This window comes from Cricetulus griseus, chromosome 2 (genome assembly GCF_003668045.3).
Source record: "Cricetulus griseus strain 17A/GY chromosome 2, alternate assembly CriGri-PICRH-1.0, whole genome shotgun sequence".
Lineage (NCBI taxonomy): Eukaryota > Metazoa > Chordata > Mammalia > Rodentia > Cricetidae > Cricetulus > Cricetulus griseus.
In genome coordinates this window covers 52589028-52693680 of record NC_048595.1, presented here as the reverse complement: position 1 = coordinate 52693680, position 104653 = coordinate 52589028, and the positions used below count along the sequence as shown (strand labels likewise).

Genomic DNA, 104653 nt, shown 5'->3' with positions numbered 1-104653 from the left:
ATTGTTATGGCATTATGTCTTTTCATTCCCCCCTCCCCTTCCCTGATACTGGTCTCCATTTCTTGTCTCCTGTTTGTTGGCCCCTGATTTGTTATTTGTCCTTTCTTGCTTTTTTTCTCCTCACTACAAGCAATTGGGTCCTTCTGGGAGAGGCCATCTACTGGAGTGCTTATAGGAGATAGGGTTCCAGGGAGGAGAATGGGCACAGCCACAGCCTGAACAGGAGAGGGGGTTCTTAGCCTTAGCCTTGATTTTAGGGCATCCTTCATGGGGAGTCTCAGCAGAGGCACTGGCTTCCTCATTCACTATCATCATGGTGTGGTGTTGTATAGTTCACATGGCTCCATCAACAGTGAAAAGAGGTGGGTATGAATGGCCTGACTAGGGAGACTGCAGCTTGAAGATTACTAAGACAGCCATTCTACCTTTTCTTCGTGATGAGCGTGTGGCTTTGGGTGCTCCAATCATGGCTGCACCTCAGCAGCTCAACAGCATGCTTAGAACAGGTTTAAACCATTGATGATGTTTAATCACTGTATAAGTTATTGTTTTATAATCCTGGGAATGAGGGATAAGTCAGCTGCAACTTCAGAGTGTGATTTCCACCTATGTAAGATCCCTTGGTTCTTCTGAAAAAGTGATGGCAACAGAAGTAACTCCATGTTTTGCCCAATCTTGGTATGTTGAAGACTGGTCTGTCACCATAAAGGAAGAAAGCCATGGTGTCAGTTCCAAGTGTATGGGGGATGGTAGGTGCTGAACAAGTATTGGATGCTTTCCAACTATGGTATAAAAGTTTAGCAGTCTCATGGTCTCACAGGATTTGGGTTCAGCTGGAACGCACCTGGTGCCAATTTTATATTCGCACTCACTGAAGAGCACTCTTATAGTATCTTGCCCAATGACTCCCAGTGAGTTTTTCAAGAAACTCTCCCAGACAACATTTGCTTAACCAGGAGTGTGGGGGTCACTGCATACATTTGTGAATCTGTCCAGCCCTGAGGTGACTCAAGTTTCTTTCTGACCTTGGGCTACACATACTGCCTCAGGTATATCTTCTTGCTCTCAGTTTCCAGGTTTAGTTTCCAGATTCTATTAGGCAGAGATGGGTAGGAGTATCTCAGTGGTGAGAATCTTGGCCCCGAGTGTTCACACTTGCCTTCTCCTTACATTCTTAGCAAAGTTGGAAGAACTCTGGGTCTGGAGTGGGAATCACAGAGGGCATGGCAGTGGGTTAAGGGACATATGCATTTTCACTGATTGTCACAAGAAATAGCAGCAGTGGTCAGGGGGTTCCTGCTTGCTTCGGGATGTCTGCATTCGCGATGTCACCCATTTCATCCCAAGGTGGGAAGAGATTCAAACACTAGCTGTGCCGTGGAAGAATGCTTTTTATGTGTGTCTTGCTTTGTTAATAGAGACAATGAGAAGAGTTCTTTCTTTAGTCCTTTGAGTGTCCTTTTCATAGATTTCTCTCCCTGTCCACTTGAGGGCGCTGGAACCCACGTTACCGAGCCTCGCTGGAAACAGTATCCAGGGATTTTCAGAAGCCATCCAAATGGGCGTGCTCCAGATGGTGGCACCAACCTTGCCAGCCTTCCTATCTGTGAACCTCTAAATGTGCTGACTCGCTTAAAGGGAAGCCCTAACTCCCATTCAGGAATCCCACAACACAGGTTTGAGCCCATTTTTAGAGAAGTATTCACTACGGTAGATGGGGGAAATAATTGGAAAAGAAGGCACCTGCCCAGGGACCTGGCACTGACTGGTCAGAAAGAACACAGATTTGGGGTAGTGGGAGCTGGCTATGCCTTTCGATGGGGCTTTTGTTTGGAAGAGGAAATAACTTCATTTTATGGCTCCTCTAGCTGCCTATAAATAGTATTTCCTTCTCAGTAGTGGAGAACTAGGCAAGAGAGGCAGCAGCGCCGTTGAAACAGCAAGCTGGGTTGACACTGAGTCCCCACCTCAGCCTGTGACCTGCTAATGCCTCCACCTTCGGGCTTCACAAGGCACTTAACCTTTAACTGTCTCCTAAACTCAGTCTTCCTGTGAAACAGCATCCACCGCATTTCCTGACTGTGGATGTGGAGATCCAGTAATTTGAATAAAGAGTTGGGCATAGTGCCTAGAAATTTTATTTATCTCTATTTTTGAAAGCACAATTAAAAAGAAAACCATAGAGCTGTCCCTGAAGGGCTATGGTGGGCTCCCATGAAATGCAGCCGGTTCCCTTTCAGTAACCAAACACGCCTAAAACTCCTGGTTTTTCAAAAGGGGCAAAAGCTGGTCTCCGAGAGCCTAAGAGATTTGCCAAGGTCTCTAGGCTCTGAAGTAGTCATGCTGAAAGCCTAAGCCTGGTTTGTGTCTTCCTGTGGCCCCCCGCCAGGACACGCCACTGCCTGCCTGTGTCAATGCTGGGTCTGCACCCAGAGGCCCCTAGGTCTGGTGAGCTTTTGGCGGGTTTTATTCATCATACACAATGGCGCAGGGGCACATATGTTGCGCTGGCAAGGCCGGGCATCTTTTCCAATGTCGGGGGAAGCAGCGGATGAATGAATAATACAGGGAGAGGGATCAACAGAAGGGGCAGAAGAAGGCCACAGCCACATCAGCTCCCCTGCCCCCAGCAGGGCAGCAGAAGGCGCAGCTGGCAAGCTGCAGACTGGTGCTCCAGTCCAATCATCTTGCCGCTGGATTTCTGCACAGCTTTCCTTCCCCATTCTTTCTCGGTTTTGACACTTGTGATTATTACCAATCCTGGTGGCACTGACGCACTGAGTGCAATGGTTACCATGGCATGCTTAATAGCGAGAGCAGATGTTTGGCAGGGGAACACCATGCATTCTAAATACACAAGGCGAAAGTCGGTGGAGGGCGTAATTGATTTGCTGACTGCAGTGGGAAGCCAGCCCGTGCTTGCTCAGGGCCAGGGCACCCTACCACATCCTCACTTTAACACCATACAGTCTCATCAGCAGCTGACCTCTGGTAAGCCCCTGGCTTTCCATGCTATCAATTCCCACCTGCTCGCTTGTCTTCTGCAGTACTTAACACCTGCAGCCTCCCAAACAAGCTGTGCCTGGTCTGTCTCCCGTCTGGGCTTGGCACAAGCTGTTCCTACAACTCAAGACTAGGTTCTTTTGTCTGGTGAGTAGCACCCATGCAGCCCCCCGGTCTCAACTTGATCCTCGGTGTGTCTTGATTGTGTCTGAATTGCTGAAGCTCTGCTTACTGTCTTCATAGAGCTTACTTTTGCGTTGTGGCTTGCTTGACTTCTCGAATGAGTGTAGGAACCCTGATATCTATAAGATAAATCGACTTTAATTGTTAGGGGAAATTATAGCAAATCAAATTTCATTCATTACGACCAGGAACACATTTCTTGCAAAACACTATGTAGCCAGTAGCAACACCAAGTGGCCACACCCTCCCTCCACACAGGATAGCTAGCTGTATGCACAGAACCCTTTCCTGTACCTCAGCCTTCCTCTAGAAATCTGCCATCCTTCTCTCACTCTTCTATACTCTCTCAAATCCCGCCTGCCAATCAAGGTGTTTCCCAATTGCTTTGCAGTTTCTTTGGCACATCCTCTCAAACATGTGTGATCACTTTTTGCTACTGTTTCTCTAGCACCCATGTTGATTGCTTTCTCACTGCTATGACAAAATACCTTGGCAAAAGCAACTTAAGGGAGAAAGGGCTGATCTTTGCTTGCAGTCCAGGGAGGCTACAGTCCATCATGACAGAGAAACCATGGTAGTGGGCAGGGAAGGCATGGTGGCAGGAGCAGTAGGATGGCTACTCACACTGTATTCAGGCTTAGGAAACAGAGATCTCTTCACAGTGGGGGAACTTTGAGCAGTTCAAATGGCTTTGTAGTTTTCTTGAAAGGATAAATGGCCACACATGTGACTATATACTGATTAATGGATGGTAGCCTATAGTTTGGCTGCATGATTAGTGGCTTGAAAAGATCATGATTAGAAAATTGATTAAAAAAGACATTTGTGAAAGAACTATGTACCTAAATATCTCCAAATGGGCAAGGGCACAAAGATACTTGTATCCCATAAAAATCCTCATCAGAAGGTGACTTTAGCAGAGGAGGATTTCAATAATTAAGTATATATAATATTGACTTTCTGGTATTGGTAGTCAGCCTCTTTTCCAAGGTATCCTTGTCATTGTCCAATGGGTCCATAAATAAATAGCCATAGAGGCAGAAATGGTTCCATACCGTAGACTTCCACTCACCAATGCTGACCTCTCACCAATTTGACACATAGCTGCTGCTGAGTGTCAAATATGCCAGCATCGGAGTCCCTGGTGTGGTATAATTCCCTGGGGATGGTCAAGCCAGGAACCTGGTGGTATGTAGGCTACATTGTACCAGTTCCGTCATTTAAAAGGCAGCACATGTCCTTACTAGAATAAACACGTATTCTGCTTATTGGTTTGCCTTTCTTTCACATAATGCCTTTCCCCAAACCATCCAAGGACTTACAGAATATCTTATCCAGAGTATCACTTCTGACAGAGGAGTTCACTTCATAACCAAAGAAGTGTGGCAGTGAGCTCATGCTTATGGAATCCACTGGTCTTTCTATGTCCCCCACCATCCTGAAGTAGCTGGCTTGATAGAACAGTGGAATGGCCTTTTAAAGATGCAGTTACAGTGCCAATTAGGTGGTAATAGCTTGCAGGATTCAGTTGGGGCTTCTCTAAAAGGCTTTATGAGCTCCAAGTCAGATTCCAATGTATGACACTGTTTCTTCTGTGGCCAGGATTCACAGGTCCGGGAATCAGGAAGTAAAATGGTAATAATATCACTCTCCATTATTCCTAGACCCATTAGAAAAAAATTGCTTTTTATTCCCACAACCTTATGCTTTGCTGTCCAGAAGTTTATTTCCAGAGGGGAAATGCTTCTTCTAGAAGGTCACATCAGACATCCCATTGAACTGGAAGCTCAGAATTTCCCTAGCCACTTTGGACTCCCCATAACCTTGATTCAACAGGTTAAGAAAGAAATAATAGTGCTTGCAGGGGTAATTTATCCAGACTATTTGGGTAGAAGTTTCACTGTTTCTCCATAGTGGAGGTAAGGAAGAGGAGTGCTTCAAGTGTGCAGTAAATCCGTTATGGCATATCTTGGTGTTAGCATGTCCTGTGACTAAAGTCAATAGGAAACTACAACAACAACCTAATCTGGATGGGATGATAAATGCCCCAAATACTTCAGCAAGAAAATTTAGGTCACTCCTCTGAGTAAAAACACAACATGTGCTGAGGGCCTTACTAAGGGTGGAGGTGTAGAGAGTAGAGGAAGACAGTTGTTAATTCTAGCCAAGACCACATGTTACAGAATGAGTACTGCAGTTGCCAGGAGTGTTTCCATCCCATTCTGTTAAGAACATGTTTGTGCATATCTAAACATATATTAATCAGGTATTTGTTCTTTCCTTTGTTTCTTTGTCATGTAATATAATATCAGTTATCAGATACTGTCAGTAGTGTAAGTCTATACTATCATATTTAAGTTAAAGGACACCTAAAGATTATATGTATTCTTTAAGGGACTTTGCTGCCTATCCTAGGGGGAAATGGTGAGTTTACAGTTCTGCATGGGATAACTATATCATGTTGGGTCAAATTATGAGATTGTTATTATTTTCATTTGGAAATTAAGCATGATGTAAATGGGTAAGATTGGTTATAACGCCGACAAGGAGTGGACTTGTGATGGTTCATCTTAGCTGCCAACTTTACTGGATGTGGACTCAACTAATAGGTTGATAGGATGCTTATGAGGCATTTTCTTGAAAACGTTACTTGAAGTGAGAAGACACACTCAAAATGCATGTGGTAACTTCTGATGATGGCCAGATAAAAAGAAAAATGATTTCTTCCCCCCTTTGCCCATTTTCCTTCATGTCTTGCTGGAGAGTTCATCCATCTATCTGCAAGTTCATGTACTCTCTTGCTGCCACCACTGTTGCTGCTTCCACTGCCACAGTATTTGGTTTCTGATATCAGAACCTGGCTTCCTCAGGCTTCTCATGTGAATGGAAGGGCAGTGGCTCTCTACAAACCCTCTAAGCCTTCTGTGCCAGCCTGAGACTACTGAGGTATCCAATCAACCAGAATGAGCAATTATTGGGTTCTCAACATCCATAATGTGAAGACAGCCATTGTTGAATTATCCAGTCTATACATGTCATTTTAAATATGTATCAGACCTGTTTATATAGAGATTCCTAATACACACTCATACTCTGGCTATACACCACTTTCATGGTATTAGGAATACTTTTCTTTCAGGACCTTTAATTTCCAAGATGCAGGGAAGTCTGTTATGAGCCCAGGGTTTGGCTACAGGGCTAACTAAGTTCACATCTTTAATCTACTAATGACTGTTTATTTATCACTTTGGTTATGTTAAATGACCTTTATCAGCTTCATCTTTTATTTACTTGTTTAAAAACTCTTAATCCTATGTGTATATGTATACTGTATGTTGGAATGTGGAGGCAAGAGAAGATGTTGGAGCACTTGGAGCTGGAGTTATAGGTGGTTGTGAGCTGTCTGTCATGGTACTTAGAACTAAAACTTAGATCCTCTTCAAGAACACTTTTAACAGCTGAGTCATCTTTTCAGCCCTTCATATTTTAATTAAATGGGGAAGATTATACTCCAAGAGATGACTGTCTGGATTAAATGGTCTGTGGTAGTTAATCTTGATTGCCCAGTCAATTAGATCAAAGAATTGCATAAAACATTTACAAAGCACTCCTTGTAAATGAGCATGTTTCCTGAGATGATGAGCAAAAATGTCATTGTGAACATGGGTGTCACAATTCCCTAATTTGGAGAATCTACCACAACAAAAAGAGAAGATGGTGGGATGCAATGGCACTGCCATTATTCCTGTTTGCTTCCTGGCTGTCATGATGTGAGTTCTTTGCTGTCACTCTCCTGCACCGTGATTCTCTTTGGGTCTCTATATACCCATAGCAGAGTCTAAATCCATGAATCCTGTCATGGGTAAGTGGCAGAATCTTACCCTATCCATTGATATCTAGTACCTTGTCAGCAAATTAGATATTTCAGGTGGAGCATTAATTATTTGAGTACTTTTAAATAAATCTTAAAACCAATTCAAGCCCACTTAAAGGTGCAGTATAAGAAGAAATACAGAGAGAAGTTTCTTGACCAATTTCAACTTCACTTTGAAATTGATGAGGCTAAGAATAGTTTGCAATTGATTGTCACAGAGACACAAATGACTTGAAATATATCCCATGAAAGAATTCTGAACTCAGAAAAGGGAAATAGTGTGTGTGTGTGTGTGTTCGAGTTCACATGTGTGATTAGTGAGAAGGTGTGGGATTTTCCAGGGATGAAACTAATGAAATTTACCCAAAGACAAAAAAGAGAGACATTTATATTTTGGTGTTGTTTTTCAATAGTCACTGTAGAGAGACACCCTAGCCCCGCCCTGGGACAGGTACCAGGTGGACCCGGGACTTGCCCATAAGGGCGTGGTGTAGGAAAGCCAAGGTGACATAAGGGAGGCTTCTTAAAGACGGCTCGTGGAGACCCGAGCCCTTTTTGTTCTGGCCTCGATTGCCGGGTTCCTATAACCTCGCTCTAGCCTGTGTTTTGCCCTGGTGTTTTCTTGAATAAAGAGACTTTAATCCTTCAGGTGGCGCCCAACGTGGGGCACGAACCCACCACCCTGAGATTAAGAGTCTCATGCTCTACCGACTGAGCTAGCCGGGCTTGCTGGGTTCCTGTAACCTCGCTCTGGCCTGTGTTTTGCCCTGGTGTTTTCTTGAATAAAGACACTTTAATCCTTCAAGTCACAACTAAGACTGTTAATAAATTGTCACTTTGGTGATTGTGATTGTAGCCATGGTATCATATGACTAGAGGACATAAGTATAAGAACTTCGGTGAGACCTGTGAGCAAACTGTTCTTGACACTCTACAGTCTCACTGGTTCCTTCTGTATCTAGGCATGGGAAATTTAGCTCACTGTCTTGTGAGGATGGAGTAAGAGGTTACTTCCAAAATGTTTGACGGCATAATAAGTGATTTTTAGAATTTTTTGATAGATGCAATAATTGTATACCATCTATCTATCTATCTATCTATCATCTATCATCTATCTAATCTATCTATCTATCTATCTATCTATCTATCTATCTGGGTAAGATACAATTAAAAATTAACTACACAGTTGTATGGTGACTGAATCAGGAAACAGTATACCCATCAATTTGAACATTTATTATTGCTTTGTGTGGGTAGGTTCAAATTTCTCTCTGCTCTCTGCCTTGAGTGTACAATGCATATACAGCCCAGTCACAGTTGCTGAGGAACCTGAGAGCTTATCCTGCCTACACCACTTCACGCCTGTACTCTGCCATCATAAGCTTCCAATGAACACTACTTCCTTTCTCAGGAAATAGAGCCATTTTACTCAGGCTTTGAGGCTCACCTGGGTAGAAAGGCTGTTTGCCTACCTCTGAATCTGAGAGGAGTTTCCCAAAGGGAATCCTGGACACAAGTGAACTCCCCCTCTTTCCATTCCATTCCCTGTGTCCCTCCTCTCCTCCTCCTTCCCCTTCTTTCTCTCTCTTCATAGGCAAGACCAATCCTTTCACCTTAAAAACAGCCACATTGCATATTACAAAGTGGACAACCTTTGTAGATGGGAACACTCTGTTCTAGTGTTTCAACTTCAGCTTTTTGCTAGGTACACTGAGGACTCTCTCTGTTACTGAGCCTCCTGAGCCTTCCTGAAGTGAGAGAAGTAAAGGCAGCTATTCAAATTCTAACTTCAGTCTAGCAGGGTAGTTCTATTTCGTTGAAAAAAAAAATCATGAGTCAGCTGCTTAGAGAAGTGCATCGCTGATGATCTTAGTACATCAGAGCAATTTCATCAGTCTAGGAAGCACATTTTCAGGAGGCTAAACTGGCAGGGCACGAAGGACAGAATATTAATAAAGTCGTCCAGGTAATAGTGTTGTTCCAGTTCTGGGCAGCAGAGGGAGGTGTTGGCTCCCAATCCTTAAATTCAAGTTTGGCAAGAAGGCAATCAACACAGGGACTGGGAGAATAAACTTGGCCCTTTCTTGGCAAAGTGAATTTGATTTACTTCACTAGGAAGCACTGGAAGGGCAACACATGATTAGTTACAATGAGAGCAGGTACAATGCTTAAGACTTGTCTTGAGACAGACACTGGTCTATACGTACTTTATGAATTTGAATGTATTAAGTTCTCGAAAAGGCGGTGTGGAGAGGTGATATCACCGTGGCCTTTCTGGTGGTGAGGAAACTGAGACTCAGTGATATTGAATGACCTCTCTAAGGTCACACAGTAATTGGCAGAGGTGAGATTTGAACCAAAGTTCTCTGACTCCGAAGTCTGAGGTCTTAATTATGGATGACAGTTTACATACACATGTTTGATCCCATTTAATATTGCAAACAGTTGATATTTGGTAAGTACTTTCTCTTACCATTATTTCATTCACACACACATACATAGAAGTCTGGGAGAGAAGGAGGAAGTAGTAGAGGATGATAACAGGAGAGGAGAGGAGAGGAAAGATGGGGAGATAGGAGGGGATGGGAAGGGAGGGGAGAGAACTTTTTCTGAGACAATAAACAACTTGTTTCAGGTATTTAGGTATTGATGTGTCCTAAAGACACTGAAAGTGCTAGAATGTAACATCTTATGGTTTTATGTTCTTTATCACTGATCAGTATCGAAGAGAACCTGGCAAGTTTGGTCCAGTCTTAGCTCTTCTGGCTCTAAGGCTAGTGTTGTTAATTATTCTGTTGTGTTCTACACCTATTCCTCTATGCTAGACTTAGCTGTGATGGCTTATGAGATTTAGAATCTGAAGACTACATCACTCTAATGTCAACTCTTCTTGAACCTTGGCCATTAAGTAAGAAATACAAGAGTAACTATTGCTTTTATGTATTATAACACCTATGTTTCCTTCAGAAGGTAGCATTCCAAGACACTTCTTTTCTCTTCCTCTTCTGTGATGTCCCCTGAGCTTGTGGTAGGGGATGCTAATATAGCTGTATAATTTGTGGCTGAACACTCAAATCTCTTATTCCCAGAACAATGTATCCCCATATTGATTGCTGCCTACTGCAAATTTAGTTTCTTTCACCAACATGGAGAAATGTACAGATATGGTTTAAACATAAATATTTAAAAAGTTGTTTGATGATATTACCTCTTAGAAAATGATAATGGTAGGTTCCTCCCTAGAGGCTATGACTTCCCCAGAGGCACCAGACTTGAGTTCCCTGCTGGGGTGCAGGCCTCAAATCTAATCAGAAAATAGATTGTTATCCCCGTAACAGTCATACCACTATTGCACTAATGGGTACAACTTGGCTGTTAGGATAGTATTTTAGCAGTCAGTCTTTCCAGATCTTGAGAAAGCTCCTTCCAAAAATCAATAAAACATTAAAAAGCACACTCCAATTGAAGCAGATCTCAGACAGTGAAGTAATTTGCCCTTGCCATTGAGATCATATATTGGGAACCCAGAACATAAGCCCTATTTTCCTAGTTCAGAGCCTTCCAGTATTATGATGTCAGCAAAAGCAATTCTCTCCCCCTGTCTAGTTCCAGGGCAATGTCAGGATTTGACAAGTAATTACCCTTATTTATTATGATGGTCTTCCACCACTATGTGACACAGTTATCCAAAGATACAAAATCATAATTTTTAGGTCAGTGGTTCCCATTCAAAAAGCACTTGAATGGTTGGTGTTCTGAAAAGGGTCTGCATTTGGCAAACAGTCTTAGCTTTCTGCTGTATAAATTATGTGACCCTATTCAAATACTCAGTCTTTTCTTCTGTCAAGTGGGTTTCTCATGTACTTGTTAGTTTTTGCAATTGGGCAATGATGCACATACTATGGGAGTAGGGTCTAGAAGGTTGTCAAGTTCATGTGGAATCTAAGTCAATGTGACTCTTTCATCCTTCTGTCTAGCAAGTATTTTTTCCACCCACTCTCATTACACAGTAACTAATAACAGTGGACAATCTTTATTACTAATGTGAAATCCATCTGGAAGAACCCATCTCCCTACATCAGGACTAATCAACAGGGCCTCATGACCCAGCTCTGTCCTGCTATGAGCTCATAGGAACAGATGGAAAATGGGCTGGGCAGATGGAAAAACTCCATTTTCTGACAGGAATTATTTATTTGTGAAGTTGGAAACACTTGGAGTGACTATTTTGTATTGAGAGGATGAAATATTGTTAGATTCACAATGGGGCCACGAAATTAACTAATGCACTGTGACTATGAGTGTCTCTGTGAAATGGGGAGGAGGAATAATAATGGAGCTTTTAAAAATGGTCCAAACACATAAATTATTTACTTGGTGTGTGTCAACCATTCCCTTGAAGCTATTTCTGCTGTTGGAATTATCCTTCATGCCCTTCCTATGAAAGACACTGCTCTTTGTGACTGAGTTATTACAAAACATGAGCATTGAAAAACACATAGCTGCTATTAGGAGACCTGTTTAGCATTAGCCATTGTGTGTGTTACTTTACATGTCTTATATCCAACTTTTATGGTAGTTGGGCAAAGCAGGCACTTTAAAACTGACTTTCCAGATGAAGAATATAAAATTCAATGACATTGATTTCTCCAGCCCATGCAAATTGCTTGAAATAGGCTTTCCCTTGTCTTTGTTTTTGCAAATCAGGCCTGTTACCTCAAGAGGTAATCAAAACATCAATCAAGCCACATCATTTGGCATCTTAGAGAATATTCAGAATTTCTTGCGGCCTGACCCTACTTCTCCTAGCTTTGTATCCTTGTCTTTTACCTGGGTCATTATTTGTGTTTGCAAACAATTCACAGTTTCTAGAGTAGAGAATAGATTCCTGAGGCAGAAATTTTACTCGCCTTACTTACTCTGCAGAGAATATTTACTTCTGCTATCCTTGGGCCTCATTTAACTCATGCTGGCCAGGTGCTCTCCTTTGTCTAGCTTTGGTTTGGTCATTGTCTAGGAAACCTTCTCTGACAGTAACCATGCTCCCATTACCATGCTGAGCACGGTGGCCCTGCATGATAGTTGATCATCCTGGCATTCTTTCACATGTCATTAGCATAACATACTGTTACACTCAACAAGGTCAGTGTCCATTTTCACCAAAGTCTGGGAGCTCTGTCTTACTTGTTAACATGTGAAAGGATCCCAGCATGAAACAGATTGTTTTCTATACTGAAGAATGAACAGATGGACAGATAGATGGACAAGAGTGACAAGGGCTTCCTTCTAAAACATCCACAAGGTATTCCTGCAGTATTCGTGATGACCTTAGATTTAAAAAATAAAGCTAAGTTATTTAGATAGGAGCTAGTTACTAATGTCTTACTGGGAGTCCAAAAAATGTTGAGGGAAATTGTGGTCTTGGCTGAGTGATCTGTTTGAGTGAAGTGGTCTATTAGTGTGCTAAGAGAGAAGCAGTGGGAGTAGACACATATATTTTCACTCCTTTAGTACCAGAGAGCAAAGTTAGCAGTAGGCTAATTCCAAAGGAAGGTCAGGATTGGTTAAATGTCCAAGAGATCCATGGTGTTTGGGTAAGAGCACTACAAAAGAAGTCTGAACAGACCTTTGGAAACCTATTTAAACTTTCATTGATGCCTGGTATACAGTAGACAGTTGGCAAATAGTTATTAAATAGTAAAATGTAAAATATGCAGTCTGAGGTCTTCTTTCCCATTCCCGGAAAGAGGTATCAGATGGAAGATACCTTTAAGCCACTGCTGATTACTCCAGAGCAGCTCAGGCTGGGAGTAACCACATGTTCCACAGCTGGGAGCTTCTGTATGTAATTCATGGCTACTCTGCTTTTTTTTTTTTTTTTGAGCCTCATTATGTCATTTACAAAACAGAAATCATTGCACTTCATAGGCTCACAACATGTATCCAATCTTGAGTGCCCTTCTCTCACCCTTAAATGCAGTGAGGTCATGAAGTAAGAGGAAACAAATTCCAGAAGCTGAATGTTGTATGGGACCAACATTCCTTGTATTCTGTCTACCGAGTTTTGCCTGACCTAGGAAGCTAGGTAATAGGTTAAAATAAAGCTATCATGTATAATGAGGATGACAACAAAAATGTGTAGAAATAAAAAAAAAGAATTATAGAGAAGGAAGATGAGGGTCATCTCTGTCTCTCACTCCTCTGGTGTCTTTAGCAATGACATAAAACTTCTCTGAGCCTCATTATACTCAACTGAAAATGGTCACTATTATTCTTGTGTTCCATCTACTTTGACCCATTTTAATGTATTGTCCCAAGGTCAGGGACACACTTAGGAACATACACTAGATGCTATGTAGATTCCCATACTTACTGGTCAGAAACCTATCTTTCAGGGATACATGGGGTACAATGGGCCCAAATCTCTCCTTTTAGAATGTAACATGAAATCTTAGGCTTTGGAATAGATCATTGTGTACTGGGATGTGCTTGGGATTTAACTGACAAATAGCAGAACCCCATTTAGATGAGGTCTTCTGAACCTCAAGTTACCTGGGAAAGATTTCAGTGTGTTTTTATGTGTGTCAGTGACTATAAGACAGCATCATAGTCTAGAACACTGGTTCTCAACCTGTGGGTCATGATCCCTTTGGAGGCTGAACAGCCCTTTCACAGGGGTCACAAGCCTGATATCATGCATATTAAATATTTACATTATGATTCAGAACAGTAGAAAAATTACAGTTATGATGTAGCAATGAAATAATTTTATGGTTGGGGTCACCACAGAATGAGGAACTTTATTGAAGGGTCACAGCATTAGGAAGGTTGAGAACCACTGGCAGTGTTGTTGTTCCTCTCCCCCTTTCTGCCTTTGTGTTAAGGTGGCCAGAACTTGGCAATCCCTCAGATTCTTCACAACAGAAATAGTCTGTCGTCTATAATATATAATGTTTAGAAGCAACCACCTGTCTTTTCCATTAAAGTTTTTCAGACATCTGCTTCTGAGGGTAGTAAGCTACTGATTGTATTTGTAGTCAAGATCATTCATGCAACAGTTCTGATTGTTATTTTAATCAGAACGTCTTCTATCCCCCAACATGCCTGGCCTTAAAGAGTAAAGTCTCTTTCCTACTTGCCTTTCCATTACCTCATTCTTTTTCTTAGATGCTAAAATAAGGGTCAGAGGGACAATGATGTGTAAAGGGAAGCTCTTGTTAACCAAGGCCAGCCCTGATGGAAAATGGAAATTGAAATCAGGGTAGGTTGGTTTGTACCATGTTTTACATATAGAAAGTTAAAAATGGAGACCAAAGTTTGGGTTATTAGAAAGTTTTATAAAACAAGAGACATGTGATTTATACATTGCAAGGTAAGCAGGACTTCAACCCCTCAACCAAAGAGAGGAAAAGACATTACAAGGGACAATGATAATGAATAAAAGCATCTACAAATATTTATCATGTCTTTAGGAAGCAGGTATGTGATCTTGCACCTGGAAGTGAATATGGACTAACAGTGGTAGATGAGGCAGGAGTGGAGGAACCTAACAAAGTATTGATTTATACAGGATGTCCTCAAGCAGACAGCAGTTTCATTTGGTAGTAACAAAGCTGTTTAGAGTATACTAAGTTTATGATACTTATTTTCATTTACTCAACAGTGTTTATTTAGTATCACCCAAGGTTCAGCACTCTTTTGGACCTTGATGTCTTAGCACAAATATATGTATGTATCAACTTAGAAATCTATGGGTATTGGAACATGACCATCAACAGCGTTTCCTATAGTATCTTACATAGTCCTTAGGGAGGGTTATGATGTTACTTAAAAATAAAAACCACTTCAGCTGCCTATGTTCAGAGTAAAATAAAAGTTGAGATTTTTTTGTTTATTTGCTTGATTTCATTTTAATTGTACTGTGTTTTAGATAATGAGATGTACTTTACTGATAGATAGTATAAGGTTTAGTTAAGCAGAATGGAGCTGATATTTCTCTCCCTGAGGAGAATGTCATGAGTCATAGGCTAAATCCAATATCAATGAGAGAAGAAAGTATCACTCCCCCAGGAAAAGGAAACAAACTTTGGATAATAGTTATTCTGAAAAGTAGTATAATTTTGCTAAGAGGGATCCAGAATTTTTATCTTTTGGGGCTAGGGCATCAGACAGTCCAGTGGAACTACTCACCAACCCAGGCAAGGGCCATGCCATCAGCTGTTGTCAGTATTCTTACAAGAGAGAGAACTTGAATTTCCATTTCCAGATTTGTAAATTTTTCTGAGACCAAATCCCATTCACCAGGAGCTATTAGCACCCCAAGTACATACTCTCTGGAGAATAGTCCTCATGATGAAAAGCAGATTCCATAATTCAGTCCAGAGGCATAAAGGAAGATGCAGAACCTAGAGTGTTTATGTGTGCTAGGGAAATTGGGCAGTGTGTCTTGATAGACATCAGAAGGGAGAGAATATATGCTATTTATTTATTTATTTATGAGATTAATATAATTACTTCACTTCTTTCTCTTTTTTTCCCTCCAAACTCTCTCATATAACCCTCCCTGCTCTCCTTCAAATTCATGGTCTATTTTTTCAGTGTTATTGCATGCATGTGCATTTATACACACACACACATACACACACACACACACACACACACACACACACACACACACACACACACACATATATATATATATATATATATATATATATATATGTATTCCTAAATGTAACCTGATCAATCATATAATGTTACATGTATGTAAGTTTTCAGGCCTGATCATTTGTCACAGAACAACCAATTGGTGTGCTTTTCCCTGGGGAGGTCCTGCTCCAAACATTCATCAATTGACTATATATAGTTCTTTGCATAGGGTTGAGGCCTCATGGGCTTTTCCTATGCACTTCAGCATGCCCATTGGTGTCACCCTTGTTCAGTTCACTTTTGGGCAATCTTATAGGTGAGAATTATGGGTGTACCTTCTGATGTTACTAAGAGACACAATCTCACAGAAAACTCCCTGATCCTCTGGTTCTTACTATCTTTCTACCTCCTCTTCTGCAGTGTTCACTGAACCTTAGGAGTGGGAGTGTTTTGTAGAGGTATTCAATGGATTGAGCTCAGTTTCATTTTGATTGGTTGTGATTGTAGAGGTCTAAGTCTGTTACAAAGAGAAGTTTCCTTGATAAGGACAAAGGTTACACTTATCTATGGATATAAAGACAAGTGTTCATAGATTGTTGTTAGGGATTATGCTGGTTTAGTAAATTAAAGGTTGTAAAATCTCCTCCAATGACCACAACACCACTATCCATATTTGGTCTTATTTTACATACTTTGCTTTTTCTTTTGAAGGTCAAAATCCAACTCAGCATTTCAGCTGAGTTAAGTGCCTTCTTCCTTAGGAAATGCCCACTGATCCATTCCAATGGAGATATCACTTCCTTCTAATGTGCCCCCTTTTCCCTGGGTAAGTCCCAGAGAGCGTTTATCTCACCTGCCCAGTCAGTTATGCTCCTGTTATTATCTTGATCATGTGCAGCATAAAAGAACTGCTGGGGTCTTAACCCGCAGACATTCATTTAATGTGACTGTGTACTTATAAAAGGGGGTGTTTGGACGTAGAGATGGACACAAAGACAAGGAATATATGGGAAAATAAAGCCAGAGACCAAGGTCATGGTCCTAAAATTCAAGGCATTCCAAGGAATGTCAGCAAACTAGGCAGAGCTAGGGAAATGATATAGAGCAAACCCCTTCCAAGCCCCAGAAAGAACTATCTCTGCCATCCCTCTGTTCGGGACTTCTAGCCTCCAGACTGAAACAATACATTTCTGCTTAAATCTCCCAACTTGCAGATTTAGTTAAAGAAGGCCTATCAATGGACTTAGAAGATTGCTCAGTGGTTAAACATTTCAACTGCTCCTTCAAAGTAAACACATTGAGAGTTCATGACTATCTGTAGCTCCAGAAAATCTGAGACCCTCTTTTGACCTCCGTGGACATATGCACACAGTATATATTCACACAGATGACTCAGATATAGATGCACATACATAAATAAAGATATCAAACAAGTTTATAATACATTTCTATCATTTCCTCCTTTTCCTCCATCCAAACCCTCCCAGGTCCCCCTTGGTCTTTTTGAACTTCATGGTCACATTTTTCATCAATAGTTGACAGACACATGCACACATTCATAAATGCAACTTCCTCAGTCTCTATAATAATACTTGTTTGTTTTCATAGCTGACAATTTGGTATTGTGTAGCCAATAGGTTAGCTCTTTTTCTGGGTAATACTATCCCTCCTTGCAGTATGCCTTACTTGCCTATAGTTCTTTGTATAGATAGGGTTGAAGACTCATGGGCTTTCTTCTAGTCTCATAAGCATGTCTACTATTGTTGTGCTTGTTAGCACGTGTTTAGGCAGTCATGTTGGTAAAACCTTCAGGGTGTAGCTCTGATATTCTTAGGAGACACAATCTCACAGCAAAGTCACTGATCTTATGATTTTTACATTCCTTTTGCTCACTCTTCCTCAATGATCCTTAGGCCTTAAGTGTGGCAGTTGTGCTGTAGATGTATTTACTGTGATTGAGCTCCACAACATTAGTATTGGTTGTAGATTTCTATAAATGTTCACTGTCTGTTTTAAAGAGAAATTTCTTTGATGAAGGCCAAGAACTAGTTACACTTTTCTCTTGGAATTAGGATATGCATTTAGAATGCAGTTGGCTGATTTAGTTAATTGTGCTGATTTAGTTAAGTGGTAGTTACAGGTACTCTTATAAGATCCATGACTTTACTAGCATGGGTAGTTGGCTACAAGTCCAGTAGCAGGAATTATGGGTCTTAATTGTCTAATCAAAAGATGCAGGATAAACAAAATGGAATAAGAAAAGAATCCATCAATTTGTTTTCTAGAGAAATACATCTTATTTTTAAAGACATACATGGCCTTAGAATAAAAGCATGGAAAAAGTACTCCAATCAAATGGAACCAGGAAACATGCAGGCATTGCTATCCTAATATTTGACAAAATAGACTTCAAACTAAAATTAATCAGAGAAGATAAGGCAGGTCACTTCACACTGATCAAGACAATTACTTAACTATGAAAATGTCATGGCCTAAGGGCATATGTACCAAATTCTGGTGCACTTAATTTTACAAAAATGTCCTACTAGATTTAACATGTAGATTAATCTCAACCCATTAATAGTAAGTGATTTCAGTACCCATACTTTCTCCAATAGACAGGTCATCTGGACAAAAAATGAATAAAAGTAAATATTTAAAAAGGAAGGTATCTTCAAGACATGGCAGAGAAGCTGCAACGACAAGACATCAACATATGGTATGGTTGTTCAAATAAGAGCTGAACAACAACAATGCCCATCAACATGGATGGATGAGTTGACATAAGTTCACCACTCTGTGAAGAGCTACAATCCATTCGTGGCTGCTGAGAGAGGGGGAATAAGTTTTTTCAAGAAAAAAGCCTCCTGATAACTTATCCAGTCCCAAATCGTGAGCCCTAAGCACATGAGGTAGAATGTGAATTGAATCAGTAGGGTTTTTTTTTTTTTTTTTTTTTGTGTGTGTGTGTGTGTGTGTGTGTGTGTGTGTGTGTGTTTGTATGCTTACTTAGCAATAATAGAGGTGAATTTGAAAGGGATGGGGCTTGAGAAGAGTTAGAGAGGAAAGAGAGAAGTGTGGAAAGGATGTAAATACAGCATTCATGTATAAAATTCTCAAAAAAAAGAAAATTAAAAAGGACCCCTTTTAACCTAACGCATTTATTTATACATGAGATTGTCTAGTTCCCTTCACATTTTGACCCTCCTGAACTTGAGTCAGTACTGTAGGAGAGAAACAAGACCCCCGTTTTCCATTCCTCCTCCCCCTTCTTTCTTTTCCTCTGTCAATAAAGGCCAGACACAGGTTAGCACAAGCATCAGTCTTCATTCTATGTGTCCACAGGGAGGCTAGAGATAGCTTTTGGAAGAACAAATTGGACTTGTCCAAGGGTAAGTAGTAAGGAGCCATAGCTCAGAAGGTGGTCCAGCAGAGGGAAGCACAAGGAATTTCTCCTTAGAGCTAGCTCTATGAAAGAGCAGAGCTTCGGTTATAATCTTCTGGGATCTGGCTAGCTAGCCAGTACTTTGGAATTCTGATGAGGCAGAATCTCGGTATGAATCTCCCTTGAGAAAGAACAGAAAACTGTGTGGGGTATCAGTGTGTGTGCTTTAGGGCTTGGTACCAAGCGCCAATAACTCTCCACAAGATAAATCTCCCGTGCCCCCTTTCAGAGCTCAATCTGACTGTGAATTTGTCTGGACTCCATTCCTGGAAGCACCATCTGCTAGTGATTGTCCTACCATCTGACCATTTACCCTTTGTCAACCACCCTCCTCCGGGCAACCCCACTACCAGTTGGAGTCTACCCATTGTCCAATTTGGAAAAACTGAGTGTGAAGATAGACAAAAGAGAAGAGAGGGAGGAGGTAAACGCTGTAATGTACAGGTATCCGAGGCCAAGATATGTTGTGGGAAGGCCTCGAGTCTTTGCTCAGAACCTGGGGAAGGAGCATGTGGCCAAGCCAGAGCCATATTGTGTCCCAGGCAGCCTGATGGTTCCACAAATAATATTGATGCCTTTTGTTTGGAAACTTTTGTGGCGGCTTCCCACTTTCCAATAAGCCGTGGCAAATGCTGGGCCTCCCCCCAAACCACTTTGCCTTTTGCACGGTCCCTGGCCAACTGTGCAGATGAGGCCCCTCAATGCTAATGAGGGGAAGGGCTGGCATTCCTGAGGCACCCTGCACTGGGAAGCCCGCCTTTGTTGCTAAGGAGCATTGGAACTGTAGCTGAAAGGCTCATGAAGACAGGGAGTGAGAAGAGGGAGAGAAGAAAGGCATGCATTTGTTTCCAAAGCTTTACAGTGCTCCAGCCAGAACCAAAGCTCTCCATTTTCGGGTCCTAGTTAGAATATCACCTTCTCCTTACGGTTGCTCTTAATGATTGGAAATTCCTCAGAAGAGTCAGAGAACACTTAGCAAACTCTGGACTGTGCTGTTGCTTCTGTTATGCTTTTGCTTCTGTGAACACACCACCCCCAGATGGCTGGAGAATGCTCTTTGTTTCTGATTCAGAGGGGTGATGGAACTGGAGAAAACACCTGGGGTTTGCTAATGTTCATGAGTGAGCTTCATTCAGTAGGTTGCATACCAGTGGCCCACTTGGTGAAGGATCTGGGCTTGGGGCTGGTGACAAAGATGAAGAGACTCTGCTCCAGCTTGGATTTGATGCCAGGCTTGCTGGAGACTAGGGTCACTCATACTGGAGTGTTCTGCACGTTGTTTGCTGTCTGTGTGGCCTGCATGACATTGCTGGACATGGAGTTTTCATAACAGTTTTCCAATCCTGGCTCAGTCACTCTCACTAGGACTGTTAGAGCCTATGTGAATACAGTAATACCTTGAGCTTAAGTTTCTCAACTGTAGGATGGGGATAGTAATGCCAACCCATTTTTGGTACTAAGAAGAGCAATTACAGGCAGGAGAATAATATAAAATACAGTTTCTACCGACCAGGAAGGACCTCTGTGAATGAGCCAACTGCTAGTTTCAATATCTGGAAAAGACTAATGATTAGGCCTGTTGCTTGAAGGTAAACAGAAATGCTGTATAAAAAAATAAAGCACATTTTTTTCTCCTCTGTGGTACTTCTCTGAGGTGTGCAAGGTATAGTGCTAAGCTATTGATGCAGTATCTCATTTAATATGAATGAATTGCTGTTGTTCTGTTAGTGAATTACTCAAGGCTGTATGGTATGAGAGAGACTTCCCTTGGTGAGATAATGCCTTTGTCTTCTAATTTTTCCATCTTTTAAACTTGTAGTTCTTGGAAAATTAGGACACACACACAGAGAGAGAGAGAGAGAGAGAGAGAGAGAGACACACACACACACAGGATTGTCTCTAAGATTAGTGCATACTGTCACCCACTTAGGTAGGTTCTACTGCAGGGAACTTATCAATCAACAGACACTGGGCTCTACTTCTCCATGTTTATTAGAATTCAACAATGACACACGGGAGTATTCAACATGCTACTATCTGGGAATAATACTATCTGAGAATAATAGAAAACAACAGAGGTCACAACGACATTCTTAAGTATAATGACATCATAGCCTATTGATGCTTATGTCCATTTGTTGCCTTCATAGCAGACTTCATATAACCTCTACTGTCACATTGTTACCATGATAAATATGCTTCTCTCTGAAGTTAAATTTTGTTTCTTTAATTTTTACTCAGACAAAAGTAATGAATATATACATATAACACATAAACACGGAGAGACACACAGACAGACAGACAGATACACACACACACACACACACACACACACACACACACACACACACACACACCCCATTCCCTTTTTGCAAGAACTCTAACCATCATATGGGCATTTGGCCTGACTTTAATTGGAGTCATATCAGATAGTTTTAGTCAGAACCCCCATCACCATCTCTGATGCCTTGTATTCATCCTGCCTTTTTTTTTTATCATTGTCTGTAAGTTCCTATTTCTTCTTGGCATATTGGAGTTGAGCCCAATATCTCTCCTTTAGGGCACAACTCCCTTGAAGTAGTCCCTATGCCACTGTGATAGTTCTAAATAAAGCCTGTCTTATTGTTCTTTTAAATAACATACATTTTATTAATTCTTAGAGAATTTAATACAATATTTTATGATCGTATTTACCCCTTTTCCTCTCTGTAGTGCTACTTCATGTCTCCATTTGTTTTAAAACAACAACAACAACAACAACAACAACAACAACAACAACACACACACACACACACACACACACACACACACAGAGAGAGAGAGAGAGAGAGAGAGCTTGGGAGTAAAGCAGTGAAGAACTCCAGGTAGGTGATAATTCAAAAGCAATTGTTATTTGGAACTAGAAGAACAAAATATATACCAAAATTTGTTTTGGTATGGTAATGGCCTGACTCTGTTACTCCACACAGATCATTTGTTCAGTTTTTTTGAGATTTCCTGAGAGTTTATGTTTCCTGCATGCAAGGAGTTGTAAAAATGGCATTGCTTCCAGTGTTTATCACACTCTTTCAAGGAAGTCTAAGTTACTTTCTTCTTGTAGATGAAGAAACTTAAGTTAAGGGAGATTAAGCCACTGCCAAGTCAACTGTGTATTGAATGGCTTTTAGCTGTTCTTAGAGCTTGGTCCTCATCTATTCTTAGTGTAATCTAAATGGTGAGGGTGGAAACTGTGGGTTATGATTTGGCCATGGTTTCCCTCCATGAAGAAGTATTCTGCCATCCAATACTATGGAAGTACTGGTTACAATCTACCTGCAGTCTCACGGTTCTGGGAACACCTGTTACACTGCAGTCTATGTAAAATGAGCTCAATCCATTTACATCATTTGGTTACTAAGGTCACAGATCAAAAATAGAAAATACTGGGCAAGGCAAAACTCTTGCTTTTGAGGATTATGATTTAGTTTATTATTCCAATCTCAAATCAGATTTAGAGCTCCCTCTATCCCTGCTGCCTCTCCTGCCCACCTGCCCAGAGATAAAGGGTCTACCAGGATCCAGAACTCCTGGTTCACAGTCTGGAGCTTTCTTACTCTTTACTTTTCTACCTGCTTATCTGTGAATGAAACTCAGATTTGAGTGAGACATCTTACTGAGATATCAAAATTGGGGAAACTTCTGGTACTTAGTAGGTGTACTGAACAATTAGACCTAAAACCCTCATTTTTTTTTTTTTTTTTTTTTTTTTTTTTTTACTTAGCAAGTTGGCAGAGTGAGAAAGTTATCTCTGTCTTTACTCCATTGACTTATAAGGCACATCTAGGGGTTCCGGAATTTAAGTTGGTAAAAACTAAAGAGGTTATTTTAAAGGATCTAGGGGCTTTTGTTCTTGAAAGTTTGTTCATGAGATGTCATGAGAAACCTCACTAAAAATGGACAATATGGCATTCTCAGAGGCCATTTCCTTAGATTGTTCCCTGACATGGCCCAACTTATTCAACTTATCCCCTATAATATTCAAGGCTAACATCCAGATCAGTGGATTAGTGATTGCATTAGTGATGGTCCTGGGGACATCTTATCTCTGAAGTCTTCAGTGAACCTATGGCTATCTCTGTTGTACTTAGGAAGGGAAGAACCAGAGAATATGTTCAAGATAGAACTCCATGGTTGGTGGAAACTACCAGGTATTCCTGCCCTGAGAGAGCACAGCATGGTCCTGCAGCCTAATCCCAGGCATACTTCCTTGAAACTTCTCTTGGGCACTCTGAGATATATTCCTGTAGACACTGCCCACATTGCCCTGGAGAAGATGCTGCACTTACACAGAAAATACTAACTTGAAATTATCATACTGCTTCCTGTTCGGTGTCAATAGTTTTATTTTTCTTGTAGTGGAAATCCTTCCTAAAATAGTGACTGGTATATGGACCTATTTACCTAATGGGAAATTATGTATTGGAGCTCTCAGGAAGCTGAGGCAGTAAGATTACAAGTTTAAGGACGATCTGGACTATATATTTAGACTCTGTCTCAAAACCAAACCCAGCAAGACCTATTGAGGTGTACTCTGCATCAGATATTCTACATGCTTTTTGACATAAAAACAATTTGTTATCAATGTAGAAAAATAGCAAACACATGGATAATAAACACAGTAAGAACAGAAGGGAGCTTTAAGTGCTTGGACTCTTGTTATATCAGAAGAGAAAGCTGATTATTGTAAACAGCTCCTCATCATATACAAGTCCAAGTCAAAAGTGACTAGGACAGCTACATCTGCCTCAGCTCAAACAAAGCCTCTACCCCAGTGCTCAGACTGAGGAGAAACATAAGTCCAGGTAAAGGGGAGATGAAAGAAACATCCATTCCCAGTGCATGCTTGTTTTCACAGCTCCTTTAAGTACCTCAGTGCTGGCTTCAAGATTACATTTTCTCCAGAACCAAATCTTGTCAAGGCCTGGTCAATTCTCTGAGGACTCAGGTACAAGTTGAATATGAGATTGTAGTTGTGGATGAGGCGCCCGGCTCTCTCCTTCTCCAGAAGTCCTATGATGACATTGGTAGATCAAGGTTTTTTTTTTAATTTTTTTCTTGAGGAATGGAGAATCAAGCAAAGATATCTGTTAGCTTGAATAAATTGTAGGTAAATGCTAAACACTAATGTTTTAAGACTTTAAAGTTATTAAAATTGACAAGATATTTATAGTTTTGGACATGGCTTACAGCTCTTAGGAGGTGACTTTGGAGTAGAATAAAGCAGATGGTTCAGGTAACACAAGAGGTAATGAAGGAGCAGAAAGGTTGAGTCAGGGGAAGAATAGAAGAAAGGATATGTGATAGGTAGGGTTTTAGTGGGGAGGGTCATAGGGGAGGACGGGAGGGAGAAGGGAATTGGGATAGTCATGTAAATAATCAATCTTGTTTCTAATTCAAATAAAAAAATCTGAAAAAAACCCACAAATATGTTCTAAAGAATTTAAGCTTATTCTTTATATCAGACATTTAAGTGCCAATTTTCAAAGAAGTGGTGTGTGTGTTAAAGTTCTTAAATATTCTTTTTTTTTTAACAAAGTAACTATGGATGTTCTGAAATATGTAGGTGTTAAACTGCTCCTTCCTGATACACATTTCCTATGACTTTCTCCAACTAACCTGTGTGATAGAAGTGTGGATGCATAGCAAGCATTCTGCCACCCATATGTCATATGCCTTAATGATGACAATATCATCATGCTTTCTCCATGAAAGCTGGGTGGTGATAGTTGCAGAAAGGATTGTAAGTGTGGATCACAGTATCAGTAATGATGACTAACTGGTTCATAAGCCTGAATTGGAAGCTGAGATGTGTTAGATGCTGCACTTATAATACAGAAAAAAAATCTGTTGCCTATGGAAGTTCTCCAAACCATGAGGAAGATAAGTTATGGAAAAGATTAATCAAAGTAGAATAATAAATACAATAATGAATATTTTCCTACAAAATAGTCCATATCTCAAGCTCCATCCCAAGCATTTTACAATATTGATTTGTTTGGTCTTTACCATGATCCATTTCATAAAGGGATGAACTGAGTCCTAGAGTTGTTCAATAAGTTGCTTAAGGATGCTCAAAATTAACTACTATATCACATGAAATGAGGGTAAGAGATTAAATATGGGTCATATTATCTGCTAATTGTGTTCTTTGAACTGTGCAATCTATGCCATCAAGTGCCACTCCGAGAAATCTTTCCAATGTCTTTAAGTATTAAAGATGCATCTGTTGGGTTTTAACTTTCAACTTGACACAAACTAGGATCACTGTGGAAGAGTCTTAGTTAGGAATTCTCTAGATCAAGTTAGCCCATGGGCATGTCTTTGGGATTTTTTGGATGGTTAATTGATGTAGGAAGATCCACCTCATTGTGGGAGGCACCATCTACCATCCTTAGGAGCAGTCTTAATGATGGGGAACATTCGCTGATAGAGTCTGGGCTGGAATCTAGATATTCTGATCAAAAATGACAAAACCCCATTCTCCTTGGGTACTAGCTATAGTAAGACATCAAGAAAACCTAGGTTTGAATTATGGATTACATTCCTACTGGCCACTATGCTATCACTTTGAGTTTATATCCTTCCTCTGCAAAGAAGGACACTGACACTTCAGCTTCTGGCTAATATGAAAATTTAGAGATGAAAAGCATGAAATAATCAGACCCATGGAAAGAATGTCCTTTAAGACATTTTGCCCCTTTGGCTTTATATTTTTCTATTTAGACTTTGGTTCACTGGGTGAATTCTTAGTACACCATTTGCTCTTTCATTAGAATACTTGTCATTCCATGTTCCTTCTCTTCAAGGCTATTTTATTCACAACCCCCAACTGAGAATAAGCTCAGTAGGTTCCCAGAGACACTGATTCAATGATGGATGGTCTGCCTGGATCCTGGAGAGGGAATGCACTGGCCTACTTAGCTTCTTGCACATAATAAAGAACAGTGAGTCATCTGTGGGCAGAGCAGGTGTTGTCAGCTCCACATCTAGAAAAGGCCTTCATGGTCTGTGAAAATGCTGTGGCTAATGAACCAACAGCGTGACCTTAGTTAATCCTCTTTCCCATTAAAGAGTTGTAGATGTTCCCAGATCTGGCTGATACATTCTTTGGCTGTTGAGCAACGAGCAAACTTCATAGAAACGGAGAAAACAGGCATAAACAGTGAAGGGGGCATGAAAAAGGCATCGCAAAGCCATCAGAATCTGTCCCCAAAGTCAACAAAACTACATTTTTCCTTAGACCATTTCATTCCTACGAGAAAGGTCCAAATCTTTGGGGAGTTTTTTTTTTTTTTTTTTTTTCTTTTCCGTAACTAAGTTTAGGATCCAGCTAAACTTGATCCACTATCATGACTTGATGTTTTATTTAGGAATGCCTTTTCTTTCTATCCTGTGTATAGCTAGGCTCAGGGTTACTTCAATAACCTTTTAATCTCTCTTCTGCTCCAGAGAAATCTTCCATAAGTGATACATCTCAGCTTTCCTGATGGCCTTCTCTGGTTGAACTTTTGATGGATTCTGGTAAAGCAGGAAGTACCCTAGCTCACAGGATTCATGGTGGAGTCTCAATTTCACCATGCATCTAATGGCCTAATGTTAACTTCCAGGTCTTCCTTGTTCATCCTTTTCTCTGTCATGAGTCAGTACAAGTCCTAACATTTTCAGAAGATGGTTTCTACTTAGAATAACTTGTTAACATCACCTTACATCACTTTTCAGGTCTGGCTCTCTCTCACCAGTACTGTCTCTAGTACTTCAGGTCACACTATATTCTAAGGTTCCTTTCATATCGTGTCTCTTTCCTCTTTATATTAGCAATTTCAATTGATATATATTTATGGAGCATCATGTTATGCTCTGCTAAAAATAAACTTTGTATAATTTAATCAGAGTTGGCATATTTAACTCAAATATTTATAACATCTTATTAGGAAACTATCCAGAATTCTTTCTTTTCAGATTATTTGAAATACATAGTATATTATAACCTATTTCTCATATTTATTGATTTAGGAAGTATTATTTTATTGATTTTATTTTTTTTTCATTTCACATACCAACCACAACTCCCCACCAACACCTCTCCTTAATTCACATATTTAATAATAACTGAGCATATGATGTCTTTCCTTTGGACAACTTAATTCCCAATTCTTCCTTTTTAATGCTGTTAACTACTGCAAGTCTCTGCCCCTTACCTAGAAGTCTGTCCTTGAGGCCAGAAGCCATGCCTAGTTCTTTCTGGTTTTCTTCCTGGTCTAGCCTCTAACGTAGTTCTGGGGTCATTAACACCTTTAATGAATATTTTACTATTCAGTTAGTTTAATCTTGTATGCAAAGTTTTTAGTTCTTTCTAAATTCCTTTTTCTTCCTTTCTCTTCACACAATTATTAAAAATCTTGGCATGTTATACTATTGTATTTCATGTGGTCTAAACTTGTATTAGGAATTCAAAACAGGAGAAAGAATACAAAGAGAATGAAGACCACCATTTTCATATGAGTGCTTCTCTGGGGCATGCTTGTCTTCAATCTTTAGTGATCATTTTAACATTAATAAAGACTTTGCTGATCCCATAAAAGGATTCTTCTTTCCATGAATGTCCACGTGGCACAATCTAAGAGTATATGTCACCTTGCATGTTGGATTTAGTTATTTATACCCATGAAATAATTTATTTTCTCCAAATTAAAAAAATCTGTTAAAATATAATATACTAGTGAGAAGGCAATGAACCTTCAAATTAAAAATACTTGATATCAAATATGATGGTAGATGTTAAAGAAGCTGGAAAAGCCAGGTGAAGTCTGACCTAGATTCATCTTAAGTCTTAGAGACAGTGATTAGATTGCAGTATCAATAATATTGTGGAGGAGGAGACCAGACAGACAGAAGACTCAGACAAATGGGAAAGGAAGGCATATCTGAGGAAAGGCAAGTGACCCATTATGACTGTGTGAGGAATTCCAAAAATAGAATGGTAGAAAAGACAGTTCAGGTCTGCAGACACTAGATTTTGACTTGCTAAGTAGTTTGCAGTTTGTCTTGGAAGCTGAAGAGAGTTATGGGAATTACACAAATGAAGCATTTGTCAGACTGGTGGAAGAGGGGATGTGGGGATAAGAAATAATGATGCCATTTGTAGGCTAGAACACAGAGAGAGGCGAGTAGCCTTTAGAATTCATACTTTACCTGTGTTTCTCAGGTCACACGAGTAGAGGGCCCTCTCCATCTTCCTGAACCTGTCTATCCACAGCTCAGATGGTTCAGTCTCCTTCCCCATGTCTGTACTCAAAACAGGTTGGGAGTCTGGCCTGTTCTTAAAGGAATTTACAGGAACTTGTGAGGCTGAAGTCATAGCGGTAGGCTTTTCTGTACACAGATTCTCTTTTGGAGTTTTCTACCAAAACAACATAAGCATCTCACTGGCACACATTCACCACTCAGAACTTCTCCAGACTCTTGGCCATAGATGAGGCCACACAAGCAGAAGGATTTATTGCAAGGTCTGCCTTTGGAAAACAAGGAAGAGTCTCACATATTGGGCAGCACAAGGCTCTACCTGCCAAGTTTTTGCTGAGTGCAAACATGGCATGTTTTTTCTTTCTTTGGAAAAGATGACATCATCACTTTTGTCCAGTTTTCTTCTTTGAAACAAGCAAAGGACTTGGGACCTGGCTGACAGATCTGATGTCCTTCTCTAAGGGCACTAGAGGAATCTCCACGGAATGTGCTTCTAGGAAAAGCCACTGTTTCCTCAGTGGTTTGTGGTGAATGAGTGACTGGCACAATAATAATGTTACATTAGGCCTGTGGGCTGAAGTTAAAGAATACCTAAGTTTCTTTCTGACTTTAACAAAGAAAATAGAAGCTCAGAAATGAGGAAAGACTTATAAGATAGGATAGGCCTCACACAAGACCCAAAATTATAAGCAGGGCATAGAGGTGATGCTTAGCTCACTTCAATATCCTAGTTTCATGCCCACTACAGAACAAAAAATGCTTTTATGATGAAATAGACAAGTGAGACCCCATAGTGCCAACTAAGACATCCTGATAGCATCTTTGTGTAGAAGGGGTGAATGTCTGTGGCCTGATCAGCCTCCTGCCTATCCAGTACATATAGGAAGAAACATCATGTTCTTTTTGAGTGGGTTGAGGCTGGGCATCCAATGCAAGACAAGAAGTACACCTATTGTTCAGCAGAGAGGGAGAAGGAACATGAATCTCATAGTAAAGAAGAAAGCTTGACCATGTTTGACTTCTTGGTTTAGTTCACATTACACTCTGTCCATAGTTAACACAGTAAAATTTCCTATTCTCCAGTTAATTAAGCTAGTATAGTTGGTTCTGTGTATTGCATTATAAAATGTTCATAACTAACCATAAAACAATACTTCTGATTTGTACCATCTGCAGTTCCTTAACCTTTAACTATTTGAAGCTTTGCAGTCTTTTCCCTAATGTAGAACTTGTCATGTGTAAGTGGTGAACAGCCCAGACTCCTGCAGAAGAGCGGCTGTAACAAGCTTGTCTCTGAGTTGGCTAACAGACATGGATGAGGTTGCTCCCAGGGAATGTGAAGAATTTTTTGTTTGAAATACTAGATCACTGTGTGAAATTGCACTGACACAGTTGACAGGCAACTGGTAAATTTTCAGAATGAATATAAAATAATTCTGTTTTGATAAAATTAAGTTTGCGACAAAGAAAATTTTTATGTAGAAAAACAAAATAATAGTTCTTATACTGTTTTAGAGCTTTGGGAAAATTTAGAAATGGTGGAAGCTTTAGAGAAGTCGTAGATGTTTTTATCACTTTTGTTTATTTATTTTTAATTTGTTTGGATACTTTCTCACTCTCTGTAGAGACTTGTGTGAACCCACATTAGGCTCAGTAAAGGAGCAAGTAACTAAGATACCCTATATCACATTTCTGTCCCAAATTCCTTGCTTAGGCCAAGGGACATTAATGTTCTTTTTGCTTAATTCTCCACTTATCCCTTTCAGACTTACATTGGCATTGTTTTCTCCAGGAACATAAAGCCTGACAACTGGAGATGTCTTTTGTCTTTATCTCTTTATAATTTCATTTCATTTCATTAGTTACAGAAGCCCCTTTTGATGCTTGTGCCTGGAATGATAGGACTCCTATAAAACTTGCAAGACACATCTCATATCCTACTTTTTGTACTGCCTTCCCTTACAGCCCAGGATTGGAAAGAGTTTATTCTTTGTCACCCCTTTGCCTGTCCAGGCACTCACCACTGAATACTAACTATATTGGTCTAAGTATCTATTGCCATAGAGATAGCTATTGATTTATCCTCAAGGCCATGAAAGAATGAATGGATAAATGAATGAATGAATGGATATATGGATGAATTATTTTTCTGGTATCATAACAAAGTTGTTTTATCAACCCCCTGCTTCATCTCCTTTTTAAAGAGTAGGGCAATAAAGACTGCTTATACAAGGATTCGAGAAGAGTCAATTATTACAGAAATGCAAAAAAGAATGCTTCAACAGGAGGCAAAATAAAAGAGCAAAATGTATTTTTTTTTATAATCGTATTCACAACAGACTTAACACTCAAGGAGAAAAGCATTTGTGGTTGATTTTTGCATGGCAAGATGCTTGCCAAAATGGATACTGTTTTCTAAAATATTTCCATGTGTGAAGTGCATAAAGGGGCCTCACATCATTTTAACACAAATTGTGTTCTAATCTGGACCTTTCAAAACAACAACAATAGGAAAACGCATGCTGCTTTTCAATTCTTCAAAATCTCCTGCCTAAATGCTGAGGCTATTAAGATGGATTTTTAACCATTTGCTAGATATTCTTTTTCTACTTCCTTGTTATTCTTTTTAAATCAGAGAACTTGTTATGTTTTAAAAAGTGATTCCTTGAGGAAAGTTCAACCTCATGTTCTGGAAACTGGAGTTAAGATATTAAAATGGTCTTCTGACCACCCTTTAGTCTGATGACAGTTGGTGGTCACAAGCTTTGTAAGCTCACCTGTACACTTGCTACAAGAAAACTTGCTTGGGGCACATGGCAAGCACATCACTGAGCAAGAGCTAAGGAGGATGGTAGTTCAATCATATTCTAGGAGTTAGTCTGCCTCCCTCTTCTATGTGAAGCAGGTGCTAAAGGCAGTCTGACATCAAGTGTAGGGAGAAATAAAGGCTCCATAGAGGAGGGTAGGCTTCCAGCCCAGCAAGAGGTGGAAGGATGGGGTCAGGGTCCTCAAGGCCCTCCCAAGAGCTCTACATGCCCAGCTGCATACCACATGGTCAGTTTTGCTTTGGGGTCTCTCAGGGATTTCAACCAAGTCCCCTGGAGTTTTCTTTTCATTCTTTCCTAAACAAGAAAAAGAGAGAGAGATGGGTTGAATTTGGTATATATATTTAGCACATACATACAGGAGTCAAGGGCAACACTGCGGCTGTGCTTGTGCTGGGTGGTTTGCATTGTGTCAGGCAATGGGGACACTTGTTGGATAAAAGGACAGGTTTCTACCTTGTGGATTTCAAAATAGGGAGGGAGTGTTAAATAGTTTCTCAAACAAGTTATTTAAACACAATAATCAAATATACCAGAGAAAGGAAATATATAGAAATAGGAAAACATTCAAATTTATTTAGAAGCAGTAGAAGCCATGGGGAGTGAATATTCCTGGAGGAAGTGAAGCAAACTGATGATTGGAGGGATGAGCAGGTGTCATTTGTACAAAGGCATGGCAATGGGGCCCGCGAAGCAGAGGCGTGGATCAGCCAGAGTATAACCTGTGGGAGGCCCTGAAACAGAAAGGCCTGTGCAGCTTAGTGAAGCAGACAGAGTCTTCCTGCAACACCGTCTCTTAGAACACAAACACTGTACCCCCTTTCTCATGAGATGTGTGAGCACCTCCCAGCGCCAGACTGGAGACTGCTGCCTTTCAGGATAAAGCAAACTCACTTTCGATGCAGAACAGCCAGCCTTCTTCTGCCCAGTCTTCCCCAGCCAAGGGTGGATCTTATGGACTATGACTATCACATACTGAAATGTAAATAGGTCACTAACAGCATACATTAGTTTTCAGTTGGGTCCCACTATTTTTAATAAAAACGAGCCAAAAGAAACAAGTTGGAAGGAGGCAATATAACACAGTGTGCAACACTATCAGTTCTGAGGCTAGAAGCCTTGGATTTAGATCCTGCCTACTTAATCAGATGCATGAATTGAGCAACCTACTCCTCTTCTCTGTGCTTCTGAGACAGAGGGAGGACACTTTGGGAGACTGGGAACTGCTAGGATTAAATGGAACTACCTAGAACATACCAAGTGTTCAATAATTGTTTTTTAAAAAATGAAGAATGTTTCCTAAATTTCCACAACAGACTTAAATCGCGTTAGCAATATTCTATTAGCATTGCCTCTTGGGATCATTATGAATTCTCTAGTTCAATTACTTTTTGTATGCTTTTGTTCACATATGTATAGTATACATTGGTTTACATGTATATATATATATATGTATATATATATATATGTATATATATATATGTGTGTGTGTGTGTGTGTGTGTGGATGCACTATGAACATGAGTAAATGTGAGTGTGGTGGCCAGAGGCCTGCATCTTCCTGAGTCACTCTCCATCTTATACTTTTGAGACAGGGTATCTCACAGAATCTAGAGCTCACCAATTAGCTAGACTGCAAGCTCCAGAGTGCTCTTTGTCTCTGCGTTCCCAGTCCTGTGGATACAGTCATGCTGTGCCCTGCTGGGTCTGACTTTTTTCTTTTTTACACAGGTGTTGGGAGTCAAACTTAGGTGCTCATGTTTATACAGCAAGCACTTTACCAACTGAGCCATCTCCCCAGTTCTTCTTCAGTGCCTGCTCATAGATGACTGGCTATGCACTTTTACACGAAGTGTGGAAAATAAAGCCACTACATGTGTAGTTCCTTCCTCCAATTCCTTTTCCAATCCTCTTAAAACAGGGATGTTGTGATTTTTAATAGTGGCATGTGACAGAAAGACACCATGTAACAGACCTTGGGTGGAGGGATTTTATACTGATGGAAAGTGGAGGGGGTGAGGGAGAGTGGAGACTGGCTTCTGGAGACAGAAGTGGCAGAAGAGAAGAGAGAGGGGGGTTTGGGCTGCCCCCTTTTAAAAGGGAATGTAGTGAATGTACACAGATGCTGTTCTGAGTGGCTACAGCTGAGGGCAAACCCTGTCAAAAGCCCAACGACAGGGCAGTATAGATGCCTGAATACTAACTGATGTGTCTTTGTATTTCTTTATCTCGCATAACCAACCCAGATGCCATAGAATAAATTTCATCCAGTGCTGTGGTAGTTTGAATGTAATCTCCCCCCCATAAACTCACAGGGAGTGGCACTATTAAGAGAAATGGCTTTGGTAGAGTAGGTATGTCCTTGTTGGAGGAAGTATGTCACTGTGGGAGTAGGTTTTGAGGTCTTATATATGCTCCGGCCATGCTCACAATCTCAGTTCATTTCCTGTTGCCTGCAGATAAAGATGTAGAATTCAAAAACAAGAAAAAAAAAAAAAGACAGAATTCGCAGCTTCTTCTCCAGCACCATGTCTGCCTGCATGCTGCCATGTCCCACTATGATGATAATGGACTGAACCTCTCAACTGTAAGCCACCCAATTAAATGTTTTCTTTATAAGAGCTGCTCATTGAAGATTGTGATGGTAGTCCCTTTGAGGCAAATCTGAATTAAACTGTTGAGAATTTAAGTGACCATGGGAACCCATGAACACCTACTCACACTGAGATCTGCTGACTCCACCACATTTGTGAAAGAAAAGAATTTGCTCTTTACTGCAAGAGGAAAATGCCTAGCTTACTCTGAAGCAGAGATGGACAGCTAAAGGGACTCTAGCAGCCCTGTATGGCATACAGGCAGGGATCTACAGACAGTTCTAAACACTAACCCTGTATTTTTCTTCTACCAACTGTGAACTTTTGGACCAGTTATTTCATTTGTGAAATTCCAGGAACTTGCAGTAATACCGTGAGGTTAAAATCATGTATGCAAAAATACTCAAAGGGGAAGATGTTTAACTTTAGGCAACTTTCTTTGCCTCACAGAGAAAAGGATTTACAATACAGCATGCCAAGCATTTTCCTGGGCATCAGTTAATACATGTCACTTTTTTAGAAGAAGACCTAGAATCTTGACTTTCTCTGCCAAGCTCTTCCTTGCTGTCTGAGTCTTTCAGAGTTTCCTTAGGAGAATATACAAAAAGTCTCCTCAGTTTCTTCTATGTTTACCCTTTCCTTTGCCATATCTGATGGCATATACAAAGGTAATCGCTTGCACATGTAAACATTGTTTGAGCATCCTGTGCTGGAGTTCTCTTTTTCTTCTTCTCCCTAACACACCAGGAAGGATAAATGAGAACCACCAGCCAGTGGAAGGTTTGCACTGGGGGAGGTAAAACCTGCTGGCTTCTACTAGAAGTTTTCAAGCATGAAGGAGCAGGATTTGTATAAGGCTGCTGGGAGATTGTACTGTTTATTTAGTCATCTCTCCTGTTTGTTCCCACTGACTATTGAATTCAGTGCTCTTTGGTGCTGGTTGTATATTAGGCCAACCTGGGGAGCTTTAACAATGACCAGTGTGCAAATGACTTACAAGACCAACTAAATCCTGACTTCAGTCCAGGAGAACCCAGCACAATACTTTTACAAAGTATTTTCTAGGGATTTGAAAATGAAACAAAGTTGAGGGCATTTGACTGAAGTGATAGCTTTTGGATTTATGGGTTCTAATGAATGAAGCTTGTGTGATCAGCAAACTAACATACTCAACTGTTTATCAATGGCAGACATTTCCCACATAACCTAAAGAATAATTCTGCAGGCTGGAAATTATCTCTATTTAACAGATGAACTAACTAAGAAGATGAAAATTTCAGTTGTCTGCTAATACCAGAGGTCAATGTAAGTCTGATTCTGACTTGTTCATCATTCATGGAGAACACACCAGTCAAGTGAGTAACAGAATCTGGCATTGTCTTGCGAAGGACACAGCAATGGTGAACAAGACAAGCTTTCTTCTGATGCAGTATGCATTCTAGTTGTGAAACCAGGAATCAGACACACAAACAATTCCTGATAAGTGTCGTAACATGACTAGACCCAAACTCACAGGTAAGAATGATGAAAGTCACTGGAGACTATGCCTGAGGCCTCCTAAGAAGTCACAATTAAGTAACATAATCAGTAGACAAAACCTTTTTTAACCTTTTTTTTTAAACCTTTTCTACTTTTAAGTCCCAAGATTGTAAGAATTTGTTATAGAGGCCAGGATCATGAGGCATTCTTCATATTTTTCTCAACTTTTCCAGCCTCTGATAAGAATCATGACTAATTACATTACTAATGCCCTGTACCTATTTTCATGTTTCCCCCACTCACGTGGATATAGATTGATATATTCACTCAATGGCACACCCTACCATACACACTGGGTGGCTTACACGGTGATTCACAGTAGTTAGTTGATGTTTAAGTAGAGAAATAATAGCAACATATTAATATAAATGCATATATTTTCACCTGTCATATTTAAACCTGCTAATTGCTAAATATTTGGCCATATTCATCTTTAAAATCTCACCTAATGATATGCCATGGAAATCCTGGTGCAGCAGCTCAGTTGTGTTGTTTTAAAACTGCACAATTTAATCCGACAGTTAAATTATAGTTTAGTTAAATGATCCCAGAAGGATCTTTTCCTTGCTTCTAATTTTAGGACATTCATAAGTTACTGAACTAATCATATCTACACACATATATATGTCTATTTGATATCTATATTTGTATATGATATTTGGTAATTTATTAGCCAAATAGATGCTAACATGAAGGACTGGTATTTTAAAGAGATTGCATCTGAAATTTAAGCCAATACCAACTTCCTGTGCTAGATTCATACCTAAGGGTTACCACAGAAAGTGGAATATGGAGCTTGAAGAATCACACCTTTATTCATACAATTAACGTAAGAGAATAGTTTTAAAGGAAAATTTTAGTCCGATATTTTCTTGGATGGATATTTTTGGGATAAATGAGATGAAATCCAGTTAGGTTTGCTGAGGAACAAAGAAAGAACAGTACTCACCTACAGTCATATCACACAACAAAGCAGAAGAAGCCCTGTTCAGCCACTTAACAAAATTCTGCCACCTGTGTAAGAAAAAGATAGGCTCTGAGTGATGAGTAGTAATGCTTCCATTACCTCTGAAGCATGAGCAGCAAAGCTGAGTTTTACTGGTTGGCAACAATACTGAAAGGAGTTTTGCTATAAGTGTAGGAAACAGAAATTACTTTAGGTATGTCCATAGAAAAGACTTTGGTACAGGGAATTAGGAGCCCTAGAGTTACAGAAAGAGGACTTAGGCCATCAGTCCTAGACTGTGAAAGGAGAGAAGTTTGTTTTCTAGGTCACCCATCAGAAAACCAACTGAGATGGAGAGGAAGTTGGCAAAAATGTGTCTTGGGTTTTCTCAAGGAGTTCCAATGTCATATAATTTTATTCTCTTCAAATAGTAGTGGTATGTTAACTATGAAAGTCAGTTTGTTTTTCTTATACCTCATAAACCTTTTCCTATACATGGGTCACAAGTCAGAAGCATTCTTTGATCAGCATGTGTATTCTGACAGGAGATTTGAACATGTAGCTTCCAGAGCTCCATGTAAGAAAGAGATAAGCCATGATGTGAAAAAATGCAATCAGAAAACCAGATGACTGTGTAAGAGGCCTAGGATGGTAAAGAAGAGCTGAAGGAGAGGAAGCTCTCATGGAGTAATAATAATACAAACATTGTATTATTGGTATTGGCTTCAATCTGGAAGAGACTCCAGCGGATTTATATTTTAATTTTCTTCACTGCTTCTAGTTTTAGATATTATTAGATCAGGCATATGCATAGACCATTTTTCCAAACTTTTGACAATAAAATACAACCAATAGCCTAATCTACAGATAGTCACAGACTACATTCCATTTATTTTTCAGTGTTTTCAGGAAATTTCAAGCCATGTTCTTTCAGATACCAAAGAGAAGAGAAGGGCCAGAGAGATGGCTCAGTCAATAAAGGACCTTGATGTATGAGCCTGATAACTTGAATTTGATCCCAAGGTCCCTCTGTGGAAGAAGAGAATTGATTCCCAAAAGTTTTCCTTTCATCTTTACAGGCATGGATGTGTGAGCACGTGCGTGAACGCGTGTGCGCGCGCGTGCTCGCGCGCGCACACACACACACACACACACACACACATTGATGAGTAATGAATACATAAACAGAGAAAATGTGTGAGACAAGGCCTGAGATAAAACACTGCTATAAAGTTTTCCACTTTTTCTTGATTATGTCCTGACAGTAGGGGGAGGAGAATATGGCAAATAGTTCTAAATATCCAACTTGGACATTGTCTAACATAAAACATCATATAGGACATGTGTGATCAATACATTTCTTAAGATTATTTTACTAAATATTTCCCATTTCTATGTCTCTTACATTTCTAGACCTTCAAAGAACTATTTAACTCAAATGTAAGAATAGGTTCCCACTGTAATACACTAGTAACTATAATAACAAAAATATGTGCTAAGCTTTACCTTCCAGCTAGGGGACAAATACCGTGACCCCAATTTTAGATTCAGAAAGACTTGGTTTCACATTCCAATTCCAGGCTTGGGGTGTAGCTAAGTGGGTAGAGTGCTTGCTTAGCAGGCATCACACCCTGAGTTCAATTTCTAGGGAGCATAGTGTAGTGTACCTGTGATGACAAACCTTGAGAGGTAGGGACAAATCATCAGGAGTTAGAGGTTATCCTCAGATACAGAAGCGAATTCCAGAGCAGCATGTGCTATGTAACACTCTCAAACACCAACAACAAGTTCCAAATTCAATTGTATTTTCCACTTAACATATATTTCAGAGAGTGTTCTTGGTACCTTTTATTCATCATTTCATCTCATGGCAACAACCATTATGTAAGACATGTAAACTACTACCCTGAGACACAGGTTAATGGTATCAATTAATACTATACCCTTTTCAACCCACTTCAGATTTACAAGGGAGTAGGTCATACAACTTGGTTTCACATCTGTGTTTTCCACTTTGAAATTATGGACATTCTTTCAGTGTCTACTAATATTTACTATTATAGAAATCTGAGGTCAGTCTGATTTTTATCCCTTAGCAACTAATTGTCCCCTTTCTGTTATTTTTTTATTAAAGATCTTTTACAAATTTTGTTTGTTTTTATAATACAAATTGTCATTGTAATACACAAACACATGGGTACATTATTTCCTAAATTTAGCTTAGATCATTGTGAATTCTTTAAATTTGTATACACAGGGCTCTTTCTTACCAGCTCTGTAAAATTTCTTTAGTTGATTCTACAGTGTGGTGGTTATGGCCCAGACAAGAACTGGGATATCTTCTTCTACTTAGCCCTCCTGATGAATTTATCTGTCAGGGACATTAAATTTGGGGCTCTCGATATCTCCATTTCCTCATTTGACAAATAAAATAGTACCTACCACATGGAGCTGTTTGCAGGAATTAGAAACATTAATATTTAACAGAACACTTGAAATATTGCTTGGAATTGTTTAAGTTCTACAAATGTTCTCTATGAACAGTAACAACTTTATTATCATTGTCATCAATGCTAATGTAGAATGGGAAACTGAATTTGCTATCCTACACTGAGCCAATGAACAGACCATAGCATATCTCTAATAGTTATTTGTGTAACACTTTTCCTATTCCCTTTAACCAGCAACTGCTGAATAAGACCTTATGTTTCCTTGATCTCATAAAATCCTCTACTTGTTTCCAGGATTAGCAAAATGTCCTTTCCAACCCAACTCTACTTTCAATAATGGGCCAGATGTGTATGGTAAGTCCTACTTGTGGCTATGGCAATTGCTCTACTCTATTCAGGAAGCCCCCATAGCAGCTTCATTATTTATCTCCTCCCCCAACACAATTTGGCTTGTGCACGTGTGTTCTAAACTGGTTTGAAGCATTTAATTTTGCCAATATAATTTTAGAGTATTAGATTGCCTCCTGTTCTTGCTCTGCCCTCTTTAATTACCATTTATTACAAAGTCACATAGAAACATTAAATGTGAATTCTGACTTCCATCTCCCTGGCCAAGAACAGGGATATAATTTCCATCCAACACAACCTGAGCTCATTTTACATAAGGGTGATTCAGAGTGGAGATTAGAAATCATAATCGAGTCTTCCTCACAATCGCCTTATCCTGGCAGTCATTCACCAATGTGTCTGCTGATTGTTAGGAATATGGGAAAATAAAAATGAAATTTCAGAATTTAAAAATTTATTTAAGAAGCAATAACAACAACAATGAAAAATCCACAATTTTGTTTCAGGGTTAGTAACATTGCCTCTCTTGTCAGCTCTTACAACATGCTAGTTTAAAAAGGGAACTTGACTCATTTTATTTGGCTAGATGGGGCTAATCCTACATCACCACAATCCCTCCTGATGTTTTATTGATTCTAAAGGACATTTAATCAGGAAGCAGCTCAGCACTAGAATCCTGCTAATTAGCAGACAGCCACATTCCAAATGGCTTTCCAATTGAACGCAGATTAATGGACAATATGTACTAAGATAATGATTCAAGCATTCAGCTCCTAAAATGTGTGTCTAAATTGCATCCTTAATCTCTTAAGGATGTAGGTTTGCATACAAAGCTCATAATGGGCTGGGTTTAATTCACAGAAGATGCTTTAGCCAATGACGGTTTAAAGATGAAATAGGTTTATCTCTTATAAACACATTTTTCTCTGATTCTTATGTTTTTGAAATCCCAGAATAGTCTAAGGTCAAAGAAAGCAAGTAGCTGTTCTTATATTCCAGATCTCTGTACCACTGGATCTGAATTAGTCATTAATCAACAATATCAATGGAGTCTTTACTATTTCCTATGTATAATGTAAACTTATGTGCTTGAGTTTTTTTCCTTTGGACTAGAGCCACTTTGAGAATCTCCTTTTGGTTTCTAGTCTGTGCCTAACTGATTTTTCTGCTTTTTGTAGCTTAACCACCTCTAAGAAAATTCACATGTGCAAAACTGGCCCATAGGAATTCATCTCTGGGTTGGACTCAAACTCATTCACTTAATTCACTGCTCTTTGCAAAACCTTGCCTATTTTATGTTTCCTTATTGTTCCTATGACATTGTGATATGCCATATATTTCATTTTATTTTGATTTTTTTTGAGACTGAGTTCCTCTGTGAATCCCTGGCTGTCCTGGAACTCACTCTGTAGACCAGGCTGGCCTCAAACTTATAGAGATATGCCTGCCTCTGCCTCCCAAGTACTAGGATTAAAAACATGTGCCACCACTGCCTGGCTATACCATATATTTTAAATTGATTTCTCATTCCAACTAGAATATACCTTCATGAGGAAGGGGCTCTGTTTTTCTTGGAGCTGTATTCCCAGTGTCCAGAATAATAGTATATAGCTGGTCCTTGGCAAATATTGTTAAATTAATGACTCATCAAGCTCATCAAATACGTGCTATGTACCTATCTTGAGCCCATTGTAGGTTAGATGCTGCAACCATGTAGTGTGAAGAAAACAGCTGTTTCTTGCTATAGGGTGATCATTGTATAGACATTAATTAAGAATTCACGAAAATAAAGCCACAATTCTAAAGAGTGCTAGGAAATAAGGTGGCTAAGTACTGTTGAAGCATTTAGTACCATGATCCAGATTTTGTGGAGATGTTTGGAAAAGGCACTGTTCAGTTTGATGATGAACTATTTTTAGATAACTTCTGTCCTAATTCAGTTCAAGCATGTTTATCATCATAATAGCTACTGCTTTAGACATTTGGGATACACAACTGAATAAAGAATCTGCTTGTCCTATGGTACTGTAGTTTACTATTTAGCACAATGAATATACCATGCTAAATCACTATTATTTCACTTATTGGAGATTAATGGGTTTTTACACTCAGTATAGAATATATATTTATGTGAAACACTTGAAATAAGTTGGGAGGCTCATAGAGCAAAAAAAGGAAATCAGGTAAAGGGGAAAGAGTGGGAGTTAGAATTCCAAATAAAGTAACTAGTATAGCCTACACAGATTTTGTGAGCCCCAAACTAAGAGGTTTTCTGTCTTTTCCTTTCCAGGGCTATGAGAAGTTTCCTAATTTCATAATAAGCCAGTGCATATAAAAAGCTTTGAAGACCACTTTTTAATGTCTCCAGAGGACATCCCAGAGGACATATGTCCTGTAATCTTGGTAAGGTATGCTGTATCCTCTTTGTTCTTCCTAACCTCCAACTCTTTTTCCAACTATTTCTAGATTCTAGCCTGTTATCTTTCCTCATTCCTATGCAACAAGCTAAAACAGTCTCACTGCTTTCCTTTCTTAGTAATCATTGTTTGATGATGATGCTCAACCTCTGCAAACACATTTCATCTGTTTGGTCCTGCTCTTTGGCTGTTTCAGGAGGAATGACAAGCATAGGTCATGGTAGCTCCTATGAGCTGAAAGGAACAGTTTCTTGATCTGTGTTTTTATGACTTCTGAGAACTTTTTTTCTTAAATATTTCAAAAGATTACATTTACTTAGTGTATATGTGCATGCATGTGTAGAGGTCAGATGGTGACTTTTGAGAGCAGGCTCTCTCATTCTACCATGTGGAACTTCCTCGTTTTATCAGGGATGGACGTCAGGCCATCAGGCTTGGTAATAAAGGCCTTTACCAACTGGCCATTTTGCCAGCTCCCTGTGCTTTTAATAAAACATTATTTAGCCCAGCTGTCAAGCAATTAATATTGGTTGGTTCCCATGGGCATTTTCTTTTCTCTAAAGGCAGATCTCTGTGCTTGGCATCCTATTAGAAGGCAACAGGGATAAGGAGTTTTCATAGTTACACAAATAGCACAGCACAGTGGCTAATGTGTCTAATATCAGACGTAGTCTTTTACTCATGAAAAGTTTTAGTCTGGCTTGGAAGTAGCTCTCATCTTCTTGTTATGTCTTTTTATGGTAGAGAGAAGAAGGATGTTTTGGTGTCTTATTTTCTTGGAGAGATATTACTTCTCTCAGGGTGGTCCAACTTCATCTAAATATAATGAACTTCCAAGACCTCAGCCCCAGGATCATCATGTTAAGAGTTAGGACCCTACCACATTTTCATTTTGGTGGGGCACAAACCTCAAAATTCAACTTACTTTATTTCACCTTGGTAACCCAAATCTTGGTGGTTAAGAAATGTTTCCAGTTGGCTCAAGGTTAGATACAATCCATGCTTGCCACATATAGCTCTGACCTAGAAATCAGAAAGGATTTGAAGCTTTAGTAAAACGGAACAAATATTTGGCTTTCTTCTCACTATTATAGCCCATATGACTCTAATAAGGAGCCATTGCTTAGAAGCACATTCTGTCATTGAGGTATCCTTCAGCACAAGCCTTTTCAGCTCAGTACTTATGGTTAACAAACTTCTGTTTAGTTTACAGACAGTTATAGTTTTTCAGAAGCCACTAGGTTTTCTATTACTGAGCTTACATTTTTGGCAATCCACATAAGGCCTAGGAAGAATCTGCCTTTTTAAATGTTGATAAATTGAGAAACATTTGTGTATCATATACTTTGGCTTGTAAAAACAGTGTTCTGCATTCATGGTTAATGCCGTTGTCCTAGTTTCTTTTCCTGTTGTGAGAAATTTGTGTGACTAAAGCAATTTAAGGGATAACGGACTTAAACTGACTCAGTTCGACAGTTCTTGGTGGCATCAAGGCAGTAGGAACATATAACAGCTGGTCAGATTGCATCTATAGTTCAGAGCAAAGAGCAAGAAAAACACGCTAGTATTTTGCTTGCTCTCTCTGTTTCCTATAGTCTGGAATCCCCAGTCCAGGGAAGGGTCTCACCTACAGTTAAGGTGGATATTCCTTCACCAATTAACAGAACCGAGATAATCCTAGGGGACCTGGCAAAAAGCCCATCTCCCAAACTGTAGATTCTATCAACTCACAACTAACACTAACCATTACAATCTTGCCCTTCTTAGGTTAGCTAATTACCAGAGAGAGTAGAAAACTCAGCTGAATGGGAGCAATCCAATTAGACAAAAGGCTTTATAAATACCCTCAGGAGTCACTCCACTATTCCTTTGACTTTTCATCCTGGGACAAGGGACCAGGAAGCCAGGGACCGCCTTCAAAGTTTCAGAGTTCAAGGGAGTTATTCAAACCAGCCAATCTTGAGCTTGCTTACCTTGCTTTGCTCATTCATTCCACAGGAAACATAGTAACAGACTCTTGCCCACCTTCCCATTTTTGTCCTATACCACAAAGGTGCCTCCCTGGGTAGTCTTACATGGGGTTCTACCTTCTTTTTAATAGCAATTATCTACAGATCTGTTAGTATAAACATAGTCAAACAATAATGGAATCTACGTTATAAAACAATGTCAAGGGCTTAGCTCTGTAACATTTTCTTAACTTAGGTAAGGTCTTGGCTTTATTATCAGCACACAGTAGGCAAGCAAGCAAGCAGAGGCCAAATGCTAGTCTTTACTTGTCTTTCTGAGGTTTTCAAACTTGCCTGCTACTTTCTAGGTGTAGAAAAATTAGAGTCAGAGGGACTTGTAGAAGAAAATAAAAGCAGATTATATTGAAACATTAAAAAACAAACAAAACAGAGTTTATCAAAAGCATAAGGAGTTGAGGAGAATGCTGGGCAGAGGACAAGAAGATACAAATAATAGATGACAAAAATTTCAGAGCTACTTCTAACGGTATTTTGGTGTTGCCCCTTTTGCTATAGTTGTATGCCTTTTCCTGGCAGGGCAGAAAACCTATTGCCTTCTGAGATTCCTTGAGAGATAACATCTTTTCCAGGGTGAGATGGTCCTTTAGTCATTCATTTTCTTACCACTATTGCTTAGCAGTCTTGGGAAATAAAGGATCCAAGTAAAGGATGAATGCTAATGGGATGTGTGTGGGGAGGGCTTAGAAAAAAAAAAGCAAAGAGATAGAGAAACTGATCACACATTTTGCCAGTTTTATTAGTAAGTAAAAACTGATTATTCTCATGATTAGAGGATATGGATATGTTTTTGGACACCTATATTGAAAGTCTATTCTCAAAATAGATCATTCTGTCAATATTCAGTTTTGCTGTAGGCTAAAATGAATATCAGATTAGAAAGAGTACATCATGGTACCTAGACACAGACTGACTGATGGCTGCAAAAACTGACTGACAGTCATGAGAAGCAATGAAAATATCCACCAGAAACATTAATTAAGACAGTGTTACTCATGATTACCATTAAAATCCTTAAAAGTGTAAATATTCACGCTGATCACCCCTGGCAAGAAATGTTTAATTTTCTTCTCTCAATGAGGAAATCGTTTCAATTAGTAGTAAGTAATTTTTTTAAAGTAAGTCAATAAACTATACTATCTATTATGTGACAGACAACGTGATTATTCATGTTAATAATGTCTCAAAAATTGGCACATAGTCACTGGTTCCATCATGAATTTTTTCCCATTATGTTTTACAGTATTACTTGAATTAGCTATTATTACCAGTTACAAGGAATCTCTATGGGTTTCCAGTTAACAGATTTAGTCCTATTGAAAGGTGATATATTTGCAGCATGGAACTGGGTGGCCATGCTCTGCTCCTCCAAATTCTCTTTCATTCCTTTCTTGAGTGCTCCAATATCTCATTTGATCATATTTAATCTTTTCACTGGCTTCTCTTGGCTAGATACTCCATATGGAGTGCCTTCTTCAATCTGCTTACTGTCTCAGTCTTCTGTATGTCCTGGAGTGGTCTAAACTGCTCCCATGATGTCCAATCCATCTTGAAGGGTTTCAAATCATTGTGCAATTTCAGTCTTACTACCCAGATAAACACATCCATCAGTCCTTACTGTACTCCTTCACATTACGCCTGTTTAGTTTTGTATCTTAGTGAATAACATTGTCATACAACAAATTGGTGAATTTGGAGCTAGTTTTGGCTCATATTCAATGACACACCAAAACCTTCTTTGTCTTTCCTAGTGTCTCCATCTTCTTTTTAGTGTCTTACTTGAAGCATCATCATTGCTTTCTGTATTACTGGAGCAATATCCTACAAGGCTCTCCTTTCAGTTTTGCTTGTTTGAAAGATTCTGCAAATTATATTAAAATGTCTCTCTGAAAGCTCAAATATGATCATATTATTTGCACATTTAAAATGCTTTGGTGGTTACAATGGTTTCATAGAGTAAAATATAAACTCCTTGGAAAGATCCTTCATACACAAGATCATACTTTTTATTCTATAGTTGACTTAAAACCCTTTAGTGGTCATTTTCTCTCTAAATCCTTATTCTGTAGATGATTCACACTGTCCATTTGACCCAGATCATCATTTTATCTTCTCTTCTTCTCTTCTTTGTCAGACCTACATGCTGACCAATATCCAACATTTACAGAATCTCTTTGGACCACTTTTAGAGGAGCTACATTGGTATCTGTCTATGTCCATTGGTTCTATGTTCAAGTAATGGCTACCCCTACCTGTGTCACAGAATTTTGATGGCATTTGTCTTTCATTAACTTCTTGGTAAATGAGGAAATTAAAATTGTTGTGATTGGTACCTAGAACACACAGTGATTAATGTATTCAAAAGTGAAAGTCAATTAAATAATATTGGTCAGAAATATACTGTTGCATTGAAGGTAGAGAACAATACAGTAGTAGTAGAAATAGTTGGACTGTTTTAGGACAGAGATATAGAAACAATGAAATATGAAAAGTGTGACTGAGAAACTGTAGAAGATGGCTAAGGAATCTGACATCCTAACACATGTTCAAAGGAGAATTTTGGAAGTTCTCTAAAAGTGTTAAACTGAGGTTACATGTTCAAGATCTGAGTTTGTGTAGTCATGGTGAGTGGATAGCTTGCTCAGGAAATGGGAAGATGTGATTAGCTAATTGTCAACATGATGAGATCTAGAGTAACCTGAGGGATGGGGTCTCAAAGGATAAATGAGAGATTATCTTTATTAGATTAAATGAGGTGGGAAGGCCAGGTGGTCGTGACACACACCTTTAATCCCAGCACTCAGGAGGCAGAGGCAGTCGGATCTCTGTGAGTTTGAGACCAACCTGGTCTACAAGAGCTAGTTCCAGGACAGCCTCCAAAGCTACAGAGAAACCCTGCCTCAAACCCACCCTCCCAAAAATGAGGTGGGAAGACCCCATCATTGTGGGTAGCACAATTCCCCGAGTGGGATCCTTGAATCTATAAAAGAAGAAAGTGAACCAAGAACAAGCATTCATCATAATTCCCTACTTCTTGACCATGGATGCAATGTAACCAGCTGCCTCAAGCTCTTGTTGCTGTAACTTACCTGCCATGATGGTCTATGGTCTCTACCCTCTAACTGTGAGCTAAAATAAGCTCTTCCTTCCTTGACTTTGCTAGGATATTTTATCACAGCCACAAGGAGAGTAACTAAGACAGTGGGTCAGTTAACAAAGAAATACAAGTGGATCAACATTGCCTTTGTAGTTGTGTCAAGTCATCATTGTACCAAAGATGTACAAGACAACAAGATGAAGGAGTCCATAGATAATGATGACTGATATTAAATTTGTTTCTACACTACTTTTTTTTGTGACTGGTCAAAATTCAATTGACGTGAGTGACAAGATCTGAAGATTATTTTTGACAATGTTTAGTCTTCTTGGAAGCCACAGGTGGTCTGAAAATCCTTTGAACTGAGACAGTTTTTGGTGTTTTTATTCCACCCTTATCTGTATTGTTGCTTGTTTTCCTGGTAAGGGGTAGTATATAGCTGTCATGGACTACCCAATAAAGTTCATGGTTCTCTTTTCTACACCTTTAAGAAAGTTAAGATGTATAGTTCCAAATTTTCAATGCTTTCTAATCTTTATATTCTGCTCACAACTTAGGGTCCAGGAACAAGGAAGTTGTGGTGTAGCTGTACCCTGTTGCTTCCTGTATCAAATATCCCTTGGGCCTTAATTTGCTTCACATTCTGAGGAAACAGAACTCTATTTAACATGCCTCCCAGAACTGTATTATTCTTTGAGTGAGTTCCAGATGTCTTAAGAGATGCCAGATGGCTCATGAAAGACAGACCAGCTTTAAGGAAAATACACTCCGTTTCCTTGGATCTGAACCACAAAGTTAAGCTTTCAGTCCAGCTGTAGACAAGAACTTTTAAAGACTCTATGATAGCCAGTGTTTAATGTTGTGTCATCTGACCACAGGACAAAGATCTCAGGAAACGTGTGTGTGTGTGTGTGTGTGTGTGTGTGTGTGTGTGTGTGTGTGTGTGTGATAAAATTTATTTAGGGCCTTGTATACTGGGTTATACACAAATACTTTCACATACTTAGTCTCATTTAATCTTCATAATAGTCAAAGGAGGTGCTACTTGGAACCAAAGTTTTCCAGATGAAAATCTGAGACCAAAAGAGATTAAGCAAATTTATTTTAATTTTCAAGTTATTTGTGTTATAGTGTATGCATAACATCTGAGAACATGAGGCTTCGCCAGTGGCTTTACATGGTTTCCAATCTAACAAAGAACTGCTGTTTCTTAGTCTATTCTTATTCTTCTCATGAACACAAAACAGGCAAGTCATGAGGTTCAGACTGCCCTGAAATATTCTCTACTAGAACATTTTTGCATATACAGGACATGTGTACACAGGTACATGCACACACAGACATTAGCATAAGCCTTGCTTTGGATGCCAACTGCATAAATGCAGTCCTAGAGAATCACAGCTTTTGTTTGGGAACAAAAACTCACCTGTACTATATTGTATCTTTTCTTTCTTAGTAACCACCAGAAACTAATCTGACTCCCTCAGTTTTAACACCAGTATTCCCAGAATGAAAGATATGTGGCAATGTGTTTATATACCCTTCCCCCCTATAATTTCCAACCTTCCCTAATGCTCTAATTTCTATCATTTGGGTAGTGTTCTCAGTAAAAGCTTCTGGACATTGCTTATTGATTGAGTTCCCTTGGATCACCAATTTCCAACTTTTCTAAGCTTAGAATCTTGACTCTTCCCTTTGTTACTTGTGGTCAGGAATTAGTTCACTTCCTGTCTTTTTGAAAATTTAGAATTTATTTCACTTCTGAAAGGATAGCAACAACACCTACCCATGTAGGTTTATTGTGAGATTGTGTAAAGAGATAACTTTGTGGATGTTATATGAGAGATCATTTCAGTTAAGAATTAACATAGTGATCAGCACCTACTAAGAATTAAGCAGTATGAAGCTGTGCTATTACCAATGCAGTTATAGTAATAGCTGCAATCATCATTCTACCTCTTTCCAATGTAGCTTTGAGACGTCAGTTTATTTGGCTAGGGAAGATTCATGAATTAATATGGTTCTGGGTTCTCTTCCATGAAACACATCTGCACTTGTAATTACTGTCTCAAATCAGCATGCTGAGCTCTATCCACAATAAATTACATCAATCCTAAAATATGGTCTTCCCAAGGCATGAGATGCCACATGCTGGCCCCAGTAGAAGCTGAGAGAGGATGTGAGAAATGAGTTTGGCCTTGAAAAGCACTTGTTTCCCTTGTGAAGTATTATTTGGATATTATCGTATTTTCTATTATTAACATTAAATATAGCACAATGTAAGTAATTGCTGGGCCAATTCTGCATATTTAAAAAATCTCTTCTCTATTTCTCTTCACAAGTACATGCGCGCACACGCGCGCGCGCACAAACACACACACACACACACACACACACACACACACACACACACACCAACAAAACAGTTGAGTAATGTAATCCCCAGGGAGAACACAGACAATAGCTGTGCCTATGGTGAATGTAGACTCAATGTTCTGCAGAAGTTCTGTTGACCCTTGACCAATCTGAAATCTAATTATGGTTACCTTGGGCAGAGAGAGACAGCCAGATAATGACCAATCTTCTTTGCGAAAGCTCAGGTTGAGGTTGTCTATGTTGATTTTGCCTTGGCATGTTCTTAGTGACATCTTCAAAATCTCCAACAAGCTCTTGTTCATTTCAGACAGTGAGCCAGATCTTTGAGGTGATGTGCTGCATAGGGAGGAAAATAAAATACTATGAAAAAAATGGCCTCTGTGTTTTCAGATTGTCCTTCTCATTTCAGCTATTCCCTGTGTTTCACCTAAATCTTGGTAACCTGGAAATGGCCTGAATGTGCAATTTTAATAGATTAGCATACCTAATTTTCACAGAAATGAGCTCTGCAATTTCTTCTCAAGAGGCACAAACCAGCTGGATTCTCACATAGATCTAGGCACCTGAACTGTCTTCTAGTTCCCTTTTCTCATTTGAGAGGAAAATAGAAACAAATAGCACATGATATTCTGGACCTACTTAATCTTTTGCTTTTAAATTTGTTTAATTACAAATAGCTCTCCCAAACTACTGATTGTCAAAGCAAAGCCAAACAGATGCTGCCATATTGTAATGGGGGACTTACACATGAAATCCTCTACTGGGCAGAGGTATTGCATGCTTTCTAACCATCTTCTTTATGTCTGGAGACCTAGTGTTTGGGGAGTGATATTTACTTATAGTCTGAAATGTGAATGTATAGTTATTAAGATAGTCATGCCTGGTTATTTCTTCTTTAAATAATAAGAGAATGGTAGCAGTATCTGGGCACTAAAATGTTAATGTTGGTTTGTTTAACGAACCCTTTACATACAAATTCATTTCTTCCTCCTGATCCACCTTAACCATACCTCTGTGAAGTTCAAACTGATTTACACTTATGAAGTGAAGTGCCAACTGTTCAGATGGAAGCTGTGGCATCCTCATGTCCACATGTACGGGGTTCCTTTCAGTGATGTGCAGACTTTGCCAATCAGATGTCTGTGTTTCTGACTTGTTTACCAGTTTTCCTCCCTCCTTTCTTTCCACACCAGTTGCTAAGGGTCAAGATTCACCAGCCTTTGGTACTTGCTCAGCTGGCTGAATACTGACTGGGAAGGTGCTATGTGTAATGTACTAGAGATGGCATGATTTCTTGAAAGGCTGTTCTAGGAGTATATTTTGTCTGCCTTACTTTAGGAGATGAGTGTGGTAGCCTCCTGCCACAGAGCTCCCACACACAGATGATAATAAGGACTTCCGCCTTAGCTGCAGGCTCAGTCTTATATTTCTATAAACACATTGTCTGCTCTGAACAAAGCAATCCTTCTATGATACACTTAACATGATCTCTTTTTGTGTCTTCATAAACCAGAGATATTTCAGAGTCCTGCAAGTCATGTGATATAACATCTTTAGATACTTGGCAATGCCATTTTATTCAATAAATACTTATTGAGCACCTATCATAGGCAGGTAACTATGTCAGGAATAAGAGAGATACAAAGTTGGCTGGGGTAAAAACCATTCCTAACCACAAATGCCAAATAAAAAATATCCTAATGCAATGCCTGTCAGGAAAATGATATATGGACCATGAGAAAAAGAAATGTAACTGTTACAATAAATTTTTCCACCAAAGCCACCTGATCCCCACCTCCATGCGTGAGCTTTACGCCAGCCGCCCGCCTGAGTTAAGCCCAAATGAATACACAGAAACTTGTATTAGGTTCAAAGCTGCTTGGCCAATGACTAGGATTTCTCATCTGTTAGCTTAGTCTTAATTATCATAAATCTATATATTTTATAAGACGTATCTTATCGGACACCTTATTGGCATTCCTCCTTGCCAGTGGATCACATCGTGCCGCTGGAGCAGGAGCAGAGGGGAAAAGGGGCATACTTCCTGTTTCCTCGCTTAGATATGAGTCTTCTTGCCATGTCACTTCCTGCCTGGATCATCACTTCTCTACTACATTTCCCACAATCCTCTTTGAATCCTAGTCCTTGCTTGCCATTGGCCAAACAGTATTTTATCAACAATCAATAAGATAAACATACAAAGAAGTACATTCCCCATCATCTCCTCTTTTCTGTCTAAATAAAAAGAAGGAAGGGTAACTTATCTTTTATAATAGCTGAAGAAAAAGATTTATAATAACAGAATGGTGTCAGTGAGTGGGATGACCCCAAGCCCCAAGGTTACCAGAGAAAGAGGGAAATCTGCTGCCACAGCCTGCCCTGTTGGGCCGCTGAGAAGCATTGGAGCAGCTTCCATATGCTCAAGACGTCTTGGTGCTCTTGGGCGTTGTACTTGGCACTACCGAGATGATAAAGACAGATCCATATAAAGAAAAACCTCTAAAGGTTTACACTGTGTTTAAAAATATTTGTAGGTTTGTGAGAGAAAAAGTAACAGGAGGAAATAGATTAGCCGGTTGTGGTGGCGCACACCGGTAGGATTTGCTGAAGGAAGCAGAGGCAGGCAGATTTCCACAGAGAAACCCTGTCTCAGAAAAAAAAAAGAAACAAAAGAAAGTAATAAAAAAGCCACATAAGGATGGAAAATACACAGAGAATCTGGATACTATATGCCATATTGTTGTCTTTAAATTGTTTGATAGCTGAGGAAAGACTTACTGCTTCTAAAATACATTTGGTTATAAATGCTGCTAAATTAATCCAACTTATACATTTTAAAAATGCTCTAACTTCAAAATTTAAGATTAAGGACAGGCTACTTAGAAATAAAGGTTTTGCTTGTATTTCTACAGAAAATGAAAAGCTGTGGATTCCTTCCAGACTAATATGGTTTGATCAAGCAAGACCCCCTGAAGCTGAGACGATACAGCCTTACAGACTACAAAAACAAGGACTTGGTTAGGTTTCTATGTTTTATCATGATCCCCATGGTATATGAACATCGCCCCCAATCAGCAGGAAGCAGTTTAGAAGGAATGGCGCCCAAATTCCCAAATACTGTTTATAAAAGTTTGTTTTCATTTAAATGGGGTTAGTTATAAATGATAATGAGCATAGTCAATCTCATTTTAAAGAAAGAAAAGGGGAATAGGATATAGGAATGAATACTTTTCATTGGTATAGATTTTCATTTATTGATACAACCTTGAGGTCAATTTTGTGATAGGTATATGTCTCCTCTTGTTTAGGTATTGTGTTTATGCAGATCTTTTACCTATAATAGTCAGAACTTATAATTAGGTTAGTTAGGTTTTCTAGATACACAGAGATGTATTTGAGATGGATAGGTATTCTTCAAACCTTTCAAAGACCTACAGAAATATGGCATTTAAATGGTTTAGGGTTTTCCTTGGCAGTGAGACATAACTGCTCTTGGTACACCAATTACGTCAGAAAGGAGGATGGGAATCGAAGAAACTCGTTATGGAGTTTGCTTTCAACATGGCAAGATTAGCCATTTGAGAATGAAACTGCTCTTGCCTGGACTGTTTGTTGCTGTATAAACTGGACATGCAGGACCCACAAGAAAGTGACTGCTGAACTTACAAAACAAGACAGTATTGAAGGGTTCCTGTTGAAATGGAAAAGTGTGCCAGACACACTGTGTCCTATGGGCTGAAGATGGATGCCCCAACATTACAGAGGAACTTTGAGTGACTGTCCAGGTATCCAGATGTCTCTGTCAATTCTAGAGTTTATATATTATCCTTCTGTGGTCTTTGATAGAGTTGAAAACAAACAGTTATGGTTATAGTTTTCTTCAGTTATTATAAAAGATAAGTTATCCTTTTTATTTAGACAGAAAAGAGGAGATGATTGGGAATGTACTACTGTGTATTTTTATCTTATTGATTGTTAAATAAAATACTGTTTGGCCAATGAGAGAGCAAGTTAGACTGGACCAGGAGTCAAAGAGGATTCAGGGAAATGAAGTAGAGAAGTGCTGATCCAGGCAGGAAGAAACATAACAAGGAGACTTATATTTAAGCAAAGGAGAAACAGGAAGGGCTCTCTTTTCCCCTCTGCTCCTGCTCCAGCAGCACAATGTGATCCACCGGCAAGGAGGGACGCCAATAAGGCGTCCGATAAGATAAGTCTTATAGAATATATATAGGTATATGATAGTTAAGACTGAGCTAACAGATGAGAATCCTAGTCATTGGCCAAGCAGCTTTGAACCTAATACAAGTTTCTGTGTATTCATTTGGTCCTAACTCGGGCACGTGGAGCTGGGGCTCAGGCAGCTTTTGGCAGAAAGATTTATTGTAACATGTAACCCCATCCAAGGGCCAGAAATGCCCCCTGTTTAGCACTTATAAGATCTGGGTGGTCAATAAACTTCCAGAACCATAATTTCATAATGTATAGTACATGAGGGCTAGTTGCTGCTTATGTAAATTTTCAGTGGCTCATAACTCCTAGTAACATAGTTGTTTCCTGAGCCACATATAGCTGGAGCATCCACATACTAATACAGTTTTCTGTAGATTATGATCCTATAAGTAGGAGATGAGGCCTGTCCAATTTGGAGATGTGATGTGTCCAGCAGAGTACACTTGGCAATGCAACTTAGTAAAATTTAAGAATCACAGTCAAGGGTTGAATTATAGGAAGGTATTGTTGTTGCAAAGAATGGGCTCTACCTGTGGATAGAGATATACAATGTCTTCTCCCTTAATAGTTAATTCAGTTGGGTAGATCAATCAACTGGCCAAGGGATCACCCCCTAAGGAAGTCAAGTTCACAATAAGCCATGCTAAATAAATGGTAACAATAATTATCCCTTAAATGATCCCCTTAATGATGTCTCAGTCATTTACTGAGCCAAAGCTATGCAGCTTTGGTAAGTCTTTCCAATGTTGAGAGTTACTTGGGAAGGCATAACTTGATTTCCTTCTTTTTATTTCTTTTCTTAGTCTGATTTCCACAACCCTGTGGAGTTCATGTTTTCCTCTAAAGCTCACCTCCACAGCCATGCTGATGCCTGTTTGCCACTTGTCTGACCTCTTTGCTGGCTCAACTCAGATGTCACAGTGTCAAGACATCTCTCTTCCTCTTCATCTTCCTGCCTTGGTTTTTATTTCTAATAAAATTGTCTTTGAGCTTTCTTCTGATTGCTTTGTTAATGAGACTAAGAACCCAAAGGGTAAACACTGATTTTCCTGGGACATGTGACAACTCTGGTGAGACTTGCCAAATTTTCTAGAACATAATCAACTCTACTGCCTGGGTCCAGGGACTTTTATTCCCAGTGCTATAGTTTCTAACTGTTAAGGAGCCCTATTTCTAATTGAAAAGAGATGTAATAAAAATACTTAAAGAAATTTGTATTCATCCATATATTATTATATTATACTTTCAATTGTTCTACTACTGAATTTCACTTCTTACCTCTGCCTGCCTTGAACTTGCTGTGTAGAAAAGGCAACCATGGAACTCAGAGTTATCCTCCTGCTTCTGTTACTTACTTTTAAAATTAATTTTCTCTGTTAGACTACAATACCAAGCATTTCATTAGGACAGTTTTACAAACACATTTCATTATATTTCGCTCTCAATCTTCCTGTTTTTCATGTCCCATTATCCTATGCACACCTCTGACTTATTCCTTTCCTTCCGCAAGAGTGGCCCCCAAGTCTTGCTTCCATTGTTCTTTCTTTTCTTCTATCCCTTTAGTTATCTTTCTCCTCTTCCATGATGCCTTTTTGTTTCCTGACCTATATTCACACAAGTATAAATATGAACACACACACATACACAGGCATGCACATAGATACAAGATATTCAGAAAAGGAAAACATATGTACTGATCTTTGGCTTTATTAACAGTTAAAAATCAATGAGAGGAACTTCATTTAAATTTCTGTTTCCTCAATCTGTAAATTCCTCAGGAACATGGGTGATTCTACCACAAGATCCCGCAATTACAATCTTAAGCATATACCCAAAAGATGCACATTCATACAACAAGGATATCTGTTCAACTATGTTCATAGCAGCATTATTTGTAATGGCCAGGACCTGGAAGCAACATAGATGCCCCTCAACTGAAGGATGGATAGAGAAAATGTGGTACATTTATACAATGGAGTACTAATCAGTGGAAAAAAAAACCAATGGAATCTTGAAATTTGCAGGCAAATGGATGGCACTAGAAGAAACCATACTGAGTGAGGTAACCCAGTCACAAAAAGACAACCATTGTATGTATTCACTCATATATGGATTTTAGACATGGAGCAGGGGATTGCCAGCCTACAATCCCACCACCAGAGAGTCTGGAAAACAGGGAGGATCCTAAGAGAGACATGCATGGTACCCCAGAGAAGAGGAATGGGACAGGATCTACTGAGCTGATTGGGAGCATGGAGTGAGGGGAGAGGGAGCTTGGAGAAAGAGAGAGTGAGGAGAGAAGGGGAGAGGAGGACATGGGGGAACAGGAAGGTTGTTGAGTCAGGGGAAGAATAGAGGAGAATAGGGTGAGAGATAACATTATAGGTTTGAGTAGACATCTGGCATTAGTGAGTTTTCCAGAGATCTACAAGGATGACACCAACTGGCAACCTAAGCAATAGTGGAGATGCTACCTTAAATGTCCTTCCCCAATAATGAGATTGATGTCTACCTTATATACTATCCTAGAGTCTTAATCTAGTGGCTGATGGAAACAAAGGCAGATACCCATAGCTAATCACTGAACAGAACTCCTGGAACCCAGTTGCAGAGAGGGAGGAGTGATGAACAAAGGGGCCAAGACCAGGTTGGTGAAACCCACAGAAACAGCTGCAGTGAACAAGGGAGAGCTCATGGACCACAGACTGATGGCTGAGAGACCAGCATGGGACTGATCCAGAGCCCCTGAATGCTGGTGTCATCTATAGGGCCTCAGGTAGTGCATCAGCATTTATCACTGGAGTGCGAATGGACTTTGGGAGCCCATTCCACATGGAGAGATGGTCTCTCATCCTGAACACATGGGGGAGGGCCTAAGTCCTGCCCTGGATGATATGACAGACTTTGGAGATGCCCCATGGAGGGCCTCACCCTCCTTGGGGAGCAGAGAGGGGATGGGGTGGGGGATTGGGGACTTTTGGTGGAAGGAAGGGAGGGAGAGAGCGAGCTGAGATTGACATGTGAAGTAAGCTTGTTTCTAAATTAAATTTTTTAAAAGCAAAAAAAGCAAGTTAAAAAGAAGGTGAATCTCTGTTTCCAACTGGACACTGAAAACACAGAAGAGGTGAGTTAATTCTAAGGTTACATAGTTATTCTATGGTAAAGATGTTGAACCCAGGTTTTTAGCAATAAAGCCCATGTTCCTGACAAGTGAAGTCCCTCCCTGTTCTTGGGAAGCATAGAGAATAACACACTTAATTCTGCTTCATGTTTAATATATTTCTCAAATAAACTTTGATAAAAAATCTTTCTGACATTTCTTTTGCTTGCGATTAAACAGAAGTGTTACTGATTTTGTTATTTCAAATCCTTTGCCAATACCATTAATATAGGACTTCTCTGATAAAACCTACTTTTTGGCTCATAATTCATAGGTGAGTTCTACACCCTACATTATTCTTTCTTATTTTGTAATGAGAGTTTTCTTTTTCAAACATAAACACAAAAGCAGATATTTTAATATTAATAAATACATGAAATTAATGCAAATTACTTTCTATACTGAGGGGAAGAGATGAGAGGGAGAGAGTATGGGAAGGGAAAGGAGAAGGAGGGGAAAATGGAGAGAGAGAGAGAGAGAGAGAGAGAGAGAGAGAGAGAGAGAGAGAGAGAGAGAGAGAGCACTATACACACAAACCAAGTGTTTGTGAACTGGGTATGTTACTCTAGTGAATATGCTACCAGTAACCTGAAAGTTCTAAAAGTCTAGGTCAATGGACTAAATATTTGTTTCACAAGTTCAAACTCTGGAGCCTTAGGTCATGAGGCTAGATCCCTCATGAGAGGAATTAATGCTGTTATAGGAGAGGTTGCAAGGTTTCTATTTTTTCCCCATGTAAGGATTAGAAAGTCACATCTGAAAATCAAAACCTAAGCATCTTCCATCTTAAACTTTGAACTTTCAAAATTATCCAGCAACAGTATTTCAATTCTCTGCTGCAATATAGCCTGAGAGATGGAGGAAGAATATGCCCATGAAAAGGGAAAGAATACCTTTGTCTATGTTGGTTTTGACTTGGAGTTTTCCTTGGGTTATTGTGTAGAGCAGTTCCATTTTTCTGTAAATTATCTGAACTTGCCTCTTTTAAAAACCAAAGTAGCTCTCCATAGTTCACCTAAAAATTAAATAAGAAAACCTTTACTTAATTTTCATTTAAGGGAAAGTGGCCTGTTGGAGCCAGTGTGCTAAGAAAATGTTTACCATTGATAGTTTTTAAAAATCCTATTTAAAAATGCAGGCCCATAATTATTAATGGTTTGGGCTAAATGGTCTTATGTGGACAAATAGCAAAATAGTACCTCCTCATTGTAACCTGGTGGTTGGGTGTAGCCCAACTACTTACATGCTTGGCAGCAACCTTATAGTACACTAAAAGTTTTTGAACATCCAATAACCATATATTCATTCAAAACCCTACATATAAAAGAGTTTTGGCCAATCTCATACAGTATTTACTTCATTGTAGCCTTGGTCTGAGCACACATCATATGTACTTACACTGCATTTGCATCACATTATACAACACCAGTGAGCCCTGTGTGAAACACCTTGCCTCGGACTATAGACCACCATGTGTTGATAACTGCAGGGTCCTTACTGTGCATACAGCTTTCTGCCCATACAGAAATACAGTGGGCTTAATTACAGAAAAAGTGAAGACTTTTGATATTTTTAAAATATAATCATTCCTCAGTATATTTTGTCAACTTAGTGTATTTTTGGATTACATTTTATTCAGATGTTTGGTTTCAAAAGCTGTTGTTTGAATTCCCAATTTGGAGTTTTATGAACATGCATTCAGTGAAGTTTGACATGGGATTAGGACAGATTTTTCAGCTTCAGAAGTAGCATAAGACAGACTTCTGCCATTCTGAACTATAGATTTTTTGTGATGAGATATGCTTAGCATTGACAATACAAAATAATACCCAAGAGATTGGTTTTGACTTGATTTCCTAGTAAAGATCATTGAGGCATCAGGGACATTGAATAGAACAGTCACATGTCCCAGTGTTGCAGCTGCTGGGATTTGGGTCAGCACCCTGGCCTTCCTTTGTGAGGTTTGTTCTTTTTAAGACCTTGTTGTCAATAATACTCACTCATGGTTTTCTTATTGCTATCATTTCCATTTCATGATAACTTCCTGTGGATTTGCCATTTGTCTGTATTTGGACCATAGTGCAATCAGACACAATTGAGCTTCAGCTTAATCCACAAATATAGGCCATATTAAAAGCCACTATGGTCTTATCATTGATAAACACATGTCTCAGCTCTAGGTGTGCCATTAATTCTTTGGGCTCAAGTTTTCAAAATGGTAGTGATAAATTATCTTTTAAATTATATTTCACTTCTGACTTCTATGAAACTGTTATAACACATAAGAAGTCTTAGTCAATCCCTCTACTCTTACCATAAGGCTTGCAGAACAAGTCAGCTCACTACTGGACACAAGGAGGCCCATTGTCTTCAGTCAGTACTGGGTTCATATGTTAGAACAGACAGTGAAAATTGAGACAAGAAAGCTTTTAAAAGAGATACTAAACAGAGTTGAGATCCCTAACTTTATCTCCTAATCTGGTATTTTCTGAAAACTTCTACCATGAATATGAATAAGCTTAGGGATCCATAGGAAAGATGAGACTAACTTCTTAATTTTATTACCCTGTTGGATTAAGGGCAGAGACATAAAAGGAACCCATATATCAGATCACATGATGGCCATACCATTTCAGGATAATCCCTTCTGGAAAATCTTTGACAAAGAAGGTTGACTGTTGGTAGCTGCAGAGGGATTTCAAGCCTTAGAAAGATGTGAATCAGCTCTGACTGGAAGAGAAACCCTGAAGCGATGGGGTCCAGAGTCTTCAGCTCTTTCAGAAGTTTGTCCCACAGTCTGGAGTTCAATGGGTATGACTTGAGTTCTTTTCTGACCAAAGTGAGTAGAAAAGCATCTTCTCCTTTTGTTATACTTGGACTTTGGGCAATTCCCTAACACAACAAAGGACAGAAATATGAGGTGAGGTCTGAAACAAGACAGGTAAAGGCCTGAGGAGGAAACTGAAATTACCAGGGCAGTTGTCACTGCTTGCACATGTAGGGCTGTCATAGGATAAGACAAGATGGGAGTTTCATTAGTTTATGGGACCCAGGATTTGTTCCTTAGGAAGGAAAGAAATCATCTGAGAGGACACACATAGGCTCTTTAACACCCTTCGCTGTCTCACACAATGAACATAAAACATTTCCTCTTGAATAAATTTTAGAACAATAAATTTTAAAGATTTGTCAAATTGACAAGCTTAGTGCTGAGAGTGAAACAAAGATGGAAGCTGAATCAGATTGGGTTAACTGGTACTTCAGGAACCCTTCTGGGAAATTTGGAGTGAAGGGAGGTTTGCCAGTAAAGTACCTAGGGAGGATTCCTGCAAAAATGATGAGCATGGAGATTATGACATGTGTCAGTCCATCCTCAGACTTTCTAATTAGTATTTCACATGAAAACATGAAGTCAATGACTAGTGTGCATCACCTACACAGCTATAGAAAATAGACCAATATTTCAGTATACACACCTCAGGTTGGCTAGAGATCTCCTTTGTTATATGTTCCAAGGACCAGTCTCTAGACTTTCTTCTGGGGAGACAATGTATATAGGAGAGAGACTGATCTGAAGTTGGTGCAGAGCTACAGTAGACATTTCCATCATGGGAAATCTTAAAGAAACAAAGACAAATGTAAGGAAGTAACAGAAATGGGGAAGGAAAAATAAAAAGAGGTAGAATATTAATGATCCAAGCATATTCTTTCAGCAATTCCAGTTCTCAATGAATTTCAGCCCATGTAGTAATCCAGTTACTGAATTTCCAGTGAAGAATTTCAGCAATAGACAATTAATACATGTTGAACAAAAATGTTAACAATTAGATACTGTCTTATCTGTGCAAGAAAGTTGTCTTTCACACACACACACACACACACACACACACACACACACACACACTAGGTAGAACATAAGGTGTTTGTAGGAAAAATTGTGTGTACTTATAAGAAATAGAAGTCTTTATAGTATATTTTAATTAGCAAGTTCATAAAGGGTGGTAAAGGCAATTATGAAGTTTGCCAAGAATGAATGAAATTAAAATGTTACTCTCCAAAGTATTATTAAAGTTTATAGCAAAATAATAATGGATTTAGGGTCAAGGCTAAAACATCATCTCATCATGCCACAGAATATGGTGAATTATTGTCGCTTTAACCCTTTTCTGTATTTTATGATGGTTATCAAGTTAGCTGACAGGGCCTTACTGACTAGGGAATATCGATCTGCCTAGGGATAGCTAGGGATCTGCCTGGGGACAGAAAATGACCTGCTTGCAAAAGACTTTTCCATAAGCTAACTAGCTGCTACCTTTATGTAACTGTCATACTTTAAATTTTTGACTAACTAGCACCAGGATTCAGGAGCAATTCTTCTGTCCCAGTTTTGGGGAAATACTTCAACCTAACCAGTAACCTATTTGTGTTGTCCTGCCTTGATCCCAAGAAACTTGACAACTTTGGCCTTCTGTTTTTCCTCCAATGTTCTTTCAACTTTTGATTGAAGTTGGTATTTTCTCCCATGCCCTAAATTGGACAGTGTGTCAAGCTTTCTCAAATGTAGTCAGACAACCACCAGCTCCCCAATAAGGACATGGAGATTTAATAATCATTATGAAAGCTTGGCCTTCAGCTTAGGCTTTTCTAAAACTAGCAATTATAATGTCACAAGCATGCTTTTATTAGTCTACATTTTGCCATGTGGACTAGTTAGTTACCTCTTCTGTGTCCCAAATGTCCAACTTGCTCCATGTCTTGCTGGCTTAATACATGCACCTAGATTCCTTCTCAATGGAAATCCTATCTATCATCTCCTGCCTAACTATTGCCCATCTAGCTTTTTTATTAAAGCAGTCAGAAGGCACCTTGGCAAAGAAACATCTTCACAGTTTACAAAAAGATTATCCCCCAACTTTCCCACTTTTGCTGTAAATAAAAAGGTAAGGTCTTAACTCTAACACAATATAACTATATACAATAAGATCAATTGTCTGGTGAGAATTACATTCACGATGTCCAGTCCATCTGTATTTAGCTAATTTGGAGAAAGCCTGGACAGTCTCCCAAGGTTCATTTGCAACATTGGGGCATCCATCTTCAACATATAGGCCTAAAATATTTGATAGACTTTTCTGTGAAGCAGGAATTTTTGAAAGACTGTCTTACTTTGTCTTGGCAATGGTTGGCAGTGACCCAGTGACCTTCAACAATGTTCATTTGTTTCTTGCTTGTCCAGTTTGGATAGTATACTGCCAGCAGTCAAAACAAGAGCAATTTCTTTGCCAAGTGTCTAACTTCGCCTCAAAGAAAGCAAACTCCACATGATGATCCTTTAATGTCTACCATCCTATTTTGAAGTAAATTGGTGATGCCAGGAGCAGATGTGTCTCACTTTCCTCAGAGCCTTATGTCATTAAAACATTTTAAGTGCCACATTCTGTAGGTCCCTGAAGTCTTTGAATAGTATCTACTTAAAACATATCTCCGTTTGACGTTGAAAATATGCCTAACATGACTATAAGTTTGATTGATATAACTAACTACTAACCCACATTTCTTAATTATCCTAAACAGTTTGTAATAATAACATTTAAGGACTAGAACTTGACATTGCATTTTCAAATGAGGTGCATAAGTACAATACCTCAAACAGGAGAAGAAACATATATGCAATGTGTTAGAACAAAAATAACCTTCAATTTGTATCAATATATAAAAGTCCATACCAATGTAAAATATTTAAGATTAGTAGTTGCTTTTTAGTTTAAAAACAGATTCAATAATCTACCTTTCCTCTATCATTCCTATATCCTGCTTTTTTTCTTTTCAGAATCATATCCCTGAATTTAACCCCATTTGCTTAGACATTTTTCCTGATCATGACCAGGAACAACTTGTAACCAACCCCCCTAAACAGTGACAAACATCTGTAATTCACCAAATGACCAAAAACCCTCCACCATACCTATTAGTATTAGGAATGTGGGCATCATCTTTTCTAGATTGTTTCCTGTTGTCTGGAGGTGACAGCACCTTTAGGAGACCCTGAGAAATTGGAATAATGGTCAAGTCCTGGGAGAGCTAGCTGTATTATTATTTTTTTTTCTTTAGTTTCTGTGTGAAGGGAATGTGTAGATTTTATCTGAAGTCCTGGCTGGAGTAGTCTGAAAGGCTGGACAATCTCAGCTAGCAGCTTTGAAGTTGTGCTGGATGTAGAATTTTGAGGAACCACACTAAAGGCATTTTAAGAGGCTACATCACCTGGGCTACTTGCCTTCTTGGTTTCTTGTCCTTTTTTTCTGAAAACACACAAGCTTTTAAAGGTAACATATATCTGCATTAACACAAGTATGGAATTAAGGTGTTCACAAATCTGTTAAAGATGATTGTTTATTTTATGTTTGAGCAGGTAAAAGATGTCAGTCACTTTATAAGTCTGTTTGGACTGCATAACCAAACTGTAATATAAATCTCTATTCATGCTCTATGAAAGGATGACATGTAATAATAAGTCATAAGGACTCTGTAACCAACAAGATCTTTGTCTCATCCATTCTCAGAGTTATTTCTATGTCAAGGGATAAACTCTTATGTCACCTGTCTTGTAGTTTTCCTTTTTCTTTTTTTCAGGACATCTCCCCCAATAAAATCTTATTTTTATTAATTTTGAATCAACCCATAGCTTTTTGTTTCCTGGGGAATCAAACACAAAACCTCTCTCCCAAAGCAACATGTCTTTTTTACTTCTATTCTGAAGTTAAGACATTTAAATTTTTTCTCATTCTTTTTATTTGTGTCTTTCACATCCCTTCATATCCAGCCTCTGTCCCTGTGATCCCCCACAAATAAAATACAATAAAATTTAACAGAAGACAGAAAAAAAGAAGAAAAAATTCAGTCTCATCATGGAAGCTGCAGTGTGACACAGGGAGGAAAACTGTAAACGCTTTTATCCATATATCTTTACTTGCAAGTATTCATTGCGGAAAGTGATTAGTCTGGTTTGAGGCCACTGTTTATGCTATACTAGTAATTCTGGGACCTCACTGGAATTTCTCTTGGTTATTCTGCTATTGCCTTGTGTAGTGGAAATCCTGAAGCTTTGGGTCTGCAGGGACCGGTCCTTTCACAGTTTTCCAGCAGATCACAAATTGGATAGTAGTTGGGCCAATACATTGCTTTCATAACTTGAAAAGAGTAAGATGCACAGTAAGGAACTGTGACAGTGGTACAATACAGGGTAAAAAAAAAAGCCCTACTAGAACACCTCATAGATCCACCTAACATTGATTTAGGAGTCCAGGCCAACAGGCAATGTCACCTATGTCTACTTCTTGAAAAAGAAGTTAGATTTGATAGACTAACAAGTGGGTAGGGAGAGGAAGGGAAGAAAGATGACAGAAAAAGGGAAGTTAGTATAGAAAATGCTAAAGGAGTACAGAGTGTACTAGAGAGAAGGAGAGATCTTTTCAGAGTCTAATTTAACTTTGGGACAGGCAAAAGATAAAGCTACAGAGGGAGGCCTGAGTTCCCTTTAGGACTTGTTATGGTCTGTATTTTGTCCAAGGACAATCACAAAATCCTGCTTTAGGATGACAAAACAGTCTGCAATAACTTCAGTCAGTCTTAGTTTTGTGATATTTGTAAGAATTCTTAAAAATGGAGTGTGCTGGATGTCTCTACAATTTTGTTCAAATGACTGCAGAACCTGGAAAAGTTGTTGTTACTATTGATGCATAACATACTGTTATTATTGGTGTACATATTATATATATAATATATATATATATATATATACATATATAATTTGAATTTTTGGAAACTTTAGCTGTGCTGTCAACTTTGGAAAAAAGTATCCCAGTTTACCATGTTGAGTTGGCATTGTACAGAAATTAACAGCCACATTGGTCTAGAAATGTTAAACTTAATTTTTTTCCATTTGTACAGGGTTAATGCACTGTATCAAATATGTAATGTCTTATCTACGTGGGTTTGATTACAAAAACTAATAAAGTATTTTCTAAATAATGAAAAAAATCCAACTCTTATTTTGAACAGTGCCCCCCCACTGCTTTCTTCCTAAATTTAAGGCAAACTAGATCAAGTTTAACTAGATTCAAATGTAAAAGTAAGTAAAAATAATAATATTTCAAAATAGAAAAAATAAAGTGCAAGAATTTCACGCACACTTAATTTTTCTTGGGGGTTATTAGAAATGTTGGAAGCCAAACAAATCTTAAGTATTGATCTATATGGGTCTAATTTCATTCTTCTACATATGGATGTTCAGTGTTTCCAGCACCATTTATTGAAGATGCTCTCTTTTCTCAGTGTGCATTTTTGGCATCTGTTTCAAATATCAAATGGCTGTAGTTACATGCACTTTTGTTTGAGTCTTTTATGTTGTTCACATGTCTACCTGTCTGTATTTTTATGCCAATACACCACTGTTTCTATTCCTTCAGCTTTTAATATATCTTGAAATGTTGACTTCTGGTACCTCCAGTATTACTCTTTTTACTTAGAATTGCTTTGGCTGTCCTGAGTCCTTTGTAGTTTTGGATGAATTTTAGGATGGCTTTTCTATTTTTGTGAAGAATTTTGTGGGGAAATTGGTTGAGACTACATTGATATTATAAATTTCTTTTAATAGAATGATCATTTTCACAATATTAATTCTACCAGCCAATGAGGATGAGAGTATTTCTATTTCTTAGTATCTTCCTCAATCTCTTTCTTCAAAGATTTAAAGTTTATTAAATTTCTTTGGAGTTCATTTGTAGCACTCTTCTTGCTTAGGCTTATGCCTATGCTGTATTTTTGAGACTATGGTGAATAAGAGTGTTTAATTAGGAAAGAACTCATGAACTTGGGAGGAGGAGGAGACATGAAGAAAGTTGGAGGGAGAGTTAGATGGGTCAGAATGATGTAGACCATGTATGAAGTTCTCAAAAAAGAGATTATTTTAAAAATTAATAGAATAAGAAAATTATGGAAGGATAAGAGAATTTGGTTTATGAGATGGGATTTTATTTTAGTGAAAGGAAAGAGTGTAGAGAAAACTGGGTGAAGAAGTTTGAATTTTATACCAGGGCAATGGGGATTACCAATAAATTTTAAATGCTGGAAGTAGAGGCTAAAGCTGATAGGCTTTGAAGTTCTTCCTAAAATTTGTGGCAAACACACACACACACACACAGAGAGAGAGAGAGAGAGAGAGAGAGAGAGAGAGAGAGAGAGAGAGAGAGAGAGAGAATTTTATTAGCATTATTCTCATGTATATACATATATCCTTTAAAACTTTCTTTTACTAATTCTTTTATTTTTTGAGATTATAAAGTATCATTTGCCCTTTCCCTTTCTTTCCTCTGAATTCTCTAATGCATCTCTCCTTGACTCTTTCAAATTCAGGGCCTTATTTTTAAAATTAATTGATGTTATTGTATGTATAATATAAATATATATTAAAGAGTATTAAAGAGTACATATATTATATAATATACATTATATATATTAAAATAACAAGAATATATGTCACAATAATGAAAAACACTAAAGACAAAAACATAAGAGAAGTCATACCTGAAACAAATTTACAGTTTGGAGACAGCCCATTCAATTCCAGCTGGGATTAGTTAAGACTGACTCAGTTCACACCTGTGGGTGTGAGTGTACATGGTGATTGTCATAAACCACCCAGATATCTGGTAGTACATGGCAACATTTCTTGTAATAGCTGGCCAGCACAAAGAAGGGAACTTACAAACAGAAAACCCAGTATGATGAAGATCATTAAAATCTCTATAGTAAGACTCTGACTACATTAATGACAAAGAAACAGAAGAAAGAGATGCTGGAAAGGAATAATATCAGGGACTCAGTGACTGGTTGGACGCCAGAGTTATAGAGTGAAAAGAGGAAAGCCTGTCTAAGTTTCTTGCTGGCATAACTGGAGGAGTGCAACAGCGACCATTTGGGATCAGGTCAGAGGAAGATGAGCTTTGAACATGAGGATTTGAGGAACTGAGCTGTAAATACACATGTAAGTGAGAAGTCCCCCTGTGTCTGTCTATTCATCTCTAAAATGAAGGCAAAATCATAGGGCCTACCATATAGCCAAATGGCAACTATGCAACAGGGCTTTGAAGAGTACTGTTACAAATTGACTGTGATAGCTATTAAAATGAAAACACTCACACGTTTATTTTCCTGCTGCCAGATGCTATATTTAGAGAGAAATGAGAACTAATGTTTCTGAGACACACACACACACACACACACACACACACACACACACACACACACAGAGAGAGAGAGAGAGAGAGAGAGAGAGAGAGAGTGAGAGAGAGAGAGAGCTTGAAACATTTTAAACATTTTCACAGATTTATCTAGAGGAATAAAATGATACATATTAGCCCAATTCCCATCTTAGGAGACTTAGACAACTTGCCTTCAAGATCTCTGAGCCTCATTCCTGTGTGAGGTTAAGGCTTGACTTATTGATTTCTAGATGTCTTACTATTCTTAAATATATAAGGCCTTACCTCCTAGTAAGGACATCCTTTTACTATCATCTGTTATTTGATGTTTGCTTGCCCTCCCTTCATGCTGCATCAGTCTTTTTTTTCCAGTAACTTCTCCTTTGGAGAAAATTAATCTGTCCAGATTGTGGGCTACATCCCAGGCTTATTTTTATCTGTGTGTGAGTGATAAAGATCTAGAAGTTGTTTTGATTGGTGTGCTTCTATAACTACAGCAGGATTCCATTTACCACTTAGTCAAGGTGGTAATGAGGGTTTCTGTACCAGGCAACTGTGGCTGCCATCTGGCAAGCCAGCATTACATGCCTGCCTGGCAGACAGAACCAATTAGTCAGTCCCCACACCTCCCAGGAGGCCTTCCTGTATTTGGTAACTGGTGTCCCACACTAAGCTTCTTACAAACCCATGATGAATTCTAAGTGGGGAGAGGAAAGTCATTTTCATTTGGTATTACAGAATCAGCAAAGACTCCAAATCAAGAGAGTCCAAGTGCTAAAATGCTGATGCAGCAAACTTCTTCCAGGTAGTTATGGTAAATGCCTACTCCATGTCAGCAGTGAGGAACTGAACATAGGTGGTGATCATAGAGATTAGAATTAGTTTATGTGATGCAAGGGCTTTGTGTATATCCATGCAAAGGAATGGACTCAATCTGGGAACAACAGGGCCTGGAATCCGAGCTTGAATCATCAGATTGATACTCCTTAGCCTTATGATACTGGGAAGGCAATTGACCTCCTCTGTCACTTTCCTTCTCCTTGAACTTAAGATTGTTTCTTGCATCACTGGGTGATTGGGATAGAAATTAGTTAGAATATGCAAAGACCTTAGACTAGTGTTTGACACAAGGCAAATCATGGCTGCTAGCTTTAAATGTAAGTGAAGAGCTCTTAAAGTTAGAAAATAGGACAAACTTTTTCATGTTAGTGGAAGAACTCCCGATGTGAAATTAATTGAGCAGGAGAGCAAAGAATACATATGTAATGTTTCTCACTTTATATCAACATATGGAGGGTAGAAGAAAATGAAAGCTCCTAATTTTCTATTTTAGGTTTTATTTGCTAATTATTTATATTGTTTTCTAGCAATTTTGTAATATTTTATGATTAGGGAAATCAATTAAAATTTAAAGCAGAAGGCTGAGGGTGTAGTTCAATTACTATAGAGTCTATAGTAAGGTCTGAGTTCCATCCTGTGCACCACATATACCAGGCAGGCATGGTGCCTGTAATCTCAGCACTCAAGAAGGAAAGACAAGAGGATAAGAGGTTGACGTTAGTCCTCAGCTACATAGAAAGCTTGAAGTCAGCTTGGGGTACATTGGACCTTGTCTAGAAGAGGTGGACGAGGAGGAACAGGAGGAAGGAGGAGCGGAAGGAGGAAAAGGAGGAAGGAGGGGGAAGAAGAGCAAGAGCAGTGTGGGGAGAGTCAGAAAACAGCAGTGGCAAGGGTGGGTTACGCATTTTATCTGCACGCTTATGAGTCATTTCAACTTTGGAGTCTTTGCTGGCCTTCTATCATAGTGAGAGAAACAACAGTGGCACCCGAATCAGGTAATGCAACACCAAAAAATGCAAAATAGTAAGATATACCTGAAAATATCTGTTCACAATAAAGTGTCTTAAAAAACTGTAGTATTATTACCAAAATCATTCTTGGGAGTGACAAAACAGAAGAAACAAATCAATGCCAAAATCAAAATTTGAAAGAAACTCATAGACTTTTAGATGGTTATAAATATTTTAGTTTTGATAATTCATTCTTTCTTGCTCTAAAGCAGACCGTCTAAGGACTCATCGTGAAAAAGCCAATTGAACATATGAAATGTAGGTCAGAAGGCCTGGATTTCAGCCTCAGTTGTACCACTAACTTACAGGCCAAATTAATTTTATAAAAGGACTTCAGAGCTCAGCTGGAACATGCAGAGTACATTCTGAAATCCAGCTGTCAAGCACTCCAAATACACAGTCTTTTGCCTGGCTCTTATGCACAGAAGATCAGAAGCCATAGGCATTCATTCCCTCATATGGATAAAGTCTAGCTAGCATCCCAGTGATTTTTAAAGGGCTATTAAAATTATAAGCTAAAAATATTTCTGTTTGAGTTTTATGCAGACTTTAATCAGTATTCTACTAAAATATCTGGCTGTCACTTAATGCTTGGCAGCACTGCAAAACGCCCACTCTATGTATCCATTTAATTGAAATTTCAGTAATTTTTGGAAATGGCACTTTGTTATCAATGAATCATTAGTTTTATCTTGATTTGGATCCAGTTTTCATTGGTGCTATACTTGGCTTCTAATTTCAAATTACATTTAGGTTTATCCTTCACAAGACAGCTTTTATGGACTGTTTGGACCGTTACTAGCAGAGTCCACTGATATGTGTTTCCATCAAAAGAGTTTGGGGATTTTCTTTATAATCAGATGTGGTTGCATGGGATTTTGAAAATTAATAATCTCTCTGGTAATGTGAAAGAAGATAGACTTTCTTTTTCCAAAAGACTGGAACCTTACATGTTGTGCTGGTTAGAGTCTTGTCAAAGTCACAAAAGTTATAGACATCTGGGAAGGGAGAACTTCAGGTGAGAAGATTCTCCCTGCAGATTAGCCTGTGAGACATTTTGTTGATTAATGATTGATATAAGAGTGCCCTGCCCATTTTTGGGTGGTACTGGCCTTGGTCAGGTTATCCTGGACTGAGCAAGCCACAGAGAAATCCAGAAAGCACCATCCCTTATCAGTCATTGCTTCAGTTCCAGATACCAGATTCTTGCCTTTAGCTCTAGCCCTGATTACTCTTCATGATGGATTTGATGTGAGATGTCCTTCTGTATGGTGCAAACATGTTTTGCTTTTACTAGTGGACAAATAAAGCTGATTTGGCCAGTGTCTAAGCAGTATAGAGCCAGGCAGAAACAAACAAAGATACAGAGAGAAAGTAGGCAGAGTTAGGGAGACACCATGTAGCCTCTGAAGGAATAAGATGCCAGAACTATTGGTGAGCCACAGCCCTGTGGTGATACACAGGTTAGTAAAAATTGGTTAAGTTAATTGTGAGAGTTAGTCAGTAATACTCCTGAGCCAGTGGCCTAACAATTATAACTAATATTAAGCGCCTGAGTGTTTATTCAGGAATTGGCCATCAGGAGGCAAACGTCCATTTACATGAATTATATATTGTAGGTTAAAATAAACCTTTTCCCCCCTCCCTAAGTTGCTTTTGATCATGGTATTTATCACAGTAATAGAAAACAAACTGAGACATGGCTAGTGACACTTATTTACTGTATTGGTTTGCGAGTATTAGTGAGTTTACCACAGGCAAATTATGTTAACCAAGTCAATTCATTGTAGAAAAAGATGTAATACACAAGATCTCCTTGAAATTTATTTTAAGTTGAAAGAGAATCATTTATAATTTCTAATGTATGGGAAAATGTACTAATTTCTAAGTGTATGTTTGTGTGGGTTTGTTTTTCTCTATATTTTCCTAAATGAATTACCAGAAAAGCTTGGCTATTTCTTGTTACTCACCCTGCCATTCAGGAATCTGTTACTGGGTAGTCTTGTTAAGAACTTCTGATTACTCTCTGGTTTCTGGCTGCTGCTTGGACGCTTACTTTCTTCCTTATCAGCTGGGTTAGCAGTGATTTGCCGATCAGAAGGGACAGTGGATCCTGTCAGGTCTCTGCTCACCTGCCTTGAATAAGCAGCCCTGGGTTTCTGGAGTGTGGTTTGAGGCTCTTCTGTCTTCAACTTCTCATCCTGCTTGCTGTGAAGAGAGTTTGCACCTTGTCAGTCATAAGGAACACTCATCATGCACAACGTTGGCATGAGAAGCAGAAGGTGTTAGTCTGGAAGCGTGAACAGCAGTAACAGCCCTGTGGGATGTAGTGGTAAACATGGCTGTTTGTCTAAGCACCACACACCAGAGAGAACCCATGCTAGTATCCGTCTTCTCAGACAATCTTTTCTCTATTCAACTTCTGAATAATCTGCCTATGGACTCCAGAACACAGAAATGAATAGAGTCAAAACTGAACACTAACCATTAGCATATATAGATATAGATATCACCTATAAAGCAAATAGATATTTCTAGCCTTTGCACCTAGAAAAGGAAGAAAGTCAGAATGTGTTGCTAGGCCCTGGCCTGCTGTGTCTCTCCTCAGGTGTTTTACCCAGAGACTTGTTTTTCTCTCAGTGGTCCTTCAGTTCATTTTCATGTTAATCAGAATAAAAGAATAAAAACTATAGGAATTATTTAAATATAACTAATAGACAAATGTCAGCCTTGTGTAATAAGTAAGAATTTATGAATAAAAGTAACAAGGTATCACTTTTTATGTAGAAATTTTCTTTACAGATAAATTGAGAGCTGGCAAAATGGTTTAGCTCTGATAACCAGGGCCCAGATGGCAGAAGAAAATTGACACAAATGTCCAATTATAAAAATAAATGAAAATAACCATTTCATATGGTGGGCATACATTCATGAAAAGTGTTTGCACACAATATGAAAGCATAGTAAGCCTAAAATTTCTGCCAGAGTTACCCGCTATCTCTGGGTAAGAAACCTGAGCTGTTACGTTATCTTTATGAAGTCACATTCTCCCATGCTATGTTGTTTTCTGTTTTCTTGGTGAGAAAACATTGCTTATCATCAGAAATAATTAATTTCAAAGTAGTTATGCCTGGTGTCAAGAAAGCCTTCTATAAGTTGCAGTTGTTATTAATGATGATGAAGATTTGTCTTAAAACATGACTTATGTCTGAGCATGAAGCAGATGCTCCAGTATTTATTGATGTGATCCAAGTTAAGCTACGATCAGTACTTTGAGGACATGTGCAGATTTTACATTTATCTTTTTTGTAATGGTGCATGAAATAAAAAAGAAAGTTTAGAGGGAACTTGGATTGGCATCTAATGTAAAAGCATGGAGAAGATTCCTAAGAGGTGAGTAGAAAGAAATTCCTGGGATGTCAGGGGAGAACCCAGGAGCATAGATTCAGCAGCAAAACAGACAGGATGTCTCCAGAAAGAGGTTCAGACAACATATTCAGTTGCCTGCTTGTTCTGCAAAGTGTCTTTAGTTTAGCCATATGGACGCTGTCAGGATTCTGAGCGAGGGGTGTTTGGGTGTGTGGTTCACTGAACTAGTCAAAGTGGACAGTGGGATGAAGAGAGTAAAGGGGGGCAGCAATGAGGAATCACAGACTGAAAGTGTAAAGAACGGTGTGGAGAAGTCTATCTACATGAGGGACGAGGTTGGTGGCCGGCACATAATCTGAGTTTTCAGACAACTCTTTCCTACTGTTGCAAAGTTCACACATGGCAACATTAATGTGAAGGACAAGATGCCACTGAAGAAGCACAGTGAACCCGATAAAATAAGATAGTATGTCAGAGAGGCCCAGTTCAGGAAAGAAACCAGGGAAGATGCAATCAGGGACATGTACAGTCAAATTTTTGTGTTTGGTGACAATGGAATGATAAGTGATAACAGCTTGATTTTTCCCCTCTGATAACAAGGCTCGTTAGATCCCACTTTAAAGTATGTAAAAGAAAGTCTGAATTAGGGAGAAGTTATTTGAATTATCTAGTATGAAAATTGGAAAAGAGACCTCATGGCTGGGAAATGAGGATAGGCAGCCAGGCAATTAAGATGGAGAACACGGACTTTTGTAACATCATTCTGGGAGTATGAATGCTCTCTTCTTGAAATCCTCAGTATTCCTCATGGTCATACATAGAAAACAGTGGGGTTCACCAAGGACTTTGCCTTTGCCAGACTGGTAAAGTCTAAAGACAATAGTGACAATAGGGTGCTAGAAAGAGAGGGTGCATATTTTACAAATTGTTCTTGTAGTGAGAAAAGCAGACCGGTTTCTTTATTCAAGGTCCTTAAATTTTTATTAAAAATAATAAATTATAAAGTTTGGAACTTTATAGTTTAGAACTGATCTAGATTTGATTCTAGAAGTCAGGATAACAGTTACCTGAGGGGTTTAATAAATAGTGCAGGACTGAGTGTTTGGGACTTCTGGTATCTTTCCCTTTCTTGAACAGGACATTTTCTGCATGACTGTATGATGTTTGTGAAAATCCACTGAGTGGTAGACAAAGTATATGTGCTTTTATGTCAGTGCAGATATAGCTCTCTGAAATGCACAGAGAAATTGGCATAAAACTTACAAATATATCTACCAGACATATACATGTCCAGTGAGCATTACAAAGAATTAGTATTATTTGGTGTTCAGAGGAGAGAGTCATAACTATGATCTGTGACATCTAGTAAAATAATTATATTACTGATTGTTTGCTTTCATGGTGCCTAACCTATAGTTCTTCCCATATCTTGGTTTATTTTATTCCTCAAATCGATTCCATAAAAGGCAGATTCTCCTCATTTTCAAGTTTTGGAGACTTGATTTAATGACTACCTGGCTGTCTAATGGTAGACTCTTATTTAAACTATCTACTGGAATGTCCAGCCTTACATCCTGTAGGCCATAGAGTCATAGAGACACTGTGGACATTTGGGATAGTGTGGGGATCTGAAAATGAAGGAGCAAATAACAAAAGCAAAAAGTGCAGACTTTGGAGGCTGTGGAGCAGACATAACACACATAGATGAAGGCAAAGAAACTGTATCATCTTTGCTTTACATACCTATAAAATCCTTCTCTTGGCAGACTCAAGACAGAAATGCCCAAGAAATTCTGCAATGTATCTGCATGTCTTTTAAAACAACCACAGTCGATGTGAAACCAAAAATAACCTCTTAGGTCTGCTTCAAGTAAAAAAAAAATGTCTTAAAAAATACTAGCACTTTAAAAATTAACATGAAGTAGACTCTCCAGCTGAGAAACGACATGTGTCTCTGCTTAGCACAAACAATTCTTCAACACACACTTCTTGCTGTGTTGTTAACAAACTCGCAGTTCTTTATTCTAGGCAGTGTGTTGCTACCTACTTTGCTGAAAATAGAAGTTTGCCATTTTAGAAGAAAGGGTAAAACACACCATCAGTAGTATCTTGGGAGCCCAGCCGTTAGTCTCCCCACATGCATTTCTGACCTCATCTTCTCATCCTTAGAGGGGCTGTGAAGACCTCGGTGGCATCCTGGGCTAGAGCAATGAGGAACAACTACAGTGCTACTAGGTGATCACTAATGAGGGGACGCTGTTCAACTGTTCCCTCTTCCACACTGGAGACTTGCTGCAACCCACTCTGCTGAAAGTCAGAGTCCTGGGTTTAGAGAGGAACACTAGGGGATGAGAGGCAGCATCCTGGAAGCTGGTGACGGAGGGTCCCTGATGAACCCCCCACATAACTCCACCTCACCACATCAAACATTTCATTTGGATTACATAAAATCTCAAATAAAGGACCCAAGGGGCTCAGCAAAAGGTCATCAGATGCATCCTAAATGTCTGCCATCCTTGGCAATCAATAAATTCCTCCAATTTCCAACCATGTGCCAACTATCTTCTGGAGTAGACAGTCTGGAGAGTGACAGCCCAGGGACTGGTGATCTAATTATAATTTTAGTAAAATGCCCTTCTTTTTCCTTTCATTTTTCGAGACAGGGTTTCTCTGTAGATTTGGAGACTGTCTTGGAACTCTCTTTGAAGACCAGGCTGGCCTAGAACTCACAGAGATCCGCTTGCCTCTGCCTCCCAAGTGCTGGGATTAAAGGCATGAGCCACCACCCACCTGGGTAGTAAAATGTTCTTATGTAAAGTCATAAAATATCAGCACTATCAGGGTTCTGATCATCCATCTTCTTTTATAGAAAGGTGTTAAATGTAAAATAGAAATTGAGGAAGGAATACACCTAAAATATTTCCAAACTCCACTCAGTAACTGAAGGTTAATTCTGTGATAGAATCTGTTGAAAATCTGCCAGGGTTTTAAATTTTGTCTTTCTTTTTTTAAGCTATAAAAATATGACAAATGATTTAATTCTCACAAAGATGTTAAGATCATATTTTTTTACTCTTGTACCCATATCTAAATAAAATCACTTCTCTAACATTAGTGATGTCATAAATGTATATATATATCATCACACATAAAGTCATATACATTCCCTAATGCTGAATTCATGGTCTACAAGTAGGTATATTGCCATGGTACAGACATATGATCAAAGAGATTAAGTAAATTGAACAATGCTACCTTTCTAGTTGGTAGAGACTTATGACTTTAACCCAGACACATATGGCTGCAAAGCCCACCTGCCCCAATTTCACACCTGCAATTTTCAAACTATCTATAATAGAATAGGATTTTAATCTCTGCTCCTAAAAATACTAGTACAAATTTTAGTGAAAACTAACCTAGAATGGTATCTATTCTATCTTTTAACCTAGTGTCTTTGCAGACCAGGTCATTCAGCCGTGTTTGTATTTTCTCAGAGATCGAGATACTACAATCCTGAAGTAACTCAACTCTATATCATTGAGCTAAGTTCTGGCATTAATGAAAATAATCAAAGTTTATGCTTTTTTCAACCCATTTATACTAGAGTATTTTGGAGAATATAGTAGACTTCTGAAATTAGCATGATCACAGATGGTATAAAATTAGTTATTAACCCAATCAGCAATTGTTTTGTGCCATGATATACTTTTAAATTGTAAATGATGATATCTCACTATCTCTGCTTTCCTTAAATCTCTTTTCTCATATAGAGTTTGGTAGTGAGAGATATGCTTGCACCATGGGCCTTGCCTTCTGTTTGTCATTTGTTTCAGAGGCAGGTGACAACTAGTATTTAACAGGTCAGCCTACTAGATGAGTCACTCTCTGATCGGAGCCCCATTTGGAAAAGATCTTGGGGTCACTGACTATAAATGACTGTTTGTATCTGTCTGTAATTTTTCTCATGTGCCACTAAAATTGCTATAAGTATTATTCCTATTGCTTGTGTGTTTATCTCATGTATATATGCTATCCACTGGGCACACATGTAGCTGTATGTAGTCAGGAAGTTGATTTCTGCTTATCCTGTATAATTCTGATGAACAGTAATAATACTAGGATATTTTTCACCACTCAGAATTACATAGGAAAGTAACAGTATTCTCAGCCACAAAGACAACTAATTTTAGACTTTGGAGCAAATACAAAGCAAACTGGTTGCCCCTGGAGATGAGTATTTGCTTGCCCTTGGAGATGAATATATCAGGTAAATTTCCCAGGTGTTTATTTCTAATTCAAGGTCAGAACATGAAGCAACATATGTCTATCTTAGTAGACATAACATTCTCAGCAATGGTCATTCTGTGTGTACTCCCCAACCTCATCGTTCAACCAACTAACTGTTTATTGTTTAAGTCCCAAGTCTCAACGTCCCCTTCTGTCTGGGAACCCTGACCGCCCATGTGCTTACTTTATTCACTGGCTAATCAGGGAAAACTCCCTAGCCTAAGAGAAACTGTGTGCTCACTTTGGCTCTGTTTCTCGTTGTTTATTCAAGAAGTGCTGTGTGATCTGAGGATATGATTCATGTTTGTCCAGAGGTTTGGCAGTGAGAGGAAGAAGGAGAGAGTTAGGAGAGGACATGTGTGATGAGCAGACTTGTGTGAGATTTGTAGGAAGCAGTACAAGAGATGTGAGAGAAGTGTGTGTGTGTGTGTGTGTGTGTGTGTGTGTGTGTGTGTGTGTGTGTGTGTGTGTGCTCCCATGCATGTGATAAGGGGATGTAGCTGAATATGCAGAGAAGAAGAGAAGTGTGGAGAGGTGTAACTGAGTTGGCAGAGAGACATAGAAAATGTAGCTGTATAGAAGAGAGATGTGTATGTAGGCGGGATGTGTGTGAAGGCAGAAGTACATGGGTGGGAGATAATGTAACTGTGTGGAGAGACATGTGGCTGTGTAAAGAAGAGAAATGTGAAGGTGTGTAGCTGTGTGGAGAATGTAACCATGTGAAAATTGATGTGACTGTGTATAGAGATGAGTGGCTGTGTAGAAGAGAGATGTATCTGGGGAAAGAGGTGTAACTGTGTGAAAAGAGATCTAACTGTGTGTGGAGATGTATGGCTGTGCAAGAGAAAGATGTGTGTATGTAAAGAGAGATATATAACTGTGTGAAAAGAGATGGAACTGTGTAGAGAGATTGTAGAGAAATAGAGGTTATATAGATGAAGTAAAAGAGAAGGTTACCAATAAGAAAGCTTGTATGTGTTCCTTTTTTCTTAAGTGACCATCAGAAGGCGTATGTTTCCTTATTTACCCCTCAGCCAGAAAAGTCTGACTCTTGCTGCATTTGTGGATATTTATTTTGCATACCCTGGAGGTGGCCTTGGTGTAGGCTCTCCGAAAGGCCATTGGTATAGAGAAGAAATACTCTAAATTCCTTGATGCTCTGAGAAGGCATTCTTTTTGCTACCCTGGGTGCAGACCTGGGAGCTGGCCTCCTGGATTGAAACACATTTGGATATGTGTTGTTATCTCCTTATTCTGATGGTGTAGACGTGCATTAAATCTAGCCATTGTATTCAGACTGTAATATCTTGAAGATCTCATTAAGTATAAGTATACATTTAAACATAAACTTTTAGTAGCATGACAATTGAAAAAAATCTAGATTATATAAAAAGAAATATGGATCCATAGGGGAGGTTCAAATTGTACCTATTTAAGGAAGATAAAGTCACCTCATGAAAGAATTACATATAAGCCAGTGTTAAAAGAGAAAATAAGAGAGAAAGAAATATTATAGGAAAAAGGATCAAGTGACTCTTGAGAAAAGTGCTAGTGTTTTGCAACCTGTGGACCTAATATTCATATTTCTGGTAGACAATATACTGTTGGTAAACTTACATACCAATATTTAAGTTCTATAATATTTTAAATGCTTAATAGTTTCTCATTGTGTTAATACACAAGAGGTTAACCCATCATGCAGTGTTAAGATTTATTTTGTCACAAAATTTTCATTAACTTAAATACTCTGTTCTGTAAAACATATTCCTTCAGTATTTAGATTCATGCCTAAGAAACTGCCCAAGTGGACTCTGTCAGCAGTTCTTACAACTTCTGCTTCTGCTGGGTAGCTTTATCAGTAGATGTTTTTTTCCCCCCCTGTAAGTTGGTTCAGTCTTCCTATGTCTCTGTGCTAAGGACTATTCCCTTCATTATGGTGGTCTGGGCAGCATTATGTTACATTTAATTTCAGTGGCATTCTTCTAATGTTCTTTTCAGCTTTAATGTTGGTACTCATCTTGCCGATGCCTGTGATGCACATTGCAGTTTTCTTAGTCTGATTTTGTATCTCTGTCATTAATCCCATCATAACTAAAGATTTCTAATTGTGGAGGGTGAATGTGCAAGTGTGTTTCCTCCTAGAGCCCAGCCTTACAGTTTATGGAAGTCTATGAATTGGACCATTATGTTCAATACTGACTATTTCTATAAAATTGAACCATAAAGTACTTAAGCCAGAGTACATATGGGTGTTTTGGTTTTTCTTGTTTGTTTTTGTTTTGTTTTTTTGAGGCACAGTTTGTTGGGGGCTTACTCCAGGAGTCCAGTGGTCATGAGGACCTCAGTGATCTAGCTGATTTTCTTCTCCACATTCTTTTCTGCCTGCTTCTGTAGCCTCACTAGCATTTTCCAATAGTGAATCTTAGCCTTTTCCTTCTGTTTCTCCTCCAGAGTAGTTGTCACTACCTGGGGCTTCCATCTGATCTCATCAGCCTGATGTCCAGGTAAGCAAACTTTCTAGTAGGATTCAGCCACACAATCTTCTTGTCATAGGCTGGGGGAGGGATCCCATTGAGGCATTCAAGGCACCCTGGACTCACTTAGTCTTATGAGGCAGCTTGCCACTCACAGTATCCCAAAAAACGTAGCTCCAGCCTCAGAAGTAGCAAGGGCCTGGGGAAGGGTTGGTGTCCACTGGCTTTCAGAGAGAGGCCAGATATTTTAACGTGTTTCTGTAGAAGTTTCCAGAAATGTTGATGCCGTCACAGAGCATAGCCACCACTGTCCAGCTCAGCAGTACCTGCTTGGCTCAAATGGCTGCCAGGCAGTCTGAAAGATGGCTTTGGCCACACAGCACTAAAATCTGACCCTCTGCCATCTTCTTCAGCTGCTTAGGAAAGGGGTACACATACATACACTATCATTTTTCTAGTGCCGGGGAATCTGTCTTGGTTAGCTTGATTCAAACTAGGAGTCATCTGGAAGAGTGAACCGCAGTTTAGATAATGCCCTCCCATACACACTAGATTGGCCTGTGGGCAAGCCTGCAGTGCTTTTTTTTTATTTTTTACTGATGATTGATGTGGGAGGGCCTAGATCACTGATGACAGTGCTACTCCTAGACTGGTGGTCCTGGGTCCTATAAGAAAGCAGGCTGAGCAATTCAGGAAGAGCAAGCCAATAAGCAACACCCCTCCATGGCCTCTTTATCATCTCCTGCCTCCAGGTTTCTGCCCCATTTGTGTTCCTGCCTGGACTTCTCTCAGTGATGGAGTATGACCTGAAAATTATATGATGAAATAAAATCTTGTCTTCTCAAGTTGTTTATGATTTTATCACATGAATAAGAACCCTAACTAGGAGGGGATCTGACCTCAGGCTTTGGTTATACTGAGGTATACAGACATTTAAAGGTTTGATGGGATCTGACCTCTGGCTTTGATTACACTGAGGTATACAGACATTTAAAGGGTTGAGGAGGGAACACATTTAAGAGACCCATACATTCTTTCTCCAAGCCTTGTCAACTCTGAATATTTTCATTTTTAAAATGTTTTAAATTTGATTTGTGAAAATAATATTTCATTGCTATATACATTTCTTGTAATATATTACAGGATGGATTTTCCTGGTAATATTGGTTCTCATTTCTTCTTTTGTGAATTGCCTGTCTGGGTCTGTTGTCAAGGTTTAAAGCTGGACTGCTTGTATTTTCTTATGAGCTTAAAGGAACACTGTACATTAAGAGGGTTATTTTGTGAAGGGTAAGGGTCACAGGCATCTCAAATAGTGCTTGGCATTAGATTTGAAGTTTTCTCCCTCTCTCCCTTCCTCCTTTCCTCCCTACCTCCCTTCCTTCTTTCCTTCTTTCTTCCCCTTCTTCCTTCTTCTCTTCCCTTCTCTTCTTCTTTCATTTTCCCTTCTTCTTCCTTTCTTCCCTTTCTCTCTTCCTTCCTCCTTTTGGAAAATAGAATTTTAAGTGATAGATGACAGCTTTTACTGTATAGTCTCAATATCTGAGATCAGCAGGTTCACATTTCCTTGGTATTCTAAGGATTGCATAAACTAAAGATTTATGCTTGTGCCTTATACTATCTGCATGATTAACAACAGCAGTATTTCATGTATCTTTGTGCTTCTCATAATACCACAGATAAACACAAAACCAAACACAGGGAATCAACAAAACTCTTGGTGAAAGTTAATGCTGTCAACTTGGCAGGGATCTAGAATCACCTAGGAAATGTCTGCTGGGCATGCCTACAAGAGTTTCAGGATTGGATGAAGTGAGGAGGGACCCACCATCACTGTCTGGACTGCAGTTGTGAGATGAGCAAGGTGAAAGCAAGCTGAGCACCACCATTCACTGCTCTGTGCCCCTGACTGCAGATGCAGTGTGACCAGCTGCCCCATGCTCCCACTGCCAGCCTTCCAACAGAACCAAAGCCAATTCTTCTGTCCTTAAGTTGCTTCTTGCCATGTGCTTTGTCACAGCAAGGAGAAAATTAACTAATACAACCTATGCAGGTGATAAAGGAGCAGCTCAAGTCCATATAAAAGGCATAAGAATTACTTTAGCATATTCATCATTTGGAACTTTTAATAATTAACATCACAGTATTTGCTCTGATGTTCGGGTGTTTTTAAGGTTTTTTTATTTTTCGTTCGTGTGTACAAACAAGTGTTTGAATGGAATGTATATGTGTGTACCAGCTATGTGCCTGGTGCCTGTGGAGGTTGGGTCAGAAGAGGGTACCAGATCTGCTGTAGTGACAGACAGTTGTGAACTGCCCTATGGGGACCTGACTCTTCTGCAGAAGCATCAACAGCTCTGAATCCTGAGCCATCTGCCCAGCCCTTAACTGTACATTTTAGTATGATGCTTATTCTCCCCCATACACCCACCCTCCCTTAATGTTTCCTTCTTTCCCAGTATTGGAAATTGAACCTTGAGTCTGGCACATTATATGTAACTCTCCACCAGTAAGTTTTATTCTCAGCCCTATAATATTTCAACCCAATCCATATACCATACACTGATATCAGTCCTTTACATCATGAAGTTAATTCAGGGTTTATTTAGAAGCTATTTCTCTCTTCCAGATTATCATTACATTGCCCTAAATGTTTTCTCTCTTTTTTTACTTTCAGCTTATCTACCACTCAGCCAGAACCATGTTTTGCAAAGTGTAAACATGATACATTATCCGCTGTTCTCAATTTTCTGATGGTTTCTCATCCTACATAAATCAGAGTTCACACGGCAGGTCACCCAGCCCCAGATCTGATCCCACTGGCCTCTCTGATCTTAAACACGTTTTCGCTGTTGTGCTCTGTGCTGTCAACTTAGTGGCCTTATGTTTGTTTGTTGAAGTTGCTAGGAGGGACAGTTAGCTGATATCTGAACTTTGATTATGGAAAGTTGCAACCTCTCCTTCTGAAGCAGAGGAAGAAAGAAAATACACATGTCTTTACACTAAAATAGAATCTAACCGGATTGTGGTTGCTGGCACAGAGCCCTAGCCCTGTTACTGCCAGCTAACCTGGGATCTCATGTATGTCCCTGGCTGTGTGTTTCCACCAAGACTGAGGCAAATGTTCCCTGCTCAGAGAGCACTTCTCAGAACACTCTTTGTATCTGTGCAATCCTTTTCTTTTTTTCTGATTGTACTGTCCTCATCTGAGTGGTCACTGCTTGCTGTGTGTCTCTTGCTACTAGTACTTCATGTGTCCTTCTGAATCCCCAAGGCCCAGTTCTCATTAGCAGCTCATTCAGATCTGTGGAAAGGATGTGGATAGGATCTCACATAGTACATTGGCTTCTAAATCTGTTGATAATTTCACAACCTGGAGAAAAGTCATAGGTAGTTTATTACTGTGAATGATTTCAGAAGACTAAAAGTGACAATTATGTGCTCTAAGAGAGTCCTGTGAGAAAATACTAGAGAAAACATGAACCTATCATAGCAAGGTAAAATGTTACAAGTGTTTACAATCCTTCACCTTAAAAGTCTACAGACAGCATTCCTGGTGTCTAATACTGTTCTACAAATCTACAGAGCTAAAGGATTTGTCACTGACCTTTGACACTAGATGAAATTATAGAGGTCAACGCTATTTACTGAAAGAGGTTTTTTAGAATATACACATTTCCTTTATGTTCATCAACTCAATACCTAGATTCTCTTAATGCTCCACTCCAGCCACATTTCACTTGTTACAGCTCTGCCATAAGGACCGTTACTAATACTCCCTACTGCCTTCATCTTTACTGGGATGGAGTTCCTTGTAACTAGAATCATGAACAGTCCTCCACTGAGTACTGAGTACATCTCTCTGTGTGTCTTAGTGCATGCTCAGCACAAATACAGACGAAAATCTAAGCATTTAATCCGTGCAACCATGCCTGTGCACACTTAACCAAGGGCAGACTTTTCATGCACCATGCTGATTTGGTTGTTAGCATATTTTCCTGCCAAGGTCCCTCAGTATTCTGTTACTTGCATCTTTACTACAATGAGTGCCTGGTTTTCCTTGATTGTATGTCGAAAAGTGTCACATATAAAACCTCCACACACAGAAGGTAGGATAATTAATCATTCCATCACCTAAGAGTAACTATTTTGGTGTGCACTACAGTTTTAATACGGTCTGAACCCTCTAAAACTCATGTTGGAATTTAATCCCATTGTGAGACACTAAGAGGGTAAAAATTTAATGAAGCTAATATTTTTATTATTGGTTTTTATTTATAAAATTATATTTAAATAACATTTTTCATTTATTTTACATATGGACCACAGTTTCCCCCTCCCTCCTCTCTTCCCACTACCCCCTCCCCCAGTGAGAACTTTATGAGGTAATTTGGACTAAAGAAAATTCTAGAACAGAACCCTGTGATAAAATTCCGGGGTTTGAAAGGAATGGAAGATAACAGATGAAATAAACATACATATAAGCTTTTTCACTGCCGTGCATATCTGCAGCACTTTAAGACTCTGCCATCATTAGACACAATCCTCAACCTTGGACCTCCAGAACAACGGGCCCAAATAAACCCATTTTGCTCAGATTTGTCTGGTTTGTGGGATTGTGCTGTTAGCAACAGCAAATGAATAGTAGGATTTCACCTGCCTCAATAATATGCCTTGTGTCAGGCCATTGTGAAAGGGATAATTCATCTGAATTGACAATACCACATCTTTTCATCCCCTTCATTTGGGCTGCACAGTCTCATCAGTAAGGGGATGGACTGAGTAATTGAATCTGCTTTTTGTCAACATGAACTGATCCTTGGAGATCATCACTTTACGTTTCGTTCTCATAATGATATATATTTGACTGTTCGGCTATAATTTGCCCAGGGGTTGTTCACAAGCCTCTGAATTTCATTCCCCATTCTTACCTACTCCTTTTTGGAAATGAGAAAAAGGCATACCTTCCTTTCAATGGGCTATCAAAGACTATTCAGGAACCCCTAGTAACATCTGCATGCTATTTGAAAGCTTGGGATCTCAGGCCTGAAATCCTTTAAAGCTACTAAACGTTGTTGTTATGATAAATCTTTCCACCAAAAGCCATCCAAGCCTTTTACTTCCCACAGGACTCCACGAGGTTACCGTTGTCCCATTTTAGCAGGGAGTAACTTGGAGGATACTATGCCCCCTTCCTCCATTATTGTCTATTAGGGTAGTGGAAACCTAGTTAGGGATAGCTTACTATTGTTTATGGTTGGTATCTGAAGGAGGTGTTCAGGCTTGGACACCTCTTTTCAGATGACCTTAGGGTTTAGGGAATGTAGACATAGTTAGGATGTGTCATAGCAGATTATTGTATCTTTTTGTATTTCACCTTTATGATTGTTAATTTTAGATACTTTACACTGTTAAGCTTCAATGCTCTTTTAGACTAAAAGGGAAATTGTAGGGGACAGTGTAAGCCACAACTGCTAGAAGCTGGCTACAGGTGTGCCTGACCATGTCTGTCACGGTGAGGTCAGAATGATGAGTGACAGTTTTTAAGGGGCTGCAAGGCACATGGGAGCCCCTTCTCTCTGGCCTGCCTACCTTGCTGCCCAAGGCACACTCAGGCTTACATTTATTTGGCTGGTGTTTTTCTAATAAAGGTTATCTTTATCCCAAGCTCCTTTTATTTCTCAATACATTGTCTTTCTAAGCTTTACCTTTCTTGGCAACTGTGTTACTCCAATTCATTACTCAGTTTTCATCTCATACAGGACTTTCTGACGAGGATACAGTTTTGCACAAAGGACTTCATAGTAAAATGGAACAGACAGAAATACAGTAAGTTTCAATGCCATAAGATCCTCAGGGGTGTTGTGGGCAGTACCAGGTGCAGTGGGTTTGAATTTTAGAAAGAACCTCCTGGCCACAGTGGAGAATGGGGGTTCTCACACCAGAATGTGTAGGAGTTACTTGGGAATTCATCTAAAGGGCAATTCTGACCTAGCCATCTGCTGAGGGAACTTGGGATCTGCTCAAATTCCCAAGTGATATGGATGCTGCTAGTTCATGCAAGACACCTTGAGAGCAAGGCTTCACACAGTCCACTAGGGGACAAGAAAGTCAGAGGCAAAGCGTTCATTGGAAAGGTTTGGTTGGACTTTCAAAGGGAGGTAATGCTAATGCAAACCATAGGAAATTTGCTTCATTCTTCAAAGTTCATAGTTTGATCTTCTTTGTGAAGTCATTATACTAAGTAGGTATGGAATTTTTATGTAATAATATTACAATTTGAATTTAAGAAAGAGGAGTGGAAATGTCTGTTGCAATCTTAATTATACCAGCTGCCCCCTTTCCCCCGTTGTCTTATTTGTGGCACAGATGGCTGGTTAATATGGCCCAAATTGTGTTGCCACAAAGATTACTATGCTTAAGTTTTAAATCTTAAACCTCAGAATATGGCTTCATTTGAAAATCAGTAGATCTAATGTGTGTTTTTTTTTTTTTTTTTTTTTTTTGTGTGTGTGTGTGTGTGTGTGTGTGTGTGTGTGTGTGTGTGTGTGTGTGTGAATATTGTGGGCCCATAACCCAGTTGATTGCTATCCTTTTAAAACGGGGATTACAGGTACAGCTATGGAAAAGCCACAAAGTACTGAGTGCCAAATGATAAGTAAGGGTGTACAGGACACATGAAAAGCCTATCTTGGCACTTCTAGAGGGAGCTCATCTGGATGCTTAATTAGGTGTTGGATCTCTAGCAGCACTACTGTGAGAAAAGAAATTCTGTGGTTCCTGGTACATTTACAGAGTAATAACTTGATCTTCAAGTTTGACTTGATGCTTCATCTTCAACAATGTCCTATAGGAAGTATCAACTAAATACACTTATACTTCTTTTCATTATTCTTTGTGATTTTCTTTAATTAAGTTTTTCCCTTGATGACACCTCCTCTGTTTTTTTTTTTTTTTTTTTTTTTTTTTTTTGTTGTTAAGCTTCTTAAGCAGATTTTTACTAATTGGTTCAACTCAAAGACACACCCTTTTCAGCTTCTGCAACCCTGAGTTAAGGCATTTGGGGACTTGGGGGACATTATGGCTGTTGATTTGCTTTACTCAGCAACAAGCAGGCTTTTGACAACTGTTTACTTTTAAACTGCAGAAGATGATTCTAGCTAATTGCCTTGTGGTATTCTAGCAACAACAGAACTAAGGTCACAGAAAACTTACCTTAATATAAAATGCTACCACTTTTCTAGTGTCTCAGGAACAAGAACTATGGCTTTTACTTTACAATTTACTTAATGTACCCTTTACTCCTTTATTATTTAAATTAAGCAAGGGTTCCTCCTCCCTTTCCTTTTAGAAACAAGTTATATTTTTCATTATTAAAATAAGAGGCTTTGAATGGAATGAGGTTAATCAACCTTAGGAAGAAGAACTAGAAGTATAGTGATGTTTTCTTCCTGGTAGATGTGGGCTCAGTGCCTAATTCTCTTTGCCTTTCTCACAGTGGCTGGGGATTTGTAAAAGATCTTAAGTGGTTACTTACCTCATCACAGTTTTTAGTCAATTAAACGGAAGATATCCTGCTTCTTGGGCATGAAATATAAAGGCAAAGGCAATCATTTCATAAGAAGGTATTTGGTTTTTGTTAAACAATTTGTATCCTTGGAAAAATATACTTCAATAACAATTGCAGAACCATTTGTTAGGCACAGGAGATATCCTGGGCACTGCGAAATGCTCACACACTTTTCTTAATCCCATTAACAACCTACTAGACAGGTGCCATTAAATTTCTGCTTTGTAGATATAGAACAAAATGCCAGACATATTACCACACTTTTGCTATTTCAGCATACCAGGAAAGAACAGGACTAGGATTAAACTCCCATCTCTCTGCTCTGTAGAGATCTCAAAATCATAGACCCCCTGCTGACATGCTCATTTGTCTACAGAGATCTCAAAATCATGGGCCCCATTTTGACATGCTCACTTCCTAGTCTACTCCTGACAACATACACGTTGGAATTGCTCTGGTGTGACAATGCTGGCAGTGGAGAATCAAAAGCAATTGATATTGTTAATCCATTTTGTTAATATTGGTCATGGGATCTGCATTCAAAGATTCTGCCTCAGTTTGTCTTGAGTTGGACTCCAGATGTTCATTTTTAAGTATGCTTTTGGTGATTGTCTTTTGAGTTGAATAAGTATTACTTCCTGTAGCTATGTTCAGTGGTGCAATAGAAGGAAAGAACCAAAGAAATCATCTTTGGAGGGAAAGGAGACTAACTACTGACTTGCCTCAAGACAATAGGTCTAAATGATATTCTTTTCTTTTGCAAACCACTAAAACTCTAGAAGAAAGAGGTTAACATGCTCTTCTCTGCAAATACCTAGTTAACTTCAGAGATGTCCAAATGATCCTCCTCAAATGAGCTGACATTAAGGGAAGGGAAGAAAGACATGCTGGAAATGCTCTAAAAAGTTTGCTTAGAGAGGGAACACATGCAAGAAGAGTAAATGAAAACCTTACAAGTTGTGATTCATTTATTAATCCCACTCCTGTAATTCACAACAAATTGACTAATAGTCTGCCTCCCTGTCTCCCTCCCAACACCAAATTACTGCATGTAGTAGATTACAAACTTGACTAGGAGAAGCAGCAATAGTCCATTAATATTTATAAGTGTCATAATGCTCACATTTCCCATCTATTTGGAAAATCAGCCCAAGTAATTAAAGAGAATTGGGGAATTATAAAGATGAAAATATCAGAAAAATTGCTCATGGAGTTATCAACACTGTTTTATTTCAACTTTTACATCCTAATGACTTAATTTTGCACAGATGGCACTTTTGAAATTTCTTAGTTAAAAAAAACAATTTCATTATTATCCAAGAAACACAGTCATTTTTCAGAGAGGAAACTTACATCTTTGGCTTTTCAACGATGAAGTGAAAGTATTTACTTCCAATGATTTTCACTATGATCTCTGGCATTTCCTCTGATCTATGGGGGGTCTTCCAAGCTGAAGACATGGTCCCTCTCCAAATATTGTCAGATCCCTAGGGGTGGAAAATAAATAGGTCCTTCCTCTTGATTTCTCACCAACAACACCAACAATAGCATCAGGACCTACTGGCATTATTACTGTGAAGGTGTTATATAGACTACTCCACTATAGCAACTAAGTTAAGTATGGGATAGGTAGGGTGTTAGTTGGGGGGGGGGAGCAGGGGAGGAGGGGAGGCAGAAGGAACTGGGATTGACATGTAAAACAATCTTGTTCTAATTTAAATAAAAAATGGAGAGAAAGAAAAAAGATACTTGAAAACATCAGGAGGAACAGAAAGATCATTCCATTCCATGATTTTCCCTAAGAGCAGAGGATGAAATTCTCACATGAAAGATATAACATCCTTGTCCTTTGAGAAGTCAAGACTAAAACAGGTCTGACAAACCTTGTTAAAATAAAAATAACTGTCTTCAAACCTTCCCAAATCATACAGTTGCTCTATTGCAACTATTCCTTATCTGGTTCTGACATAAGCAATTTATTCCAAATATGTTTTTGGAGAAGTCTCAGTTCCTTATTGGGAGTGGGGTAGAAGCTTCTGTGCTATGCAGAGAATCACATAGTGCACATGCTTCCTTCTCATTAATTCTCAGGATATTCAGGGCTTAGGAAGATTAGGTAAAAGGCTGTCACCCCTGTACCTCACTCAACATTCCCAATAAAAGTGCCTTTTACATTTTAAAATTTTCATTCATTCATCGTGTGTGTGTGTGTGTGTGTGTGTGTGTGTGTGTGTGTGTGTGTGTGTGTGTGTGTGTAGTATTGAAGAACCATATGAAATCTGTTTTCTGCTTCTACAATGTGTTTCCCAAGAAATGAACTTGGGTTGAAAGGCCAAGCCATCTCCCCAGCCAGTGTGTGAGGCACTCATAACTGTGACCATCCTTGGTTTACCATCGAGGGAAGAGGTATGTGTAGCTAGAGCTGTCAATTCCAGAAGGACTGCAAAGCACACATACTGAGTCCTTAGGCAGCTACATCTTTTTTCACTAGAGGGATTGGGGTGGGATTGTCCTGAGGCCAGAATAGAAAGCTAGGCTTCAGTACAACACTTGAATCAGCAACCAGCTCTGATCCTTCCTTTTGCCATCTGCAATTCCTGTTATTCTCAGAGACTTTGGTGAATCCAGAAGACAAAGTGTTTAAGGAAGCATTGTACTTTGAAAAAGTGTTTCGTTAACTCCGGTCTGTATCCACAGCTACCAGACTCTGCAACTGAAAACTTGCTTTCGATAAGACCAGGGTGTTTAAGCGGGAGTAATGATAGGTGAACCTGGCTGATCACTTCTTTTCAGAAAACTCAAGAGACCTCTAGAACTTACTCTAATTTAAACACTGGTTTTACCGATTGGGAAATCGAAGTCCAAATGGTATCTTACCAAAGTCTTCCAGATTGGAGGGGCAAGAATAGAGAGGGTAGAGGTCTCTCCAGTGTTCTGTTCTGATAGCTACAACAGGTCCTTCCCAAGATTCCAGTTCACTTAATGTGAACAGTACTAAAGCCCAGAAGAGACCCCATCTAGCCAACCGCAAGCTCTTCGAAGCTATGAGTGTGGAAAGCCAAAACTGGAATTTGAAACTATCAGGTTTCCTATTTGCCCTGCAGTGGGCCATCAGCCTTGAGACCATTCCCAGGAGGGACCAGAGGGGCAGGCAGTCTTACCGCCAAACTGTTGTTTCCTACAGGAGGAGGTTCAGAGGTGTGAGTGCTTCTGTCTAAAGGGCAATCCAGAATGTTGGCAAGGAACTCCAGAACCCAGCCAATCACAGGGCCTGGATCACCGCAGAAGCCTTGCAGCCTGGTTGCTAAGGACGCACAGAAGCTGTTGCTCGGCTGGAAGTAGATTTCCCCTCACCAGTGGTGGCAGCCAGTCCTGGGGGTGGGGAAGGGTCAAGTGTGCCAGGGTGTGGCTGCTGACAAGAGGGCACTAAAGTTTTGAAGTCTGTGTTGAAGGTTCCTGAGCCTTTCAGGAGCACATCGTGCTCACCTCTGGACTGATGCTGCCCTGCTCTTCCACTTAGGCTTCCTTCTGCTTTCTGAAACTTGCGCAAAGTTGGAATATTTAGACTAACTCATGCTTCAGGTGGCTTTGGGTAAACTTCTTTGCTCTAGGATTGTTTCCTGCTGTACAGTGATGCAAACAAGGAACAAACAAGATGATTTGGTGACATTAAATAAGATTATAACCTTTGGAGATGTTGGAACTCAATTGATAGAGTACTTGCCCAATCTGCATGAGGATCTGTGTTTAATCGCTAGAATGAAAACCTGGATTCCATCCTCAACAATGCATAAACAAGGATGGTGAAGCCAAGAACTCAGAGAATAGGAGGACCAAAAGCCCAAAGTCATTCTTGGCGACCTGTTCCACTTAAGTCTGGACTACATGATATCCTGTTAGAAAATAAATAAAGAAACAAAATTCTAATAATAATCTTAAATGCAATCTATATGCAAGATCTCTTATTTGAGCCAGGTTATTGACAACTGCCAACTTAATATTTTACTTTTATTTTTTTCTAAAGGACAAGCAATTGCAGTTTGTGCATTGTGAAATTACAAAGACTCCACAGAGGCAAGTGAAGGAGCTCAGCTGTCACAGGGCCTCTCTGCTCATGTCTCAAACATCTCTTCAGGTATAGAGGCCCATGGTTTGCAAAGTTTGTTCTCAAGGAAGATCTCTCCACTCCAGCTTAAACCGTGCACTTCGTGTTTGAAAAACTTCTGGAGCAGTGGTTCCCAACCTTCCTAATGCTGTGACCCTTTAATACTGTTACATTATGGTGACCTACCACCATAAAATTATTTCATCGCTACATCATAACTGTAATTTTGCTACTGTTATGAGCCATAATGTAAATATGTGATATTCAGGAGATCTTATATATGACCCCCATGAAAGGGTTGTCTGACCTTTAAGGGGGTCCCAACCCACAAATTGAGAACATCTGCTCTAGTGGCTAGCATATCAAGTAGCATTGAATTTACTCAGTATAGCCCTTCTACTGGATAACTTTTCCATCTAACCCAGATTTCTAGGTTCTCTGTCATGTGTTCAAAGTCTGTAAATGTGGGTAATGACACTTTAAGTTGACTCCAAAATGGTATCAATGTATCAGCTCCAGCATGCAAGGACCTGCCTTCAGCCCCTGGCTGTGCTGTGTTTGCAGTTTTACTGCAGTGTCTGCTGCCAATTGCAGGCAGAGAAGGATGGCCTTAACTCGGGACCTCACTTTCTGGAGGTCAGGAGACACAGAAGAATTGTGCCATGGGAAAAAAAATAGAAGGGCAACTCCCTCTCTCCCGTCTGCAGCCCTCTGCAGCCCTGATTTTACATTTTAGACTGCCCAGCCTTCCCAAGGCCCAGCTCTATAGGACATCTCCTCTATTCATGTCTCAAAGATCTCATCAGCCCCAGAGGTCCATGGTTTGCATATTTTGATCTCATTCCAGGCTTAAACTTAGCAATTTCTATTCAAACAAACCTCTAGTGAATAGAACACCCCCTGGAATTTGAGTCCCAATACAAGTTTCTATCCTCCTGGATAAGTGATCTTTGTGGGGCTGTCACTTAAATTGTTCCTTCAACAGTACGTCTTCCTTCAACAGTTCAGACTATTGATCAATAGACTTTAGAACCCATGGAGGCCTGATCTGTGGTTTGACTACTAGGCGGTGAGGATGGATGTTGAGATTTTTGGTGCATGTTTGTATTAACATGTTCTGTCAGGAAAGCTGGTCAACAGAGGGAAGCCAAGTTGAAAATGAAACAAGTGGAAAAGAGAGGCCAGCACAGAGCCTGGGGATAGCTGGACCTGAAATGGGATCTAGGGATATCAGAAACAGGTGGGAACAATTTCCCTTTTGCTGAAGATATTTTGAGGTAGACCATTAATATTTATGCCTGAAATCATCATTGCTTCTTTTAAATATTTCCTTTAAAGTCCATATATAGGGCACAGTTAATTGGATGATGTGGTGGTTTGAATAGGTATGGCCCCCAAAGACTCTTGTGTCTGTATACTTGGCTTTTAGGGAGTGGCGCTATTAGGAGGTTGGCCTTGGAGCAGGCATGGCCCTGTTAGAGGAAGTGTGTCACTGTGGTGGCGGGCTTTGAGGTCTCATATGCTCAAGCTACATTCAGTTTGGGACACAGTTCACTTCTTGTTGTCTACAGATGAAAAGTAGAACTCTCAGCTCCTTCTCCAGCACCGAGTCTGCCTGTATGCTGCCATGCTTTTAATGGACTAATCTTCTGAAAATGTAAGTCACCCCAGTTAAATGTTTTTCTTTATAAGAGTTGCCATAGTTATGATGTCTCTTCACAGCAATAGAAACCCTAACTAAGATGGCATTTTCAGAGTCACAGTAAACTCTGGTGTGAAGCTTGAAGGAGCAGTAAATTATGTCCTTTAAGTTTATAGGTTTTACAACTTCAACTAATGACATTTGCAGGATCAGTTGGGCCCTTTAACCAACTTAGTTGTTGTCAGATGAAATTTGATATATTTTTTTAGACCCAAGGGAAGTTCTGCTTTGCCACTTCTGTACCCGTGAACATGAGCATGCCATTTAACTATCTGTAAATTAGAGAAAAAAATGACTGTTTCAGAGTTGCACACTAGTGTCTTGGAAATATCCCTGAACCAGTAATGGGCTTACAATTGACTATGCATTTATTTATAATAATTCTAAGAACATGGTGAATATTTATCATGTGCTAGAAACTGTTTCACCATCAAAACTCTTTGGTAATAGTCATAACAACTTTATAAAGACTATTAATACTCTCATTTTAAAGAAGAGATAGCTGACCTTAACAAAGACACCTTGCATGTGAGAGTGAAGCTGGGAAGTCAGAACTGTAAGGAAAGTCCAGCTGACTCCAGGAATCATCAGCTCTTCCCCACAGTTCCTCTCTGGATATTAGATGTTGTCATTACAATTGTTAGTGTTAGTGTTCTTGTTGGTGGTATTTTGAGGCTGAGATCTCCTACAGCATTGCAGAACACATAGCGATTCTGAAGCAGGACTGGGGATTTTCATCTCTCACTCTGCTTTATGAAATGACATAACCAAGAAACACGTCTCCCGTGGTTTATATTAAACAAGGCAAAACAAGAGCCTCTGCAGTAAATGTCTCCATAAGATTAAATGCTGTGGTTAAAACTACCTTCCCTCGATCCTGCAGCTTTAGATTATGAGTCACCAGAGAAAGATTCTACAGAAATGTCTCCATCCAATGTCATTTCTCCCTTTCTCCTCCAAAGAAAGATGAATTGCTGTAATAATAGAACCAAAGAACCCCCTCCCCAAGTGTCAGGACTTTTCATTTACCTTCAAACAGAGGTGCAGAGAGAAGGATGGGGTCCAGTGCTTCGCTGTAGTCCATGTAAGTCAAAGTAGAATAAGTATATAAACAGAAAGTAATAAAAACTGCTCTTTGAACAGCTTAATCATAGATCTATAAAAATGAGGCATTTTGTAGTGAAGTCCATGACCGACATCAATACTGAGTTGTATTACTAAAAAACAGTAACAACAACAATAACCTCTAGGATTTTGCTGTTTCATTCCTTTCTTCCCTCTTTCCCTGCTTCCTTCCTCCCTTCTTTCCTTCCTGCTTCCATCCCTTCTTCTCTTCCTCCTTCCCCCTCCCATCTTCCCTCTCTCTCTCTGTTTTTTCCTTCAGAAGACTAACAGGGAGTTCAGATGACCAGACAAAGGGGCTCCAGACTACTTCTAGAAGAGAACAGAGAGTAGTTAACCCTTCCCCCTTTCCCTCCAGTAAGTGCTCTCAATGCTTTGAAAGGAAGCTGTAGCATGCAGACTAGGTGGACACACTTTGGATATGCAGTACTAAAGTACCACGAAATTAGTAAATTCAGTAAAAAGAAAAATGTCCTTTCTCAACTCTGGAGGTCAGCAGCTTGGCAGGCCTGGTTCCATCAGAGTGGAAAGTGCCTCTTTGCTAGCCACTGGCAGTTTGTTGGCCACTCAGACATTTATTTCTTGACTTGTAGATAAACTTGCTCTTCATGATATATTCTTTTCTTGTGTATGTATAAGTCCACATTTCTTATTTTTACAAGGACACAAGTAATGATGGCTTAGGTTCTCTGATGGTGGCTTAGGTTCTCATCTCTATGTAACTATCTTTTTCTCTGTTTCTATCCCATATCCATACAATGTCACAGTGGGGGATACTGAAGGTTAGGTTAGAACTTATATTGACAAATTCATGGACACACAATCAACATTTAACAAGCCCAGGAGCCCAATTTGTACTTTACATGGTACTGGTACTACTTCACACAAACCACTTGCTTTTCCATGATCTTATTTCTTCTTGAATAATACATAAATATGAGGGTAAAATTTTTTAAAGATGCTTAGAAAAATATTTGGTACATGCACAAGGTTGCTGCCATTATATTCACCTCCCTCGTGTTTTCCGAGACAGGGTTTCTCTGTGGCTTTGGAGGCTGTCCTGGAACTAGCTCTTGTAGACCAGGCTGGTCTCGAACTCACAGAGGTCTGCCTGCCTCTGCCTCCAGAGTGCTGGGATTAAAGGCGTGTGCCACAAAAGCCTGGCATCCGCTCCCCCTCGTGTTTTTTATGAAGGCATTTTTTGTTTGGCCCCTAAGCCTTTGTGTCTAGTATTCTCTTCCTAGTCAACTAGCCGCACATGCAGTCACATGGCACCAGGGATTCTTGCATGCCTTTGCAGACTCTGTCTGAGAAACAGCCAAGCTTCCTCGTTGCTCAGCTCCTGACTTATAAGATTAGTTCACAAACTTATTCCATTGGTGAGGCTGTGCCACAATGTTTCTTATCAATTGATCCACTCTTCAGTAAAATAGCGTTTTAATGAAACTCCACTTTGTTGTTGGTTGTTTCATTACTCTTTACTCTTTTGGCTCTTTGTTTTTTGGGAGGCCCACCACACAACTCCTCAATAAATACACACATGAATGCATCTTCTTTCTTATAAATGCCCGGCTTTAGCTTGGCTTATTTCTAGCCAGATTTTCTTAACTTAAATTAGCCCATCTACCTTTTGCCTCTGGGCTTTAACCTTTCTCTTACTTCTTCTGTATGTCTTACTTTCACTCTTATTCTGGGGCTGGGTGGGTGGCTGGGTGGCTGGCCCCTGGTGTCAGCATCTCCTTGTTCTTCTTACTCCCCCTTTCCTTGCTCCTTGATCTCTCTTGCTTTTCTGATCCCTCTTCTTCTCCTTCTATGCATTCTCTCTGCCTGCCAACCCTGCCTAACCTTTCTCCTGCCTTGATAGTGGCTGTTCAGCTCTTTGTTAGGCCAATCAGGTGTTTTAGGTAGGCAAAATAACACAGCTTCACAGAGTTAAACCAACGTAAAGCAAAAGAATGCAACACATCTTTGCATCATTAGACAAAACAAATGTAGCACATATTAAAATGATATTCCACAACAACTCTTTCCATTGTAATTCCTGCTTTAGTAATTCACCCTTTTCACTTTTTTTACAGAAGTTATTTCTGTCAAACTTGTTCTTTGGCAGTTTTATCCATGTACATGATTATATTCTGATTTCTCTCCCCTATCTTCCTCCCATCTTAGACTCCCCAACAAGCAATCCATTGTGCAGATTCACAAATTTCTGTTTTTTAACCCCTTTAGCTATGCTCAGCTATTTAATCTATCTCTCTTCAAACTATTTTAAAATAGAAATTACTAGTATTATTAGAGACAGGTTCTTACTGTCTAGCCCTGACTGGCTCAGAACTCAGTGTGTCCACCAGGCTTGAACTTACAGAGATTTGTCTGCCTCTGCCTCCAATTGTGGTTTTCTTTCTTCCTCAGGATCGTGGCTGCTGGTCTTTGAGGGTGGAGGGAGCAGGCTGGCTGTGGATATGATGGAGATGACTTTGGTGAATCAGTTAAACTTCATTCCAAAGTATAGGAAAAAATATAGGATTGGGAAGCCTGGGTGCAAACTCTAATTTGCATTAAGTGGCAAACTCCTATCATAAGACTACGTTAGTGGCAGTAAGGTCCTACAGCAAAGTTCCTAGTGCAAGTCTTAGTTACCATGTGTGCAGCAGGGGAAAAACATTTCTAGCAGGAAACTGTACCAAGGGTCACACTAGAGACAAATCAGGCACCCAGGGCTACTGACAGCTTTCAGTAAGTCAATCCTCCAGGCCTAGAGATATTCTCCAGATCAGAGAAGATAGAAGGCAGGAAGTTGCAGTAGGAAGTCAAAGCATCACATTGTCAAGCATCAGAAAGAGCTGCCAGGCCATGATAGACTGCAACATCTGACATCAAGGCCTCCCAAACCACCACTATACCTAGCTATATAAATTACATTTTAAATTTGGTGGCAAGATATGTGTACAAATTTTTTTTAATATTCATTTTGTTTTGGTTAGGCCTCTGAAGGAGAACCTGTGGCTAGCCTACCCAAGTCACAAGTGCCCAGGCCAGCCTGCATGAGTATGAGCCAAGCCTGCCTCTATACCCAGAGACTGCTGTCTAAGAAATACCTTACCCAGAGACACCAGTGAAGAAAGGACAATGCAGCAGAGTCAGCCACCTGAGTCAATGGGACCTTAGGAGGGGGTATAAAGGTAGGACTAACTTTCTTAATAAATGAGTCTGCAAAATGCTCTGCTACTCACTGACTCTCAGTGCCTGAGTCTTTGGTGCTGCATCTTCTCACCCCTTCCCCAAGGGGTGTCTGAGCAGGGTGGCCCTTAATAGGTTTCCCCTTAACTCTATGTTTCCTCTATTCCCTTCTGCATAGTCCTTTCTACACTAGTATTCAGTTGCTTTTACTAATGGTAAATTTTATGTCCTATTCATATCACTCATCCTATGCAGAGTACTGGCACATAGCATATGATCACAAATGAATGTTAGATTCATAAAAATTATCATAATAGATTATTTGTAATATAACATGATGTTGACAAGTAAACATATGTAAAAAATAATCAACGTCTCTAGATAGAGACTTTATTTATTCAAGGTTTCCTTTGAGTGGGTTACTGGACAAGGCATTTTTAATGTAGTACCTCACTAAATTTTAGCAATACAAAGAACATATTATATTCCTATTATTGTAACAGGACAAGACCATACAGAAGTTTCTCCATCTTGCATTCTTGCTGAGGATATTTTAGGTTTGACTAGATTTTGATATCCTTGTTGGAGAATCCCATAGAAAATTACCCAATTCTATTCTAGGAATGTGAGGTCAAGATTTCCCAGCTAACTTAGTGTGGTTTCTGTTAAACTATATGCTTTGACTAACGTCCCTTCAATAACTGCTTATCTTAGATTCTGTTACACTGTTTGCTTGCACAAAACCTCCCATTCAGTTGCCTAGTGAGACACCAGAATGTAGTTTTTGCCTTAAAAGAAAAACCCTTACTCTAAATGCTTGGGGCTATATTTGGATCCCAAATACCCAAGTGTAGTCCCAGGTAACAGGAATAAAGACTTTGAATGTAGACTGTGTCTGGGTATTCTTCTCTGGTAGACTTCCAATAACATTATGATGACAAGGAATCTGTTCTCAGATTGGATAAGCCAAGATGCCTCATTATAGTAGTAAACAGACTACTAGAGCCAATTCTAGCCAAATGAAAGTTCTCATAGAACACAAGTCAGGGACTTCGAGAAGAATTGCCCTTTTCTGATTCAGATCAGCTCTTCTCTGTGAATCAGTTGTCCTTATTCTTGTGTCTGATATTCATTGGTATTTTTTCACCTCTCAGACAATAGGCAAGAAAATCACCAAACTTAGTTCATGAGTTTACATCATTTCCATTAAAGAGACCACAAACTTAAAACTTCTTAGTTTGCCCCACTAGAGCAAAAATTAGTGTGACAGCACAGGTCTGAGAATGCCTAAACCAAACAATCCTTGTATTAGCAGAAGATACACAGTGGAGAACTGTAAACAGAACTGTTGCTCAGAGCCCTCAGCCAGGGTTTCTAAGGTTTAGAAGCACCTGGCAGGATGTTGAATAACTTGCCCAAGGTCTTGCCAACAGTAAGTGATACAGCCATGACTCAGAGTCATTATTTGTTGAAGTGGATAGCTTATACTTCCTCCTCAGAGCATTATGTTGATAAACTTAGAGTATAATAAAAGAGTCAGGGGAGAGGTAATAAAAATTCCCAAGAGTAACCACATAGCAGAAAGCTGCTCTGGAGTGTCAGGAAAGGTGCTTGCTTTTAAGCTTTAAAATATTTGATCAGAATTAGTACTTTAGACTGAACATACCCTTTTACCACTTCATACATTAAAACATACTCCCAAAGGTGATAGTTTTAAAATGGAGGCTCTGGAGAAGGGGCTGGTGGCCTCAAAATGGCTCTAAGGCAGAACAAGTAAGAGCTTTGATTCGGAGGTTGGGAGTTTTGGATTCAAATGTGGCTTTGCCATGTTCTGCCATGTCCTTGTGGTTAATATTATAACCTACCAATAGTGGATAATAGCAGTTACTGCTTCATTCTTTTTTAGAACAACATTTGTTGCTATAAAATATTTGCCAATAAAGACACTAAACTGAATGTTTTCTATACTCACCATCACATTAATCATCAGTAGAGTAGGGAATATTGTTCCCAATGAAGGGAATAGTGACAGGGAATATTAAGCACTTTGTACAATATGGCAGCTAGACTGACTCCTTTTTATTTGATAATTTCCTCAGCATCCATGATATAACATATAACACATGGACAGAGTACACCGTAGCTCTGGGTGTACTTTATATCCTATTGACAGTCCTGCTGCTGTCAGCCCTGGCTTCTGACTGTTGGTAGTCTCAGTGTTATACATCATTCATGAACAGTTGAGGGAAAGCAGGGAAGCTGAATTTATTTCCTGATAGTACTAAAGGGTCTGAAGGGAAAACCTGTGTGTTTATTCAGGATGTTTTAATACCTAACATTTCTACAACCCAACCAATAAACATATCCTTCTGTGGGTGAAACGACAATGGTCCAGACAAGGACTGTTTCTTTATAGCACTTCTAAGTGGTCTCAATTGATTTTTACAATAAAACTTATTGTTAGAGAAGTATCTATCAAATCTATAGTGAATATAATATTAAGGCATTATAGTGAGTGATTAAGTATACAATGATGAATCAAACTAGTTCTTCTTTCTGGGACAGGAGAAATAAAACATGGCTAAAAATAAATACTGTATTGGATATAAGGTAGGAAGTAGTTACAAGAAATAAATAATGAAAGTTGGAAGACATGAAAGTTGCTTTAAAATAATGATACAAGGGAAGATTTTATCAAATTAATATATGAGTCATTAAAAGATAATTGGCAGATACGAAGGGGACATAAAATATACAAAGCAGAAGAAATAACAAAGCCAAAAATTGTTATATAATCAGGAAACACTCTACTTTAATCTGGAGAATGATAGAAGACAGAATTGGGAAGGGTGTTGATGATCCTGAGTATCAGATTAGAAAACATTTATTTGTTTTAATTAGGTCAGAGAGATGTACACATTTCATATATTAATGAAATCATCTCTCTATAGTGCTAGTCAGAAAAAACAAATCATATATACTAACATATATTAGCTACATCACAGTGTGTACAGAAATAAAATTCAGGCCTGCAAGATGGCTCAGCACATAAAGGCTTTTACTGATCAGCTGAATAATCTTAATTGAATCCCTAAGATCCATGGGGAGGAAGGAGGGAACTGAGTTCTAGAAGTTGTCCTCTGAATTACAGTCCTCCTCTCTCTCTCTCTCACACACACACACATCACTAATTATAATAGAAAAAGAAGTAAATGACATTCAAGTTTTCATTCACACAATATGTAGATATATCTCTAGGATAATTTTCCTTGATGTGTTGGTTCAAGTATCTGGTCCAAGTTTCTTATTTCCTTGATGTCTGTGGAAGGAGTAAAATGTGTTGGAGAGCTACCCAACTTAAAGAAAATGGTTTATTTTATAAGAAACACATGCAGATTCTACTTGCAGCCCAGTGGTTAGAATGAGTGAATAAGACCTCCTAAACAGTAAAAGAGAGTGGGTTGCAAAGTTGGTTTCCACATGACTATAAAAAGCAAAGTATGTAATGATGAGCCCCTGGTCTACTGTACTCCACTTGCATTAAATTCTCTATTAATGTGGGCAAATACCAATATGGAGCCAGGTAGAAATACTAGGGTTTTTAATAGGGAAAAGCCTTTCTTACAGAGCAACCTAGCCAACCGGAGTGGCAGCAAGCCGAAAACGAAACCGAAAGTGCCCAGCCACCTGACCGCCTTTATATACCATATTGTTGTCTTTAAATTGTTTGATTGCAGAGGAAAGACTTACTGCTGCTAAAATACATCTGATTATAAATGCTGCTAAATTAATCCAACTTATACAATTTAAAAATGCTTTGACTTCAAAATTTAAGTCTAAGGACAGGCTACTTGGAAAAAGAATTTCTACTTGTGTTTCCACAGAAAATAAAAGGCTATGGATTCCTTCTAGACTAATATGGTTTGATCAAGCAAGACCCCCAAAAGCAGTGACCCAACTGATCCTACATTCAAAACAGCTGAGACGATACAGCCTTACAGACTACAAAAACAAGGACTTGATCAGGTTTCTATGTTTTATCATGATCCCCATGGTATATGAAGATTGCCTCCAATCAGCAGGAAGCAATTCAGAAGGAATGACACCCAAATTCCCAATATTGTTTATAAGTGTTTGTTTTCATTTAAATAGGGTTGGTTATAAATGATAATGAGCATAGTCAATTTTTTAAAGAAAAAAAGGGGAATAGGATATAGGAATGAATACTTTGCATTGGCATGGATTTTCATTTATTGATATATAATATATATGTCTCCTCTTGTTTAGGTATTGTGTTTATACAGATCTTTTAAAATGATATGCATAATTAAATACAGGTTATAGTCACCTATAATAGTCAGAACTTATAGTTAGGTTAGTTAGGTTTTCTAGATACACAGAGATGTACTTGAGATGGTTAGGTATTCTTCAAACCTTTCAAAGACCTACAGAAATATGGCATTTAAATGGTTTAGGGCTTTTCTTGGCAGGGAGACACAACTGCTCCTGGCACACCAATTATGTCAGAAAGGAGGATGGGCATCCAAGAAACTCGTTATGGAGTTTGCTTTCAACATGGCAAGATTAGCCATTTGGGCAAAAAACTGCTCTTGCCTGGACTGTTTGTTGCTGTATAAACTGGACATGCAGGACCCACAAGAAAGTGACTGCTGAACTTACAAAACAAGACAGTACTGAAGGGTTCCTGTTGGAATGGAGAAGTGTGTAAACTGGTATGCATTGCATGTGATATGGGCTTTGTTGTCACACAACTGACACCTTCTTTGGATTCAGCTATATGTTTCCTGCCTTAACCATGATAATTCAGCTTCCTTGTCACAACATGATAAGAGAGAATACAGTGCTTACAGAATAAAGCACGCATGTACAATGTGAACACACATTCATGCACACATAACCCCTGATGCCTGATATTTTGCTGTATTACCTCAAAATAGTTTTGTTTTCTATGTGGTAAAATGTAGAGTTAACATGATCTAATCAAACATTCTGGACATCGGAGTCAGAAAGAATGATCTAGGAATCTAATTCTAGTAACAAATTGTCTTGTTACCTGGAGTCTCACTTTATCTATTTTTTTTTTTTTTTGGTTTTTCGAGACAGAGTTTCTCTGTGTAGCTTTGGAGCCTATCCTGGCACTCACTCTGGAGACCAGGCTGTCCTCCAACTCACAGAGATCCGCCTGCCTCTGCCTCCCGAGTGCTGGGATTAAAGGTGTGTGCCACCAACACCCGGCCACTTTCTCCATTTTTAAGATGCCATTGATAACAATGACGTTGTTGCATAACATTTTAACTAAAATTGAGAATCTGGTGTATGCCAAGAATTTTACGTATATTTGGCTTTCTTGTTCACATGCTTAGCCCATTTTCTGTCCATCCCTCCCTTACTCCTTCCCTTCTCTCCCATCCCCTCCCTGTTACTGATGGTAGGGGCTTGGCCTGGGTTTCAAAGTTCTTGTCCCCTTATTCAAAGGGTTGACACAAAGACTTACATATATTTACAAAAGTAGCAAGAAAAGTTTATGTAAAAGAAGGCAATTTTAGTACAGGTCAGAAACACACTGCCAAGAATGATAGTGGCCACACAAGGAACGATCCTCAAGGACCAGTATTATTATTTGAAACTTCTTTTTATGGGGTTCAAGAGGAGTTTGGCTGGTAGATTATCTTTCCTATGGTGCAAGCCCTTTCCATAATGCATCTGATTATATTAATATGCATGCTCAATTGTTCTTAGATGTAAAATGGTAAATGAAAGGGAATCCCCTTAAAAGTTCACAGGCGTATTCAGTTTTACCTTACTGTTTATTAACCCCAAATCAGTTTAAGCTGGTTCTTTTTGGATATATTGGAGTGGAAACTAAGTTTGGTTTTTGTTAGGGGAGAAAAAGCCCTCTTCTGAGAGTATTCTGCTAACCCAGTGTAGGTAGGGTATTTGGTTACTAGTTGAATTGGTTATAAAGAGGTATGTGTGCAGAGAATAGGCAGGTAAAGGAGTTTGGCTATCAAGTGCATGATGAGACAATGGGTCATGCATATTCCAGTTGAAATGATTCCCATGTTACTGAACAATTCCCATGCCCTATATCTGTCTGCCTCCATCTCTCTATTTTTCACTTATCTATCTGTCTATTTATATATGCCACCTATTTATTTGTCAGTTGTCAATATGTGTAAAGAAAATATAGTTGGTTCAGTTCAGAAGAAGTGGAATGAGGGATTCGGTCTGATTTGTAACCTGGGTTTGCATATCTACTGAACTAAACAGGCATGCAATGATTAGGGAATGGGTTCAGGAGAGGTTTTCCCCCTTCCAGAGATGGAGAAGAGTTGCTGAAAGAAAAGAACATAGCAGTTTTATGTGAACAGAACTAGGACTGAAGTAGGATAAAAAATTAGTGTTTATCTAAAATCTAGGTCTCAGGCATCCCATTACAAGGGTATGATAACAGAAAATATGTGGGGGGCTTTCTTCATTGGGATGGACTGTCCAGAGCACTGCAGGCCATTTAGAATCCCCAGCTCCTAGGAACTAGCTTCCAGAAGTGTGAAATAAAATAGTACATGCAATACTTGTTTAGACAGTAGGTGATTGTCACACAACAGGCACTTGATGGCATGTCCTTCCACATTGGCATGAGGCCCAGTGTGACCTCCACACTGTGAAGGTCACCTAGAAGGCAGGTATGTATTCATCTACCAAGGGTTTAGTATTTTGAGCACTCTGGACAGCAACATCCATGGCAGGTAACCAATATCCTCCTCTGCATCCCCCTCATCTGAGACTGGCAAGACAGTACCATTCTCATGTGGTTTCCTTGATCCTCTAGGGAGGAAAAGAAAATCCACAAAAGTACAGCAGTGATGTGTTGGTGAAAATGGGAGGAATATCCACTGGGATGCATTAGGATTTGTTATAGGAACCATTGTTACTATCAGATACATAAATTCTAATTGACATCCCAATATGAAAGCACTCAGAAAATGTGGGTAGAGAAGGAAATAAAAATGTGTTTGTCTCTGTTGTCTGGATAAGGTCTTTTATTTCAGCTGAGACACTACTGGCTTTCTTCATTGGGATGGACTGTCCAGAGCACTGCAGGCCATTTAGAATCCCCAGCTCCTAGGAACTAGCTTCCAGAAGTGTGAACCATTTGTTTTAGTACTTCAATTACTGATCAAAAGGCTCTCAGCATTGCTGTGTTGGATGAGGGCCATTGCTTCTATGGAGACCCATGCAGCTTCTGTAGAACAGACCAATTCTCTTTGTGTGCTCAGCACATGTGACCGGGTTTCTTTTTCTTCAGTGCTTAGTGCCCTTGGCATCTTCCAGGCAAGAGCCTCACTTAACAACCCAGCCGCCTCCCTAGGACAGTAAGTCTCTGCCAAAGAAATTTCTGTGTTTTCTGTAGAGGTGGTACTTTGGTCTGCAATGCCACTGAAGTCTTGGTCCCTGTTCAACAAATATTAAAGATGAGAATTCTGATAAAAATAGATCTGGCATCCTTCTGATCTTCCTAAAACTAAGCTATTGCCTGGGGAGTGGTCAAGCCTTTAGAGAAGACTTTGAAATAATGTGTTTAGCCAAGAGCTTTTCGGCTCAGAGATGAAAGCATCTGCAGAATATAATACAGAAAGGGGGTGTTTCCTTTAAGATTGTGCCATTATCCCCTCATTCAGGTAGGGCCTGATATTTGTCAGATGTACATGCTACTTTTTGTGTTGGTGTGACAGAATGCCTGACAGAAGCAACTTAAGGAAGGAAGCAAGGTTTTATTAGGGCTCTCAGTTTGAGGATAGTGTCCACTATGGCAGACATGATGGCATGGCCACAGAAGTTTGAAGCAGATAGTCACATTTCACCAGCAATCAGAAAAGAGAGATATGAATGCTGGTCTCTGTTATTTTTGATTATTATTCAGTTCAGATCTCTAGCCCACATATAAGGTTGGCAGTTTGACCTCAAATAACCTAAACTAGAACCTCCCTCATAGACATGCCCATAGGTTTATCTCCATTGTGTCTATAGGTCTTGTCAACTAGATAGTCAATATTAATTATCATATCAGATATCCTGAATAGCGTTAACTGCTCTTCCCCATGAGGGACTATCACTACACAGGGGTTAGAAATGGATAGAAGATGAGGAGACCTTTCTCTCCATGGTCTGAGCCTCAAGTATAGCCTAAGAACAAAAAATGGTTGCCATTTAATTCTTTATGTAACGCTTCACTGTACCATCATAATCAGCTATTTTCTGCTTTA

At 39.2% G+C, this 104653-nt stretch overlaps 1 protein-coding gene and 1 non-coding gene across 2 annotated transcripts; both read right to left on the bottom strand.

The window, feature by feature from the left end:
* Positions 1–7713: 7713 nt before the first annotated feature.
* On the bottom strand, positions 7714–7786 carry Trnak-cuu. Its single transcript has one exon. It is a non-coding gene; the product is annotated as a tRNA-Lys (tRNA).
* A 15165-nt stretch (positions 7787–22951) lies between these two features.
* On the bottom strand, positions 22952–87716 carry CUNH1orf87 (chromosome unknown C1orf87 homolog). The gene is made up of 11 exons (XM_035439791.1): positions 87610–87716; positions 70527–70764; positions 59924–60064; positions 59076–59339; positions 57341–57462; positions 49225–49390; positions 42480–42577; positions 36343–36407; positions 31485–31558; positions 28386–28593; positions 22952–24203 (listed from the first exon to the last, which is right to left on the bottom strand). Exons 1-11 carry the CDS (start codon positions 87714–87716, stop codon positions 24043–24045), a joined length of 1644 nt encoding a protein of 547 aa, XP_035295682.1. The 3' UTR covers positions 22952–24042.
* Between the last annotated feature and the right edge of the window lie 16937 nt (positions 87717–104653).

Bases quoted from the DNA above. Each gene is read 5' to 3' on its own strand.
- CUNH1orf87 (XM_035439791.1), bottom strand. From the start codon at position 87,716: ATGTCTTCAGCTTGGAAGACCCCCCATAGATCAGAGGAAATGCCAGAG. The intron at 70,765-87,609 runs GTAAGTTTCCTC...CTCTCTTCACAG, and splicing joins ATCGTTGAAAAGCCAAAGAT to CAAGCAGGATGAGAAGTTGA. The intron at 42,578-49,224 runs GTAACCATAATT...TCTGATTTCTAG, and splicing joins GCTGTCTCTCTCTGCCCAAG to GTCAGAGCTATATGTGGCAA.